This window comes from Oncorhynchus mykiss, chromosome 5 (genome assembly GCF_057628025.1).
Source record: "Oncorhynchus mykiss isolate SJ-2025 chromosome 5, ASM5762802v1, whole genome shotgun sequence".
Classification (NCBI taxonomy): domain Eukaryota; kingdom Metazoa; phylum Chordata; class Actinopteri; order Salmoniformes; family Salmonidae; genus Oncorhynchus; species Oncorhynchus mykiss.
Genome location: NC_143026.1, coordinates 12932098 through 13076276, shown reverse-complemented (window position 1 = coordinate 13076276; position 144179 = coordinate 12932098). Strand labels below are relative to the sequence as shown.

General features: G+C 43.0%; 2 protein-coding genes across 5 annotated transcripts; one reads left to right on the top strand and one right to left on the bottom strand.

Annotated features, from left to right (window-relative positions):
* The first annotated feature begins 25690 nt into the window (after window positions 1-25690).
* Window positions 25691-112205, top strand: nek6 (NIMA-related kinase 6). Of its 3 annotated transcripts, none has more exons than XM_036976811.2 (10): window positions 25691-26219; window positions 63965-64081; window positions 69446-69574; window positions 70078-70140; window positions 83823-83933; window positions 86790-86898; window positions 91289-91396; window positions 100920-101014; window positions 109069-109182; window positions 110533-112205. In XM_036976811.2, the coding sequence occupies exons 2-10, from the start codon at window positions 64001-64003 to the stop codon at window positions 110641-110643; spliced, it is 921 nt and encodes a 306-aa protein (XP_036832706.1). In that variant the 5' UTR covers window positions 25691-26219; window positions 63965-64000; the 3' UTR covers window positions 110644-112205. The 3 variants fall into 3 exon arrangements, with proteins under 3 accessions (XP_036832706.1, XP_036832708.1, XP_036832707.1); XM_036976813.2 differs by having other exon boundaries at window positions 69436-69574; XM_036976812.2 differs by lacking the exon at window positions 25691-26219 and adding an exon at window positions 46046-46309.
* Window positions 112206-112731: 526 nt separating this feature from the next.
* Window positions 112732-132992, bottom strand: psmb7 (proteasome 20S subunit beta 7). 2 transcript variants are annotated; one of them, XM_021601718.3, is made up of 9 exons: window positions 132922-132992; window positions 132024-132117; window positions 131615-131712; window positions 128121-128261; window positions 127745-127860; window positions 122104-122162; window positions 113967-114118; window positions 113461-113493; window positions 112732-112961 (listed from the first exon to the last, which is right to left on the bottom strand). In XM_021601718.3, the coding sequence occupies exons 1-9, from the start codon at window positions 132981-132983 to the stop codon at window positions 112850-112852; spliced, it is 867 nt and encodes a 288-aa protein (XP_021457393.1). In that variant the 5' UTR covers window positions 132984-132992; the 3' UTR covers window positions 112732-112849. The 2 variants fall into 2 exon arrangements, with proteins under 2 accessions (XP_021457393.1, XP_021457394.1); XM_021601719.3 differs by lacking the exon at window positions 113461-113493.
* Window positions 132993-144179: the final 11187 nt, after the last annotated feature.

Below are 144179 nucleotides of genomic sequence, written 5' to 3'. Positions count from 1 at the left end.
TAAACTCCCATATCTACTGGGTGAAATACCACAGTGTGCCATCACAGCTACAATATTTTTGACCTGTTGCCACAAGAAAAGGTCAATCAGTGAAGAACAAACACCATACAACCCATATTTATGTTTATTTGTTTTCCCTTTTGTACTTTAACCATTTGTACATCATTACAACACTGTACATAGCCATAATATGACATTTGTAATGTCTTTATTCTTTTGAAACTTCTGTGAGTAATGTTTACTATTAATTTTTATTGTTTATTTCACTTTTGTATATTTTCTACCTCACTTGCTTTGGCAATGTTAACATATGTTTCCCATGCCAATAAAGCCCCTTGAATTACATTGAATTGAATTGAGAGAGTGAGAGAGAGCATGGCCACAGCAATTAAAAATCCTCGACCAATTGACTGTGCTCATGGAGTACGGGAGGGAGGGGGTGGAGCTGGGGCCTTGAGTGTAATGCCTAATGAAAAAATGAGGGTGTATGCAGATTGAAGGGCCGCGGCTGAGGCCATTAACTGGCCATTTATGGGCGATTAGGACTCTGAGCCCCCGAGGTTTCCCCTAACCCCTGGGTTCCTTAATTAGAGACCCCAAGGACACAGACACACACACACACACACACACACACACACACACACACACACACACACACACACACACACACACACACACACACACACACACACACACACACACACACAGATGTGTTCCAGCTTCCAACTCAGAAACACAAACACGTACAGCCTAGACCAGGGGACGAAATGAGAATGATAAATCGTTTTTTGACACGCGGCCCTCCTGTCACATCGATGACAATGTCGAGGCGGGGACAAGTGATCTCAGCAGCCCTCCTCGAGTGGGACTGACCTCTAGGAGGAGACAGCAGTGTCTCGTTAATGGCAATTAGGCCTAATTAATAATTATGTGAGCTGGCCATTCCTGTAGGCGATTTAGGGAACACACCCTATTATGGAGTGAGCTTATACCTACGCAGCTAGTAGGGTACTGGTCTGGTCTGATACCTACACAGCTAGTAGTGTACTGGTCTGGTCTGATACCTACACAGCTAGTAGTGTACTGGTCTGGTCTGATACCTACACAGCTAGTAGTGTACTGGTCTGGTCTGATACCTACCCAGCTAGTAGTGTACTGGTCTGGTCTGATACCTACACAGCTAGTAGTGTACTGTTCTGGTCTGATACCTACACAGCTAGTAGTGTACTGGTCTGGTCTGATACCTACACAGCTAGTACTGTACTGGTCTGGTCTGATACCTACACAGCTAGTAGTGTACTGGTCTGGTCTGATACCTACACAGCCATGTAGGGCACTGGTCTGGTCTGATACCTACACAGCTAGTACTGTACTGGTCTGGTCTGATACCTACACAGCTAGTAGTGTACTGGTCTGGTCTGATACCTACCCAGCTAGTAGTGTACTGGTCTGGTCTGATACCCACACAGCTAGTAGTGTACTGGTCTGGTCTGATACCTACACAGTTAGTAGTGTACTGGTCTGGTCTGATACCTAAACAGCTAGTAGTGTACTGGTCTGGTCTGATACCTACACAGCTAGTAGTGTACTGGTCTGATCTGATACCTACACAGCCATGTAGGGCACTGGTCTGGTCTGATACCTACACAGCTAGTAGTGTGCTGGTCTGGTCTGATACCTACATAGCTAGTAGTGTACTGGTCTGGTCTGATACCTACACAGCTAGTAGTGTACTGGTCTGGTCTGATACCTACCCAGCTAGTAGTGTACTGGTCTGGTCTGATACCTACACAGCTAGTAATGTACTGGTCTGGTCTGATACCTACACAGCTAGTTGTGTACTGGTCTGGTCTGATACCTACACAGCCATGTAGGGCACTGGTCTGGTCTGATACCCACACAGCTAGTACTGTACTGGTCTGGTCTGATACCTACACAGCTAGTAGTGTACTGGTCTGGTCTGATACCTACCCAGCTAGTAGTGTACTGGTCTGGTCTGATACCCACACAGCTAGTAGTGTACTGGTCTGATCTGATACCTACACAGCTAGTAGTGTACTGGTCTGGTCTGATACCTACACGGCTAGTAGTGTACTGGTCTGGTCTGATACCCACACAGCTAGTAGTGTACTGGTCTGATCTGATACCTACACAGCCATGTAGGGCACTGGTCTGGTCTGATACCCACACAGCTAGTAGTGTACTGGTCTGGTCTGATACCTACACGGCTAGTAGTGTACTGGTCTGGTCTGATACCTACCCAGCTAGTAGTGTACTGGTCTGGTCTGATACCCACACAGCTAGTAGTGTACTGGTCTGATCTGATACCTACACAGCTAGTAGTGTACTGGTCTGGTCTGGTCTGATACCTACACGGCTAGTAGTGTACTGGTCTGGTCTGATACCCACACAGCTAGTAGTGTACTGGTCTGATCTGATACCTACACAGCCATGTAGGGCACTGGTCTGGTCTGATACCCACACAGCTAGTAGTGTACTGGTCTGGTCTGATACCTACACGGCTAGTAGTGTACTGGTCTGGTCTGATACCTACACAGCTAGTAGTGTACTGGTCTGGTCTGATACCTACACAGCCATGTAGGGCACTGGTCTGGTCTGATACCTACACAGCTAGTAGTGTACTGGTCTGGTCTGATACCTACACAGCTAGTTGTGTGCTGGTCTGGTCTGATACCTACACATCTAGTAGTGTACTGGTCTGGTATGATACCTACCCAGCTGGTAGTGTACTGGTCTGGTCTGATACCTACACAGCTAGTAGTGTACTGGTCTGGTCTGATACCTACCCAGCTAGTAGTGTACTGGTCTGGTCTGATACCTACACAGCTAGTAGTGTACTGGTCTGGTCTGATACCTACCCAGCTAGTAGTGTACTGGTCTGGTCTGATACCTACACAGCTAGTAGTGTACTGGTCTGGTCTGATACCTACACAGCCATGTAGGGCACTGGTCTGGTATGATACCTACCCAGCTGGTAGTGTACTGGTCTGGTCTGATACCCACACAGCTAGTAGTGTACTGGTCTGGTCTGATACCTACCCAGCTAGTAGTGTACTAGTCTGGTCTGATACCTACACATCTAGTGGTGTACTGGTCTGGTAACTTTTCGATTCTTGCACAGGTACATGCTAATAGAATGTCCGCTATAGTTCTTTCTTTCTCTGCCTCGATCTTGTTTGCTTATGATTTTTTTTGTCCATTAACAATACAGTTTATGGAATCCCATTGCTATTGATATAGTATTGTGTGTTTTGCTAACATATTAGAATCCTTTCTACATTCAAACCTTCCTGCAATACGCACTGTTTTGAGAAGTGCACTAACTGTACGGCTCTATCTAAGTATGTACAGAGGTTTTGTGCTTTCCCGTTCTCTTCTACCATTCCCTCCCTTCACTCATTAGTGACATTTGATGTATTAGTGTTGGGCTATAGCAAACATGTGCCATGGCGGAGTTGGGAAACACTTCTCTGGAAAGTCTTGTCTGGCATAATAGTATAGCATCCATGGCTGCAGGCAGTGGAGCAGGGTTTGGGCTGTGTTGAGATGACCTCTACTGGTCTACTGGGTGAATGACATCACCAAAGCCAGGGTCCATATCCATGAAGCCTTTCTGAGTAGATGTGCTGATCTAGAATCAGTTTCACCTTTTATATCATATTGAATAAGATCAAATGGACAGGTTGGGATCCTACATCAGATCTCCTACTCACATGCTTCGTGGAATAGGGGTTAGATGTTTAGCTAGCATTTCTCATGCACAGTTAAATAAAGGTCAAATAAATGTTTACAAATTAACTGTGAAATACACCATAAGACAACTGTTTCTGTAAATTTCCACAGAACAGGAGAAACAAAGCATTTATAGGAATCAAATCAGATGCAAACTACAAAAAATATAATTTTCATTCACATTTCTTGTAATGGCAGTTGAGTTGATACATAAAGTACAATTTGAATCTGGACTTTCTGCCCAACTTCCTGGTTAATGGGGACACTTCTTGCTGTACTTCCTGGCCACTGGTCACTTCTAGTAATTGTATTTCTATATATAACATCACGAAATACCATCACAAGAATCATATAAAGGACACTTAACTAGTCCTTGTTAAAATTAAATATGAGTTTGGCACATTCTTAATATCTGAAAATGGGAGCAATATCTGCCAAGCCAAGAACATAAATGGACATTAATCAACACTAATATCAGTTATGACATTATTCCATTATCCCTGTGTCAGTACCGAACCAGACACCATACCTTTATGACACATAAAGCCAAATCCTCAGCCTAACGTATTATCGATTGGTCCAACCCTCCAACCAACCGTACCTTTACCCTGTTACAACAAACACAGTGATAGGCTATTCATCTAGCTCACGTCTCCGGGGATGACCATGTATATTAGAAAGGTTGCAATCAAAGGAGAGGCCAATTATTTTGGTGTGTGGGATGAGGTGTGTGTGTGCGTGTGTCTGTGTGTGTTCGAGAGGGCTAACTGATTTCCACAGGGTTCCTTCAGAGGATAGTAGCAGTTTATCAGGAGCTTGTTGGCCCATTATAAGTCAATTGAACTGGTGACACATGAACTTCACAGTATGCAAGCTTTAAAGGCCATAGGTATACAGTTGAAGTCGAAGTTTACATACACTTAGGTTGGAGTCATTAAAACTCGTTTTTCAACCACTCCACAAATGTCTTGTTAACAATCTATAGTTTTGGCGAGTCGGTTAAGACATCTACTTTGTGCAAGACAAGTAATTTTTCCAACAATTGTTTACAGACAGATTATTTCCCTAATAATTCCCTGTATCGCAATTCCAGTGGGTCAGAAGTTTACATACACTAAGTTGAATGTGCCTTTAAACAGCTTGGAAAATTCCAGAAAATGATGTCATGGCTTTAGAAGCTTCTGATAGGCTAATTGACATCATTTGAGTGAATTGGAGGTGTACCTGTGGCTGTATTTCAAAGCATACATTCAAACTCAGTATCTCTTTGCTTGACATCATGGGAAAATCAAAAGAAATCCGCCAAGACTGCAGAAAAAAAGACCTCCACAAGTCTGGTTCATCCTTGGGAGCAATTTCCAATTGCCTGAAGGTACGACATTCATCTGTACAAACAATAGTGTGCAAGTATAAACACCATGGGACCACACAGCCGTCATACCGCTCAGGAAGGAGACGCTTTCTGTCTCCTAGAGATGAACGTACTTTGGTGCGAAAAGTGCAAATCAATCCCAGAGCAACAGCAAAGGACCTTGTGAAGATGCTTGAGGAAACAGGTACAAAAGTATCTATATCCACAGTAAAACGAGTCCTATATCGGTATAACCTGAAAGGCCGCTCAGTAAGGAAGAAACCAGTGCTCCAAAACCGCCATAAAAAAGCCAGACTACGGTTTGCAACTGCACATGGGGGACAAAGATCGTACTTTTGGAGAAATGTCCTCTGGTCTGATGAAACAAAAATAGAACTGTTTGGCCATAATGACCATTGTTTTGTTTGGAGGAAAAAGGGTGAGACTTGCAAGCCGAAGAACACCATCCCAACCGTGAAGCACGGGGGTGGCAGCATCATGTTGTGGGGGTGCTTTGCTGCAGGAGGGACTGGTGCACTTCACAAAATAGATGGCATCATGAGGTAGGACAATTATGTGGATATATTGAAGCAATATCTCAAGACATCTGTCAGGAAGTTGAAGCTTGGTCGCAAATGGGTCTTGCAAATGGACAATGACCCCAAGCATACTTCCAAAGTTGTGGCAAAATGGCTTACAGACAACAAAGTCAAGGTATTGGAGTGGCCATCACAAATCCCTGACCTCAGTCCTATAGAAAATGTGTAGTCAGAACTCAAAAAGTGTGTGCGAGCAAGGAGGCCTACAAACCTGACTCAGTTACACAAGCTCTGTCAGGAGGAATGGGCCAAAATTCACCCAATTTATTGTGGGACGCTTGTGGAAGGCTACCCGAAACGTTTGACCCAAGTTAAACAATTTAAACGCAATGCTACCAAATACTAATTGAGTGTATGTAAACTTCTGACCCACTGGGAATGTGATGAAAGAAATAAAAGCTGAAATAAATTATTCTCTCTACTATTATTCTGACATTTCACATTCTTAAAATAAAGTGTTGATCCTAACTGACCTAAGACAGGGATTTTTACTAGGATTAAACGTCAGGAATTGTGAAAAACTGAGTTGAAATGTATTTGGCTAAGGTGTATGTAAACTAAGGTGTACAGTTGAAGTCGGAAGTTTACATACACCTTAGCCAAATACACACAATAGGTCTCTCTCTCTCTCGCTCTCTCTCTCTCTCTCTCTCACAGTTTCAAAGGAATGTAAAGATTAAACACAGCGTGTTGTTCAAGGTTAAACACAACGTGTTGTAAAGGTTAAACACAGCGTGTTGTAAAGGTTTAACACAGCATGTTGATCAGGTTAAACACAGCGTGTTGTAAAGGTTAAACACAGCGTGTTGTAAAGGTTAAACACAGCGTGTTGTAAAGGTTAAACACAGCGTGTTGATCAGGTTAAACACAGTGTGTTGATCAGGTTAAACACAGCGCGTTGTAAAGGTTAAACACAGCGCGTTGTAAAGGTTAAACACAGCGTGTTGTAAAGGTTAAACACAGCGTGTTGATCAGGTTAAACACAGTGTGTTGATCAGGTTAAACACAGCGCGTTGTAAAGGTTAAACACAGCGCGTTGTAAAGGTTAAACACAGCGTGTTGTAAAGGTTAAACACAGTGTGTTGATCAGGTTAAACACAGCATGTTGTAAAGGTTAAACACAGCATGTTGTAAAGGTTAAACACAGCATGTTGTCCAGGTTAAACACAGCGTGTTGATCAGGTTAAACACAGCATGTTGTAAAGGTTAAACACAGCATGTTGATCAGATTAAACACAGCATGTTGATCAGATTAAACACAGCATGTTGTAAAGGTTAAACACAGCATGTTGTAAAGGTTAAACACAGCGTGTTGTAAAGGTTATTCACAGCGTGTTGTAAAGGTTAAACACAGCATGTTGTCCAGGTTATTCACAGCATGTTGATCAGGTTAAACACAGCATGTTGATCAGGTTAAACACAGCATGTTGATCAGATTAAACACAGCATGTTGATCAGGTTAAACACAGCATGTTGATCAGGTTAAACACAGCATGTTGTCCAGGTTATTCACAGCGTGTTGATCAGATTAAACACAGCATGTTGATCAGATTAAACACAGCGTGTTGATCAGATTAAACACAGCATGTTGATCAGGTTAAACACAGCATGTTGATCAGGTTAAACACAGCATGTTGATCAGGTTAAACACAGCATGTTGATCAGGTTAAACACAGCATGTTGATCAGGTTAAACACAGCATGTTGATCAGGTTAAACACAGCATGTTGATCAGGTTAAACACAGCATGTTGATCAGGTTAAACACAGCATGTTGATCAGGTTAAACACCGCATGTTGATCAGGTTAAACACAGCATGTTGATCAGGTTAAACACAGCATGTTGATCAGGTTAAACACAGCATGTTGATCAGGTTAAACACAGCATGTTGATCAGGTTAAACACAGCATGTTGATCAGGTTAAACACAGCATGTTGTAAAGGTTAAACACAGCGTGTTGTAAAGGTTATTCACAGCGTGTTGTAAAGGTTAAACACAGCATGTTGATCAGGTTAAACACAGCATGTTGATCAGATTAAACACAGCGTGTTGACCAGGTTAAACACAGCATGTTGATCAGGTTAAACACAGCATGTTGATCAGGTTAAACACAGCATGTTGTAAAGGTTAAACACAGCGTGTTGTAAAGGTTATTCACAGCGTGTTGATCAGGTTAAACACAGTGTGTTGATCAGGTTAAACACAGCATGTTGTAAAGGTTAAACACAGCATGTTGTAAAGGTTAAACACAGCATGTTGTCCAGGTTATTCACAGCATGTTGATCAGGTTAAACACAGCGTGTTGATCAGGTTAAACACAGCATGTTGATCAGGTTAAACACAGCATGTTGTAAAGGTTAAACACAGCATGTTGATCAGGTTCAACACAGCATGTTGATCAGGTTAAACACAGCATGTTGTAAAGGTTAAACACAGCGTGTTGTAAAGGTTATTCACAGCGTGTTGATCAGGTTAAACACAGCATGTTTATCAGGTTCAACACAGCATGTTGATCAGGTTCAACACTGCATGTTGATCAGATAAAACACAGCATGTTGTAAAGGTTAAACACAGCATGTTGTAAAGGTTAAACACAGCTTGTTGATCAGGTTAAACACAGCATGTTGATCAGGTTCAACACAGCATGTTGATCAGATTAAACACAGCATGTTGATCAGGTTAAACATAGCATGTTGATCAGGTTCAACACAGCATGTTGTAAAGGTTAAACACAGCGTGTTCTAAAGGTTATTCACAGCGTGTTGATCAGGTTAAACACAGCATGTTGATCAGGTTCAACACAGCATGTTGATCAGGTTCAACACAGCATGTTGATCAGGTTAAACACAGCATGTTGTAAAGGTTAAACACAGCATGTTGTAAAGGTTAAACACAGCATGTTGATCAGGTTCAACACAGCATGTTGATCAGATAAAACACAGCGTGTTGATCAGGTTAAACACAGCGTGTTGTAAAGGTTAAACAGAGTGTGTTGATCAGGTTAAACAGCGTGTTGATCAGGTTAAACACAGCGTATTGTAAAGTTTGAAATCCTGGCCAATGGTGTGCCTATGACATGTACACACACACGTGCTGTCTCGTGCTTTATAGGGTCTTTATAGGGACCTCCTTGGATCCCACATGGAGACCTCCCTGTACAACAACTGTGTAGCGGACACTCAATTACACCCCTCTCTCTCTGCCCCACCTTCTTTAGTCATCCACCTCCTTTTCCTTGTTGTTTTGTTTATCTGACGTCTTGCTCTTGACACTTCTCCCTCTGTCTCCCTCCCTCTCTATTTCTGTCTCGCTCCCTCTCTCCTCAGCCATTTCTCCCTCTGTCTCTCTCTCACTCTTTTTCCACTCTCTCTCCCTCTCCTTCTCTTTCCCCTCTCTCTCATTCCCTTGGCTGCCTCCTCTCTCTCTCTCTCTCTCTCTCTCACTTTCTCTCCCTCACTCTCTCCCAAACACAGCCATCCACACACCCTTTTAGGAATGTCTCTCTAACTTTCTGTCTTGCCTCTCGTTCCCCTGTACTCCCTTTATCTCTGTCTGCCCTTTTTCTGCTCTCTCTCTCTCTCTCTCTCTCCCTCTCCCTCTCTTACCCTCTCTCTCTCAAACCCTTGGTTGATTAATCTCTCTCTCTCTTTCTCTCTCTCCCTCTCTTTCCCTCTCTCTCAAACCCTTAGTTGACTCATCTCTCTCTCTGTCTTTCTCTCTTTCCCTCTCTCTCAAACCCTTGGTTGACTCACCTCCCTCCCTCCCTCCCTCCCTCCCTCCCTCCCTCCCTCCCTCCCTCCCTCCCTCCCTCCCTCCCTCCCTCCCTCCCTCCCTCTCTTTCCCTCTCTCTCAAACTCTTGGTTGACTCATCTTTCTCTCTCTCTTTCTCACATGGTCTCTTTCTCTTTCTCTCTCTCTGACTTTCTCTCTATCGCTCTCTCACTTTATCTCTCTCTCCTGGGCTGTCTCCCCTCTCACCACAAAGCTTGGGAGCTGACTCCCCCTTCAGTCCTGTCACTCACTCAGGTGAAGGGGGTGCTCTGAAAGGGGACCTATAGTAGCTCCATCGAGCCCTCCATGCTCCAGGCTCTTTAATGGGCCACACTGGGAGGAAAGGCTGTCCCATAGCATCTGCCTTTGTCCCTTCCAACAACCCCCTCCTGCCCTCCCCTGGCAGCCAAAGAATGAGCCCCTGGTGAATAGAGGAGGATGTTCGTCTCTATTAAGGGGCATCTCTTCAGTCTGCTGCCCAACAAGGCTTCACACAAAGCTTTTAATTCACAGGGGCAAGCTTTTCTCCTCCTCCTCTTCCTCCTCCATCCTCCTCCATCTCCTCCTCCTTGCTTTTCTCTGGCTGTCCTCTTCTATTGCTCTCTGTCACTTGTTCTCTTTTGAGAGGAATTAGAGCCATTTTTGACAGATAGGAGTTTTTTGTGTTGAATGTATCTTTGGGGTTTTGTAGTCGGCTAAAGGGGTTCATCCTGCTGTCAAGGTTTCTTAAGGTTGTGAATGGGTTTGAATGAGGTTTGCTCTCTGCAGGGTGTTTCAGGGTTTCTGGGCTTTGAGAGAGAGGTCGCAGACGGGGTTGAACCGAGGTCTGTCCATCCCGAGACATACAAACGCTCTTGTGTTTGTGTGTGTGAATGTGTATGCGTGTTTGTGTGTGTGTTTGTGTGTGTGTTTGTGTCATCTCTTACTTTGTTGATTGAGAAAACGGATGCATTATTTATTATCATAAGTTATACATTCCTATTACAATGTTTGCCCAGGACAAAGTGGAGAAAACAATCCAAGCCAAGCTCCAACATCAGCAGAGCTGAGGCACATTGGGGAAGATTTCCAGAGACCGGGAGAAGTGGAGAACCTTTGTTGCGGAGCAATGCACCAGCCGATGAGACAGAAGAGTGAGCCATTACAATACTCTCTCCCTTCAACGTTTTCTACAGACAGAGAGAAATAGAGAGAGAGAGAGAGAGAGAGAGAGAGAGAGAGAGAGAGAGAGAGAGAGAGAGAGAGAGAGAGAGAGAGAGAGAGAGGAGAGGAGAGGAGAGGAGAGGAGAGGAGAGGAGAGGAGAGGAGAGGAGAGGAGAGGAGAGAGAGAGAGAGAGAGAGAGAGAGAGAGAGAGCTCTGTTTTAGCACTGTGAGGGGTTGTGTACTGCAGTTGCATATTTGAGGTGTCAGTATAACTAGTGAGAGAACCAGAACCAGAGGGAGAATCAGAACCAGAGGGAGAACCAGAACCAGAGGGAGAATCAGAACCAGAGGGAGAACCATAACCAGAGGGAGAACAAGAACCAGAACCAGAGGGAGAAGAAGAACCAGAGGGGGAATCAGAACCAGAACCAGAGGGAGAACCAGAACCAGAGGGCGAATCAGAACCAGAAGGAGAACCAGAACCAGAGGGAGAATTAGAACCAGCGAAGGCCCTTAATTAAAGATATGAAATGCCGGTGTCAAACTGTACATCAACACACACAACAACAACAGTAAATAACTACCTCGTCATGTACGCATCACTTTTTCATTCCAGGAACTGCATTGCAAATGTCTTGACCAAATTAGCTAGCCAAATGTCACCTAAGTTTGTGTGTGTGTGTCTGTGTGTGTGCACATGCACTTAGATGTGTGTGTGTGTGTATGTGTGTGTGTGTCTGTCTCTGTTTCTCTGTGTGAGAGAATGTGTGTACGTCTCTAGGACAAAGAATAATGAAATACACGATATATGCACATATACACACATTCACAAACATACTCTCCCATCCTGGGCTTCAAAGGCTCTTTGATCACGATGCTGTCATCTCATATCTCCAATCCTTCTTCATCAGAAGAATATCATATCTGACGGCTTTGACTTTCATTTGGCGTTCGCTCCTCAAACCTAGAATAAGAAGTCAGTTATGTTCATGTGCATCTAGTCAAAGTTTTGTCACTTTAAGCCGCCCACGTCTACGGGAGAGTATGTACAGTAGGAAACAGAATAGTATAATATAGAGCAATATCAAAAAAATGCACACAACCCCCCCACAGACGCACACAGACAAACACACACATACAAGTACGCATGCAAAACAACAGGCATGCATGCACACACACGCATGTACGCACACACGTACATACACAGGCCGTGTAGGAAACGCCATAATTTTGAGTATCCGATAAAACAAAGTTTTATAGTAAGTGACATTTTTTAAATATAGTATGCTTTAAATGCCAGGATGTCATTTTTCATCAAGTAGAATTTACTGTTAGCCAGCAGATTCCGGCCCTACCGTTATTCTTGTTTACACAGAGTTGCACTGGGGTCAGAACGCAATCATGGTAACATTAAGACACTGTGGAGCCAGACTGCCTTTTTGGAATGACAGTGTCAGCTAATCAGCTCCTTTGATTTTCAACACAATGTGCCATTCCATAATGGCTGCTGTTACTACCGCTAGCTAGCATGACGATTAAAAGGGAAGTTTTCTTGGAAAACTAGCAGTATTTCAAGCTTCTCGATGGAGCAGTGTGAACAACGGTAACATTTGGAGTAGAGTGGCATATCCCATCCCTGCATTGAGGTACGTTTTCCGACCCATATCGCGCGCCGGCTCAACGGTGTCTTATTAACGCAACCATGATTGCATTCGGACACAGTGCAGATCAATGCAGAAAGTTGTCAAAAGTAAGAGAGAATATCTTTAAACAATACACATTTATTTATAAAGCCCATTTTTACATCAGCAGCTGTCACAAAATGCTTGTACAGAAACTCTAAAAGAGAGTCTAAAACCCCAAACAGCAAGCAATGCAGATGTAGAAGCACGGTGGTTAGGAAAAACTCCCTAGAAAGGCCAGAACCTAGGAAGAAACCTAGAGACGATCCAGGCTCTGAGGGGTGGCCAGTCCTCTTCTGGTTGTGCTGGGTAGAGACTAGAGTACATGGCCATTAAGGCCAGATTGTACAGTTACATTCTAGATGATTCTGTGCTTCCAACGTTGTGGCAACACTTTGGGGAAGGCCCTTTTCCTGTTTCAACATGACAATGTCCTCTTGCACAAAGTGTGATCTTTAAAGAACTGGCCCACAGAGCCTTGACCTCAACCTCATCCAACACCTTCGGGATGAATTGGAAGGCTGACTGCGAGCCAGGCCTAATTGCCCAACCTCACTAATGCTCTTGTGGCTGAATGGAAGCAAGTACCTGCAGCAATGTTTCAACATCTAGTGGAAAGCCTTCCCAGAATAGTGGAGGCTGTTGTGGCAGCAAAGGTGGTACCAACTCTTTATTAATGCCCATGATTTTGGAATGAGAAGTTCGACGAGCAGGTGTCCACATACTTTTGGTCATGCGGTGTAGATTATTGCGGCATAGATCTTTGAAAGGCCCCATTGTGTCATATCAATCAATCAATCAATCAAATATTCATAAAGTCCTTTTTACATCAGCAGATGTCACAATGTGCTATACAGAAACCCAGCATAAAACCCCAAACAGCAAGCAATGCAGATGTAGAAGCATGCAGTTACTGTAAGTGAGCATCTCAGTTGTTCTGTATGACCCTGAGAATAGTTTGTTTTCAAAATGTCTAACAACCATGATGATTGCTCATGTCCACAAAAGGGGAAAACTAAGTTAGAATAGGAAATATGACTACAGGAAACATGAGACTAATAAGACTACAGGAAATATGAGTTAGGCTGATCTGTCAGAATACATGTATGTATCATTCACCTCTAAAATAAACCCTTTCCTGGAGTCAGTTTGTTCCCAGGGACACTACCAAACATCTATGAAACTTACCATACTTTATGTGATCCAAGACCTGTATGGTGGGGAAAACTATGAAGGGGAAAAGAGATCACTGTTACAGCGTAATAAACACACAAATCACATTATATAAACACTGGACATATGTCAACAGTCAAGTTGTGTTGAAGAAATATATACATTTTGCGAATTTATCCACAGATTTTATCCAGAGTTGGATTAGATAGAAGAGGGATATACTGTAGCATGGAACGTAAAGTTGCATAGGCGAGGTTTGAATCTCTGCCTTCAGGATTAAGTGTAGACCAGGGGTGACATGATCTTCATCAGTTTTTAAAACTGCTGGGACTGGGTGTGTATATTTACTGCAGTCATGTCTTACCTTGTGTGTGCTATTACTTGCATTGTATTATTTTGTATGCAGTCCAACAAATGCAGTAATTATGTTTTGTATTTTTTACTGCAAAATCTGTCTAGACCGACAGCAGTTTCTAATACTCCAGGATGTACAGTGCATTTGGAAAGTACTCAGACACCTTGACTTTTTCCACATTTTATTACATTACAGCCTTATTCTAAAATTGATTAAATAAAAAATGGGCATCACCAATATACACACAATATCCCATAATGCCAAAGCAAAAACAGCTTTTTAGAAATGTACATAAGTATTCAGATTCTTTGTTATGAGACTCGAAATTCAGCTCAGGTGCATCCTGTTTCCATTGATCATCCTTGAGATGTTTCTACAACTTGATTGGAGTCCACCTGTGGTAATGTAACGGTTTTCTTCTGTTGAGGGAGAGGAGGACCAAAATGCAGCGTGGTTAGTGTTCAACATCTTTAATATAGACGATAAACGAGAACACTACAAAATACAAAACAACAAATGTGAAAACCAAAACAGTCCTATCTGGTGCAATGACACAAAGACAGAAGACAACCACCCACAAAACCCAACACAAAACAGGCTACCTAAATATGGTTCCCAATCAGAGACAATGACAAACACCTGCCTCTGATTGAGAACCATATCAGGCCAAACAACAAACCCAACATAGAAACACAAAACATAGAATGCCCACTGAGCTCACGTCCTGACCAACACTAAAACAAAGAAAACACAAAAGAACTATGGTCAGAACGTGACAGGTAATTTCAATTGATTGGACATGATTTGGAAAGGCACACACCTGTCTATATAAGGTCCAACAGTTGACAGTGCATGTTAGAGCAAAAACCAAGCCATGAGCTCGAAGAAATTGTCCGTAGGCAGGATTGTGTAGAGAGACAGATCTGGGGAAGGGTAAAAAAAAATGTCTGCAGCATTGAAGGTGCCCAACAACACAGTGGCCTCCATCATTCTTAAATGGAAGAAGTTTGGAACCACAAAGACTCTTCCTAGAGCTGGCCGCCCAGCCAAACTGAATAATCGGGGGAGAGGGGCCTTGTTCAGGGAGGTGACCAAGAACCCGATGGTCACTCTAGAGTTCTTCAGTGGAGATGGGAGAACCTTCCAGAAGGACAACCATGTCTGCAGCACTCCCCCAATCACATGACAGACCGCTTGGAGTTTGCCAAAGCCACCTGAAGGACTCTCAGACCATGAGAAACAAGATTATCTGGTCTGGTGAAACCAAGATTGCTATGTGGCATTAATGCAGGCATCACATCTGGAGGAAACCTGGCACCATCACTACGGCAGCGTTTTTCAGCAGCAGGGAATGGCAGACTAGTCAGGGTCGAGGGAAAGATGAACGGAGCAAAGTAGAAAAGAGAGATCCTTGATGATAAGCTGCTCCAGAGCGCTCAGGACCTCAGACTGGTGTCATGTATACTCCCTCTCCGGCACTCGATGTCGTCAGGTTGCTCATTATTACGCACACCTGTCACCATCGTTACGCGCATCAGTGCCTCATCAGACTCACCTGGACTCAATCACCTGCCTGATTACTTTCCCTGTATATGTCACTCCCTTTTGTTCTTTCCCGAGGCGTTATTGTTTCTGTTCCAGTGTTCATGTCTGTAAGCTACCTGTGTTTCTTGTTTTGTTTCTATGTTCATTTATTCATTAAATACACTCCCTGAACTTGCTTCCCAACTCCCAACGTACACGTTTACAACTAGGGTGAACATTCACCTTCCAACAGGACAACGACCCGAAGCACACAGCCAAGACAACGCTGATTTGGCTTCGGGACAAGTCTCTGAATGTCCTTGAGTGGCCCAGCCAGAGCACAGACTTGAACCCGATCGAATATCTCTGGAGAGACCTGAAAAAAGCTGTGAAGCAACGCTCCCCATCCAACCTGACAGAGCTTGAGAGGATCCGCAGAGAAGAATGGGAGAAACTCCCCAAATACAGAGTGCCAAGCTTGTAGCGTCATTCCCAAGAAGACTCGAGGCTGTAATCTCTGCCAAAGGTGCTTCAACAAAGTACTGACTAAAGGGTCAGAATGCCTATGAAAATGTGATATTTCAAAAACTTTTTTTATTTTTGAATTAGCAACATTTTCAGCAAACCTGTTTTTGCTTTGTCATTGTGGGGTATTGTGTGTAGATTGATGAAGAAAAACAACTATTTAATCCATTTTAGAATAAGGCTGTAACGTAATTATTTTGTGGAAAATGTCAAGGGGTGTCAGGCTGTGTATGAAGGCGAAGTCAGATGCAGGAGAGCAGAGTATGATTAAATAAAACGCACTTTATTATAGTTCCAAACCGGGAGCACAACAACAAAAAAACGCGCTCAAAAAAACAGAACAATAAAGTAAAGCGCTTAACAACCACAACATAACATGAAAATAATTACACACAAAACAGAGGGTTAAATACAAGTTGATTGATTGGGGAAATGCAAACCAGGTGTGTATGAAAACAAGACAAGACAAATGGATAAAAATGGAGCAGCGATGGCTAGAAAGCCGGTGACATAGATCACCGATCGCCGAACGCCGCCCGAACAAGGAGAGGAGCCGAAGTTGTGACAAGGTGTCTGAATACTTTTAAAATGTACTGTATTCTGATCAACTGGCTTGTTCTTGTGTCAGGAAAAGGACCTAATTAATCAGATAATATACCTGGCCATTACAACAGATCAAAGATTTCTGATCAAATTCGCAGTTACTGCGTTTTGCCTCTGTAGGTTAGTATGGTTCTTGCAGTATTTTGTATTTTCACAATTTTGGAGAACTAATTGCAAATCTGTCCAATATGTTTCTGTTTTGAACAGGCTTCAAGACAAATGAGCTGAAATCTCCTACTAATGAACCGGTCATGTACACCATAATTCAAGCTGGCTGTTGTTAAAACACATCTGATTTACACAACCTGAATAGTGTGTCTCAGCTAAAGGAGTCCCCGAAGTGAGTATTAAGGAAACAATGGTTCCCTCTTGATTCAGGCCCTATGTTTATTCTCCATTTACAAGCACCAAATGCACAGAGACACCTTAAATGCCATGTTGTTTTATTACACTCAGGCTTTGGGCTGCACGCACCCCGAAAATAGCTCCCCCTGGACCTCAACATGCAGGAACCTTTTAGATCTGACAGCAAGGCTCTTAACTAAACCATTGGGCCTTTCCTAGAGGGACAGAAGCTAAGGGACATTACATTCATCAAATAGCTTGTTGTTTTTCTCCCTCTCTCTGAACTGGAAAGAGATACCAACATCTCTGGATTAATGGAGAGATGGAAAGAGAGGGAGAAAAGAGAGAAAAGAGGGGGCTATTGCTGCTGGAGCCGCTGAACATGGCCTAACATAACTGAAGGAGCTTCTCTGAACATTTGCTTGTGTTTTCATACATGTTGTTTTTGTTCCAGACAGTGTATACATGTAATTAAACGATACAATGTGATCCGCTTTTCTCAATACAGTATTCATGCCATAAGGTTTTATTTCCCAGCGATTGATCTAGTTGAAACTGTGATTGCACTGATGTAAATAGTTCCAGTGTAACCCTGCAATTAAAGACTTGCTCCCAAATTTTGGCGATTAGCAAGTCTTTCTAAAACCTCCCAATTTGGGCTGGATGTGTCAAGGTGTAGTTCATACATGCATAATCTATAAGCAGATTTACTGTCTTACCTCAATTAGCCACGAAATCCCTAGATTGAATGCTGCTGTTTTCTGGAAGCTGTGCAGCACCATTTCCCCTACATTTTCTCACACATGGGCCTGCCCCCTAGCAATTTGAGTTCCAGCCAATGAGCTTCAGCCCCTCACCAATTGAGTGACAGCTAGCAAGATGCACAAACTGAAGAGTGAGAGAGCAAAGAAATGGTGAACATATATTTACATATGTGACGTAGTACGCAATGTTCGGGGACCACTTTTGACTCGTGAAAGCTACTTTCAGAACTACTGGCTAAAAGGTTGACAAAAGTACTTTCTTCAAGATGTTCAAATGTTCAGCAGGGTCAAATAATAATCACAGTGGTTATAGAGGGTCCAACAGGTCAGCACCTCAGGAGTAAATGTCAGTTAGCTTTACATAGCCGAGCATTCAGAGGTCGCGACAGCAGGTGCGGTGGGGGGAGGGGGGTGGAGCATACCTAAGCTCACACAGGACACCAGATAAGTGGAAAATGCCGCCGACGGACAGGGCTGCAGTGCTTCTAGCTCTTAGGAAACTTTGCAGTATTTTGTTTTTTTATGTGTTATTTTAAGCATTATTAGCGCATTCATTTTTTTGTGTTATTACATACTGCCGGGAAGAACTTTGGATATCAGAGCGATGGTAACTCACAAGCATTGCCAGCATTACGAAAAGGAATACGACTTTACCGAATCGGATCCTATATTCGAACCCTCCAGAGTAATTGTACTGATTTCAGAGGCTGTTCCAAAACACCGCAGGTGGAAAAGAGGTACACGGACTTCTAGTCTGACTCAGGAGGCGCACACCACCCACCGCTTCCGAGTATGCTACTCGCTAATGTTCAGTCTCTGGATAATAAAGTTGACAAGCTTATGGAGAGGATTTCCTTCCAGAGAGACATCAGGGATTGTAACATACTCTATTTCATGGAAATATGGCTCTCTCCATTCAGGGTTCTCAGTTCATTGCGACAGGAATACATATCTCACCAGGAAGAAGAAGGGCAGGGGTGTATGTTTCCTGATTAACTACTCATGGTGTGATTGTGATAACATATAGGAACTCAAGTCCTTTTGTTCACCCGACCTAGAATACCTCACAATCAAATGCCGACCGTATTACCTCCAAAGAGAATTCTCTTCTGTTATAGTCACAGCCGTGTATATTCTCCCTCAAACCGATACCACGAAGGCCCTCAAAGAACGTCACTGGACTTTATGCAAACTGGAAACCACATATCCTGAGGCCGCATTTGTTGTATCTTTGGATGCTAAGGACTATTCAACGCTGGTCTGACCAATTGGAATCCGCGCTTCAAGATTGTTTTGATCACACGGACTGGCATATGTTCCGGGTAGCCTCTGTGAACAACATAGACGAATACACTGGTGACTGAGTTTAGCAGGAGGTATACAGGAGATGTTGTACCCACTGTGACTATTAAAACCTACCCTAACCAGAAACTGTGGATAGATGGCAGCATTCGCGCAAAACTGCGCAAACCATCGCATTTAATCATGGCAAGGTGACTGGGAATATGGCCGAATACAAACAGTGTAGTTATTCCCTCCTTAAGGCAATCAAACAGGCAAAACGTCAGTATAGAGAAAAAGTGGAGCCGTAATTGAGGCTCAGACATGAGACGTATGTGGCAGAGTCTACAGACAATCACGGACTACAAAGGGAAAACCAGCCACATCGCAGACACCGACATCTTTCTTCTGGACAAGCTAAACACCTTCTTCGCCCGCTTTGAGGATAACAAAGTGGGCCGCTACCAAGGACTGGGGGCTCTCCTTCTCCATGGCCGACGTGAGTAAGACATTTAAGCGTGTTAACCCTCGCAAGGCTGCCGGCCCAGATAACATCCCTAGCCGTGCCCTCAGAGCATACGCAGACCAGCTGGCTGGAGTGTTTACGGACATATTAAATATCTCCCTATCCCAGTCTGTTGTCCCCACATGCTTCAAGCTGTCCACCATTGTTCTTGTCCCAAAAAAGCAAAGGTAACTGCATTAAGTGACTATCGCCCCGTAGCACTCACTTCTGTCATCATGAAGTGCTTTGAGAGACTAGTCAAGGAGAGACTAGTCCCCCCAATTTTTGGGGGGAGTGGCCTCCCGGTCTTTAGTGCCAGCCGTGACCCTGTGTAATCCCGGGCCCTCTTTCTCGCTGCCTCCGCCCTCCTCTCTGCTTCCACCTGCTCCCACGGCAGGCGATCCTTTCCGGCCAGGATTTCCTCCCACGTCCAGGATCCCTTGCCGTCCAGGATGTCATCCCATGTCCAGTCCTACTTTTTCCCACGCTGCTTAGTCTTTTGGTGGTGGGTAGTTCTGTCACGCCCGTTGCTGGAAGAAGACCAGCGTGTTGAGCGTACATTTATTTTTATTTAAGATAAATGTTGCCAACAAAACAACAAAACAAGAAAACGACCGTGAAGCTCAACAGGGCTAAGTGCCACAAACAAAGTTAACTACCCACAAAGACAGATGGGAAAAAATGGCTACCTAAGTATGGTTCCCAATCAGAGATAACGATAGACAGCTGTCCCTGATTGAGAACCATTCCCGGCCAAAACAAAGAAATACAAAAACATAGAAAATAGAACATAGAATGCCCACCCCACATCACACCCTGACCAAACCAATTAGAGAAATAAAACAGCTCTCTAAGGTCAGGGCGTGACAATGTCACAATTTGCTATACAGAAACCCTGCCTAAAAACCCAAACAGCAAGCACTGCAGATGTAGAAGCATGCAGTTACTGTAAGTGAGCATCTCAGCTGTGCTGTATGACCCTGAGAATAGTTTGTTTTCAAAATTCCTAACAACCATTCTGATTGCTCATGTCCACAAAAGGGGAAAACTAAGTTAGAATAGGAAATGTTTTATGAACAATGTTGCATTATAATACCTCTATACTGAGAGAAAAAGGAGAACCAGTTATCTAGCAATATATTACAATATTTATTGGTGAGGCAAAGATGGCGATAGTGAGCCACCTGAGACAAGCCTTGACGAAGACAATGTGAGCAAAACACTTGTAAGACTACAGGAAATATGAGTTAGGCTGATCTGTCAGAATACATGTATGTATCATTCACCTCTAAAATAAACCCTTTCCTGGAGTCAGTTTGTTCCCAGGGACACTACCAAACATCTATGAAACTTACCATACTTTATGTGATCCAAGACCTGTATGGTGGGGAAAACTATGAAGGGGAAAAGAGATCACTGTTACAGCGTAATAAACACACAAATCACATTATATAAACACTGGACATAAAGGTGACATATGTCAACAGTCAAGTTGTGTTGAAGAAGTATATACATTTTGCGAATTTATCCACAGATTTTATCCAGAGTTGGATTAGATAGAAGAGGGATATACTGTAGCATGGAACGTAAAGTTGCATAGGCGAGGATTGAATCTCTGCCTTCAGGGTTAAGTGTAGACCAGGGGTGGCATGATCTTCATCAGTTTTTAAAACTGCTGGGACTGGGTGTGTATATTTACTGCAGTCACGTCTTACCTCGTTTTGATGAATCACCCTGCTGTCTTCCCATTTATGCTTTTTGTCCTGGTTGGAACCCAAGGCAGCGTCAAGGCATTGCGGTCCTGTGACAATGATATGAAGAGGGAGAGGGGGGTGTATGTGGGCCTTTTAATGGTAAAGATATCACTAACATTATTCTAAGACCTTTCTTGTGGAGATGTTAGGAGTTGTTATTAGGCTTTTCGTGGCTGCTGTTTTGGTACATCATTATGTTCAAAATCGCCACTTGACCTGGATATCATGCACATAAGAAAAGATACGCAATTTATGGAGGCTTCATCATACCACTGACCCAGAAAAACCAAGGCATTTCTAGGTTCGGTGCTGCAATACTTCAATCCTCAGGGAGGTAGTAGCAACGCTAACTAAGCCATCCGCTTCATTTGGCAACAGTCTATCAGAGAGTGATGTGTGTGTGTGTGTGTGTGTGTGTGTGTGTGTGTGTGTGTGTGTGTGTGTGTGTGTGTGTGTGTTTGTGTGTGTGTGTGAGCATGCGCTTAGTCATGTGTTGCCTTAAGCAGCAGCAGCAGATTAGAAGCAGAGTGTGCTTCATTAGTTATTCATTAGTTATTTTGAGAAAGGACAGAGCAAGAGGGGCAAAAGAGAGAGAGGAGGAGGAATAGAGGAGGAAGAGAGAAGAGGAGGGAGAAGTGAGAGGTGGAGGAAGAGAGAGAAGAGGAGGTAGAAGAGAGAAGAGGAGGAAGAGAGAGGATGAGGAAGAGAGAGGAGGAGGAAGAGAGAGGAGGAGGAAGAGAGAAGAGGAGGAGGAGAGGAGAGGAGAGGAGGAGGGGAAAGAGAGAGCGAATTCAGCCAGAAGAGGTCTAGTTGTTGACAAGACACTCAACACGAGGACAGCAACTGTAGGCCCTACTAGGCTGATAGCACGCCAAACAACTACATTACGGTAACATATTGGACTTTGATCCAACCAGGGCATCTGTCATGATTGACGTGAAAGCTTTGAATCTGTGACACCTGTGTAAATCTGCAAAATTTGCCAAGTGACATAAACCCTAGTGCCATTTTTACATTTTAAGAACCAACGTCACTCTTATTGCTGCCATTAGTACAATAGTGTTATGTCATTTGTCATAAACTAACATCAAATCAAATTTTAGTGGTCGTGTATACAGATTTGCAGATGTTATTGCAGGTGGAGCGAAATTCTTGTGTTTCTAGCTCAAACAGAGCAGTGATACCCAGCAATTAAATGTAATCAACTATGCACACATAATAATTAAGAAATATAATAATTAATAATAAAAAAATATACACTGTATATATATATATATATATATATATATATATATATATATATATATTCGGGTCTCTTACATTGCTCGTTCTGATATTTCTTAATTATTATGTGTGCATAGTTGATTAAATTTAATTGCTAGGTATCACTGCTCTGTTGAAGCTAGAAACACAAGAATTTCGCTTTACCTGTGATAAAATCAGAAAATCTGTATACGCGACCAATAAAATGTGATTTGATTTGATGTTAGTTTATGACAAATGACATAACACTATTGCACTAAAGGCAGCAATAAGGGTGACTTTGGTTCTTAAAATGTAAAAATAGAACTATGGTTTATGTCACTTGGCAAATTTAGCCGATACACAGGTGTCACAGATTCAAAGCATTCACATCAATCATGACAGATGCCCTGGATGGATCAAAGTCCAATATGTTAACGTAATGTAGTTGTTTGGCGTGCTATCAGCCTAGTAGGGCCTACAGTTGCTGTCCTCGTGTCCTGTCAACAACTAGAGCTCTTCTGGATCAATTCACTCTCTCTTTCCCCTCCTCTCCTCTCCTCCTCCTCCTCCTTCTCTTTCTTCCTCTTCTTCCTCCTCTCTTCCACCTCCTCTTTAAAAATAAAAAACGGAAATATTCAGACCCTTTACCCAGTACTTTATTGAAGTACCTTTGGCAGCGATTCTTGGGAAGAGACGCTACAAGCTTGGCATACCTGTATTTGGGGAGTTTCTCCCATTCTTTTCTGCAGATCATCTCAAGCTCTGTCAGATTGGATGGGGAGCGTCACTGCACAGCTATTTTCAGGTCTTTCCAGAGCTCCGGCGGGGCCCCTTCAGAGTCTTGTCCCAAAGCCATTCTTGGGTTGTCTTGGGTGTGTGCTTAGGATCGTTGTCCTGTTGGAAGGTTAACCTTTGCCCCAGTCTGAGGTTCTGAGTGTTCTGGAGCAGGTTGTCATCAAGGATCTCTCTGTACTTTGCTCCGTTCATCTTTCCCTCTATCCCGACTAGTCTCCCAGTTCCTGCCGCTAAAAAACATCCCACAGCATGATGCTGCCACCACCATGCTTCACCGTAGGGATGATATCAGGTTTCCTCCAGACGTGACGCTTGGCATTCAGGTCAAAGAGTTCAATCTTGGTTTCATCAGACCAGAGAATCTTCTTTCTCATGGTCTGAGAGTCTTTAGGTGCCTTTTGGCAAACTCCAAGCGGGCTGTTATGTGCCTTTTACTGAGGAGTGGCTTCCGTCTGGCCACTCTACCATAAAGGCCTGATTGGAGAGGAGTGGAATGGTGGAGTGCTGCAGAGATGGTTGTCATTCTGTAAAGTTCTCCCATCTCCTCAGAGGAACTATGGAGCTCTGTCAGAGTGACCATCGGGTTCTTGGTCACCCGCCCTTCTTCCCTGATTGCTCAGTTTGGCTGGGCGGACAGCTCTAGGAAGAGTCTTGGTGGTTCCAAACTTCTTCCATTTAAGAATGATGGAGGCCACTGTGTTGTTGGGGACCTTCAATGCTGCAGAAATTAGTTGGTTCCTCGACACAATCCTGTCTCGGAACTCTATGGACAATTCGTTCGACCTCATGGCTTGGTTTTTGCTCTGACATGCACTGTCAACTGTGGGACCTTATATAGACAGGTGTGTGCCTTTCCAAATCATGTCCAATCAATTGACTTTACCACAGGTGGACTCCAATCAAGTTGTAGAAACATCTCAAGGATGATCAGTGGAAATAAGATGCACCTGAGCTCAATTTCAAGTCTCATAGCAAAGGGTCTGAATACTTATGTAAATAAGGTATTACTGTTTTTTAGTTTTGATACATTTGCAAACATTTCTAAAAAGCTGTTTTCGCTTTGGCATTATGGGATATTGTGTGTATATTTTTATATACATTTTAGAATAAGGCTGTAATGTAACAAAATGTGGAAAAAGTCAAGGGGAGTGTAAAGATAGTATACGAATATAAAAGGTGTACAGCAGTAGTTATATGGGATAAGACATGAATAGAACACAGTATATACCGTACGTTTTAAAGTGGGTGAAATTGCATGTAAACATTATTAGTGACCATCTATTTCAAATAATCATCTCATCATCAAGCTTTGTGCACCCCTGGGAGGCCCCAGGACCGAGTTGAGGAAACCCTGTCCTACAGGATATGCAGGCCATGTTACTCATTCTTGTGTCAGAGACGTTATGAGCAAGTGTCTGCTTGTCCTACCACTCGCCTTCGAAAGCTGTGGGCCTCCGAATCAGTGCGATGCAACTAATTTTTCTGGGGAAAATATGTTTCACAACATGCACAGCCCCAGGGCATACAAGGCATTACACAAATCACCAGAGCACAACTATTGGGAATATCTCTGAACAAGAGTTCCTTTATGAGAATGTATCTATCCTTTAACTGTTGCTTGGCTAAAAGTCAGAGAGAGGTTAACATGTCAGTCTATCAATGCATAGCCTACTACAGAATGTACTGTGCTACACAGCTTTTTACAGTATGGACTGTATATATGTTGGTAGGTTTGAAGGACACTGGGGTTATTGTATGGTAATTTTGACCTAATCGTTTTTTTATGTTAGGTTTTATAAGGAAGGTCAACACACAAGATTACAGTTCAAAGAGATTTCTTGTAGATATTCTTGATGTAGAATGTCAAATTGATGTGTATAAATACATTTTTTATTGCCTTGATTTCACTTTTAAAATAAACAAATGAAATCAGTCAGGTGAGCTCTGACAAAACATGTTTGCCAAGTTATCCTCAGTCTGAACTGTTGACACAAGATACTTTATGATAACCATCCTTCCTTGCATAGTTCTCAACCAATGATCTGCTCCCAAGTGGCGCAGCGGTCTAAGGCACTGCATCTCAGTGCAAGAGGCGACACTACAGTCCCTGGTTTGAATTCAGGCTGAATCACATCCGGCTGTGTTTGGGAGTCCCATAGGGAGATTGGCCCAGCGTCATCCGGGATTGCCTGGGGTAGGCCGTCGTTCTAAATAAGAATTTGTTCTTAACTGACTTGCCTAGTTAAATAAAGGTTAAACATATATTTTATTAAAGATGTCTGAACATAGTCTATACAGTAATCGTTATATGCATAATTCAAAACAGTCACATAGAATAATCTAAACAACCTATGCGATCATACAATAATACAACAATACAAGTTGATAAATAAAATATGTTTGGTGTATATCATCAAGATAAAAAAGTGTGATATGGAAGTTACATAAATTAACTTTGTAGGTCCTAAATTATATCTGTATCGAAAGTGCATGACCATGCTTCACGTGACTGTAAAACTATTAGGTCTACTCTGAAGGAAAAAAAGCAGAATGGGTTTTATGATAGTGGTTCAAAAATATATACTTTTTGACCTAATTTTATGAAACTGAGTAGGCTATAGATACGCTACATTGGAAAATATTATCGCAGCCTATACCTCTATTCATCAGTAATATGCAGTGGGTTGAGTTTCTGTGCTATTTGACGTTTGACCCAATTTTCGAAAAACATGCAGTCCATGTGACGTTGATTCGCGCCCTCGACTATTGAATTGACTGCACGAGCGACCTTCCTCCTACAGTTTCTCCTCTCGGTAAAAGAATAAGTGTGGTCAGATTCGTTTGAGTGGCCTTCGTGGCATGCGACAGTAAAAGAGGCGCGGGACAGAGAGAGCGACGGAGAGAAAGAGAGAGCGACAGAGAGAGAGAAAGAGAGAGAGAGAACTTTAGAGCTGTAGAAGGGGGAGTTGCACAACACGGATTAATGTAACTCTGTTTACACCTTCCTTATTCCAAAACGTCAGCGTGAAGAGAAAAACTCAGCAAAATCAGGTAAAATACTCAAACGTGTTGAATTCATTACTTTTTTAGAACCATTGTCATTGTAGCCAACATAGTTGCAAACTTGAAGACAGCCCAGCACTTGACTTAGTGACAAAAGTTACAAAGTAGCGCGGGACTCGGCTGTCATTTCTGTTGCATATTTTGTTTCGTTCACGGAGTGTTTACCAGTGTCTCCCTGTGTCTCATGCGTTCTGGGGAATTGTCAAAAAAAGTTCTAAATCTAGATTTTGCGCGGAATCATTCGTCAAAGAATACTGTAGCTACAGGGTATGGCAGTTTGGCTGCGGTACGGACTGGCAGCATTAGCCAAAAACAAGGTTGGTCAAATTCGACAACCATACTGTAGTTGCATATGTTGCGACAGTTTACCACACCAACGCTACTTGAGTAAGTACGGGAAACGTTGTTTTTTTTATTATCAACTCACGCTCAAATTGTCTTTTTATAGCTGCTATAAATTTAGAATATTCTGACAATGTAAATTATATTTAGTCTAATTTAAAACATTTAATTGATATGGAAGGCTTTCACAAGAATACAGTGCCTTCAGATAGTATCCATACCCCTTGACTTATTACACATTTTGTTGTGTTACATTAGGAATACAAAATGTATTAAATATATTTTTCCTCTCACCCATATACATACAATGCCCAAAATTGACAAAGTGAAAACAAGGTTTTAGACACTTTTGCAAATTTATTGAGAATGACATACAGAAATATCAAATTTACATAAGTATTCACATCCCCGAGTCAATACTTTGTAGAAGCACATTGCCAGCGATTGCAGCTGTGAGTCTTTCTTGGTAAGTTTTCAAGAGCTTTCAACACCTGAATTGTGCAACATTTATCCATAATTATTTTGAAAATTATTCAAGCTCTGTCAAATTAGTTGTTGATCATTGCTAGACATTTTCAGGTCTTGTCATAGATTTTCAAGTAGATTTAAGTCAAAACTGTAACTCGGCCATTCAGGAATATTCACTGTCTTCTTGGTAAGGAACTGCAGTGTAGATTTGGCTTTGTGTTTTATGTTATTGTCCTGCTAAAAGGTGAATTGGTGGCAAGTAGACTGAACCAGGTTTTCCTCTGGGATTGTGCCTGTGCATTGCTCCCTTCTGTTTATTTCTTATCCTGAAAAACATTCCAGTCCTTAACAATTACATGCATACCCATAACATGATGCAGCCACCACAATGCTTGAAAATATGGAGAGTGGTACTCAGTAATGTGTTGCATTGGATTTGCCCCAAACATAACACATATTCAGGAAAAATAGTTAATTGATTTGCCACATTTTATGCAGTATTGCTTTAGTGTTTTGTTTTCGTTCTGTCACTTAGGTTTGCAATGTTTTGATCCATCCTCAGTTTTCTCCTATCACAGCCTCTGTAACTGTTTTAAAGTAATCATTGGCCTCTTGGTGAACTCCCTGAGTGGTTTCCTTCCTCTCCAGCAACTGAGTTAGAAAGGACGCCTGTAACTTTGTAGTGATTGGGTGTATTGATACACCATCCAAAGTGTAATTAATAACTTCATCATGCTCAAAGGGATATTCAATGTCTGCATTTGTTTTATTCCTCCCCATCTACCAGTAGTTACCCTTCTTTGTGAAGCATTGGTAAATCTCCCTGGTCTTTGTGGTTTGAATAAAATAAAAAAAAAGTGAAACAACAGCGTTACTAATGTGTAAAATAACAGGTTGTATTACACGTTCTCCTTTTCGACAACCAGAAAATGATAACCAGATGTTAGCCCAGGTTTCGATGTGAGAGATCCATTTGTTTACAGTGAAATCGGAGTATGATGCACGTCATGGCGATCCTGTTTATTTGTCATTGATGCGGTGGTATAAACGAATATGACGCGAATATGACGCGCGAAGGGTGGGTATGAGGGGAACTGTGTGGTGGTTGGAGGTTGTTAGGATGCCTGGGCATACCAGGCCCAATACCTCGCTAAAATTAGTCACGTGTCAGCTGCGTTGTGGGCAGGTGCTAGTGGTGAGTGCTACAACAAGGGTCTAACACCACCAGCATGTGGAAAGCGAACAGCCCCTCTCACCCTTTGGTTTGGAATAGTAATGGCATGATGTGCCAAGATGCAATGCACATTTCAGAGACCTTCATGCAATTCCCATGGGCTGCTACAATACATAGGCATCATGCTTATGAAAAGGCTAGGAGGTAATCAAAATTAACTGGGAAGTGACCTCTCCTTGTTTTGAACTGGTCTGGTGTTGATCCAGAGAACCAAAATGTCTGCTCCAAAAAGTGTTGACATTTGTTGCTATTTGCAGATGCTCATAGGTGGAACTAAAGGCCAAATATGTGTCTTTCTTTCAACTGCCTGAAACCACTCTGAGCCTGTGTGAGTACAGAATCCTCTTGTAGGGTCTCTTTCATAGAAAGCAGACCGTGGACTGATGGCTTTTACAATCTGACGCAACGCAGCTGTCACACAGAACACTACATAAATGCAAAAGGAGTGACCAAGAGGCCCGATATAGACGCTTGTATTTTTAGACCATCTCACCCATACTTTAACTCATTGCTCTTTGGTAATTGGATATCGCCCACTTCCACCCGCCCCACTCACCCGTACGCGTGGTTCGGCCCACTTGGGCCCTGGATGCAGTGAGGGCGTATGTCGGACAGCGCTCTTAAAATGGAACAGGCCATTTCTGGAAGCCGCTGTCATTCAAAACGGCACGAAAATACCCCATCGTCACTTGCAGTTATTTGAATAAACTGTAGACTGGGCACTGACAGTGTGCGTGATTGACAAAACTGTGGCCTGGAGTCAGAGGTGAAATACCAACGCAACAATTTTGGCAACTGCAAGAGGATGGGCAAAACAAATGTGGCCTCCGTCAAGCAGATCAACAGGGACCCGCGTGTCTGAAGAATCAGGCCAGTTCAGTCGTGACGACATACCCAAGACGATTAAAGTCATTATCTGCTTCATCAGTGTTATGAGAGCAACATGTATTAGATAACATCTGTGGTTTGTGGGATATAACTCACACACACAACCACCAAAAGGGAACCTAAGACTGTTCCTGGACTGAACTACACTTAGTGATCAAAAGATGTATGTCCTTATTACCAAGTATTGAGGAGGTTGACATTTATTGTCATGAGTCATGTCCCGGAGGCAGAAGTGAGCAATTTCTCCTTAGATAGGCCAGCTGCAAAGTCAAAATTGTCTATACTGTAAAAATTCATGAAAACAAAAATGAGCTTTAAGGTTAGGGTTAGGCATTAGAGTTAGCAGTATGGTTAAGGTTATGAGTTAAGGTTAGGGTTAGGTTTCAAATCTGATTTGATGACTGTGGCTGTGTCAGCTAGTGACAACTCTGTCGAGCTGCCCTTAGAACAAGATTCATGGCGAAAAACTCTAACATGCACGTAATTATGTATATTTGACTTTGGTGTTGTTTGTCTATGAACAACCGTTTAGTCTAGTATTAGCCAGGTTTAAGTATCAAGCTCCTCACCATAAGAATGACCGAAGACCCATTTTTCACTATGTATCACTATGTTGATTGGTGAACCAAGCTCACTTGATGAGTAAACTTGCCTTAAACCTGAAGATTTGTATAAGCCCCCCAGAACTAATGCATAAGCTTTTGCTCATAGGGCCAACACAGTCATGCATATGAGCTAGGTTCAAACCCCCGTCAGTCAAAACAACACATCATGCTATGCCATGATAGGAAATATTTCCTATGATTTTCAGTACGTTTATTCAGAAATATCCAATGGCTAGTAGAGAAAGGGCAGTTTAATTTTCCTCTCTTCCAGTGCAGTTGACAATAATACCATTAATGTTATCAAATGCACAAGGTGATAATAGTAAGAGAAGGTGAATATATGCGGTTCACAGAGTGACAAGGTCGGGAGGTGGGCTTTAAACTGGATGATGTTGACGGCACATCATCCAGTATAATGGACGAGTGTGGGGATGATGGACCAGTGAAGAATTGGTGGAGGGAGAAAGACTAATGTATGGGTATCTTTATGGAGGTATGGACCATAGCTACCTACCTCAGATGGTATTGCTGATTTGATACACATTATCATTATTTGATAAAAGACCTCGTGCTCAATCAACCTTATCTTGCCGGTTCCTTCCAATCTGAAACCTACTTCCTACCATACAAATGATCACTTCTTCATTGTCACTTCCCCTCTTATACCTGAGTCTGACTGCTCGGAAAATGAGTCTAAATCAACCAAGCATGCTAATTAAAATGTAAGACAAGACAGAAGTTTTGCAAGAAAAACATGCAAAATAAGCTGTTTTTCTCCTCCTCTGTGGTAGAGGGCTGTGCCTCAGCCATTGATATCCGGAGAGTCCCCCGTCTGTTCTCCCCCCTCAGAACTTTCCCAGGCATTCTTGGGAGGCTTGGAGTGTGTGGAGCTACAAGCTGACGGGAGAAGGGGAAACAGCTGCACGGGGCTGGAGCTGACACAATGTCACATATTAGTGTCGTCGCTAGCGCTCTGCGTCTTGCTTAGCTGCTCGCTCCCTTTTGAGATTTATTTTCACTGGTGGAGAGATGAAAGGAGAGTATAAGACGAGCACCATTTCTGGAAGGCACCTCCTGGAGTCCCCCCTGCTGTCATTGCCAAGATTATTTATTTGTTGATGTGTTTCTTTATTTGATTGGTTTAGAAGATTTAAAAGAGAAATTTCAGGGACGATCTACTGCTGCAGTTGCCTTCTTGGAATATTATTTCTAAGATGTACAGGAAGATGTACTTTGATACATGATTACTGTGTAATAATTGTAATTTCGAAACATGTCCCAGTCAGAGGGTATCAAAGTAGAACCCAAGACAAGCCCAAGTCTGAAGCCCAAGTAGCTAATTCCTCAATTGAACACCAAGTAGGGGACCTACTGCCACCACAATGGCCAAGTTAAATGCTTAGTAGCACCCCACTACACATGCATCTCTCTCAACATGTGCCCAACATCATGGCACCAGGCCCGGTTGTCATTTGTAACTAATCAACAGTTATTAATGCAGCTGTATTGGTAGTGCAGAGGAGGTTAAGGTCGCTTGCCAGTTGGCACCGGTCTCAGACTCCAGTAAGCAATTACGACTGACTCATCATCAGAGATCGAGAAAGAGAAAGAGAAAGATATAGAGGAAGAGAGAGAATGTAAGTCAAATGCAAAATAATGCTTTTAATGCTCGGAAGGACAGGAAAGACAAGTCTCGGCACGCCCATACTGTTATTGTTTAAGGAGCCATGTGTGATCCCTTTTTTTCTTAAGAACTGGATTTGTGACTCACATTTTCTTCCAACAAACGAGGTTGTTTGTAATTTGAATGTCATAAATAGTAATCTAGTCACATTTGCAGTCCTTATTTCACGACTGAGTGGAAAAAAAAGCAACTCCCCTCTGCGGAGGATTGCGAGGAACGAGAAAAGTGAGAAATATCTGCCAAACTGTCAAAAGGTCATGGACTGCTTCCCCCAGCTGAGTATGGCAGGTCGCCCCGTCACCCTGGTGACCACCTCCCATTCGGTGTCAATGACCCAGTCCCAGGGCAAAGCCAAGCCAACTGGAAATCATTAATGTCGCTCAGGTACCACTAGGGATCCATTGTCCTCTCCGTGCAGGATGGAAGCAGGGAATCCAGGGATCTAGGTCAGGCCCAGAACCATTGGCAGCCAGTAGTGGCCCAGTGCTTTTAATTGCCGTAATCCTTACATCTAAGCTAACATATGGAATTGTTTTAAGATGGTCATACCAAGGATCATTTAGCTATTTTATTTTGAATCACAGGCAGGGTTCCCCAACTGGCCGCTCCCCAACAGGTTTTATTTGGCCCCCCAAGTTTTCATTGTTGGACATAAAAGACTGTAAAAACACCAGGAAATCAGATCCAATGAATCTAGCTATCAAACTAAGCCAATTTGCAAATGCTAAAATCAATATCTATATATTTTTTAAATTAATTCATTTAAGAAATCTATTCCCATGTATTCCCATGCATAATAGAGACACATGATTGTATATATAAATGTAAACAAGGTTTGAAATGATTGTTTTAGTCAAACATTATATCTGTTTGGGCTTCTTATTCGTAATTATGTTCCGGCCCTAAGACCATCCTGTCAAGAGAATTGGTCCACGGCTGAATCTAGTTGATGATCCCTGCATTAAGGTATCAAAAAATATATATAAACAAAGAATTTGATGAAACTTTGAATTTGGCCTTACTGCTATTAGCCAATAGAATCGCAATGATTAACAGTGTCATACATGAATAAATAGATAGTAAAACAAATATATCCATAGGAAATTTGTTCTGAAGTGTCTGTCTTATATCTGAGAGATACAAGAACGATCAGGAACCAATGATAAAAACATTTTTTACATGTATTTATTTTACATAGAGTGCATTTGGAAAGTATTTAGACCCCTTGACTTTTTCCACATTTAGTTAAGTTACAGCCTTATTCTAAAATGTATCAAATAGTTTTTTCCCCTCATCAATCTACACATAATACCTCATAATGACTAAGCAAAAACAGTTTTTTAGAAATCTTTCAACAACAAAAAATATACAGTATATGGTCAGAAGTTTACATGCACAAAGGTTGGAGTCATTGAAACTCGTTTTTAAACCACTCCACAAATTTATTGTTAACAAACTATAAGTTTGGCAAGTTGGTTAGGACATCTAATTTGTGCATGACACAAGTCATTTTTCTAACAATTGTTTACAAACAGATTAATTCACTTATAATTCACTTAATCACAATTCCAGTGGGTCAGAAGTTTACATACACTAAGTTGACTGTGCCTTTAAACAGCATGGAAAATTCCAGAAAATTATGTCATGGCTTTAGAAGCTTCTGATAGGCTAATTTACATCATTTGAGTCAATTGGAGCTGTACCTGTTGATGTATTTAAAGGCCTACCAGTGCCTCTTTGCTTGACATCATGGGAAAATCAAAAGAAATCAGCCAAGACCGCTGAAAAAAAATTGTAGACCTTCACAAGTCTGTTTCATCCTTGGGAGCAATTTCCAAACGCCTGAAGGTGCCATGTTCATCTGTACAAACAATAGTATGCAAGTATAAACACCATGGGACCACGCAGCCGTCATACCACTCAGGAAGGAGACGCATTCTGTCTCCTAGAGATGAACGTACTTTGGTGCCAAAAGTGCAAATCAATCCCAGAACAACAGCAAAGGACCTTGTGAAGATACTGGAGGAAACAGGCACAAAAATATCTATATCCACAGTAAAACGAGTCCTATATCGACATAAACTGAAAGGCCGCTCAGCAAGGAAAAAGCCAGTGCTCCAAAACCGCCATAAAAAGCCCAGACTACGGTTTTCAACTGCACATGGGGACAAAGATCAATCTTTTTGGAGAAATGTCCTTTGGTCTGATGAAACAAAAATAGAACTGTTTGGCCATAATGACCATCGTTTTGTTTGGAGGAAAAAGGGGGATGCTTGCAAGCCGAAGAACACCATCAAAAAGTGAAGCACGTGGGTGGCAGCATCATGTTGTGGGGGTGCTTTGCTGCAGGAGGATCTGGTGCACTTCACAAAATAGATTGCATCATGAGGTAGGACAATTGTGTGGCAATATTGAAGCAACATCTCAAGACATCAGTCAGGAAGTTAAAGTTTGGTCGCAAATGGGTCTTCCAAATGGACAATGACCCCAAGCATACTTCCAAAGTTGTGGCAAAATGGCTTAAGGACAACAAAGTCAAGGTATTCGAGTGGCCATCACAAACCCCGGGCCTCAATCCTATGGAAAATATGTGGGCAGAACTAAAAAAGCGTGTGAGAGCAAGGAGGCCTCCAAACCTGACTCAGTTACACCAGCTCTGTCAGGAGGAATGGGCCAAAATTCACCCAACTTATTGTGGGAAGCTTGTTGAAGGCTACCTGAAACATTTGACCCAAGTTAAACAATTTTAAGGCAATGCTACCAAATACTAATTGAGTGTATGTAAACTTCTGACCCACTAGGAATGTGATGAAAGAAATGAAAGCTGAAATAAATCATTCTCTCTACTATTATTCTGACATTTCACATTCTTAAAATAAAGTGGTAATCCTAACTGACCTAAAACAGGGAATTTTTACGGGGATTAAATGTCAGGAATTGTAAAAAAAGTTTAAATGTATTTGGCTAAGGTGTATGTAAACTTCTGACTTCAACTGTATATATAAACTCAGCAAATAAAGAAACATCCCTTTTTCAGGGCCCTGTCTTTCAAAGATATTTCGTAAAAATACAAATATCTTCACAGATCTTCATTGTAAAGGGTTTAAACACTTTTTCCCATGCTTGTTAAATGAACCATAAACAATTAATGATCATGCACCTTTGGAACGGTTGTTAAGACACTAACAGCTTTCACTAACAGCTTAAAGAGGCCTTTCTACTGACTCTGAAAATACCAAAGAGAGATGCCCAGTGTCCCTGCTCATCTGCGTGAATGTACCTTAGGCATGCTGCAAGGTGGCACAAGGACTGCACTTGTGGTCAGGGCAATAAATTGTAATGTCCGTACTGTGAGACACCTAAGACAGCGCTAGAGGGAAATAGGACGGACAGCTGATCGTGCTCGCAGTGGCAGACCACATGTAACAACACCTGCACAGGATTGGACTGGACTCAGGGCTTGTAGGCCTGCTGTAAGGCAGGTCCTCACCAGACATCACCGGCAACAACGTCCCCTATGGGCACAAACCCACTGTCGCTGGACCAGACAGGACTGGCAGAAGGTGCTCTTCACTGACGAGTTGTGGTTTTGTCTCACCAGGGGTGATGGTCGGATTCGCGTTTATCGTCGAAGTTATGAGCGTTACACCGGGAGCGGGAGCGGGATCGATTTGCAGGTGGAGGGTCCGTCATGGTCTGGGGCGGTGTGTCACATCATCATCAGACTGAGCTTGTTGTCATTGCAGGCAATCTCAACGCTGTGCTTTAGAGGGAAGACATCCTCCTCCCTCATGTGGTACCCTTCCTGCAGGCTCATCCTGACATGACCCTCCAGCATGACAATGCCACTAGCCATACTGCTCGTTCTGTGCGTGATTTCCTGCAAGACAGGAATGTCAGTGTTCTGCCATGGCCAGTGAAGAGCCCGGATCTCAATCCCATTGAGCACGCCTGGGACCTGTTGGATCGGAGGGTGAGGGCTAGGATCATTCCCCCCAGAAATGCTGGCAGGGTGCCTTGGTGGAATAGTGGGGTAACATCTCACAGCAAGAACTGGCAAATCTGGTGCAGTCCCTGAGGAGGAGATGCACTGCAGTACTTCATGTAGCTGATGGCCACACCAAATACTGACTGTTACTTTTGATTTTGACCCCCCTTTTGTTCAGGGACACATTATTCAATTTCTGTTAGTCACATGTCTGTGGAACTTGGTCAGTTTATGTCTCAGTTGTTGAAACTTTTTATGTTCATACAAATATTTACAGATAACTTTGCTGAAAGTAAACGCAGTTGACAGTGAGTGGACATTTCTTTTTTTGCTGAGTTTTTATATTGTCTGAGGTACTGAGAGCTTTGGAGCAGGTTTTCATCAAAGATCTCTCTGTACTTTGCTCCGTTCATCTTTCCCTCGATCCTGACTAGTTTCCCAGTCCCTGCCGCTGAAAAACATCCCCACAGCATGATGCTGCCACCATCATGCTTCACCGTAGGGTTGGTGCCAGGTTTCCTCCATACCTGACGCTTGGCATTCACGCCAAATAGTTCAAACTTGGTTTCATCAGACCAGAGAATCTTGTTTCACATGGTCTGAGAGTCCTTTAGGTGCCTTTTTGGCAAATGACAAGCGAGCTGTCATGTGCCTTTTACTGAGGAGTGGCTTCTGCCTGACCACTCTACCATAAAGGCCTGATTGCTGTAGTGCTGCAGAGATGGTTGTCCTTCTGGAAGGTTCTCCCATCTCCACAGACGAACTCTGTAGCTCCTTCAAGAGTGACCATTGGGATCTTGGTCACGTCCCTGACCAATGCCCTTCTCTCTGATTGCTCAGTTTGGCCTTGCGGACAGCTCTTGGAAGAGTCTTGGTGGTTCTAAACTTCTTCCGTTTAAGAATGATGGAGGCCACTGTGTTCTTGGGGACTTTAAATGCTGCAGATCTGTGCCTTGACACAATCCTGTCTCGGAGCTCTATGGGCAATTAGTTCGACCTCATGGCTTGGTTTTTGCTCTGACATGCACTGTCAACTGTGGGACCTTATATAGACAGGTGTGTGCCTTTCCAAATCATGTCCAATCAATTGAATTTACCACAGGTGGACTCCATTCAAGTTGTAGTAACATCTCAAGGATGATCAATGGAAACAGGATGCACCTGAGCTGAATTTTGAGTCTCACAGCAAAGGGTATATATATAGACATTTGCGAAAATGTATAAAAAGCTGTTTTATCTTTGTCATTATGGGGCATTGTGTGTAGATTGATGAGGGAAAAAATGATTTGAAAACATTTTAGAATATGACTGTAACATATCAAAATGTGGAAAAAGGGAAGTGGTCTGAATGCTTCCCGAATCCATTATATTTCCATTCATTTTTTAAACTGGCACCTGGCTACCTTCAGCCTGGTATTGTGAGGCTTTTGTGTGTCCTAGAGCAAACCAGCCAACGTGTACGTGTTCGTGAGTGGCCCACCTTTCCTGTTCGGACGCTACGGACAAAAGTTGGCAGATCAGGCTGTACCGACTTTAGACAAGTCCCGTGATGCTTGTGGGTGTCGTAGAGCAAAACTGAAAACACCATTGTGTTCGTGAGAGTCTCACCTTTCCATGTAGTTTGTTTTTCTAGGCCAAACCGTTCGGACGCTACAGACGTTTTTGTGAGTATACCGATTTTCAGGATGTTTCATGGTCTGACAAACACCTCTCTAGCTCTGCCACCTTTTTCCTCAGATGCGGAAGGCTGACATCGGAAGATACGATTGATTGAGATGCAGCCAATGCAAAAAAACATATCTCTAGTTTAAACTGACTGATTCTTTATTATTATGCTAATTAGATTTCCATGGGGGCGTGTACATCGACTCTAGGGGGTTAATCAGAGGTGGGTGGGGGACAGGGGCGAGGGCGGAACGTGGTTTACAGAGACCGTCCCCATTAATGTGTAACCCCTATCTATTAGATGTAGGAGTTGTCATTTATTTTGCTCCTCCCTCACCCAGCCGTCACTGTGGTGAAATGGAGAGGTGGGGGGGGGGGGGGTGGGGGCGGAGGGTGTACTGTATCTACTATGATGGAGTGTCTAATTAGGCTTGGTGGTTTAAGTGTGTTTGTCTATCACTGCATGTGGGTGTTGCAGTTTTGTATGACTAGGTGTGTATGACTTGAGTGTATGTCAGAAGTAGCCTTGAATGCAGTACTGTTGTACAGGGGAGTGACTTGTCTGTCTGCCTGTCTTGTCTGCCTGTCTGCCACTGGTCTTGGAAGCTTTTACATTGTCAGCCTTTACTGTGGTGCTGTCGTGGATGTTAGGGTGTGTGTCTGTGGGGGGGCTCCATTTGTGGTTGAGGCCCTGTCACGAAAAGGAGAGGAGTGGAGTGAAAGCAGGCCGCATCCTCATTGACGTTCAGAGGAAGAAGCAGCTGTGGCCCTTTGATCTGCCTAAAGAGGTTCTGGTCTTTACCATGACACTGTAAAAAAGTCTTAAAGAGCAGAAACAGATCAGCTTTTAACCAGCCCACTGTTTGGGAACGGAGCAGCTTTTAGCCAGCCCACTGTTTGGGAACGGAGCAGCTTTTAGCCAGCTCACTGTTTGGGAACGTAGCAGCTTTTAGCCAGCTCACTGTTTGGGAATGGAGCAGCTTTTAGCCAGCAAACTGTTTGGGAACGGAGCAGCTTTTAGCCAGCAAACTGTTTAGAAACAGAGCAGCTTTTAGCCAGCCCACTGTTTAGGAACATAGCAGCTGTTAGCCAGTCCACTGTTTGTGAACAGAGCAGCTTTTAGCCAGCAAACTGTTTAGAAACAGAGCAGCTTTTAGCCACCCCACTGTTTAGGAACATAGCAGCTGTTAGCCAGTCCACTGTTTGAGAATGGAGCAGCTTTTAACCAGCCAACTGTTTGGGAACAGAGCAGCTTTTAGCCAGCCCACTGTTTGGGAACAGAGCAGCTTTTAGCCAGCCCACTGTTTGAGAATGGAGCAGCTTTTAACCAGCCAACTGTTTGGGAACGGAGCAGCTTTTATCCAGCCCACTGTTTGAGAATGGAGCAGCTTTTAGCCAGCTCACTGTTTAGGAACGTAGCAGCTTTTAACCAGCTCACTGTTTAGGAACGTAGCAGCTTTTAGCCAGCTCACTGTTTAGGAACGTAGCAGCTTTTAACCAGCCCACTGTTTGGGAACGGAGCAGCTTTTAGCCAGCTCACTGTTTGGGAACGGAGCAGCTTTTAGCCAGCTCACTGTTTGGGAATGGAGCAGCTTTTAGCCAGCAAACTGTTTGGGAACGGAGCAGCTTTTAGCCAGCAAACTGTTTAGAAACAGAGCAGCTTTTAGCCAGCCCACTGTTTAGGAACATAGCAGCTGTTAGCCAGTCCACTGTTTGTGAACAGAGCAGCTTTTAGCCAGCAAACTGTTTAGAAACAGAGCAGCTTTTAGCCAGCCTACTGTTAAGGAACATAGCAGCTTTTAGCCACCCCACTGTTTAGGAACATAGCAGCTGTTAGCCAGTCCACTGTTTGAGAATGGAGCAGCTTTTCACCAGCCAACTGTTTGGGAACAGAGCAGCTTTTAGCCAGCCCACTGTTTGGGAACGGAGCAGCTTTTAGCCAGCCCACTGTTTGAGAATGGAGCAGCTTTTAACCAGCCAACCGTTTGGGAACGGAGCAGCTTTTAGCCAGCTCACTGTTTAGGAACGTAGCAGCTTTTAGCCAGCCCACTGTTTGAGAATGGAGCATCTTTTAGCCAGCTCACTGTTTAGGAACATAGCAGCTTTTAGCCAGCCCATTGTTTAGGAACATAGCAGCTGTTAGCCAGTCCACTGTTTGAGAATGGAGCAGCTTTTAACCAGCCAACTGTTTGGGAACAGAGCAGCTAATAATAAAAACTCAAAAAAAGAGCAATTAAGTTTTGGAAACATCTAAAATACAGTGACCCCCTCTCATATCATTACCAAGCCCTGCAATGCCAAGAGCTGAGCAAAGAAAAGAGTCCCCTCATCCAGCTGGTCCGGGGGCTGAGTTCACAAACCTGTTCTACTAACGCACTGAAGCCTCAGGACCAGAACATCCAATCAATCAGGATAAACCAAATTACAACACAGTCAAAACAAAACTATATTGCTTATTGGGAAACACAAACACAAGCTCAAAGGAAAATGCAGTACTATCTGGCCCTAAATCTACAGTACACTGTGGCTAAATATTTGACCATGGTTACTGATCAAAACCTGAGAAAAACCTTGACAAAGTACAGGCTCAGTGAGCACAGCCTTGCCATTTAGACGGGTAGACACAGGAAAACCTGGCTCCCTGTAGAGGAAAGGCTGTGCAACCACTGCACAACAACAGTAGAACCTGAGACGGAGCTGCATTTCCTGACAAAATGTAAAAAATATAAAACAATTACAGAGTGTCATTTTCCCAAATTTGAAACCCTTATTCAAGGTTTCAAAGACCTCTCTGATGAGGATAGGCTACCCGTCCTGTTGGGGAAGGACGCAGAGAGCTGTGGGTTGGCAGCGCGCTACATTGCTGCCTGCCATAAGATGAGGGACAGTGTCTGACAGACCAATCAACCTGCACATGTCCTCTACTGTATGCTTATTGTTATTGTTGAATGTATGGTTATTTTGACACTTGGTTATTGTTGTAACTGTTGTCCCGTTTGATTCTCATTTTTATTTATTTTTATGTTGTAAATATCCAAAATAAGCTTTGGCAATGTGTACATTGTTACGTCATGCCAATAAAGCGAATTGAATTGAATAGAATTGAATTGAGAGAGAAGAGAGAGAGAAAGAATTGTGTGGTTGTGGTGTGCATATTTTTTTAGTGAGTGGTGTGTGTCTAATAGGTTTGCAAAGGGTTGGAAACTTTCCGGTAAATTTCCGGAATTTTCCATGGGAAGTTAAACCCGGGAATTTTAGGAATTTTGCTTAAATTCATCAAAAAAGTTAGCTTATAACAGTGAACCTTTTTTGTGGGATACACATAAGGCAATTCTAGGTCTTGTGTCATATTTTGGTTAATCTAGCCCCAATTCAATGGAATTGCAACCCTCTGCATGCACAGCGCATTCTTCCATCACATGTGCAGTGCACTCACATGTACAGCTGATTCTCAAGACCTTGCACACTAATGAGATGCTATTGAGCCCACACTACTGCACTGTCTGAGCCAAGGACTACATGCTTTCTGGTAAGTTTTGATTACAATACTGGGTGAATATATTTCATATGACATACATTATTTATTTTTTAACTAGTAAATAGTATCCTACAGCAAAGGGTGTTTAAATCCTTTCTAACTTGTTAACAGTTTCTGCTAGTTTTTGCTACCATGTGGATTTTAGCTTGCTTGAGCCTGCTAACAGAGGAGTGTTAATTCACCTGTTTTCATACATGCTTCATTTTAAAACATGTATCATACAAAGGAGTTGTTTAATCTAACTGCATAACTATTTATCAGCACATGGAATTGTATTATTTATTTTTTAACAATTTTTTTTCTAACCTTTACAGGAAAATACCACGGGCACTATCTGATGTGTGGAGACATTTCAATGCAGCTAATGTAAAAGGAAAAGCTGTGTACATTTGCAAATACTGTGCGAAATCATATGTGAAGAATGCAACAAAGATGCAGCATCATCTGGCCAAGTGCATAAAGTTCCCTCAGTGCTCACAACAAGCAACCTCTGACAAAAGTCCCTCTACTTCTACTTCTATTTGACACTTCTATTCGAATGTGATGAAAGAAATAAAAGCTGAAATAAATAATTCTCTACTATTATTCTGACATTTCACATTCTTAAAATAAAGTGGTGTTCCTAACTGACCTAAGACAGGGAATTTTTACGGGGATTAAATGTCAGGAATTGTGAAAATCTGAGTTTAAATGTATTTGGCTAAGGTGTATGTAAACTTCCGACTTCAACTGTATGTTGAAAACGTTTTTGGAAGGTGCGATTGATCATTGTGGATCATTCAATATTCCCTTTCTTTTGTTTTTCAGTGAAATCATCCCATGTGAAGAGTCAACTCATTTAATTAAAGTTCAGTTCGTAACTAAATAGTTTTTTTAATTTCTATTGTAAGGATTTAATCATTTGCAATTATGTCTACTTATTATAAGGTAAAAGTTGTATGTTTCTGTCTCCATGTGATATGGTAAATATATCCAATGCAAAAAAACATCTACATTTAAATGCAATTAACATTATTTATTTGCGTATATTTCCTTTAATTCCCATGTATTCCCATTAATTCCTGTTAATTCCCATATATTCCCGTTAATTCCCACGGAAAGTTTACACCTCTGAATATTCCCCAAAATGTTCAACCCTCTTGTCTAATACTCATGTTTGTCTGTGTTTGTGTGTTGATGTGTGTATAGCTCGCATATGGTGTGTGTGTGTTCACTCACTGTAACTTGTGGTTGCTTCACGTAAGGTATTGTTGTCTCTACCTTTTTAACCTTTGTGCTGTTGTCTGTGCCTAACAATGTTTGTAACATGTTTGGGCTGCTACCGTGTTGTTGTCATGTTGTATTGCTACCATGCTGTGTTGTGTTGCTACCATGCTGTGTTGTCATGTGTTGCTACCATGCTGTGTTGTCATGTGTTGCTGCCATGATGTGTTGTCTTAGCTCTCTCTTTATTTAGTGTTGTGTTGTCTCTCATCTCGTGATGTGTGTTTTGTCCTACATAAAACATTTTTTTTTTTATTGCATAGCCTACAGTCGGAAGGGCCTGCAATTTGGGCAGAGTGCGTGGAAAATACCAAATACATGATTATTGAGTTGCGACTGTCAGTGAAAAGCAAAGGAGACCCAGCCAGGCATATCGTAATATTTAAAAATGCAATTGCGGAAAAACAGTTTGTAAAACAAATGTCTATTGCTGTAAAGAGAAGACACTGAAAATAGTCTAATCTGTCTTTTAGTTATCAAAATTCTCAACTTCATTGAGCGGAGAACATCAGCCATATGCCTGGTGAGTGTGCCTATTCACTGTCTTTATCATTGGGTCAATCCCACTTTTGTTTGTTTTAGGACAATCATTTCCTCCAGGTTAGATGGACATCATATTGTATTTGTGTGTCCCCTTTTCATAGGCCTTATAAATGGATCAGACGTAGTTTTTATTGATCTGTTTGTCAGTGTCAGCAGAGTAGGCTACCCTGACATTTCTGTTGTATTAAAACAGATTCTGCTAATGTCTCCAGTCATATAAAGTGTAGTAGAATTGCATGAAATGTGCTTTTTAAAAGCTAACATTTTCCTGTGAAAAGAAACGTCTTCTCTAAGTGGTGTGTGACACGCTGAATGAAGCCTGCCTATTTGCCCATGGCAAATGGGAAGCACACTTCAATTACCAGTTGAGAAATACAAATAGTAGCTCTTTATAATCGTGGCCATTGTTTGTTTGCTTTTCACTCGATTGCCTTTAGAATTGTTGCACAATGATTGGACTTATTAAAGCAATAATGGTCTGGGGCTGTTTTTCATGGTTTGGGCTAGGCCTAATGCTACAGCATACAATGACATTTTAGACGGTTCTGTGCTTCCAAAATTGTGGCAACAGTTTGGGGAAGGCTCTTTCCTGTTTCAGCATGACAATGACCCTATGCACAAGGTCCATACAGAAATGGTTTTTCGAGATATGTGTGGAAGAACTTGACTGGATGACGCCAATTGAGAACCTGCACAGAGCCCGGACCTCAATCCCATCCAACACCTTTGGGATGAATTGGAACTCTGACTGCGAGCCAGGCCTAATCACCCAACATCCGTGCCCGACCTCGCTAATGCTCTTGTTGCTGTATTGAATCAAGTCCCCAAAGCAATGTTCCAGTCTAGTGGAAAGCCTTCCCAGAAGAATGGAGACTGTTATAGCAGGAAAGGGGGGACCAACTCCATGCCCATGATTTTGGTATGAGATGATTGACGAGCAGGTGTCCACATACTTTTGATCATGTAATGTACGTTCCTCTGATTCCTTCAGAGTCAGTAATCACTAGAGGGAGAGAGAGAGAGAGTTCCAGAAATGTGGGGAAAATCCTGAGCTTTAGGGTCCACAGTCAACACTGCAAGCTTCTCTTTACTCTCTGCATTAGTATGGCAAGCTCTTAGAGCCTGGCAGAGTATTTTGATCAACAGCTGTTGATTGAAACTGTTGTTGATCAGACCTAAAGTGGTCGAGAGCATTTTGCTTTGAAAAACTATTGTTTTGTTGCAGGGCAATTCCATGGTAACAGAATTATACTGAGTGAAAAATCAATCTCAGCATAATTCCGTTACCTTGGAATTGCCCTGCAGTATACGGTTTGAGTTTAATTAATTCTGTAGGTATTTTAATTATAGACTGATTTCAAATATTTTCTATCTGCATGAGGAATTTCCATCTGGACCCACTCAGAAGACATAAATGCAACTACACTCTTAGACTTGGATTATACTGAGATGTAAATGCGAACATAGATTCAAATTCCATACTGCAGGATAGCATTCTTTAATCCTGGTCTCAGAATACCCAAGACCGAATTGCAATTGAACACAAAAGAAAATACAATGTTGATGATGCTAAGCAACTCCATGCCCACTGCTGCTGTAGTTTATAACAGTATGCTGCTGACTAAGTTCCAAGCGGCTACAGTGCAGGGAAGGGAAGGATCCAAACCTGGCTCTCTGTCTCATTGTCAAATGTCCGGGGTGCACGGCACCACTCTCTCATCTGAGGATCATGTGCTAGTCAGCCCAAAACTTGACTCGAGTTCAATTGGAGGTAGAGAGGGAGAGAGAGACAGGGAGAGGGAGACCAGGAAGAGAGAGAGAAAGAAAAAGAGATCCTGTCTTCCTTCTCCTCTCTTACCCTCAGCTTGTCTGTCTCTGAGTTTAGATCTGCTATCTGCCAGAGGGATTTCAGGCGACCGAGGCAGACTTGAACAATAACCATTTTGAAATGTTTCCTGGTAAATGGTGGCTGTGTGAGTCATTGGAGAGCACAATATTATGTGTATGTGTGCGTGCGTGCGTGCGTGCGTGTGTGTGCGCGTGGGTGTTTGTATGTTGGTGCAGGTGTGTGTGTGTGTGTGTAGTATTTACACTGTGTGTTTGTGCGCACGTGTTCATACAGTACCGCTTCGGTTTGTGCGCTTTTGGGTGTATCAGTGTTAAGGAACGACGGATTAGGCTTGCTCCACTTGGCAAAGAAACTGTTAAAGGAATTGCAGCAACAAAAAATAGAAGAACACCATGGTAGAACTAAAAGTAGTAACCGCATGAACCCATAAATAGAATAAGGCCTCCGATTCACTGCATCACCTTTCCTTGTTTGTCTCGAGATCAAACCGAACACTAGCATGTTCGTACAAGTTGAACAGTACTTAGAGCCCCACAAAAAAAGTCTCAAGAATAAGGTAGCAGAGTTGCCTTTACCTAGGATGGATAGGTTTTTACATCCGTGCGTGACAAACTACAGTGTTTCTGGCAGACAGGCAGGTTGTAAGCACATACTCATTTCAACATCTAGCTACTATCTGTCTCTCTACCTACAAATCCAGCAGCTTTTTTCATGTCGACGAGCAAGGAGACTTGTGGCAAATGGGGTTGTACTGTCAAAAGGTCAAAACCCCCAAAATATCTATCTACCCACAAATCTCTTTAATCCAATGAGTACCACAGCCTTTTCCATGTAGGAGGAACAGGAAGACTTGACCCAGATGCTATGTGGGAAGGGTTAGCTCACATTCTGGGAGTAGCGAAGGTAGATTGAACCTAGCGGTAAACTGATACAAACAGCTGCATTCCTTAATAAACTACTCCACGCCTCTTTTTCACCCAATCCAAGAGGGCCCCCTGCATTCAAACTCAGCTTGGATCTATTATCAGACGACCGGGTTTGCTCTTTTCTCTCTTATTAGCGGCCATTTTATTTGAGGGACCTATCTACATCTGCTGGGAGATGACGCAGCACTAATGGACAGTCGGAAGGGTGTGTGGTGATGGAGATGGTGGTGGGGTGTGGTTGTAAAAAAACACAGAAAACTATTCCTTAGAAGGGTTGAGCCATAACCCTTGATCCCCAACAGCACTGTACTATAGGTGTTAGATAGAGATATTGTACAGACCCTGTCAATTCCCATTAATTAATAACCCAGCATAGCTTCTGTCCATTAACTCACCACCCTGATAAGATTATAGTCATAGCCTGCCAATCCAGGTTAGCAAGCTCTAACAAACTAGCCTAGCATTGTTGTCAAAAAGTGAATGACTTTCACATAGGGAAATGGTTAAGATTGTTTTTTCACATTGAGGTGTGTGTGTACTTGTTTTCCTAACTTATCAGGAAACCAATGTCCTGACAGGGTTGTAAAACAATAACTTGGTTTGTGTCCAGAATATCTTCAAAAGCTATTTTAAGTTTAAGGTTTAGGGTTAAGGTTAGGGTTAGGTTAATGGGTAGGGATCGGGAAAATAGGATTTTTAATTGTAAAAAAAGATGTACTCCCCCAAAAGTCCTGAAATGTCATAAGAATAAAGCTGTGTGTGTGAATGTTCTCCCAGCAGTCCTGTACACAGTACTCTGATGTCGTAAACTGTGCTAAGTTAGTAAGTGCAGGTTGTGTGGTGTTAGAGTATTGGGTTGACACTTGAGAAGTGAGGAACTTTTGAACTGATATTGACGTCAGTCACTGGTGTGCGTGAGTGAAGAGGGAGAGTTTGGTTAGAGCCACAAGTAAGAGCTTAATCATTTCTCTAATCTGAGGTCACCTCGTGAGGTTTGGATTTCCACGTACATCAAGTTGACGAATTCCACAAATTTTGAAAGGAAACGCTGAAGAAAAGGTGTGAGCTGAGGCTAAAGAAAAAAGGTCAGGTGAACACGCTATTGGACTCTTTGTGAAGACTTTATCACGTATATTTTTACAAGTCTACTAAAAAAAAGCAGTAGTGAAGAGAAGCATTGATGATATGTTGATGAGAATTCCTTGTGATTGATATGCCCTGGTCTAAACGATACCTTACTTTTGAAGAGTTTTACTTGTGAAACTAATTTGTATGCCGTTCTATTCCCCTTGTATGTCGCAATAGAAGACACACTGGATAAGAATGTGGGTTGTAAAATGACTCAAATATGAATGTTTGTTTTTTAGGCCTAGCTGAGACTTAAGTGAGAAACAAATCTCATCGCCACACCCACAACATTGTTATAAGGATGGCATAGTGCTTGTCGGGAAATGCCACAACACATGACAATGGATGGATGTGTTTGATCATTAAAGGAGAAAAAAAAAATTAGGCATAGCGGTCAAAATTAATGAAGGTTAGGGGTTAAGGTTAGGTTTAAGAACAAGGGTTAGGTTAAAGCTGCAATGTGTAACTTTTTGGGTGAACTGACCAAATTCACATAGAAATATGTATTATAGATTTGTTTTCTCATTGAATGCAAGTCTAAGAAGTGGTAGATCAGTTCTATGTGCACTATTTCTATGCTTCCCGTTCTTATGTTTTTAAGCAGTACAATCCTCCATTGCAATTTCAATGACCAAGATTAAGGCTGGAAGACCTGAAAGTTTCAGACGTTGAGCTACTTTTACTTGGTTCCCCTTTTATCGCTCTGTCTCTCTCCCTCTCATTTCCTCGATCGTTACCATAGAAGTTCTGATATTAACCACCGGCGTGTGTGTGTGTGTGTGTGTGTGAAACTTCCGTGCATCATCGCAATGACTGTGTGGTTAGAAATGACGTGTGTGTAAAAGGCCATGCACCCTTTCAGTCCAGCGGTGAAACCCCACAATGAAACTTCTGTGAGCGGTGGCTTGCAGCGTTGCACCATGCAACTCTCGATTGGCGTCATCCACCTCCCTCCAATCACACCACCGCACGCACACAGTACTATTGTCCTTATGTAGGCACAGTTGGTGCCTGGGCCAAGGGAATTCACCAGATGGTCCGCTCACCAATCCCTTGGGCCAAGAGAATTCACCAGATGGTCACAGATCTGTCTCCCTATTCCTATTATCATTACCATGCAAAACAGTCTGGCCTCATAGCAATCTCAATGATGATTATGATTATGATGATGATGGTTGATGGTTGATAGCGATGATGTTAATGGTGATGAGGAAGATCATGGTTGATGGCTATGATTATGGTGTTGATGATGACGGGTAATGGTTGATGGCTATGATGATTATTATGATGATGGTTGATGGCTATGATGATGATGGTTAATGGTTGATGGTTGATGGCTATGATGGTTGATTTCCATGATGATGGTTAATGGTTGATGGTGATGAGGAAGATGATTGTTGATGGCTATGATGTTGATGGTGATGATGAAGATGATGGTTGATGGCTATGATGTTGATGGTGATAATGATGACGGTTGATGATTATGGTTGATGGCGTTGATGATGATGAGGAAGATGATGGTTGATGGCAAGGGACTGAAGATGATGAAGGCTGTAAACTCTATACACCACTGGATTTAACAGCTTCCCAAGCATTATTCTACTGTATTATGAAAACGGTCCTATCACTGACTTCCCAGACTGGATTATGTTATGGCTTTCCAGACCCACTGAGAAGTACAAGTCTGCCAAAGTCAGCACAACATTGTCGTAGGGATAAGAGTTCAGTGCATTCCTGTCTCAATAATGTTCCTAGGCCCACAGAGAGAGCGAAGAATACAATGGTAGGCAGGGTAAATTCAGGAGACTGTGTGTGTACTTGTAATCATAAAATCCTTGTATATCCAATTATGTATTATTGAGTTGAGAAGTCATGTAATGCATTCAGTATGTATGTCATGTGTCCTATGTGTGTGTGTGTGTGCGTCAGGTTGTGTGTGTCTGTGTCAGGGTTTACGTTAGCTGGCTTTTGACCGATTAAAAAATAAATAATAGAAAAGCTGATAATAAAATTGCCGCTAGCTAATTGTCCAGGAGAAGAAGAAACAATTATATTTCAAAATGCTGCTTCTTCAATGATGGAAATACCAGTTGATGGAAATACCAGTTGATGGAAATACCAGTTGATGGAAATACCAGTTGATGGAAATACATTTAACTTGTCATGCTTATTGGTCTGTAGTTTAATTTGCATCATTTTGTGGAATTAAATTTGTTATGTATCTTATTTATCACACATCTGTCAGGCAGCACAAGAGCTGCTGCTCCATCATCTCAAACAGAAAATCTAGGCAGGCTTCGTCAGTGTGTCACATACCACTTTGCAATGAGCTGGAGGCAGTATGCATTTTGAAAACATATACTTAATTGTTTGAAACCTGAATATTTTACCACATCTTACCTTGCTTCAAAGTAGCCTTTCCAAAATCAGACCATATACTTTCTTTCATTGTCCAGTAGCCAAAGCCACAATCCTAGTCATATTAGGAAAGGAAAGGGGGATACCTAGTCAGTTGTACAACTGAATTCCTTCAACTGAAATGTGTCTTCCGCATTTAACCAAACCCCTATTAGCAACCCATGCTAGTTGTTGCATATTAGATCTCCCCTCTTTCTCCCAAAATGTTTGTTAGTTTTACCTGTTTTTCATGATATCCAATTGGTAGTTACAGTCTTGTCCCATCGGTGCCACTCCCGTACAGACTCAGGAGAGGCAAAAGTCGAGAGCCACGCGTCCTCCAAAGCACAACGCTGCCAACCTGCACTGCTCCTTGACACACTGCTCGCTTAACCCGGAAGCCAGCCGCACCAATGTGTCAGAGGACACACTACAACTGCCTACCGTGTCAGCGTGCATGCTCCCAGCCCACCACAAGGAGTCACTAGAGCACGATGGGACAAGGACATACCAGCCAGCCAAACCCTCCCCTAACGATGCTCATGGGTCTCATATTCACAGCCAGCTGCAACACAGCCTGGGATCAAACCCGGGTCTGTAGTGACACCTCAAACACTGTGGTGCAGTGCCTTAGACCACTGCGCCACTCGGGAGGCTCTCTTTCTAAATTTCTAATAGGGTATTTTCATCTCTGTCACATGAAACTGCTTGCATGTGCCGTGCGCTGCTGACAACAGTGTTTTCCCATGAATTGCATTATGGAACAAACATTTGCTCGTAGCCTACTCTCTGCGCATTGCTGCACTTATAATATTAAGAATTAATAGTTGATCAACATTTTAAGCTAAAAATGTGGATCTGTTCCATCAGACTAATTGCTTTTTAACATTTTAATGTAGCCTAGGTCTACTGGTTTGAATGGTATGAATTTGGGATCGTCCAACAACTGTCCCAGAGTCTGTTTGGAATAGGCTATTTATTTATTTATTTATTGACAAGCTGACCAATAGACTAGGTAAACTTTTTTACTATGGGGGATAGTAGATTGGCAGGCTAGTGATTTTGCTGTTTGTTACTCATCTTGTTGGCTGAGGATAAGTAAATGTGGACAGTTAGTCTAACATCTTCAAAGTGCACATCAGAATTCGGTAAGAAGGGACCACACATCGTTGCTCCCTCGACCTGCATGTTCTGTTAATATGAATTACCATAATCTAAATGTGATTTCTGTTATTCTGAGCACTATGGGTGGACGCCCTAATCAGGTTACTCATCCAGTGCATATGGGTCCGGTAAATTTTCAAATGTCCAGTAAATGAAAATCCTGCCGGTCAAATGTCCGGCGCCAGATTTTCCGAACGGAAACCCTGGTTTGTTTGTGTGTGTGTGTGTGTGTGTTTCATGGCCTGCTTAAGAGGATGTGAGGGTGTTCTAGCAGTGCAGCTTTAAAGGAAGCAGGAAGGGGAAATGATGGCTATGGTGATTAGAGTGGAGCAGAGAGGTGAACTCCAGCAGAGAAGGATGTCATACTGTATACAATTGAATAGTCTTAGAGGGCTGACTCCTAACAGCCCTGGTGGTTAGAGCGTTGGACTAGTAACCGAAAAGTTGCAAGTTCAAATCCCGAGCTGACAAGGTACAAATCTGTTGTTCTGCCCCTGAACAGGCAGTTAACCCACTGTTTCTAGGCCATCATTCATAATAAGAATTTGTTCTTTTCTTCACTGACTTGCCTAGTTACAGTGCCTTGCGAAAGTATTCGGCCCCCTTGAACTTTGCGACCTTTTGCCACATTTCAGGCTTCAAACATAAAGATATAAAACTGTATTTTTTTGTGAAGAATCAACAACAAGTGGGACACAATCATGAAGTGGAACGACATTTATTGGATATTTCAAACTTTTTTTACAAATCAAAAACTGAAAAATTGGGCGTGCAAAATTATTCAGCCCCCTTAAGTTAATACTTTGTAGCGCCACCTTTTGCTGCGATTACAGCTGTAAGTCGCTTGGGGTATGTCTCTATCAGTTTTGCACATCGAGAGACTGACATTTTTTCCCATTCCTCCTTGCAAAACAGCTCGAGCGCAGTGAGGTTGGATGGAGAGCATTTGTGAATAAACTTAATACTAGACTTAGAAGGCTGAATACTAGGTTTAAAACGCTTACTACTAGTCTTAGGGGGCTGAATCCTAACTTAATAATGGTCTTAGAGGGCTGAATCCTAACTTAATACTGGTCTTAGAGGACTGAATCCCAACTTAATACTAGTCTTAGAGGACTGAATCCTAACTTAATACTAGTCTTAGAGGGCTCAATCCTAACTTAATACTGGTCTTAGAGGGCTGAATCCTAACTTAATACTAGTCTTAGAGGACTGAATCCTAACTTAATACTAGTCTTAGAGGGCTGAATCCTAACCTAATACTGGTCTTAGAGGGCTCAATCCTAACTTAATACTAGTCTAACACGGAACCCAAACCAGCTGCGCACGTGCTCCATCGTGCATAAATGTGTTTTGTCCCCCCACACCAAAAACAATCACGACATGCAGGTTAAAATATCAATTAATTACATTAGGTCGAAAGCATTAAACATGTATGGCAATTTAGCTAGCTAGCTTGCACTTGCTAGCTAACTTGTCCTATTTAGCTAGCTTGCTGTTGCTAGCTAATTTGTCCTGGGATATAAACATTGAGTTATTATTTTACCTGAAATGCCCAAGGTCCTCTACTCCGACAATTAATCCACACATAAAACGGTCAACCGAATAGTTTCTAGTCATCTCTCTTCCTTCCAGGCCTTTTCTTCTCTTGACTTTATATTGCGATTGGCAACTTTCATAAATTAGGTGCATTACCGCCACTGACCTCGTTCGTCACCCACGTGGGTATAACCAATGAGGAGATGGCACGTGGGTACCTGCTTCTACAAACCAATGAGGAGATGGGAGAGGAAGGACTTGCAGCGCGATCTGTGTCAGAAATAGAACTTCTATTTTAGCCCTTGGCAACTCAGACGCTCGTTGGCGCGCGCTAGCAGTGTGGGTGCAATAATTGAATAACATGGATTTCAAAATGTATTTTGCAACGCTCGTGCATGCTGCGTGCGGTGTGGTCAGCCTATTAGAAGGATGAATCCTTACTGAATACTAGTCTTAGAGGACTGAATCCTAACTTAATACTAGTCTTAGAGGGCTGAATCCTAACTTAATACTAGTCTTAGAGGGCTGAATCCTAACTTAATACTAGTCTTAGAGGGCTGAATCCTAACTTAATACTAGTCTTAGAGGGCTGAATCCTAACTTAATACTAGTCTTAGAGGGCTGAATCCTAACTTAATACTAGTCTTAGAGGGCTGAATCCTAACTTAATACTGGTCTTAGAGGGCTGAATCCTAACTTAATACTGGTCTTAGAGGGCTGAATCCTAACCTAATACTAGTCTTAGAGGACTGAATCCTAACTTAATACTAGTCTTAGAGGGCTGAATCCTAACTTAATACTAGTCTTAGAGGGCTGAATCCTAACTTAATACTGGTCTTAGAGGGCTGAATCCTAACTTAATACTGGTCTTAGAGGGCTGAATCCTAACTTAATACTAGTCTTAGAGGACTGAATCCTAACTTAATACTGGTCTTAGAGGGCTGAATCCTAACTTAATACTGGTCTTAGAGGGCTGAATCCTAACTTAATACTGGTCTTAGAGGGCTGAATCCTAACTTAATACTAGTCTTAGAGGGCTGAATCCTAACTTAATAGTGGTCTTAGAGGGCTGAATCCTAACTTAATACTGGTCTTAGAGGGCTGAATCCTAACTTAATACTAGTTTTAGAGGGCTGAATCGTAATTTGCTATCGTCATTTTGGTGTTAAAAATAAAGTATTCAAATTCCCTTTAGGAGCCCCTTGGCAAGGTCATTACAATAGGGCATCATTACCTGTCTCACACCAGCAGCGCAGGCAGACCTCAATGTATATCATCTGGATGGATTTGCTACATACGCTTCGGGCCTTTTCAAATACTACTGTCAGTTGAAACGGTCACACTTTAAATAAAGTATATTCTATGTAGGCTTTATAAAGGGTTTATGAAGGCTTCACTCGGCCTTCATAAGATACACTTTGTTCAAAGTTTCCCAGTTGAACCTTACGACCCCTAAGAAGACAGGGAACTCTTTTTTTATACTATGTGCTTTCAAAAGACTCGGGACACAATAATATCTTTGAAAATGCCATAAATTCCAATAACTCCCAAAATATGTTGATACAACGCAAAGTCCAAGGACACATTATTTTATCTGCCCTGGAAGAATGGATCATATTTTCTTGCTGCCACAACCTACGGCTACAATGTTAGTACAGATGCAAATCCTGTAACACACACACACACAAGACCTGCGTTCAGATACTGTTTATTGTATTTCAATTACTTTCACATATATTTTAAAGTGAGTACATGTATTTGGGAAAAAATGTATTTGAAAATGGAAATAGCTGAATATTGGAATGTATTTGAAAACACATTTGGAAAGGATTGGCAAATATTTGAACTCATGCCTGTTTGGGTATTTTAAATGTATTTGGAAATAAGTATTTAAAAATAGTATTTTTATAGGAAATTATTTGAAAATACTTCAAATAGACAGAAAATAAGTGTTTAAAATACAAGTATGAAGGTATTTTAACCCACAAATAAAAGCCTGAAAATACAGGAAGCTATTATCAATATTCAAAACCTGTGAATAACTGCATAGACTGAAATAGACACACACACATACACACACTATCAAACTGCTCAGTGGTGTAAAGTACTTAAGTAAAAATACTTTAAAAAAACGACTTTACTATTGATATTTTTGACAACTTTTACTTTTACTCTGCTATATTCCTTCCATACATTTTCCCTGACACTGAAAAGTGCTCGTTCCATTTTGAATGCTCAGACAGGACAGCTATATGGTCCAATTCACACACCTATCAATATTAATGCTCTGTCATCCCTACTGCCTAAACACATACTAAACACATAAACGCGTACCGGCATTACAAAAATGACCTTTTTTGGAAAGCAATTATTATTTTGGGAGAAAAAAAATTGTTCTTCATCCTATAATGTCTCAAACATCGTTACCCCTTAGCAACAGATGTGGGATAAATACACACACCCTTCCCACAAACAATCACAAGCTCAGATGTTCAACAGTTATTCCACCCCCGAGCCCAACTCAACAGAAGACTTGATGTCTGAATGTATATACAGTTGTAGCTGTTTGAGAAGACATGCAACATTGAGCAAGAATGGAAGATTTGCTTAACCAATGATGGATGTCAGATACGTCAAGTCCTACCTGATGGAGGTCAGATATGTCAAGTCCTACCTGATGGAGGTCAGATACGTCAAGTCCTACCTAATGGAGGTCAGATACGTCAAGTCCTACCTGATGGAGGTCAGATACGTCAAGTCCTACCTGATGGAGGTCAGATACGTCAAGTCCTACCTGATGGAGGTCAGATATGTCAAGTCCTACCTGATGGAGGTCAGATACGTCAAGTCCTACCTGATGGAGGTCAGATACGTCAAGTCCTACCTGATGGAGGTCAGATACGTCAAGTCCTACCTGATGGAGGTCAGATACGTCAAGTCCTACCTGATGGAGGTCAGATACGTCAAGTCCTACCTGATGGATGTCAGATACGTCAAGTCCTACCTGATGGATGTCAGATACGTCAAGTCCTACCTGATGGAGGTCAGATAAGACAAGTCCTACATGATGGAGGTCAGATATGTCAAGTCCTACCTGATGGAGGTCAGATATGTCAAGGCCTACCTGATGGAGGTCAGATATGTAAAGTCCTACCTTATGGAGGTCAGATATGTCAAGTCCTACCTGATGGAGGTCAGATATGTCAAGTCCTACCTGATGGATGTCAGATACGTCAAGTCCTACCTGATGGAGGTCAGATAAGACAAGTCCTACATGATGGAGGTCAGATACGTCAAGTCCTACCTGATGGAGGTCAGATACGTCAAGTCTTACCTGATGGATGTCAGATACGTAAAGTCCGACCTGATGGATGTCAGATACGTCTCTTTCCCCTGAAACACACACATGCTGGTCCCTCGTTGTGACCATTTTCCCAAGCATCTCTGAGCAGTCAAACCTTTTGATTATTTCGTACCGCCAGGGCCACAATAATTTGCTCCCTCTCTGATTGTCCGAGTGTGACCCCCTCCCATGTGTTACTGCAGCTAGTGTCACCAGCACTGCCACTACCTCATTCCACATGGCTACCCCTACCCCGGTCAACTGCCCGGCACCCTCCACAGCAACCAGCAGAAGCCCCCACCATTTCTCCTTTACCCAAATCCAGATAGCTGATGTTCTGAAAGAGCAGCAAAATCTGGACCCCTACAAATCAGCCGGGCTAGACAATCTGGACCCTCTCTTTCTAAAATTATCTGCCGAAATTGTTGCAACCCCTATTACTAGCCTGTTCAACCTCTCTTTCGTATCGTCTGAGATTCCCAAAGATTGGAAAGCTGCCGCGGTCATCCCCCTCTTCAAAGGGATGACACTCTAGACCCAAACTGCTACAGACCTATATCTATCCTACCCTGTCTTTCTAAGGTCTTCGAAAGCCAAGTTAACACCTAAGCCACGCTCAAGGTTCTAAACGTCATCATAACCGCCATCGATAAGAGACATTACTGTGCAGCCGTATTCATCAACCTGGCCAAGGCTTTCGACTCTGTCAATCACAACATTCTTATTGGCAGACTCGACAGCCTTGGTTTCTCAAATGATTGCCTCGCCTGGTTTACCAACTACTTCTCTGATAGAGTTCAGTGTGTCAAATCGGAGGGCCTGTTGTCCACACCTCTGACAGTCTCTAAGGGTGTGCCACAGGGTTCAATTCTCGGGCCGACTCTCTTTTCTGTATACATCAATGATGTTGCTCTTGCTGCTGGTGATTCTCTGATCCACCTCTACGCAGACGACACCATTCTGTATACTTCTGGCCCCTCCTTGGACACTGTGTTAACTAACCTCCAGACGAGCTTCAATGCCATACAACTCTCCTTCCGTGGCCTCCAACTGCTCTTAAACGCAAGCAAAACTAAATGCATGCTATTCAATCGATCACTGCACGCACCTGCTCGCCCGTCCAGCATCACTACTCTGGACGGCTCTGACTTAGAATACGTGGACAACTACAAATACCTGGGTGTCTGGTTAGACTGTAAACTCTCCTTCCAGACTCACATTAAGCATCTCCAATCCAAAATTAAATCTAGAATCGGCTTCCTATATCGCAACAAAGCATCCTTCACTCATGCTGACAAACATACCCTCGTAAAACTGACCATCCTACCGATCCTCGACTTCGGTGATGTCATCTATAAAATAGCCTCTAACACTCTACTCAACTAACTGGATGCAGTCTATCACAGTGTCATCCGTTTTGTCACCAAAGCCCCATACACTACCCACCATTGCGAACTGTACGCTCTCGTTGGTTGGCCCTCGCTTCATACTCGTCGCCAAACCCACTGGCTACAGGTTATCTACAAGTCTCTGCTAGGTAAAGCCCCGCCTTATCTCAGCTCACTGGTCACCATAGCAGCACCCACTCGTAGCACGCGCTCCAGCAGGTATATCTCACTGGTCACCCCCAAAGCCAATTCCTCCTTTGGTCGTCTTTCCTTCCAGTTCTCTGCTGCCCATGCCTGGAACGAATTGCAAAAATCTCTGAAGCTGGAGACTCATATCTCCCTCACTAGCTTTTAGCACCAGCTGTCAGAGCAGCTTACAGATCACTGCACCTGTACATAGCCCATCTGTAAACAGCCCATCTATCTACCTACCTCATCCCCATACTGGTATTTATTTATTTATTTTGCTCCTTTGCACCCCAGTATCTCTACCTGCACATTCATCTTCTGCCGACCTACCATTCCAGTGTTTAATTGCTATATTGTAATTACTTCGCCACCATGGCTTATTTATTTCCTTAACTTACCTCATTTGCACTCACTGTATATAGACTTTTTGTTTTCTTTTGTTCTACTGTATTATTGACTGTATGTTTTGTTTATTCCATGTGTAACTCTGTGTTGTTGTATGTGTCGAATTGCGACGCTTTATCTTGGTCAGGTCGCAGTTGCAAATGAGAACTTGTTCTCAGCTAGCCTACCTGGTTAAATAAAGGTGTAATAAAGAAAATAAAAAATACCCACCGCCTAGGGACAAGGTACATTTAAAACCAGATACCTTTAGACTTTTACTCAAATAGTATTTCACTAGGTCAAATCAAATCAAAATGTAATTTGATTTGATTAGGTGCATTTTACTTTTACTTGAGTCATTTTCTATTACCGTATCTTTACTTTTTCTGAAGTATGACAATTTAGTACTTTTTCCACCACTGAAAGCACTAGCCTGGAACTTTTTCCTCAGAAATCCTTTTCTAAGAACTGAATGTGATGCAGTGTTCAGTTTCTCTAAACTAAGATGAAATTGTTTCCATTCTGTGAAGTCAGAGGTGCAGAATAAAATGTGAGTTTTGTTGTTGTATCCCACAGGCCAGATTTCAATTATAAGATGAGCGACGAACCCTGTGTGAGCCACACGTTACAGTTCTCTGTGAAAGCGCACATACACACATCTGCACATACACTTACACACATCCGCTTAAACACACACCCACTCAAATATACACACAGCCACTCAAACACACACATACCCACTCAAACACGCGCAGTGATTTTGAGTTGCAAACACTACCCATCCTCTGCTATAGTGTATAGTCACACTCTCTCTCCTCTCTCAGACTCACTCACTCTCTTTTTCTCTATTTTTCTCTCTTTTATCAATCTTTCATTTGTACCTCACACAGAACAAATCTGTTTCTCTGTACTGTATATCTCCAATCTCTTCCGATAGGTCAGACAAAGATGAGCTCAGAAAAACTGATACAACATCGACCCCTCCCCCCTCTGTACCTCCATTGATTACGAATTGAAAACGTATCCTTCTAGAAAGCTCAATGAGTCAAAAAAAGACCTTGGGCTTAAGCCCTTAACCCTCAGACACACATACAGTATATATTAAACATACAGTATATATTAAACAAATAAGCTGAATCACCCCTACAAATATCCGTTCCAGGCTGGTCGTATGGCTTCTCACAGCCGTGCATGTTCAAGTCTATAACAGTTTATCTAGAGCCCTCACAGATATGGCAGATATGGATATTGTGTGTGTGTGTGTTCATAAGTGTCCATATACACTACCATTCAAAAGTTTGAGGTCACTTAGAAATGTCCTTGTTTTTGAAAGAAAAGCACATGCTGATGCTCCAGATACTCAACTAGTCTAAAGAAGGCCAGATGTATTGCTTTTTAATCAGACAAGTTTTCAGCTGTGCAAACATAATTACAAAAGGGTTTTCTAATGATCAATTAGCCTTTTAAAATGATAAACTTGGATTAGCTAACACAATGTGCCATTGGAACACAGGAGTGATGGTTGCTGATAATGGGCCTCTGTACGCCTATGAAGATTATCTATAAAAAGTCTGCCGTTTCCAGCTACAAGTCATTTACAACATTAACAATGTCTACACTGTTTTTCTGATCAATTTGATGTTATTTTAATGGACCAAAAATGTGCTTTTCTTTCAAAAACAAGGACATTTCTAAGTGACCCCAAACTTTTGAACGTGTTACGGTTTTCTTTATCTGAAGTAGAGTCGGACCAAAACGCAGCGTGGTAATTTTGATACATGTTTAATGAAGACGAAACACAATCAATACAAAAACAATAAACGTACCGTAAAAACCTATACAGCCTATCTGGTGACAACAAACACAGAGACAGGAACAATCACCCACGAAACACACAACGAATATGGCTGCCTAAATATGGTTCCCAATCAGAGACAACGATAAACACCTGCCTCTGATTGAGAACCACTGCAGACAGCCATAGACTTACCTAGAAAACCCTACTAAGCCACAAACCCAATACGTACGAAAACCCCAAGACAAAACACACCACATAAATAAACCCATGTCACACCCTGGCCTGACCAAAATAATAAAGAAAACACAAAATATAAAGACCAGGGCGTGACAGAACGGTGGTGTATATCCATGACCTGTGAAATGTTTGAATCCATCTCGACTGTGACATGATTTGTGGATTCAAATAAAGAATGTGTGTTAAAAGCCATGTACATGTAGCTCTTTCTGCCAGTTGAGTTCAGATAAAACCATCTGATTTGTATTGCTCCACATTACATCACAGGGTCAGGGTTAGACTGTTAGGGTACAGTTTACTCAGTTCAGCCCTTTGGAATAACTATGGCATGATGATTATAATGTAAGTCGTAAGATTGTTCAGTGTCTTGCCAGCTGATGGCAGAAGTAGGGCTGGGCTGTATACCGTATTTTACGATATACCCCTATTGATGCACAGATCAGTTAGTTTTTCTAACATTACCTTCTATAACGGTATTTGCATGGTTGGTTTGTCAAATGTGATACGCCATGTTTCACGTCCATTTTTAGTAGTTTAGTAGTTTTTTTATAGTTTACTTCGTTACTTGAGTCATCTCTCTCCGCTCACTTTCTCTCCATCAACGTGTGGGTGGGTGTGTGTGGGGGGGCGGAGGGGGGTGAGTGTGTGCATGGCCTTGGTTTTGTATAATCTGCATTTTCTGCTTACGCCTTCACAATGTGGCCCACTTCCTCACCTCTGTAAATAGGGTGTAAAAGTGTGTACTCGGCAGAAAAATAGATGTGTGTGTGTACACAGATACATAGGGATCTCATCATTCATTGGACTATTATCTTATATTATCTTATATCTCGTATGTTTTACATTCACTTTGGGTTACTTAGGTAGATAATACATATCTGTGTGTTTTGGTATGTGTGTAGCAGTTTGGCTTATTGACCGGTCTATCCTCATGTGGGTATAGGATGCTGTGTGTCTCTGGCAGTCTAATCTGTCTGAGGCAGTGGTATAGGATGCTGTGTGTCTCTGGCAGTCTAATCTGTCTGAGGCGGTGGTATAGGATGCTGTGTGTCTCTGGCAGTCTAATCTGTCTGAGGCAGTGGTATAGGATGCTGTGTGTCTCTGGCAGTCTAATCTGTCTGAGGCGGTGGTATAGGATGCTGTCTCTGGCAGTCTAATCTGTCTGAGGCGGTGGTATAGGATGCTGTGTTTCTCAGGCAGTCTAATCTGTCTGAGGCAGTGGTATAGGATGCTGTCTCTGGCAGTTTAATCTGTCTGAGGCGGTGGTATAGGATGCTGTGTTTCTCTGGCAGTTTAATCTGTCTGAGGCGGTGGTATAGGATGCTGTGTTTCTCTGGCAGTTTAATCTGTCTGAGGCGGTGGTATAGGATGCTGTGTGTCTCTGGCAGTCCAATCTGTCTGAGGCGGTGGTATAGGATGCTGTGTGTCTCTGGCAGTCCAATCTGTCTGAGGCGGTGGTATAGGATGCTGTGTTTCTCTGGCAGTCTAATCTGTCTGAGGCGGTGGTATAGGATGCTGTGTTTCTCTGGCAGTCTAATCTGTCTGAGGCGGTGGTATAGGATGCTGTGTGTCTCTGGCAGTCTAATCTGTCTGAGGCGGTGGTATAGGATGCTGTCTCTGGCAGTCTAATCTGTCTGAGGCGGTGGTATAGGATGCTGTGTGTCTCTGGCAGTCTAATCTGTCTGAGGCAGTGGTATAGGATGCTGTGTATCTCTGGCAGTCTAATCTGTCTGAGGCGGTGGTATTGGATGCTGTGTGTCTCTGGCAGTCCAATCTGTCTGAGGCGGTGGTATAGGATGCTGTGTTTCTCTGGCAGTCTAATCTGTCTGAGGCGGTGGTATAGGATGCTGTCTCTGGCAGTCTAATCTGTCTGAGGCGGTGGTATAGGATGCTGTGTTTCTCAGGCAGTCTAATCTGTCTGAGGCAGTGGTATAGGATGCTGTCTCTGGCAGTTTAATCTGTCTGAGGCGGTGGTATAGGATGCTGTGTTTCTCTGGCAGTTTAATCTGTCTGAGGCGGTGGTATAGGATGCTGTGTTTCTCTGGCAGTTTAATCTGTCTGAGGCGGTGGTATAGGATGCTGTGTGTCTCTGGCAGTCCAATCTGTCTGAGGCGGTGGTATAGGATGCTGTGTGTCTCTGGCAGTCCAATCTGTCTGAGGCGGTGGTATAGGATGCTGTGTTTCTCTGGCAGTCTAATCTGTCTGAGGCGGTGGTATAGGATGCTGTGTTTCTCTGGCAGTCTAATCTGTCTGAGGCGGTGGTATAGGATGCTGTGTGTCTCTGGCAGTCTAATCTGTCTGAGGCGGTGGTATAGGATGCTGTCTCTGGCAGTCTAATCTGTCTGAGGCGGTGGTATAGGATGCTGTGTGTCTCTGGCAGTCTAATCTGTCTGAGGCGGTGGTATAGGATGCTGTGTGTCTCTGGCAGTCTAATCTGTCTGAGGTGGTGGTATAGGATGATGTGTGTCTCTGGCAATCCAATCTGTCTGAGGCGGTGGTATAGGATGCTGTGTGTCTCTGGCAGTCTAATCTGTCTGAGGCGGTGGTATAGGATGCTGTGTGTCTCTGGCAGTCTAATCTGTCTGAGGCGGTGGTATAGGATGTTGTGTGTCTCTGGCAGTCCAATCTGTCTGAGGCGGTGGTATAGGATGCTGTGTGTCTCTGGCAGTCTAATCTGTCTGAGGTGGTGGTATAGGATGCTGTGTGTCTCTGGCAGTCCAATATGTCTGAGGTGATGGTATAGGATGCTGTGTGTCTCTGGCAGTCTAATCTGTCTGAGGCAGTGGTATAGGATGCTGTGTATCTCTGGCAGTCTAATCTGTCTGAGGCGGTGGTATTGGATGCTGTGTGTCTCTGGCAGTCCAATCTGTCTGAGGCGGTGGTATAGGATGCTGTGTTTCTCTGGCAGTCTAATCTGTCTGAGGCGGTGGTATAGGATGCTGTGTTTCTCTGGCAGTCTAATCTGTCTGAGGCGGTGGTATAGGATGCTGTGTGTCTCTGGCAGTCTAATCTGTCTGAGGCGGTGGTATAGGATGCTGTCTCTGGCAGTCTAATCTGTCTGAGGCGGTGGTATAGGATGCTGTGTGTCTCTGGCAGTCTAATCTGTCTGAGGCGGTGGTATAGGATGCTGTGTGTCTCTGGCAGTCTAATCTGTCTGAGGCGGTGGTATAGGATGCTGTGTGTCTCTGGCAGTCTAATCTGTCTGAGGCGGTGGTATAGGATGCTGTGTGTCTCTGGCAGTCTAATCTGTCTGAGGCGGTGGTATAGGATGCTGTGTGTCTCTGGCAGTCTAATCTGTCTGAGGCGGTGGTATAGGATGTTGTGTGTCTCTGGCAGTCCAATCTGTCTGAGGCGGTGGTATAGGATGCTGTGTGTCTCTGGCAGTCTAATCTGTCTGAGGCGGTGGTATAGGATGCTGTGTGTCTCTGGCAGTCCAATATGTCTGAGGTGATGGTATAGGATGCTGTGTGTCTCTGGCAGTCTAATCTGTCTGAGGCAGTGGTATAGGATGCTGTGTATCTCTGGCAGTCTAATCTGTCTGAGGCGGTGGTATTGGATGCTGTGTGTCTCTGGCAGTCTAATCTGTCTGAGGCGGTGGTATAGGATGCTGTGTTTCTCTGGCAGTCCAATCTGTCTGAGGCGGTGGTATAGGATGCTGTGTGTCTCTGGCAGTCTAATCTGTCTGAGGCGGTGGTATAGGATGCTGTGTGTCTCTGGCAGTCCAATCTGTCTGAGGCGGTGGTATAGGATGCTGTCTCTGGCAGTCTAATCTGTCTGAGGCGGTGGTATAGGATGCTGTGTGTCTCTGGCAGTCTAATCTGTCTGAGGCGGTGGTATAGGATGCTGTCTCTGGCAGTCTAATCTGTCAGAGGCGGTGGTATAGGATGCTGTCTCTGGCAGTCTAATCTGTCTGAGGCAGTGGTATAGGATGCTGTCTCTGGCATTCCAATCTGGCTGAGGCGGTGGTATAGGATGCTGTCTCTGGCAGTCTAATCTGTCTGAGGCGGTGGTATAGGATGCTGTGTTTCTCTGGCAGTCCAATCTGTCTGAGGCGGTGGTATAGGATGCTGTGTTTCTCAGGCAGTCTAATCTGTCTGAGGCGGTGGTATAGGATGCTGTTTTTCTCAGGCAGTCTAATCTGTCTGAGGCGGTGGTATAGGATGCTGTCTCTGGCAGTCTAATCTGTCTGAGGCAGTGGTATAGGATGCTGTCTCTGGCAGTCTAATCTGTCTGAGGCGGTGGTATAGGATGCTGTCTCTGGCAGTCTAATCTGTCTGAGGCGGTGGTATAGGATGCTGTCTCTGGCAGTCTAATCTGTCTGAGGCAGTGGTATAGGATGCTGTCTCTGGCAGTCTAATCTGTCTGAGGCAGTGGTATAGGATGCTGTCTCTGGCAGTCTAATCTGTCTGAGGCGGTGGTATAGGATGCTGTCTCTGGCAGTCTAATCTGTCTGAGGCGGTGGTATAGGATGCTGTCTCTGGCAGTCTAATCTGTCTGAGGCGGTGGTATAGGATGCTGTGTGTCTCTGGCAGTCTAATCTGTCTGAGGCGGTGGTATAGGATGCTGTCTCTGGCAGTCTAATCTGTCTGAGGCGGTGGTATAGGATGCTGTCTCTGGCAGTCTAATCTGTCTGAGGCAGTGGTATAGGATGCTGTCTCTGGCAGTCTAATCTGTCTGAGGCGGTGGTATAGGATGCTGTCTCTGGCAGTCTAATCTGTCTGAGGCAGTGGTATAGGATGCTGTCTCTGGCAGTCTAATCTGTGTGAGGCGGTGGTATAGGATGCTGTGTGTCTCTGGCAGTCTAATCTGTCTGAGGCGGTGGTATAGGATGCTGTCTCTGGCAGTCTAATCTGTCTGAGGCGGTGGTATAGGGGTAAAGCCCTGTACTGGCTTTTCTTTGTTTTACGGACACTTTTCCGGTCTGCAAATTGATTTTGAAGAAATAAAAAAAAACTGTGTGCCTCCGTTGAATTTCAAAAATCTCGATGTGACCCTAGAGACAAAATGATTGCCCATTCCTGGACTGACTCTATGCAAGGAGTCCCCATGGCTCAGAATAAGACTAGCTACACGTCTCACGTCTCACACACACACACACACAGACACACACACACACACACACACACACACTCTCAACCACGGCTAAGTTAGTTCTGTCTCTTGTCTCTACCAGGGGTGAAGGGGCCTGGTACTGTATGCCAAGTCCACCATGGAGGCACAGAACAGCCATCACCAGCACAACCTAGACAACCAGAACAAGAACCTCTACAAGATGCCTGGAGAAGATCAGGTGAGACGTCATATTCTAGTCTACACTGGGGTGTGTGTGTGTGTGTGTGAGAGCTTGTGTGCATGTGCGTGTGTGTGTGTGTGCATTCATGTCTGCTTTTGAATAAACAAATTCCAGTTAATTTTTACATTTTACAACATCAAATAATTTGTCTGTTGTTGTTTGTCGCTGTTGTTTCAAGACCTAAGTGTAATGCTAATAGATAAACGCAAAATGCATTTTCACAATGCTTCAAAGAGCATAGAAGGACTGAAGATAATTGACTGGGATGGAAAAAACAGCTCAGGTTTGCACGGAAGCCCTTGACAACACTGAGAGCTATGACTGTAGGCAAGCAGGTGTCACTCCCTAACTACATATTAGTAGAGACTATCTTAGCAACCCCGTCATTTAACAGTAGTCAAAGCCTGCTCTTGACTCTGCTCATAATGAGTGGTAATTGTTGAAGAAATTAGCCTTAATCGCCTCTTCATTGGCTTTCAACTGCGTGAGGGCGATTACGTGACAAATTGTTGTGCCGGCTTGATAGTGAGGTAATGGATGTTGTTGTGTTACTTGGTGGCGCGGTGCAGAGTCTGTCATTACGTAGTGTTTAAGTGCAATTAGCCAATGATATTGAACATCTGCTACGGTGATAGGAAGAAATGAAAACCTGTTCTGTTTAGCGTAATGCCATCATCATTTTCCATGATGGTACCTCTCTGACCACCTCTACCCCTTCTTCCTTCCTCCCTATAGTTGGGGCTTTTCAATGTGATGAGAGGGTCAAACTACAGCGTTTTGCCACAGATTATAGCCACTGAAGTTAAGAATTTGGTGACTGAAAATGTTCAACCTCAATTTCTTCAGTATTGATGGTATCGATGGTCTTTTAATTTGTTTGTTGAGGGTTTTACACATTTGATAAAATAAGTTCCCTAACGTCATTAATCTGTGTCAAGTCATATACCAGTCACCCTCCACCTAAATACAGGAATCGACCGCTTACAACAATTGCGCATATCTGCGGCCACCCCTTGAAACATCATCAGGGAGTCTCCCACAATCACTGCAGCACGGCGGCTGCCAGATCTGACACAGCACGTCACCGCCACTGCAGCAGCTAGCGAAGAGTACTTGAGTTAACACCACAGCCCAACGAGCCAAAGACCAATCAGCCAACGTCACTCTGGATTAGCTAATAGCGTCTCAAGACTCGGGGAGATCCGTTATGGCAAAGCCATTTGTTTCTCTTGATGCTGATTTTATGACGCTCCAAAGGCCAGAGAACGTAAAAAGAAAAGAAAGAGGGAAAGAAAAATGATGTTGATAGAGTTAGGAGCTATTGAGATTCTGGAAGAGCTTTTCCAGTTCACCCCGGGCTCTCGCCGTCAGTCGCAGTACAAAGTGATGAAGCACATGTGGATTGGAGCGGAGAGCTGAAAGCTGGGAGCTGGAGGGAAGTTAAGGGCTTTGACTCTATAATTCTCTCTCTCTCTCTCTCTCTCTCTCTCTCTCTCTCTCTCTCTCTCTCGATCTCTCTCTCTCTCTCTCTCTCTCTCTCTCTCTCTCTCTCGAGCAGTGTAGTAAGTCTCCACAGGGCATGCTCTACTGTTTCAATAGCCCAGTGAATGGCTAAACCCTCTTGAATGTCAGGAGTAATATGCATCCCCTGAGATTTTTCTTGGCCAGTGAGAGGAATTGAGAAAAAGAAAGAAAAATACAATTTTGCGTTATGGTATGTAATGATTTAATGTTAACTTCAGGCCTTTTTTGTGATGCACATTCAAGGAACAAAGACCCCATTGAGTCAAGGATACGTTTTGTTGACGTATCGATGCTGACAAGTGAATGCCAGATCGAGTATGGTAGATAAAACCTACATTTTTATTCGCTGTTGTTGTTTCATAGTAGATGATAGGTTCAAATGAAAGCCATTGTTTAAGTCAGCACTGGACCACAATGTAATTGAACAGGACATGCAGGCTAATTGTGAACCTAAGTCTCCTGGTCATGGCACAGCCTGGGATCAAACCCCAGGCTGTAGTGATGCCACAACACTGTGATGCAGTGCCTTAGACCACTGCGCCACTCAGGAGTCAAGGGTTTGTAAATCTTGGGATAAAGAACAGTTGAACATTGTTCCTGTTGAAATCCACTGTGTATCACATTCGATTCAGCACAGGGAATATTGGAATTAATCAAAAGCTCTGAACTCTCTCCTGTCAGCTCAGGTGTGTTGAATGGACCCCAGGTTTGAGGAGATGTAATCAATGCATTTGGGGGATGTAAGTCTGCATATCCTAGTACTTTTTAAAGCATCCCACTAATAGTGAGGTTTACTTCACAAACAACAAATCAACGACACAGATTTCTCCTCTATTGTTTTGTAATTAATTGATAGAAAAAAAGAACAATAACAGTTGTAGGTAGTGTTATACCAAATATGACAGAGCCACAGTTTTGGAGTATGGGGTTATATAATGACTAATCTAGGTAAAGATAGCAGCCTGGCTAGCATATTAGCATATCAGGCTAGCTCTAATTAGCAGTGGCACTCTAATAGAGCATGCTAATCTGGGTCAGCGCATATGTAAATGAGCAGCTGGGAATATTCCACGGCGCCAAGCATCAGAGTGTTTGTCACCCAGGGTTTGTGTCGCTCAGTATTAGCATCGACACACACAGACACACCCAAGCCCTCCCCTCGAAACAATTACGGCAATTACAAATAGCATCAATAACGGCTGGCTGGCTGTCAAAAAGGGGAGCCGTTGGGAGGCTTGTGCCACCGAGACAGACCGGTGGTACAGAAAGGACCACAGATGCTTTGATTTACCAACTGAACCACCCAGCTATGCTGGTCCCATGTTGCTCAGTTGGTAAGAGTGTGACACTAGCAATACCAAGGTTTTGGGTTCAATTCCCGTTTGGATCACATACTCAAAATGTATGCACTCACTTTCCTGGATAAAAATGTCTTCTAAGTGGCATAAAGGGAGATACTTTCCTCTCAGCATTGTATCTTGCCCTAGAAACCCTTCTTGCCATAGAAACCTTCTTGCCCAAGAAACCATCTTTCCCTAGAAACCTCCTTGCCCTAGAATCCATCTTGCCCTAAAAACCATCTTGCCCTAGAATCCATCTTGCCCTAGAAACCATCTTGCCCTAGAAACCTTCTTGCCATAAAATACATCTTGCCCAAGAAACCTTCTTGCCCTAGAATCCATCTTGCCCTAGAATTAATCTTGCCCTAGATACCATCTTGCCCTAGAAACCTGGGTGTGACATTGGCCACTATGGAACTGTATACAGAAGGCACATTGTTGTGTGAACTGATTTGAATTGGAACCTGAAATGTGACATGGTCAGGAACATTTGGTTGGCTGGGTACATGTACTGTGTGAACGACTGATGCTCTGTGTAAATGGAAGACAAACTGAACTATATTTTCAGCCTTGTCTATTGTCAGCATGTTAGCAAGTGTCAACACTGTGATACAGTATGAGTGAGAATCTTTTACAGAGTGACTGAGTGACTTGCGGACCCTTAGCTGTGCCATATAAACTCAGTAAAAAAATAAATGTCCCTTTTTCAGGACCCTGTCTTTCAAAGATAATTCGTAAAAATCCAAATATCTTCACAGATCTTCATTGTAAAGGGTTTAAACGCTGTTTCACATGCTCGTTCTATGAACCATAAACAAGTAATGAACATGCACCTGTGGAACGGTCGTTAAGACACTTACAGATGGTAGGCAATTAAGGTCACAGTTATGAAAACTTAGGACACTAAAGAGGCCTTTCTACTGACTCTGAAAAACACCAAAAGAAAGATGCCCAGAGTCCCTGCTCATCTGCATGGAGGCATGCTGCAAGGAGGCATGAGGACTGCAGATGTGGCCAGGGCAATAAATTGCAATGTCCGTACCGTGAGACGCCTAAGACAGCGCTACAGGGGGACAGGACGGACAGCTGATTGTCCTCTCAGTGGCAGACCACATGTAACAACACCTACAGTATCGATAAATTCGAACATCACACCTGCGGGACAGGTACAGGATGGGAACAACAACTGCCCGAGTTACACCCAAACGCACAATGCTCAGACTGTCTGTAATAGGCTGAGAGAGGCTGGACTGAGGGCTTGTAGGCCTGTTGTAAGGCAGGTCCTCACCAGACATCACTGGTAACAATGTCACGTATGTGCACAAACCCACTGTTGCTGGACCAGACAGGACTGGCAAAAATTGCTCTTCCCTGACAAGTCGCGGTTTTGTCTCACCAGGGGTGGTGGTCAGATTTGTGTTTATCGTTGAAGGAATGAGCGTTACACCGAGGTCTTTACTCTGGAGCGGGATCGATTTGGAGGTGGAGGGTCCGTCATGGTCTGGGGTGGTGTGTCACAGCATCACTGATTGCAGGCAATCTCAACGCTGTGCTTTACAGGGAAGACATCCTCCTCCCTCATGTGGTACCCTTCCTGCAGGCTCATCCTGACATGACCCTCCAGCATGACAATGCCACTAGCCATACTGCTAGTTCTGTGTGTGATTTCCTGCAAGACAGGAATGTCAGTGTTCTGCCATGGTCAGCGAAGAGCCCGGATCTCAATCCCATTGAGCACTTCTGGGACCTGTTGGATTGGAGGGTGAGGGCTGGGGCCATTCCCCCCAGAAATGTCTGGGAACTTGCAAGTGCCTTGGTGGAAGAGTGGGGTAACATCTCACAGCAAGAACTGGCAAATCTGGTGCAGTCCCTGAGGAGATGCACTGCAGTAGTTAATGTAGCTGGTGGCCACACCAGATACTGACTGTTACTTTTGATTTTGACCCCCCTTTTGTTCAGGGACACATTATTCAATTTCTGTTAGTCACATGTCTGTGGAACTTGTTCAGTTCATGTCACAGTTGTTAAATCTTGTTATGTTCATACAAATATTTACAGATGTTAAGTTTGCTGAAAATAAACGTAGTTGACAGTGAGTGGACACCTCTTTTTTTGCTGAGTTTGGTTCCTCGAACTGACAGACATGTTTAGTACACAGAATCGTTAGCTACTCTTCTACATTTTTCAGATGGGTTTTAGTTACTGTTGTGTCGCTAAAGGATGCTACAGACATACCAGTGCATGTATGTCCAACCTTGGATAAAACTGTAGCCATTGTCAAATGTTAATGCCACTGTTTATATGAATAACTCACCTGAGTGATATTAAGGCACATTCATTCAAATCCCAGAGAACTGTCACTCACGCACATCAATAGATGTGCCAATCCTATCCAAGCCAACATGGGCATATGAACCTTCTCTCTCAACAGGTTACTACAGTATTTCTCCCTAACTAAAACTGTCCATTCTTCTTCCCCTCACTGAGAAACATGCAGAGCCACCAGTACTGCTGCACGCTGGCCAACTTCCGCATTGAGAAGAAGATTGGCCGGGGCCAGTTCAGCGAGGTCTACAAAGCCACCTACCTTCTGGAGGGCCAGCATGTGGCTCTGAAGAAAGTCCAGGTACTATATTGAGTCCTATCCTTTTAGGCATTTACTCTATAGGTACATCTCAGTAGTCTAAAGTGGCTTCCTCTCCTCGTCTCTCCTCCTTCATGTGCACTGCTCTGTGAAACATAGAAAAGGGGAAGACGATATGGTGAATACCTGGCTCTACCAAACCAGCTATTTGTTTCACTGACATCGTCCTTTCACATCAGTGCTAATCAAGGACTATTGAGATACAGCCAAGGGTTGGCAAAGGCAGTTTGGTTCATGTCTGGGCCAGGAAGGCCACAGTGTGTGCAGTGTTTTTCCCCAGCCTAATGCTTGAAACTACTGAACCATGTTGGTTAGTGTTTGGGTCAGAGGCCTAGACACACTTCTGCTCTACAGGTCTAGACGTGAAGATCACTGGCGTTACGCTGAGCACTGGGGTTATGTGTTAGAGCTGGCTGAGGATTCTATGGAATACCTCTGACAATGCAGTCGGATAACGGTACAAACTTCGTTGTTCTTTTCTTTAGATATTTGAAATGATGGACGCCAAGGCTCGCCAGGACTGCATCAAGGAGATTGACCTGCTGAAGGTAAGGCTGGTGGAATTATTTCTCAGGGGGTGAATCTCAATTGTACTTCCTTGATTCCTTTAATCCTCTTTCCTTGCCTCTTTCCTCGCCTCCTTCTCAAAACCCATTGGATGAGAAGGTCAGAGGCAAGGAGAGAGAACGTGAGGAATCAAATAAATGAAATTGAGATTCTCTCTGGCTTGGTCTCTTCAGGGGTTTCTTATAATCTGGTTTAACTGTAGGATGCACTTAAATCCAGCAGGTGTAGGTAAGGAAGCATTTTAGAGATGAGGGTGATATTGTCAGGGAGCTTGGGTCTTATGCCAGTGAAATGGTAAGGTTTTAGAATGCTATGGCCCTTTGTCACAGGATCTGGGCCGAACGTGTGTGTTGGGGCAGCCTTTGTGTGGTTGTGACTGTGAGTGGGGCTGTGTCAATGTATGTGTTTTTAGTTAATAATACACACAGTCATATAAACACATTCATTGACACACACATACAGGTTTGTGCAGTGGCAGATGTATATACAGTACCAGTCAAAAGTTTGGACACACCTACTCATTCAAGGGTTTTTCTTCATTTTTACTATTTTCGACATTGTAGAATAATAGTGAAGATGTCAAAACTATGAAATAACACATATGGTATCATGTAGTAACCAAAAAAGTTTTAAACAGATCAAAATATATTTTATATTTGAGATTCTTCAAAGTAGCCACCCTTTGCCTTGATTACAGCTTTGCACCACTCTTGGCATTCTCTCAACCAGCTTCATGAGGTAGTCGCCTGAAATGCATTTCAATTAACAGGTGTGCCTTGTTAAAAGTACATTTCCTTCTTAATGCGTTTGAGCCAATCAGTTGTGTTGTGACAATGTAGGGTTGGTATACAGAAGATAGCCCTATTTGGTAAAAGACCATGTCCATATTATAGCAAGAACAGCTCAAATAAGCAAAGAGAAACAACAGTCCATCATGACTTTAAGACATGAAGGTCAGTCTTAAATTGAAATTTAAAGAACTTCGAAAGTTTCTTCAAGTGCAGTCGCTAAAACCATCAAGCGCTATGAGGAAACTAACTCTCATGAGGACCACAACAGAAAACGTACCTCTGCTGCAGAGCATAAATTCATTTGAATTGCCAGCCTCAGAAATTGCAGACCAAATAAATGCGTCACAGAGTTCAAGTAACAGACGCATCTCAACATCATCTGTTCAGAGGAGACTGTGTGAATCAGGCCTTCATGGTCTAATTGCTGCAAAGAAACCACTAATAGAGGACACCAATAAGAAGGAGAGGCTTGCTTGGACCAAGAAACACGAGCAATGGACATTAGACCGGTAGAAATCTGTCCTTTGGTCTGATGAGTCCAAATGTAAGATTTTTGGTTCCAAACGATGTGTCTTTGTGAGAAGCAAAGGATGATCTCTGCATGTGTGGTTCCCACCATGAAGCATGGAGGAGGAGGTGTGATGGTGTGGGGGTGCTTTGCTGGTGTCACTGTCTGTGATTTATTTAGAATTCAAGGCACACTTAACCATAATGGCTACCGCAGCATTCTGCAGCGAAACTCAATCCCATCTGGTTTGGGCTTAGTGGGACTAATTTGTTTTTCAACAGGACGATGACCCAAAACACACCTCCAGGCTGTGTAAGGGCTATTTGACCAAGAAGGAGAGTGATGGAGTCCTGCATCAGATGTCCTGGCCTCCACAATCACCCGACCTCAACCCAATTGAGATGGTTTGGGATGATTTGGACCGCAGGATGAAGGAAAAGCAGCCAACAAGTGCTCAAGCATATGTGGGAACTCATTCAAGACTGTTGGAAAAGCATTCCAGGTGAAGCTGGGAGAGAATGCCAAGCTGTCATCAAGGCAAAGGGTGGCTACTTTGAAGAATCTCAAATATAAAATATATTTAACAGTTATTTGGAAACTACATCATGATTTCACATGTGTTGTTTCAAAGTTTTGATGTCTTTATTATTATGCTACAATGTCTAAAATAGTAAAACATTTAGAAAAACCCTTGAATGAGTAAGTGAGTCCAAATTTGACTGGTACTGTATATATATATATATATATATTATATATATCACACACACACACACACACACACACACACACACACACACACACACACACACACACACACACACTTATGCACACCTGTGTTTGGAGTATCATTAAGTGCGTATAGTCCTCCGTCTGTTCACGTGTGTGTGTTACTCTTTGTCATTGTACGGGATCAAAGAGAGCCTCTGTTCTGACACTCCAAGTGTGTTTGCTGTCATCTCACGCTGGCTGTGATGCTCTGTTTAGAGTCGGCAGTGTGTGTGTGTGTTTATGTCATCGCAAGGTGTGGGGGGAGGGACAGCCACAGAAAAAGCCATGAGAGGACGAGAAAGGAAGAGAGGGAGAAGAAAAAGGAGGGAAGGAGGGAGGTGGCCCTGTCAGGTCCTTGATCCCGCCCGCCTGTCAATGCCGCCTGTCACTTTAACGACCTGTCAAATCACACGCCCCATCTGCTGCTTGTTACGCCTCCCGGAGTGATTGGCGGCTGCGCTGGCAGTTGGGGTTTTATGGTGGCATAAATTAAAGTGGTTTGTTGTCATCATCATCAGGGGTGACATTTGTTTTGGTGCGGCGTGCGAGGCGGCCGGGCGGTAAAGTGGAGTTTATGACAGGGACTTGAAGTGTGCATCTGTGGGCAGAGACCCCTGTCAGGAAGAGTGGGTCAGATTAACATACACGAAGACTGACAGTGTGTGTGTGTGTGTGTGTGTGTGTGTGCGTGTGGGGCTGCCGTGATAAAGGAGTACATCACAACCAGTGCTTAATTTGAGCCGGATCCTACCGAAACCAGATCCGGCACCTCTCATTTTTGGAGTGTATCGTTCCGGAACCCATTTGACTCCTCTGTAATTCTCCTTCCCCTAAAGAACATAATGTGAAAACGTACCTGATATTCTAAGAATTGCGCAACATTGTAGCTAGCCTATATAGACCAACTCGTGGCCATTGTTGGGTTGATTGTTATGATTTCTTGAACTGCATTGTTGGCTAAGGGCTTGTGAGTAAGCATTTCACGATATTCGGCGCATGTGACAAATAACATTTGAATTGAGATAGGCTATTGGCACAAGCTTATCGGCCATCGACTGTGAGTGAGCTGCGCATCATTGGGTGAGTCAGTGAAACTGGAAAGCTTTTTTTAGGACTAGAACTTCCTCCTCATACAGTACAATATGTGTCTCCACACTTCTAGGTCTAGCCTATCGATTGTTTCAAGACCAGCTCGTTTTATTGATCCCAGATTCACTCAGTTTGTTAGTGTCAAAGTAGCCTGTCATTTCCATAATTTCTGCTGTATTAAAAAAGATACTGCTAAAGTCTCCAGTCATCTAAAATGATGGAGCATTACATGAAATGCATTTATAATTTACAAATAAATTCATTAAAAATCCTACATTGTGATTTTCTGGATTTTTTCCCCCTTTTTTCCCCCACCACTAACATTGAGTGGCTGCTGCCAACATACTAACTCAACCCCAGCCACTTTAATAATGGAAATTGATGAAAATTGATGTAAAAATGTATCACTAGCCACTTTAAACAATGCCACTTAATATAATGTTTACATGCCCTACATTACTCATCTCATATGTATATACTGTACTCTATATCATCTACTGTGTCTTTATGTAATACATGTATCACTAGCCACTTTAAACTATGCCACTTTGTTTACATACCCTACATTACTCATCTCATATGTATATACTGTACTCGATACCATCTACTGCATCTTGCCTATGCCGTTCTGTACCATCACTCATTCATATATCTTTATGTACATATTCTTTATCCCTTTACACTTGTGTGTATACGGTAGTAGTTGTGGAATTGTTAGGTTAGATTACTCGTTGGTTATTACTGCATTGTCGGAACTAGAAGCACAAGCATTTCGCTACACTCGCATTAACATCTGCTAACCATGTGTATGTGACAAATAAAATTTGATTTGATTTGAAATTTAGAACCAGGAACAGATATAGCCCTTGGTTCTCTGCAGACCGGACTGCCCTTAACCAACACAAAAACATCCTATGGCGTTCTGCATTAGCATCGAACAGCCCCCGTGATATGCAACTTTTCAGGGAAGCTAGAAACCAATATACACAGGCAGTTATACGAGTATGAAGTTAGCACCCACTGACTCCAGGTCATCTACAAGACCCTGCTAGGTAAAGTCCCACCTTATCTCAGCTCGCTGCTCACCATAGCAGCACCCACCTGTAGCACGGGCTCCAGCAGGTATATCTCTCTGGTCACCCCAAAAACCAATTCTTCCTTTGGCCGCCTCTCCTTCCAGTTCTCTGCTGCCAATGACTGGAACGAACTACAACAATCTCTGAAACTGGAAACACTTATCTCCCTCACTAGCTTTACGCACCAGCTGTCAGAGCAGCTCACAGTTTACTGCACCTGTACATAGCCCATCTATAATTTAGCCCAAACAACTACCTATCCCCCTACTGTTATTTGATTTATTAATTTTGCACCCCATTATTTCTACTTTGCACTTTCTTCCACTACCATTCCAGTGTTTTACTTGCTATATTGTATTTACTTTGCCACAATGGCCTTTTTTTTGTTGCCTTTACCTCCCTTTTCTGACCTCATTTGCTCACCTTGTATATAGACTTATTTTTCTACTGTATTATTGACTGTATGTTTGTTTTACTCTATGTGTAACTCTGTGTTGTTGTACGTGTCGAACTGCTTTGCTTTATCTTGGCCAGGTCGCGATTGTAAATGAGAACTTGTTTTCAACTTGCCTACCTGGTTAAATAAAGGTGAAATAAATCAATAAAATAAATTAGGAGAGAATAATAATTATTATAATGAGAATAAAATAACCAACAGAGTAGCAGCAGCAAATGTAAAAGTGTGTGAGTGTTTGTATTGTATGTGATTATGTGGGAGTGTCGATGTAGTGTGTGTGTGTGAGTTTGTCTAACCATGTAATTAACTTATTTAGCAGTCTGGCTATTCTTATTGCTTGGGGGTAGAAGCTGTCTCAGAGTCTGTTGGTCATTTGACTCTATACGAACGAAGAGAGGGCACACACACACACACACACGTAAATCATGTGCACAGGCTCACGGACCAACACTATATCTTCACACGATTACACTTACCCGGACGCTCACACACACACACACCCGTAGGTGAGATAGTATGATCCTATTTTCCTATCCCACCCATACGCTTCAGGGATTTCTGAGTGATGTACAGGCTGATTCTGACAGCCCAAACAGGGTGATAATACGGTCTACACCTCCTACAGCACCTTTGATGCCACACAGGCTACTGAATGCATTAATCGCTTCACTGCATTAGGGAGTAAGTAAGCCTTGTCTGAGTCAGAACGGCCTATAGGGCAGGATCCCATCTCCCGTTTTCCCTAGCGTGAGGCAAGTTGATGTACAAGTACTATCCCTGGATAGGACGCTAGTCTGTCGTAAAGCCTTACTCCCAATACTTCTACTTCTACTGCCAAGCAGAGGCATCAGGGCCAGTATTCATAAAGCATCTCAGAGTAGGAGTTCTGATCTAGGATCGGGTTCTCCCCGCCCATACAATCATATTCATTATAATCTAAAAGGCTAAACTGATTCTAGATCATCACTTCTACTTTCAAATCAAATCAAGCTTTATTTATACAGCACATTTCAGACATGGAATGCAACACAATGTCCGTCACAGGAAAAAAAAACAATTAAAATAGAAACTTGAAAATTTACTACACAACAAACATAAGAGGCCAAACAAAATAATAACAATCAAAAATAAACGACTACCAAGCACAGTAAGGAAAAGCAAAGCTAAAAAGGTGTGTTTTAAGATCTCTTTTAAATATGTCTACAGTTTCAGCCCCCCTCAGGTTCTCTGGCAGGCTATTCCAGAGGCTGGGGGCATAATAACTAAAGGCTGCCTCTCCATGCCTCTTGGTCCTAGGCTTTGGGATAGTTAAAAGGCCAGAGGACCTGAGGGACCTACTGGGTACATAACTTAAAATCATGTCTGACATGTATTGGGGTGCACAATCGTGGATTGATTTAAAAACCAATAGAATAATCTTGAAATTCATTCTAAAACTTAGAGATGCTTGATACATATGGGCCCTGGTCTCATTTTAAGAGTCTTTGGTATGACTCAACCAGTGATCCAACCCTCAGCCTGAGCTTCACTGTATTGGCTTACTGTTTATTTTGTTAGCTGTGTATTACTCCACCTAGCCTATAGCGTTCTATTCCTATCAGTCACTGTATTGGCTGACTGTTTATTTTGTTAGCTGTGTATTACTCCACCTAGCCTATAGCGTTCTATTCCTATCAGTCACTGTATTGGCTTACTGTTTATTTTGTTAGCTGTGTATTACTCCACCTAGCCTATAGCGTTCTATTCCTATCAGTCACTGTATTGGCTTACTGTTTATTTTGTTAGCTGTGTATTACTCCACCTAGCCTATAGCGTTCTATTCTAATCAGTCACTGTATTGGCTGACTGTTTATTTTGTTAGCTGTGTATTACTCCACCTAGCCTATAGCGTTCTATTCTAATCAGTCACTGTATTGGCTGACTGTTTATTTTGTTAGCTGTGTATTACTCCACCTAGCCTATAGCGTTCTATTCCTATCAGTCACTGTATTGGCTTACTGTTTATTTTGTTAGCTGTGTATTACTCCACCTAGCCTATAGCGTTCTATTCTAATCAGTCACTGTATTGGCTTACTGTTTATTTTGTTAGCTGTGTATTACTCCACCTAGCCTATAGCGTTCTATTCCTATCAGTCACTGTATTGGCTTACTGTTTATTTTGTTAGCTGTGTATTACTCCACCTAGCCTATAGCGTTCTATTCTAATCAGTCACTGTATTGGCTGACTGTTTATTTTGTTAGCTGTGTATTACTCCACCAAGCCTATAGCGTTCTATTCTAATCAGTCACTGTATTGGCTGACTGTTTATTTTGTTAGCTGTGTATTACTCCACCTAGCCTATAGCGTTCTATTCCTATCAGTCACTGTATTGGCTGACTGTTTATTTTGTTAGCTGTGTATTACTCCACCTAGCCTATAGCGTTTTATTCTAATCAGTCACTGTATTGGCTGACTGTTTATTTTGTTAGCTGTGTATTACTCCACCTAGCCTATAGCGTTCTATTCTAATCAGTCACTGTATTGGCTGACTGTTTATTTTGTTAGCTGTGTATTACTCCACCTAGCCTATAGCGTTCTATTCTAATCAGTCACTGTATTGGCTGACTGTTTATTTTGTTAGCTGTGTATTACTCCACCTAGCCTATAGCGTTCTATTCTAATCAGTCACTGTATTGGCTGACTGTTTATTTTGTTAGCTGTGTATTACTCCACCTAGCCTATAGCGTTCTATTCTAATCAGTCACTGTATTGGCTGACTGTTTATTTTGTTAGCTGTGTATTACTCCACCTAGCCTATAGCGTTCTATTCCTATCAGTCACTGTATTGGCTGACTGTTTATTTTGTTAGCTGTGTATTACTCCACCTAGCCTATAGCGTTCTATTCTAATCAGTCACTGTATTGGCTGACTGTTTATTTTGTTAGCTGTGTATTACTCCACCTAGCCTATAGCGTTCTATTCTAATCAGTCACTGTATTGGCTGACTGTTTATTTTGTTAGCTGTGTATTACTCCACCTAGCCTATAGCGTTCTATTCTAATCAGTCACTGTATTGGCTGACTGTTTATTTTGTTAGCTGTATATTACTCCACCTAGCCTATAGCGTTCTATTCTAATCAGTCACTGTATTGGCTGACTGTTTATTTTGTTAGCTGTGTATTACTCCACCTAGCCTATAGCGTTCTATTCCTATAAGTCACTGTATTGGCTGACTGTTTATTTTGTTAGCTGTGTATTACTCCACCTAGCCTATAGCGTTCTATTCTAATCAGTCACTGTATTGGCTGACTGTTTATTTTGTTAGCTGTGTATTACTCCACCTAGCCTATAGCGTTCTATTCTAATCAGTCACTGTATTGGCTGACTGTTTATTTTGTTAGCTGTGTATTACTCCACCTAGCCTATAGCGTTCTATTCTAATCAGTCACTGTATTGGCTGACTGTTTATTTTGTTAGCTGTGTATTACTCCACCTAGCCTATAGCGTTCTATTCTAATCAGTCACTGTATTGGCTGACTGTTTATTTTGTTAGCTGTGTATTACTCCACCTAGCCTATAGCGTTCTATTCTAATCAGTCACTGTATTGGCTGACTGTTTATTTTGTTAGCTGTGTATTACTCCACCTAGCCTATAGCGTTCTATTCTAATCAGTCACTGTATTGGCTGACTGTTTATTTTGTTAGCTGTGTATTACTCCACCTAGCCTATAGCATTCTATTCCTATCAGTCACTGTATTGGCTGACTGTTTATTTTGTTAGCTGTGTATTACTCCACCTAGCCTATAGCGTTCTATTCTAATCAGTCACTGTATTGGCTGACTGTTTATTTTGTTAGCTGTGTATTACTCCACCTAGCCTATAGCGTTCTATTCTAATCAGTCACTGTATTGGCTGACTGTTTATTTTGTTAGCTGTGTATTACTCCACCTAGCCTATAGCGTTCTATTCTAATCAGTCACTGTATTGGCTGACTGTTTATTTTGTTAGCTGTGTATTACTCCACCTAGCCTATAGCGTTCTATTCTAATCAGTCACTGTATTGGCTGACTGTTTATTTTGTTAGCTGTGTATTACTCCACCTAGCCTATAGCGTTCTATTCTAATCAGTCACTGTATTGGCTGACTGTTTATTTTGTTAGCTGTGTATTACTCCACCTAGCCTATAGCGTTCTATTCTAATCAGTCACTGTATTGGCTGACTGTTTATTTTGTTAGCTGTGTATTACTCCACCTAGCCTATAGCGTTCTATTCTAATCAGTCACTGTATTGGCTGACTGTTTATTTTGTTAGCTGTGTATTACTCCACCTAGCCTATAGCATTCTATTCCTATCAGTCACTGTATTGGCTGACTGTTTATTTTGTTAGCTGTGTATTACTCCACCTAGCCTATAGCGTTCTATTCTAATCAGTCACTGTATTGGCTGACTGTTTATTTTGTTAGCTGTGTATTACTCCACCTAGCCTATAGCGTTCTATTCTAATCAGTCACTGGCTTACTGTTTATTTTGTTAGCTGTGTATTACTCCACCTAGCCTATAGCATTCTATTCCTATCAGTCACTGTATTGGCTGACTGTTTATTTTGTTAGCTGTGTATTACTCCACCTAGCCTATAGCGTTCTATTCTAATCAGTCACTGTATTGGCTGACTGTTTATTTTGTTAGCTGTGTATTACTCCACCTAGCCTATAGCGTTCTATTCCTATCAGTCACTGTATTGGCTTACTGTTTATTTTGTTAGCTGTGTATTACTCCACCTAGCCTATAGCGTTCTATTCTAATCAGTCACTGTATTGGCTGACTGTTTATTTTGTTAGCTGTGTATTACTCCACCTAGCCTATAGCGTTCTATTCTAATCAGTCACTGTATTGGCTGACTGTTTATTTTGTTAGCTGTGTATTACTCCACCTAGCCTATAGCGTTCTATTCTAATCAGTCACTGTATTGGCTGACTGTTTATTTTGTTAGCTGTGTATTACTCCACCTAGCCTATAGCGTTCTATTCTAATCAGTCACTGTATTGGCTGACTGTTTACTTTGTTAGCTGTGTATTACTCCACCTAGCCTATAGCGTTCTATTCTAATCAGTCACTGTATTGGCTTACTGTTTATTTTGTTAGCTGTGTATTACTCCACCTAGCCTATAGCGTTCTATTCTAATCAGTCACTGTATTGGCTGACTGTTTATTTTGTTAGCTGTGTATTACTCCACCTAGCCTATAGCGTTCTATTCTAATCAGTCACTGTATTGGCTGACTGTTTATTTTGTTAGCTGTGTATTACTCCACCTAGCCTATAGCGTTCTATTCTAATCAGTCACTGTATTGGCTGACTGTTTATTTTGTTAGCTGTGTATTACTCCACCTAGCCTATAGCGTTCTATTCTAATCAGTCACTGTATTGGCTGACTGTTTATTTTGTTAGCTGTGTATTACTCCACCTAGCCTATAGCGTTCTATTCTAATCAGTCACTGTATTGGCTGACTGTTTATTTTGTTAGCTGTGTATTACTCCACCTAGCCTATAGCGTTCTATTCTAATCAGTCACTGTATTGGCTGACTGTTTATTTTGTTAGCTGTGTATTACTCCACCTAGCCTATAGCGTTCTATTCTAATCAGTCACTGTATTGGCTGACTGTTTATTTTGTTAGCTGTGTATTACTCCACCTAGCCTATAGCGTTCTATTCTAATCAGTCACTGTATTGGCTGACTGTTTATTTTGTTAGCTGTGTATTACTCCACCTAGCCTATAGCGTTCTATTCTAATCAGTCACTGTATTGGCTGACTGTTTATTTTGTTAGCTGTGTATTACTCCACCTAGCCTATAGCATTCTATTCCTATCAGTCACTGTATTGGCTGACTGTTTATTTTGTTAGCTGTGTATTACTCCACCTAGCCTATAGCGTTCTATTCTAATCAGTCACTGTATTGGCTGACTGTTTATTTTGTTAGCTGTGTATTACTCCACCTAGCCTATAGCGTTCTATTCTAATCAGTCACTGGCTTACTGTTTATTTTGTTAGCTGTGTATTACTCCACCTAGCCTATAGCATTCTATTCCTATCAGTCACTGTATTGGCTGACTGTTTATTTTGTTAGCTGTGTATTACTCCACCTAGCCTATAGCGTTCTATTCTAATCAGTCACTGTATTGGCTGACTGTTTATTTTGTTAGCTGTGTATTACTCCACCTAGCCTATAGCGTTCTATTCCTATCAGTCACTGTATTGGCTTACTGTTTATTTTGTTAGCTGTGTATTACTCCACCTAGCCTATAGCGTTCTATTCTAATCAGTCACTGTATTGGCTGACTGTTTATTTTGTTAGCTGTGTATTACTCCACCTAGCCTATAGCGTTCTATTCTAATCAGTCACTGTATTGGCTGACTGTTTATTTTGTTAGCTGTGTATTACTCCACCTAGCCTATAGCGTTCTATTCTAATCAGTCACTGTATTGGCTGACTGTTTATTTTGTTAGCTGTGTATTACTCCACCTAGCCTATAGCGTTCTATTCTAATCAGTCACTGTATTGGCTGACTGTTTATTTTGTTAGCTGTGTATTACTCCACCTAGCCTATAGCGTTCTATTCTAATCAGTCACTGTATTGGCTGACTGTTTATTTTGTTAGCTGTGTATTACTCCACCTAGCCTATAGCGTTCTATTCTAATCAGTCACTGTATTGGCTGACTGTTTATTTTGTTAGCTGTGTATTACTCCACCTAGCCTATAGCGTTCTATTCTAATCAGTCACTGTATTGGCTGACTGTTTATTTTGTTAGCTGTGTATTACTCCACCTAGCCTATAGCGTTCTATTCCTATCAGTCACTGTATTGGCTGACTGTTTATTTTGTTAGCTGTGTATTACTCCACCTAGCCTATAGCGTTCTATTCTAATCAGTCACTGTATTGGCTGACTGTTTATTTTGTTAGCTGTGTATTACTCCACCTAGCCTATAGCGTTCTATTCTAATCAGTCACTGTATTGGCTGACTGTTTATTTTGTTAGCTGTGTATTACTCCACCTAGCCTATAGCGTTCTATTCCTATCAGTCACTGTATTGGCTGACTGTTTATTTTGTTAGCTGTGTATTACTCCACCTAGCCTATAGCGTTCTATTCTAATCAGTCACTGTATTGGCTGACTGTTTATTTTGTTAGCTGTGTATTACTCCACCTAGCCTATAGCGTTCTATTCTAATCAGTCACTGTATTGGCTGACTGTTTATTTTGTTAGCTGTGTATTACTCCACCTAGCCTATAGCGTTCTATTCTAATCAGTCACTGTATTGGCTGACTGTTTATTTTGTTAGCTGTGTATTACTCCACCTAGCCTATAGCGTTCTATTCTAATCAGTCACTGTATTGGCTGACTGTTTATTTTGTTAGCTGTGTATTACTCCACCTAGCCTATAGCATTCTATTCCTATCAGTCACTGTATTGGCTGACTGTTTATTTTGTTAGCTGTGTATTACTCCACCTAGCCTATAGCGTTCTATTCTAATCAGTCACTGTATTGGCTGACTGTTTATTTTGTTAGCTGTGTATTACTCCACCTAGCCTATAGCGTTCTATTCTAATCAGTCACTGTATTGGCTGACTGTTTATTTTGTTAGCTGTGTATTACTCCACCTAGCCTATAGCGTTCTATTCTAATCAGTCACTGTATTGGCTGACTGTTTATTTTGTTAGCTGTGTATTACTCCACCTAGCCTATAGCGTTCTATTCTAATCAGTCACTGTATTGGCTGACTGTTTATTTTGTTAGCTGTGTATTACTCCACCTAGCCTATAGCGTTCTATTCTAATCAGTCACTGTATTGGCTGACTGTTTATTTTGTTAGCTGTGTATTACTCCACCTAGCCTATAGCGTTCTATTCTAATCAGTCACTGTATTGGCTGACTGTTTATTTTGTTAGCTGTGTATTACTCCACCTAGCCTATAGCGTTCTATTCTAATCAGTCACTGTATTGGCTGACTGTTTATTTTGTTAGCTGTGTATTACTCCACCTAGCCTATAGCGTTCTATTCTAATCAGTCACTGTATTGGCTGACTGTTTATTTTGTTAGCTGTGTATTACTCCACCTAGCCTATAGCGTTCTATTCTAATCAGTCACTGTATTGGCTGACTGTTTATTTTGTTAGCTGTGTATTACTCCACCTAGCCTATAGCGTTCTATTCTAATCAGTCACTGTATTGGCTGACTGTTTATTTTGTTAGCTGTGTATTACTCCACCTAGCCTATAGCGTTCTATTCTAATCAGTCACTGTATTGGCTGACTGTTTATTTTGTTAGCTGTGTATTACTCCACCTAGCCTATAGCGTTCTATTCTAATCAGTCACTGTATTGGCTGACTGTTTATTTTGTTAGCTGTGTATTACTCCACCTAGCCTATAGCGTTCTATTCTAATCAGTCACTGTATTGGCTGACTGTTTATTTTGTTAGCTGTGTATTACTCCACCTAGCCTATAGCGTTCTATTCTAATCAGTCACTGTATTGGCTGACTGTTTATTTTGTTAGCTGTGTATTACTCCACCTAGCCTATAGCATTCTATTCCTATCAGTCACTGTTTGGCGTCACTAGGCTCTCTCATTGAGGAGGACCTCATTGAAACCTCCATGATTTTTTTTATGGGAAGTCAACCATCACTCAGACGTTAAACAAAGCTCAGGACAGTCATGTTATTATGAGCCATAATACTCTCTTCAATGGAGATTAGTTATTGAACGTGTACAACGACTGGCTATCATGCTGCACTTGTTGTGGTGTACTGTGTCTATATTTGTCCAGAGGGGACATGTTAATACATTTGAGTGAGGACAACACAACAAGACATGTTAACCTTGTCTAACTGGAACAGTTTGGTTCATCTGATTTGAGATAGAAAACCCCACCTTCTCAAACAGACATGACTGTAGAACCTGAACTGGCATGCTCTTTTATTCTCCTCACAGCATTTGAACCACCCCAACGTGATCAAGTACCTGGACTCCTTCATCGAGGACAACGAGCTCAACATCTTGCTGGAGCTGGCGGATGCCGGCGACCTCTCTCAGATGATCAAGGTGAGAGGTCAGACTCCGACTGGTAACTGGTGGCTGGTCTCAGGTGGTGCATGGCAGGGTGAGGCTAAACCTTCAGGGGTTTGAATAACATCCCCCTGGCTCGTCTGCTGGGATGGACAGGACCAGGAGAGAGTGGGAGTGGGGAGAGGGGAGATGTGTGTGTGTGAGAGAGACAGATCAGGGGAGAGGAGAAAGAGAGAGAGATGAAGAGAGAGCGATAGACCAGGGGAGAGAGATGAGAAGAGTCCCCCAGGCTCTGACAGCCTGCTCTGACAGACATAACCTCTCCTTAGCCTCTCTGTACCTCCACCTGCCTGACGCTGTCACGCCCCATCACACAAACACACACACACACACACACACACACACATACACAAAAACATATATCCTCCACACAACCGCTTTCCTCATCTCTCCAGCTTTCCCTAACCGCATCTGTTTGTCTCTATCTCATCTCTCTTTTTCCTCTCCTCGTCTCTCTTTTTCCTCTCCTCGTCTCTCTTTTTCCTCTCCTCGTCTCTCTTTTTCCTCTCCTCATCTCTCTTTCCTCTCCTCGTCTCTCTTTTTCCTCTCCTCGTCTCTCTTTTTCCTCTCCTCATCTCTCTTTCCTCTCCTCGTCTCTTTTTCCTCTCCTCGTCTCTCTTTTTCCTCTCCTCATCTCTCTTTCCTCTCCTCGTCTCTCTTTCCCCTCGTCTCTTTCCTCTCCTCGTCTCTTTTTCCTCTCCTCGTCTTTTTCCTCTCCTCGTCTCTTTTTCCTCTCCTCGTCTCTCTTTTTCCTCTCCTCATCTCTCTTTCCCCTCGTCTCTTTCCTCTCCTCGTCTCTTTTTCCACTCCTCGTCTTTTTCCTCTCCTCGTCTCTTTTTCCTCTCCTCGTCTCTCTTTTTCCTCTCCTCATCTCTCTTTCCTCTCCTTGTCTCTCTTTCCCCTCGTCTCTTTCCTCTCCTCGTCTCTTTTTCCTCTCCTCGTCTCTCTTTCCTCTCCTCGTCTCTCTTTCCTCTCCTCATCTCTCTTTCCTCTCCTCGTCTCTCTTTCCCCTCGTCTCTTTTTCCTCTCCTCGTCTCTTTCCTCTCCTCGTCGCTCTTTCCTCTCCTCGTCTCTCTTTCCCCTCGTCTCTTTTTCCTCTCCTCGTCTCTCTCTTTTTCCTCTCCTCGTCTCTCTTTCCTCTCCTCATCTCTCTTTCCTCTCCTCGTCTCTCTTTCCCCTCGTCTCTTTTTCCTCTCCTCGTCTCTCTTTCCTCTCCTCGTCTCTCTTTCCTCTTTCCTTTCCTTGTCTATTTTTCCTCTCATTGTCCCTCTTTCCTCTCCTCGTCTCTTTTTCCTCTCCTCGTCTCTTTCCTCTCCTCGTCTCTTTCCTCTCCTCGTCTCTTTCCTCTCCTCGTCTCTCTTTTTCCTCTCCTCGTCTCTCTTTCCTCTCCTCGTCTCTCTTTCCCCACCTCATCTCTCTTTCCTCTCCTCGTCTCTCTTTCCCCTCGTCTCTTTTTCCTCTCCTCGTCTCTTTCCTCTCCTCGTCTCTCTTTCCTCTCCTCATCTCTCTTTCCTCTCCTCGTCTCTCTTTCCCCTCGTCTCTTTTTCCTCTCCTCGTCTCTCTTTCCTCTCCTCATCTCTCTTTCCTCTCCTCGTCTCTTTTTCCTCTCATTGTCCCTCTTTCCTCTCCTCGTCTCTTTTTCCTCTCCTCGTCTCTTTCCGCTTCTCGTCTCTTTCCTCTCCTCGTCATTCTTTCCTCTTCTCTTTTTCTTCTTATTGTCCGTCTTTCCTCTCATTGTCCCTCTTTCTTTTCCTCGTCTCTTTTTCCTCTCCTTGTCTCTCTTTCCTTTCTTTCTTCTCCTCGTCTCTCTTTCCTCTTTCTTCTCCTCGTCTCTCTTTCCTCTGCCTTTTCTTCTTAACCTTGCTTGTTCCTCATCTTTTCCTCTCCTTGTACGTCTGTCTGTCTTCTTCTATCCTCTCGTTCACAAAAAGTTAAAATCCCAAACTGATCCCTTTCCCATCTTCAGTTTGACTTTATTGTCGTCTTATCTTTTTAAGTCATCATTATAATGATGTAGAAAGAGATTCCTAATTCCAAGCTCTCAATTCAACCGATATGCAGATCACAGTCAAAAACATCTTGCTGGCGGCAAATGTCCTTGTAATTAAAAAGGTGTTTTATTCCAAAAAACCTGAAGAAGTTTGGGGATGGAAAAAAAGTTGAAAGAAAATACTAACATTTGTTGTTTTGGGGCATTAAACAAAGTTTTGGCAGTTTAATTAGCCAGATTATTGTTAATTAGGTGCTTGGCTCTGTGCGCTGGCAGTGTCAACTCTCGTTAGGCTACCTCTCCCAAATGGCTTCTCATTACCCACTCAAATACAGGGTAAATGGTAATGCACAGATTAATTCTTTAGATGTTCCGCACTGTTTTGGGGGCTGTCTGACATTGACTCAGGGGGTTTTGAGGCGAGTGTGTGTGTATGTGCACTTGTTGGGGAGAGAGGGATGGCAGTGTGTGTGTGCACTTGTTGGGGAGAGAGGGAAGGCAGTATGTGTGTGCACTTGTTGGGGAGAGAGGGTAGGCAGTGTGTGTGTGCACTTGTTGGGGAGAGAGGGAAGGCAGTGTGTGTGTGCACTTGTTGGGGAGAGAGGGAAGGCAGTGTGTGTGTGTGTGTGTGTGTGTGTGTGTGTGTGTGTGTGTGTGTGTGTGTGTCCGTGTGTGTGTGTGTGTGTGTCCGTGTGTGTGTGTGTGTGTGTGTCCGTGTGTGTGTGTGTGTGTCCGTGTGTGTGTGCGTGTGTGTGTGTATGTTGGAGAGAGAGAGAGAATCCAGGCTTTACTCACAGCTCTGTTTCTGTCTATTTTCCTAATTTCTCCTCTCTCTCTCGCAGCACTTTAAGAAGAAGAGGCGGCTCATCCCGGAGAGGACAATATGGAAATATTTTGTCCAGCTGTGCAGTGCCCTGGAGCACATGCACTCTCGTAGAGTCATGCACCGCGGTAAACAACCACTTTCATTAACTCCTCTTCCTCTCTCCCCTCTTACCATCATTCAACTCTATTAACCTTTCTTCTCTAATCCCCCTTTCCATTTCCCCCTTTTTTAATCAGTCCCACCTTTCCTCTCCCCCTCTCTCATTCTACACCTACACTGGCAGCTTCATTAAATAGTACCCGCAAAACACCAGTCTCAACGTCAACAGTGAAGAGGCGACTGCGGGATGCTGGCCTTCTAGGCAGAAAAATCTGTATCTCAGACTGGCCAATGAAAATAAAAGATTAAGATGGGCAAAAGAACACAGACACTGGACAGAGGAACTCTGCCTAGAAGGCCAGCATCCCGGAGTAATTTCTTCACTATTGACGTTGAGACTGGTGTTTTGCATGTACTATTTAATGAAACTGCCAGTTGAGGATTTGTGAAGTATAGGTTTCTCAAACTAGACACTCTAATGTACTTGTCCTCTTGCTCAGTTGTGCACCGAGGCCTCCCACTCCTCTTTCTATTCTGGTTAGAGCCAGTTTGCACTGTTCTGTGAAGGGAGTAGTACACAGCGTTGTACGAGATCTCCAGTTTCTTGGCCATTTCTCACATGGAATAGCCTTCATTTCTCAGAACAAGAATAGACTGAAGAGTTTCAGAAGAAAGTTATTTTCAAGCAAGATTTCTGGCTCTCACAGACCTGTAACTTCTTCTTTAAGAGTAGCAGTTTGGGTCTAGAGTGTCTCCCCCTTTGAAGACGGAGATGACCACGGCAGCTTTCCAATCTTTGGGGATCCCAGACGATACGAAAGAGAGGTTGAACAGGCTAGTAATAGGGGTTGCAACAATTTCGGCGGATAATTTTAGAAAGAGAGGGTCCAGATTGTCTAGCCCGGCTGATTTGTAGGGGTCCAGATTTTTTTCCACAACTGCATGGGTTGTTTGACCCTGACCTAAAAGACATAGCTTAGGTATTTGACAAGGGAAATTGGTTGCAGGTGTGCTCATAGCGTAGAGATGCAAAAAGGACTCTAGTGCCCAAAAGCCTGTATAAGTATGGGCAGCGCCATTGAGGACTGATACGTTGGGATATTTATACATCTCTATGGCTTAGAGGTGCCTGCAGTTGAAGGGACAGTTAACCAAAAAGTGAAATTAAAGGAAAGTTAACTAAAAAGCATACATACACCAGTATCCTACACACCACAGAGCCCCACACACACCACAGAGCCCCACACACCACAGAGCCCCACACACCACAGTGCCCTACACACACCACAGTGCCCTACACACCACAGAGCCCCACACACACCACAGAGTCCTACACACACCACAGTGCCCTACACACACCACAGAGCCCCACACACACCACAGAGCCCCACACACCACAGTGCCCTACACACACCACAGTGCCCTACACACCACAGAGCCCCACACACACCACAGAGCCCTACACACACCACAGTGCCCTACACACACCACTGTGCCCCACACACCACAGAGCCCCACACACCACAGAGCCCCACACACCACAGAGCCCCACACACCACAGTGCCCTACACACACCACAGAGCCCCACACACCACAGAGCCCCACACACCACAGTGCCCTACACACACCACAGAGCCCCACACACCACAGTGCCCTACACACACCACTGTGCCCTACACACACCACAGTGCCCTACACACACCACTGTGCCCCACAGTGCCCCACACACCACAGTGCTCCACACACCACAGTACCCTACACATTACAGTGCCCCACACACCACAGTACCCCACACACCACAGTGCCACAACACCACAGAGCCCCACACACACCACAGAGCCCTACACACACCACAGTGCCCTACACACACCACAGAGCCCCACACACACCACAGTGCCCTACACACACCACAGTACCCTACACACACCACAGAGCCCCACACACCACAGTGCCCTACACACACCACTGTGCCCTACACACACCACAGTGCCCTACACACACCACTGTGCCCCACAGTGCCCCACACACCACAGTGCTCCACACACCACAGTACCCTACACATTACAGTGCCCCACACACCACAGTACCCCACACACCACAGTGCCACAACACCACAGAGCCCCACACACACCACAGAGCCCTACACACACCACAGTGCCCTACACACACCACAGAGCCCCACACACACCACAGTGCCCTACACACACCACAGTACCCTACACATTACAGTGCCCCACACACCACAGTACCCCACACACCACAGTGCCACAACACCACAGAGCCCCACACACACCACAGAGCCCTACACACACCACAGTGCCCTACACACACCACAGAGCCCCACACACACCACAGAGCCCCACACACCACAGAGCCCCACACACCACAGTGCCCTACACACACCACAGTGCCCTACACACCACAGAGCCCCACACACACCACAGAGTCCTACACACACCACAGTGCCCTACACACACCACAGAGCCCCACACACACCACAGAGCCCCACACACCACAGTGCCCTACACACACCACAGTGCCCTACACACCACAGAGCCCCACACACACCACAGAGCCCTACACACACCACAGTGCCCTACACACACCACTGTGCCCCACACACCACAGAGCCCCACACACCACAGAGCCCCACACACCACAGAGCCCCACACACCACAGTGCCCTACACACACCACAGAGCCCCACACACCACAGAGCCCCACACACCACAGTGCCCTACACACACCACAGAGCCCCACACACCACAGTGCCCTACACACACCACTGTGCCCTACACACACCACAGTGCCCTACACACACCACTGTGCCCCACAGTGCCCCACACACCACAGTGCTCCACACACCACAGTACCCTACACATTACAGTGCCCCACACACCACAGTACCCCACACACCACAGTGCCACAACACCACAGAGCCCCACACACACCACAGAGCCCTACACACACCACAGTGCCCTACACACACCACAGAGCCCCACACACACCACAGTGCCCTACACACACCACAGTGCCCTACACACACCACAGTGCCACAACACCACAGTGCCCTACACACACCACAGAGCCCCACACACCACAGTGCCCTACACACACCACTGTGCCCTACACACACCACAGTGCCCTACACACACCACTGTGCCCCACAGTGCCCCACACACCACAGTGCTCCACACACCACAATACCCTACACATTACAGTGCCCCACACACCACAGTACCCCACACACCACAGTGCCACAACACCACAGAGCCCCCCACACACCACAGTGCCCTACACACACCACTGTGCCCTACACACACCACAGTGCCCTACACACACCACTGTGCCCCACAGTGCCCCACACACCACAGTGCTCCACACACCACAGTGCCCTACACACTACACACACCACTGTGCCCCACACACCACAGTGGCCTACACACCATCAAAGGAAAAGTGTTGCCACAGTGCCCACACACCACTACACACACCACAGAGCCCCACACACCACAGTGCCCTACACACACCACTGTGCCCTACACACACCACAGTGCCCTACACACACCACTGTGCCCCACAGTGCCCCACACACCACAGTGCTCCACACACCACAGTACCCTACACATTACAGTGCCCCACACACCACAGTACCCCACACACCACAGTGCCACAACACCACAGAGCCCCACACACACCACAGAGCCCTACACACACCACAGTGCCCTACACACACCACAGAGCCCCACACACACCACAGTGCCCTACACACACCACAGTGCCCTACACACACCACAGTGCCACAACACCACAGTGCCCTACACACACCACAGAGCCCCACACACCACAGTGCCCTACACACACCACTGTGCCCTACACACACCACAGTGCCCTACACACACCACTGTGCCCCACAGTGCCCCACACACCACAGTGCTCCACACACCACAGTACCCTACACATTACAGTGCCCCACACACCACAGTACCCCACACACCACAGTGCCACAACACCACAGAGCCCCCCACACACCACAGTGCCCTACACACACCACTGTGCCCTACACACACCACAGTGCCCTACACACACCACTGTGCCCCACAGTGCTCCACACACCACAGTGCCCTACACACTACACACACCACTGTGCCCCACACACCACAGTGGCCTACACACCATCAAAGGAAAAGTGTTGCCATAGCCGACTATACCAAAGTCAACTGCCAGTGCACAGACCTGAGGTGGAGAAACACTGACCTAGGACATTGATTTAATTTATTTGATAATTTAAAATGCTCCTAAAACTATCATGCCAATGCAGAGAACTTAGATGACCTACATATATAAACCCAGTATTGTTAACAGCCACAGCTACCATGATAAATAACATGAACCGTTTGCTCTTTCTTTGAGATAGACATCAAGCCAGCCAACGTGTTCATCACTGCTACAGGAGAGGTGAAGCTGGGAGACCTGGGACTGGGACGCTTCTTCAGCTCCAAGACTACCGCCGCACACTCCCTAGGTAACACAGACACACACACAGAAACGGAAACAATCATACACAGCAACATACACAGGAAAGTACACACAAACGCAAAAAAAAAACACACACACGAAACCTCATTGAAAAACACAAAAAAAATGCCTGTGACAGGCATTTGAATTCAGTAAACATCTACACATCTACACACTGTACGCAAAGCACACGGTCGTAGGCCTATGGCAAGTGACTGCGCTATAGTCAACTGATTTGGCACACATAAACACACACACACACATAAACACACACGCACACATAAACACACACACACACACACATATTTACTCTACGTTGTTCATGTGTTTCACATAACCTCATGACCATAAACAGTCTTCAGTGGTGTTATGTGGACTGTGTCAATCACTGGAGGCTGCTGAGGGGAGAACGGCTCATAATAATGGTCAGAACAGAGAAAATGGAATGGCATCAAACACCTGGAAACCATGTGTTTCATGTATTTGATACCACTTCACTGACTCCTATCCAGTCATTACCACGAGCCTGTTCTCCCCAATTAAGATGTCCTGTGGTCTATGTGTGCATCCCATAGGAAGTGCACCCCTATATATAAAACTAACACAAATGTATGGTTGTATTGGACATGTGAGGCTTGCACTTCTATGTTTCTGTACCATTCTCTGGATGATTCCGACTGTGTATCTCTCTTAGTTGGTCAGGATATCAATCCTGATAACACATCAACCCTGATAACATATCAACCCTGATAACATACCGACCCTGATAACATATCAACCCTGATAACATACCAACCCTGATAACATACCGACCCTGATAACATATCAACCCTGATAACATACCCATATAACATATAAACTCTGATAACATATCAACCCTGATAACATACCCATATAACATATCAACTCTGATAACATATCAACCCTGATAACATATCAACCCTGATAACATACCAACCCTGATAACATACCCTGATAACATATCGACCCTGATAACATATCGACCCTGATAACATATCAACCCTGATAACATATAAACTCTGATAACATATCAACCCTGATAACATACCCATATAACATATCAACCCTGATAACATACCAACCCTGATAACATACCCTGATAACATATCGACCCTGATAACATATCGACCCTGATAACATATCAACCCTGATAACATATAAACTCTGATAACATATCAACCCTGATAACATACCCATATAACATATCAACGCTGATAACATACCAACCCTGATAACATACCGACCCTGATAACATATCGACCCTGATAACATATCAACCCTGATAACATACCCATATAACATATCAACCCTGATAACATATCAACCCTGATAACATATCAACCCTGATAACATACCCATATAACATATCAACCCTGATAACATATCAACCCTGATAACATACCCTGATAACATACCGACCCTGATAACATACCAACCCTGACAACATAACATACCCTGATAACATATCAACCCTGATAACATGGTCTTTAACCCATTATATATTAATAAAGAGTAAATATAAACAATAAATATAATCATTGTGTTGATCCAGACACACATTTCCTGAGATTTACCAGAGATGAGTCTATCACTTGTGATTACTATAATGTTAAGCAATTTAACAACCTGTATAGCAATTGATCTAAGACAAGCTTATTTTCTACCTTTCATTTGAACATTCGCAGTCTTCCTAAAAATCATGACCACCTTGTTCATTATCCGTCTTCTCTCAATCATTCCATTGTTTCCCTTTCAGAAATATGGTTGACTGAAGAGACAACCTTGCTTTATGACTTGTCTCCTAATAATGCTGTTCACCACTGTACAACCTCAAGAGTGGGAGGAGAGAACATTTAGTTCATAAACGTTTTAAATTCTTTGTAAGAGAGGACCTCGCACTTACATCTGATAACATTGATGTTGAATCTCTTTTCATAGAAATTCCCTCCTGTTCATTTTTTGGGAGTAAAAAAGTGGTAATTACATGCATCTATCGGCCACCCGATTCTAACATTGGTAGATTCATGGATATCCTTGCATCAACCTTGGATTTCATTAATAATTCAAATAAAATGTGTTTTCTATTGGGTGATTACAACAAACTTACTTAAAAGTGAGAACCACTCACTGACATCTGACTTTTTGACTATGTTATCTGTATCTCCTCATCTACAGTTGAAGTTGGAAGTTTACATACACTTAGGTTTCAACCCAAAACATCTCTTGCCTTAGGTTCCAATATACAATACATGACAATCTATTACATTACATGAAGATCATATTGTAATTTTTCCTATAGAGTGCTGTAATGCATTTTAATTGTCAGCCATAGGGTACAGTTGAAATTCGGAAGTTTACATACACTTAGGTTGGAGTCATTAAAACTCGTTTTTCAACCACTCCACAAAATTCTTGTTAACAAACTATAGTTTTGGCAAGTCTGTTAGGACATCTACTTTGTGCATGACAAGTAATTTTTCCAGCGTTTGGTTACAGACAGATTATTTCACTTATAATTCACTGAATCACAATTCCATGGGTCAGAAGTTTACATACACTAAGTTGACTGTGCCTTTAAACAGCTTGGAAAATTCCAGAAAATTATGTCATGGCTTTAGAAGCTTCTGATAGGCTAATTAACATCATGTGAGTCAATTGGAGGTGTAACTGTGGATGTATTTCAAGTCTGGTTCATCCTTGGGAGCAATTTCCAAACACCTGAAGGTTCCACGTTCATCTGCACAAACAATAGTAAGCAAGTATAAACACCATGGGACCACACAGCCGTCATACCGCTCAGGATGGAGACGCGTTCTGTCTCCTAGAGATGAATGTACTTTGGTGCGAAAAGTGCAAATCAATCCCAGAACAACAGCAAAGGACCTTGTGAAGATGCCGGAGGAAACAGGTACAAAATTATCTATATCCACAGTAAAACGAGTCCTATATCGACATAACCTGAAAGGCCACTCAGCAAGGAAGAAGTCACTGCTCCAAAACCGCCATAAAAAAGCCAGACTACGGTTTGCAACTGCACATGGGGACAAAGATCGTACATTTTGGAGAAATGTCCTCTGGTCTGATGAAACAAAAATAGAACTGTTTGGCCATAATGACCATTGTTTTGTTTGGAGGAAAAAATGGGGAGACTTGCAAGCCGAAGGACACCATCCCATCATGTTGTGGTAGTGCTTTGCTGCAGGAGGGACTGGTGCACTTAACAAAATAGATGGCATCATGAGGTAGGACAATTATGTGGATATATTGAAACAACATCTCAAGACATCAGTCAGGAAGTTAAAGATTGGTCGCAAATGGGTCTTCCAAATGGACAATGTCCCCATACATACTTCCAAAGTTGTGGCAAAATGGCTTAAGGACAACAAGGTCAAGGTATTGGAGTGGCCATCACAAAGCCCTGACCTCAATCCTATAGAACATTTATGGGCAGAACTGAAAAAGTGTGTGCGAGCAAGGAGGCCTATAAACCTGACTCAGTTACACCAGCTCTGTCAGGAGGAATGGTCCAAAATTCACCCAACTTATTGTGGGAAGCTTGTGGAAGGCTACCCGAAACGTTTGACCCAAGTTAAACAATTTAAATGCAATGCTACCAAATACTAATTGAGTGCATGTAAACTTCTGACCCACTGGGAATGTGATGAAAGAAATAAAAGCTGAAATAATTCTCTCTACTATTATTCTGACATTTCACATTCTTAAAATAAAGTGGTGATCCTAACTGACCTAAGACGGGGAATTTTTACTAGGATTAAATGTCAGGAATTGTGAAAAACTGAGTTTAAATGTATTTGGCTAAGGTGCATGTAAACTTCCGACTTCAAATATATATATAGCCCCTTTTGAGGACTCAAACCTTTTCTAGAACACAAATTGTCTCTGTAGGGCCTGGCTACCCATAAAAACTTATGTTCACTTCAAAAAGTTTGTTGAAGGTTTACATTAACTATACGTGTAAAAATTGCTACTCAACTAACAACTCACTTCTATGCAACAAGAAGGTTTCACCCCCAAACAATTGCCTCTCAACTAGCAACCTACTTCTATACAACAAGAAGATTTCACAAAATCAGAGGCCTCCAACCTTTTAATAGTGTAAGGACTCCAGCCTTTTAATTGAGTGCCAAAGGACTAAACTCTGTAATAAAACAAAGTACTTGAACACTTATACATCACAGATACATATCACTCATTGCATGCACTATTTTAACCTGATTTGGTTATTTTAAAATGATATTGGTCTCGACTCACCCAGCAATTCTGCCATCAATCAGGAGAATAAGAGTTGACTCCCCAAAGCGGGTTGTGCACAGCCTTCTCTCTTTCCTCTGGATCAACACACAGTTGATACGTTTTCTTATTGTTGTTGTTCAGACCAATTCATTGGGGTCACGGCACCAAGTGTTAGCAATTTATGTTATTCTTAAATAACACAAACTCCAAAGCAAATCACTGGGAGAAAAATTGGTTTATTTGAGAAGGTCAAATCAAGATGTTATGCTGTGAGGTAGATGTTCAGATGTTTAGTCTCCCCTCTCCTCAGCTTTTCTCCACTGGACAAAGGAACAGGATACCATTTATAACCCCCCACCGTAGCCTGGGGTTGACCAATTAGAAGTCCTTGCAGTACAACTTTTCCAATGGCCAAATAAAAAGTATCCTGCTCTCGACTCAATGTACAGACCAATGAAATTGTGGCACACGTAGCTCTGAGTTCAGGACGGACATTCCACAGATTCTAAACAGATGTTGAACAGAAACCCAACTCCTATTTACATTGACAATTCCCTATTGACCATTAATTCTAGTACTCTCGTCCTCTCATCCTCTGCGTTGTGTATTTATCTTCAAAATATTTTGTGTTTTGGAAAGGCACACACACCTGTCTATATAAGGTCCCACAATTGACAGTGCATGTCAGAGCAAAAACCAAATCATGAGGTCGAAGGAACTGTCCGTAGAGCTCAGTGACAGGATTGTGTCGAGGCACAGATATGGGGAAGGGTACCAAATGGAAGAAGTTTGGAACCACCAAGTCTTCCTAGAGCTGGTCGTCCGGCCAAACTGAGCAATCGGGGGAGAAGGGCCTTGGTTAGGAAGTTGACCAAAAACCCGATGGTCACTCTGACAGAGTTCCAGTGTTCCTTTGTGGAGATGGGAGAATCTTCCAGAAGGACAACCATCTCTGCAGCACTCAACCAATCAGACCTTTATGGTAGAGTGGCCAGACCGAAGCCACTCTTCAGTAAAAGGCACATGACAGCCCGCATAGATTTTTGATAAAAGGCACCTAAAGGACTCTCAGACTATAATAAACCAGGTTCTCTGGTCTGATGAAACCAAGAACTCTTTGGCCTGAATGCCAAGCGTCTGGAGGGAACCTGGCACCATCCCCACAGCATCATGCTGAAAGGAGCAAATAATGAAAAGAGCAAAGTACAGAGAGATCCTTGGTGAAAACCTGCTCACCTTCCAACGGGACAACGACACTAAGAACACGTAGGAGTGGCTTCGGGACAAGTCTCTGAATGTCCTTGAGTGGCCCAGCCAGAGCCCGGACTTGAACCTGATCGAACATCTCTGGAGAAACGCGAACATAGCTGTGCAGCGACGCTCCCCATCCAACCTGACTGAGCTTGAGAGGATCTGCAAAAAATAATGGGAGAAACTCACCAAATACAAGTGTGCCAAGCTTGTGGCATCATACTCACGAAGACTCAAGTCTGTAATTGCTGCCAAAGGTGCTTCAACAAAGTACTGCGTAAAGGGTCTGAATACTTATGGAAATGTAATATTTCAGGTTTTTTTTATATAGATTTGCAAAGAATTTGCTTTGTCATTATGGAGTATTGTGTGTAGATTGATGGGGGAAAATGACAATTTAATCTATTTTAGAATAAGGCTGTAAGGTAACAAAATGTGGAACAAGTCAAGTGGTCTGAATACTCTCCTAATGCACTGTAATTGGTTATATAGTTATGTTTATGTTAGAGAATGATGTGTTGATGCAAATGGCTGTGCATCTACCAGAGCCAAGATATCTTGTGTTGTGCCTTTGTTATTCCTAATCTATATCAATGACCTTGCTGCTGGGTCTTCTACCGTACTTCCTATTCACTTTGCTGATGATACCAATTTTATTTTATCACAAAATAATTTTGAATCACTAATTAATGAAGCCAACTCAGGCATGGCCACATTTTCTGAATGGTTCCAGATAAACAAATTATCTTTAAATGTAAAAAGAAATCTAACTTTTTTGTATTCACTAGTAAGAATAAAAAATATAGTAAAAATAAAAGACCCAGAATCTCTATTGATGGGAATGAAATGGAACAATTCACAATTACTAGAGCTGGGCCTGAGTTTTAATTTATGAAAAGTTATACGGGAAAGATCATATACAATTTGTCTGCAGCAAAGTGATGAAATCTGTTAGGATTTTACCTTTACTTAACTAGGCAAGTCAGTTAAGAACAAATTCTTATTTTCAATGACAGCACCTTAATTGCCTTGTTCGGGGGTAGAAAGACAAATTTTTACCTTGTCAGCTCAGGGATTTGATCTAGCAACCTTTTGGTTACTGGCCCAATGCTCTAACCACTAGGCTACCTGCCACCCCCACTAGGATACCTACCTAGTATCATCAGAAAGATTAGTGTTTTAGTTCATCAGTCTTGCTTCTTAACTCTTTTCTATAGCTTAATTGACCCATATCTCAATTACTGGAATATTTTCTGGGCCAGTACATATATATGCATATGCAAAATACATTTGCAAGACTAGCCACCTCCTCTAATTACCTGGCTCCATCTGCACTGGGAGTCAGTCAGCCTGATGAACCAAACTGCTCAGTAATCTTCTCCATATAGCCGAACTCTCACACACTCACACATTTAAACAATCAATTCATTCATACATTTATAATTAGTATGTTTTGTTATCTGTTTTAACAAACTTGTTTTATTCTTGTACATAGGTATTGTATACATTTTTTTGTGGTGTGGTTTTCATATCAGCCCTTGGGCTTCCAACCACACCTGCACATTCTTTTTTATTTATCTGTATTGTTATCTATCACTCGTTTTCTTTGGTGCAAATAAATAAAACTCAAAACTAAAACTAGCCTCAGAGAGCAAGACCTTTTTAACAAACCCTCTCCGGTCTCCTTGGCAACTGCTCACAGTATCATGCTTTACTAAGGTTACTGACCTACGCATGCGTTTGCATATGTAAATATATTCTGTGTCTGCTTTCCCCCCTTTAGGTAGAGATGGAAAGATGGGCATGGTTTTAGGGGGTTTGGGCTGGAGATGGAATGATTGTTAAACCAATAGGTGGGCTGGGTTTTAGGGGGTTTGGGCTGGAGATGGAATGATTGTTAAACCAATAGATGGGCATGGTTTTAGGGGGTTTGGGCTGGAGATGGAATGATTGTTAAACCAATAGATGGGCTGGGTTTTAGGGGGTTTGGGCTGGAGATGGAATGATTGTTAAACCAATAGATGGGCATGGTTTTAGGGGGTTTGGGCTGGAGATGGAATGATTGTTAAACCAATAGATGGGCTGGGTTTTAGGGGGTTTGGGCTGGAGATGGAATGATTGTTAAACCAATAGATGGGCTGGGTTTTAGGGGGTTTGGGCTGGAGATGGAATGATTGTTAAACCAATAGATGGGCTGGGTTTTAGGGGGTTTGGGCTGGAGATGGAATAATTGTTAAACCAATAGATGGGCATGGTTTTAGGGGGTTTGGGCTGGAGATGGAATAATTGTTAAACCAATAGATGGGCATGGTTTTAGGGGGTTTGGGCTGGAGATGGAATGATTGTCAAACCAATAGATGGGCATGGTTTTAGGGGGTTTGGGCTGGAGATGGAATGATTGTTAAACCAATAGATGGGCATGGTTTTAGGGGGTTTGGGCTGGAGATGGAATGATTGTTAAACCAATAGATGGGCATGGTTTTAGGGGGTTTGGGCTGGAGATGGAATGATTGTTAAACCAATAGATGGGCTGGGTTTTAGGGGGTTTGGGCTGGAGATGGAATGATTGTTAAACCAATAGATGGGCATGGTTTTAGGGGGTTTGGGCTGGAGATGGAATGATTGTTAAACCAATAGATGGGCATGGTTTTAGGGGGTTTGGGCTGGAGATGGAATGATTGTCAAACCAATAGATGGGCTGGGTTTTAGGGGGTTTGGGCTGGAGATGGAATAATTGTTAAACCAATAGATGGGCTGGGTTTTAGGGGGTTTGGGCTGGAGATGGAATGATTGTTAAACCAATAGATGGGCATGGTTTTAGGGGGTTTGGGCTGGAGATGGAATGATTGTTAAACCAATAGATGGGCATGGTTTTAGGGGGTTTGGGCTGGAGATGGAATGATTGTTAAACCAATAGATGGGCTGGGTTTTAGGGGGTTTGGGCTGGAGATGGAATGATTGTTAAACCAATAGATGGGCATGGTTTTAGGGGGTTTGGGCTGGAGATGGAATGATTGTTAAACCAATAGATGGGCTGGGTTTTAGGGGGTTTGGGCTGGAGATGGAATGATTGTTAAACCAATAGATGGGCATGGTTTTAGGGGGTTTGGGCTGGAGATGGAATAATTGTCGAACAAATGAACATATGATGCATGTTGGTTTTGTGGATCGACTTGTTACCCAAAAAAAAGAATCAGTGTATTGTTGTTGTTGAGGTGTTTTATATATTGGTATTTGATTCTCTTTCCATTATTAGCTGCTGGTCTTGGGGCCCTATTCAATCAAATGTTGTCTAAATGATTTTGGGTATAAAAATATGCAGTAAGTCATGTCAGAAGCTAGCAGATTACTTACCAACAACAGCTGCGAATTCCATGTTTTGAAGTTCACTTTCCTTGTTTTGGCTAACAACACTCATGAATACTGCACTGTGGGTCAGAGTGCAGTATTTATTTGGTTTCATAGCACAAAGGTTTGTTAGCACATTTCTCACACTGGCTTTTAGCCACAGAGGGAACAGGCCTGCCCTGGCAAGTTCAGGGGGGTGCCTAGGAACACGTTCCTTGAAGGAAGTCAACATATGCATTGAGCGACAAAGTCCCATGATTTGTGAATCTGCTTGGACCGAACAGATTCACAAATCATGGAACCTCACTAGCACGACAGCTAAAATGGCTTTGAAAAAAAAAGATTTTAGCTAATAGAGAAACATATCTAACTAACTAACTACATTATGGCATTCACTAATCATAAAAGATTGACATATACAATAAATGTAGGTACATTTGTGGACAGAATTCATGTTTACTCAACCTTTTAAGTGTATTTTGTATTGTCACCATCCACTCCCCATTGGCAAATCAATTGGAATTGCAAAGTGTTGCGGTAGTCATCAGTAAAGCTATGTATTAATGATTGCTCAAGCCCCATGTATTTGTCTCAATTTCAAATGTACGATTTATTGTTAAAAAGCAGTTGTCTAAAACCAGACCTTTTTGTCTCAGTGGGGACACCGTACTACATGTCTCCAGAGAGGATTCACGAGGGTGGCTACAACTTCAAGTCAGACATCTGGTCCCTGGGATGCCTTCTCTATGAGGTAGGTATACTGCTTTTTCACTTGATTCATTTAGGAAACAGTCTTATCCAGAGCGACTTACAGGCGCAATTAGCGTTAGGTGCCTTGCTCAAGGGCACGTCAACAGATGTTTCACCTATTCTGCTCGGGGGTCTGAACCAGCGATCTTTCGATTAATAGTCCAACGCCCATAACCGCTAGGCTACCTGCTGCTTAACAGGTGAGAGTTAGTGCTCGGCTAGATCACACTCCTGCATACCCACTAGCTCTCCAGGAAACATTTACACATCTGAAACACAGTAGGGCTGCGGACACTCAAACTATCAATTAAACCAAATCCTGCTTGGCTGGCAGAAACACATCTAGATGGAGAGGCCTATGTAATTGTAGTTGAAACAATGATTCCCAATACAATTACAAATACAAATACTATTCCCAATACAATTCAATGGAAATTATACCCCCGGTTTGGCTGGGGTAGGCCATCATTGCAAATAAGAATTTGTTCTTAACTGACTTGCCTAGTTAAATAAAGGTTACATTTAAAAATAGAAAACATCCTTAATATTAGCGATTGCGCACCAGCTGTTAACAGAGACAGACCCCTGACCTGACATCGCCGTTCTGTCCAGCTAGATTTGTATTTTCCATATCCTTGTTCATCCACGACTCATGAAGCATAGGATATTATAGTTCTTCGGATCACGTTGATAGGATAGTCTCGAATGGAGCTCGTCCGGGTTAGCCGCACACAAGTATAAGATTACCATGCGTAATGCCAAGCGTCTGCTGGAGTGGTGTAAAGCTTGCCGCCATTGGACTCTGGAGCAGTGGAAACGCGTTCTCTGGAGTGATAAATCACGCTTCACCATCTGGCAGTCTGACGGACGAATCTGGGATTGGCAAATGCATAGCGCCAACTGTAAAGTTTGGTGGAGGAGGAATATTGGTCTGTGGCTGTTCCTAGGCATTTATGGGGCACCTGACAAGACACATTGTATCTCACCTCAGTGTTGTATAGCGACTGAGTTATAGTACAAATACAAATATAGTATGGAGAAAAGTGAGAATGTTTTTTACTTCTCTCCACTTCAGTTGTTGAAGTTTTTATAGTTTCCCTCCCCACTAATTATTTGCTGTACGGATGTGTGTGTGTAACTGTGTGTGTGTGTGTGTGTGTGTGTGTGTGTGTGTGTGTGTGTGTGTGTGTGTGTGTGCGCACACAAAATTAACAGAAACAGCTCATAATTCCATTATTCTGGATGCTGACACTGTCAGCGTAATTTTTCAGTTTTTGATTTGTTAAAAAAGTTTGAAATATCCAATAAATGTCATTCCACTTCATGATTGTGTCCCACTTGTTGTTGATTCTTCACAAAAAAATACAGTTTTATATCTTTATGTTTGAAGCCTGAAATGTGGCAAAAGGTCGCAAAGTTCAAGGGGGCCGAATACTTTCGCAAGGCACTGTAGTGCATTGCTTTTGACCAGAGCCCTATGGGCCCTGGTCATAAATAATGCACTACGTAGGGAATAGGGTTCCATTTGGGATGAAGGCTAGAGCTCGCTGGGCCTAAGGAGCTGTGTGCTGTGTTGTGAGGGAAGCTGAATGGTCAGCAGTATGTGTTGTGAGGGAGGCTGAATGGCCAGCAGTATGTGTTGTGAGGGAGGCTGAATGGTCAGCAGTTTGTGTTGTGAGGGAGGCTGAATTGCCAGCAGTTTGTGTTGTGAGGGAGGCTGAATGGCCAGCAGTTTGTGTTGTGAGGGAGGCTGAATTGCCAGCAGTTTGTGTTGTGAGGGAGGCTGAATGGCCAGCAGTATGTGTTGTGAGGGAGACTGAATGGCCAGCAGTATGTGTTGTGAGGGAGGCTGAATGGCCAGCAGTTTGTGTTGTGAGGGAGGCTGAATGGCCAGCAGTTTGTGTTGTGAGGGAGGCTGAATGGCCAGCAGTATGTGTTGTGAGGGAGGCTGAATGGCCAGCAGTTTGTGTTGTGAGGGAGGCTGAATTGCCAGCAGTTTGTGTTGTGAGGGAGGCTGAATGGCCAGCAGTATGTGTTGTGAGGGAGGCTGAATGGCCAGCAGTTTGTGTTGTGAGGGAGGCTGAATGGCCAGCAGTTTGTGTTGTGAGGGAGGCTGAATGGCCAGCAGTTTGTGTTGTGAGGGAGGCTGAATTGCCAGCAGTTTGTGTTGTGAGGGAGGCTGAATTGCCAGCAGTTTGTGTTGTGAGGAAGGCTGAATGGCCAGCAGTATGTGTTGTGAGGAAGGCTGAATGGCCAGCAGTTTGTGTTGTGAGGGAGGCTGAATGGCCAGCAGTATGTGTTGTGAGGAAGGCTGAATGGTCAGCAGTATGTGTTGTGAGGAAGGCTGAATGGCCAGCAGTTTGTGTTGTGAGGGAGGCTGAATGGTCAGCAGTATGTGTTGTGAGGGAAGCTGAATGGTCAGCGGTATGTGTTGTGAGGGAGGCTGAATGGCCAGCAGTATGTGTTGTGAGGGAGGCTGAATGGTCAGCAGTATGTGTTGTGAGGGAGGCTGAATGGCCAGCAGTATGTGTTGTGAGGGAGGCTGAATGGCCAGCAGTATGTGTTGAGGGAGGCTGAATTGCCAGCAGTATGCCTCTCTCACATCTTACATGCAGCATCACCAGGTCACTACATGGAATGTAATTCTCAACTATTCTCTCTCTCTGTCGGTCTCTGCTTATACTTACATATAAAATCTCCCTCTGTCTCCCCCTTCCTTGTCTCTCTCTTTTTCTTGCTCTTCTCTGCCATGGGACAAACAATATCGAAATCAAGAAAATTGATAGGGAGTTTCACAGTTTTAAATGGGAATCAGAGAGAGAACGTCAATGTTAAAGTGATTTGATTTTCATTCCAAGAGTCTCACTTGACAGACTGTTAACATACATTTTCTAATTGAGTAGCTGTCTAGCGCACGCAAGATTTTGGTTCTGGATTCTGAAATTACAATTCCACTGGACTAGAGCTATTTAGACTCAGATGTTTTTCCAAAGAAAGTACTGAAGAGAGAGAGATATATAATCATATTTCATGCAGACACCATGATAATCTTCAAAGAACCTGGCTGATTGATATTCAGATACACGGAAGGTGGGAGCCAATATAACCACATATAACCACAAATATAAATTTCTTTCACCATTTTCTTCCACTCATTAAAACAAAAATCCAGAAAATCACATTGTATGATTTTTAAGTAATTTTTTTTTTTTTTTTTTTTTTTTCACCTTTATTTAACCAGGTAGGCTAGTTGAGAACAAGTTCTCATTTGCAACTGCGACCTGGCCAAGATAAGGCATAGCAGTGTGAACAGACAACACAGAGTTACACATTGATTTGCATTTTATTGCATGACATACAGTAAGTATTTGATACATCAGAAAAGCAGAACTTAATATTTGGTACAGAAACCTATGTTTGCAATTTCAGAGATCATACGTTTCCTGTAGTTCTTGACCAGGTTTGCACACACTGCAGCAGGGATTTTGGCCCACTCCTCCATACAGATTTTCTCTTGATCCTTCAGGTTTCGGGGCTGTCGCTGGGAAATACGGACTTTCAGCTCCCTCCAAAGATGTTCTATTGGGTTCAGGTCTGGAGACTGGCTAGGCCACTCCAGGACCTTGAGATGCTTTTTACGGAGCCACTCCTTAGTTGCCCTGGCTGTGTGTTTCGGGTCGTTGTCATGCTGGAAGACCCAGCCACGACCCATCTTCAATGCTCTTACTAAGGGAAGGAGGTTGTTGGCCAAGATCTCGCGATACATGGCCCCATCCATCCTCCCCTCAATACGGTGCAGTCGTCCTGTCCCCTTTGCAGAAAAGCATCCCCAAAGAATGATGTTTCCACCTCCATGCTTCACGGTTGGGATGGTGTTCTTGGGGTTGTACTCATCCTTCTTCTTCCTCCAAACACGGCGAGTGAAGTTTAAACCAAAAATATCTATTTTTGTCTCATCAGACCACATGACCTTCTCCCATTCCTCCTCTGGATCATCCAGATGGTCATTGGCAAACTTCAGACGGGCCTGGACATGCACTGGCTTGAGCAGGGGGACCTTGCGTGTGCTGCAGGATTTTATTCCATGACGGCGTAGTGTGTTACTAATGGTTTTCTTTGAGACTGTGGTCCCAGCTCTCTTCAGGTCATTGACCAGGTCCTACCGTGTAGTTCTGGGCTGATCCCTTACCTTCCTCATGATCATTGTTGCCCCACGGGGTGAGATCTTGCATGGAGCCCCAGACCGAGGGTGATTGACCGTCATCTTGAACTTCTTCCATTTTCTAATAATTGTGCCAACAGTTGTTGCCTTCTCACCAAGCTGATTGCCTATTGTCCTGTAGCCCATCCCAGCCTTGTGCAGGTCTACAATTGTATCCCTGATGTCCTTACACAGCTCTCTGGTCTTGGAAATTGTGGAGAGGTTGGAGTCTGTTTGATTGAGTGTGTGGACAGGTGTCTTTTATACAGGTAACGAGTTCAAACAGGCGCAGATAATACAGGTAATGGTAGTGGAGAACAGGAGGGCTTCTTATAGAAAAACTAACAGGTCTGTGAGAGGCGGAATTCTTACTGGCTGGTAGGTGATCAAATACTTATGCCATGTAATAAAATGCAAAGGAATTACTTAAAAATCATACAATGTGATTTTCTGGATTTTTGTTTTAACGTCTCTCACAGTTGAAGTGTACCTATGATCAAAATGACATGCTTTGTAAGTAGGAAAACCTGCAAAATCGGCAGTGTATCAAATACTTGTTCTCCCCACTGTATATGAATAAATATGTGAATGCTTTCTGAAAGACAAGGAGGGTAGCAATATCCTTTCTGAAAGCATTGTATCTTAACAGTGCTGTATAGTTCCCCCTCCTTCCCTGTGTGTGTGTGTGTGTGTGTGTGTGTGTGTGTGTCCCTATCCTCTCCCTTTGCCTACCCTCTGTCTGGCCCAATCCCTAAGGCCTATGCACTTGTGGAGATTTGAGAGCATTTCCCCTTGCCCTCTGATAGGCTAGCTAGGTGGAAGTTTCACCATGTTGCTTATACCAATCATATCGTGCATAGGGTTTAGAGGTCTATTTGGGATTGGGCCACTGATCATGCTAATGAGCATGGGTCACAGCTCAGGGTCAAAGGTTACAATCGGATTCCTCCCTATTAAAAAATATAACCATCTCTATCAGGCAAGTCCACTCAGCCCATCTCACCATGACCAGGCATGAGAATGAAAGAAATGAGAGATTGAGAGATAATAAGTAATGATGAAATTAATGATGATGAAATACATTTCTTATTATACACTGGGTGGTTTGAGCCCTGAATGCTAATTGGCTGACAGTGCCAATATATCCTCCAAACACCGGCTTCAACGGATTATCACTTTATTATTATCACGAGTTACCAACATATTCAAATAGTGGTTGACATATTTTCATAAACTTTTAAAAAATTAATTTATTCATACTATTTCATCCTTCCACAAGACATAGTCCCGACACAAATCTAGGGTTGCTAGAGACGCGAACCAGTCATTCAGTCTCTTTGTTTTGTATCTATGGACGCGACCCAGTTGTTCAGTCTTTTTGTTCTGTATCTATGGGATGTGACCAAGTCATTCAGTCTTTTTGTTCTGTATCTATGGGATGTGACCCAGTCATTCAGTCTCTTTGTTCTGTATCTATGGACGCGACCCAGTTGTTCAGTCTTTTTGTTCTGTATCTATGGGATGTGACCCAGTTGTTCAGTCTTTTTGTTCTGTATCTATGGACGCGACCAAGTCACTCAGTCTTTTTGTTCTGTATCTATGGGATGTGACCCAATCATTCAGTCTTTTTGTTCTGTATCTATGGGATGTGACCCAGTTGTTCAGTCTTTTTGTTCTGTATCTATGGGATGTGGCCCAGTCACTCAGTCTTTTTGTTCTGTATCTATGGGATGTGACCAAGTCATTCAGTCTTTTTGTTCTGTATCTATGGGATGTGACCCAGTCATTCAGTCTCTTTGTTCTGTATCTATGGACGCGACCCAGTTGTTCAGTCTTTTTGTTCTGTATCTATGGGATGTGACCCAGTTGTTCAGTCTTTTTGTTCTGTATCTATGGACGCGACCAAGTCACTCAGTCTTTTTGTTCTGTATCTATGGGATGTGACCCAATCATTCAGTCTTTTTGTTCTGTATCTATGGGATGTGACCCAGTTGTTCAGTCTTTTTGTTCTGTATCTATGGGATGTGGCCCAGTCACTCAGTCTTTTTGTTCTGTATCTATGGGATGTGACCCAATCATTCAGTCTTTTTGTTCTGTATCTATGGGATGTGACCCAGTTGTTCAGTCTTTTTGTTCTGTATCTATGGGATGTGACCCAATCATTCAGTCTTTTTGTTCTGTATCTATGGGATGTGACCCAGTCATTCAGTCTTTTTGTTCTGTATCTATGGGATGTGACCCAGTTGTTCAGTCTTTTTGTTCTGTATCTATGGGATGTGGCCCAGTCACTCAGTCTTTTTGTTCTGTATCTATGGGATGTGACCCAGTCATTCAGTCTTTTTGTTCTGTATCTATGGACGCGACCCAGTCACTCAGTCTTTTTGTTCTGTATCTATGGGATGTGACCCAATCATTCAGTCTTTTTGTTCTGTATCTATGGGATGTGACCCAGTCATTCAGTCTTTTTGTTCTGTATCTATGGGATGTGACCCAGTTGTTCAGTCTTTTTGTTCTGTATCTATGGGATGTGGCCCAGTCACTCAGTCTTTTTGTTCTGTATCTATGGGATGTGACCCAGTCATTCAGTCTTTTTGTTCTGTATCTATGGACGCGACCCAGTCACTCAGTCTTTTTGTTCTGTATCTATGGGATGTGACCCAATCATTCAGTCTTTTTGTTCTGTATCTATGGGATGTGACCCAATCACTCAGTCTTTTTGTTCTGTATCTATGTACACGATCCAGTTGTTCGTTCTAAAATGTTCCATTGCCATACTGGCTGCCAACGTTCTTATCCCTTGCCTGCTAGCTATCCAACTACGGCTAACTTAGTCACGTCAAACAGTGCAGCCAGAATAACAACAAAGTAGTTACATTTGCACTTGTTTAAGCTGTTTTCTAGTGACACTTATTTCAATACATTATAACAATGAGCTAATGAGGCACGATTTCACCTGGCATAGCAAATGTGCTCACTCGTCAGGACACTGTTGTTCAGAGGAGCTAGCCAACAACACAGCTACAGTAACACACTCATTTTAAAATTAAGCTTGAAAGCCTGCAAATTAGCTGCGTTTCATTTGACCTTTTTTCAATAGAATTCTTGTTGTATATATCCATAAAAATGATGCCAGCCGATTCATGATTTCGACTGGCTAAGAAACGCTGTCTGTCTGTCTTGTCCCAACACGTTATTTACTATGGGACAGCTGGAGATCGAATTTGAATATTAAAACAATGTTGCAAATGTCAGAGAAACAGACAGCAAGTTTTATACAAATCTCTGCTGTTGAAAACCTCATTTTAGTCTAAAAGAAATGTGAGATAATGTCGAGATGCTTTTTATAGTGGACGCTCATATGGTCAGATGTCTGAGTTGGCTTCTTTAAATCTGCCTAATTTGTGATAATGATGGCTTGAGTTTAGCTTGAGTAAACACCTAGCTACTGCAAAAGCTGTGCACCAGTCCAGTGTCCTGTCATTTTTCTATGGAATTAATATCCTAACTAATGAGTCATCACAAGAGTATGAACTCTAAAGCACACAGCATGAATGGAATATTATCACCCAGGTTACATAATCCATACAACCACTCCTTCCAAACACATAGTAGTATGTCCTGTATATATTAGCCGTGTTTCTGAGCAATGACAAACCCAACATTCATACAATATAAATACTTTCAGGAAGGTGCACTTCCTTGCAGGCAGGAAGTGCAGTACAGGATATTGCTTCATCCTATTTTTATATATTTTTTTTGTACTTGTCCATTATGTCACTCATCCACCCAATAACCACTGGTGTGATTTTGTTATAATGCCGTTGTTATAATCCAGAATATTTTTTCTGTAACAGATGGCTGCATTGCAGAGTCCATTCTATGGGGACAAGATGAACCTCCTCTCTCTGTGCCAAAAGATTGAGCAGTGTGACTACCCTCCACTCCCACCTGACCACTACTCTGAGAAGGTAAGAACAGGTCAGAGTAGAACCTCCAATAACTCATTTGGAAGTTGCATTAAGTTGATTTTCACAATGTCATTCTCATTAAAAGCAAGTCTAAGAAGTGGTAGATCTGGTCTATGTGCGCTAATTCTTTGCTTCCCGGTATTAAGTTAAGTTTTTGCATCTTTTACTTTGGGTTTTGTACACCAGCTTCAAACAGCTGAAAATACAATGAAAAAGGGCCTCAGTCTGAGCCACTCTTTTCAGTCATTGGCAGTTTAAGAGAGCACAGTGTCAGAGACTGATTAGCTACAGCACTACTCCACTGGCACAGTATGACAGAAGAGGAGCAAGACTGACAGCACTTTAAATGAGGCCAGACAAAGCCTTGTACACCATCACTCTACCAGATTAGCCTTCCACACATAGCACTTTCTGCCCTTCACCACCATGCCTCTCCATCTCGCCCTTTCTCATTCTCTCTCTCATTCTCTGGTGTAGCCCCAATCTGTCTGCCTGCATGTCTGTCTCTCTGCTGCTCCATCTCTCGCTCTTTTGTCCCATTCTCTCTCTCTCCTCATCTTGTTCGCTGAGTGCAGCCCTTGTCTATTTTCCTCCCTTTTCCCCCCTCTCTCTTCTAGTGCTGCACCTGTCTCCCCTTTTCCATGTCTCTCCATCTCTCTCTCGTCTTGCTCCCTCTCCCCGGTCTTGTTTTTTGCTGAGCGAAGTGACAGCTCGGTGTTAGCTGCTTTGGCGATTTAAAGGTCAGGACTCCAACAGCTCATGTCGCCACTCAAATCAGAGCTCTGGAAATGGGGTTTAAGACAGGCGCAGGACACGCTGTGTCACTAAGGTGTTTCTCCCCCCCCCCATCGCCTTTGATTGGCATTAGAGGCCCTCTTTCTGTCGAAACTGACGAAACAACAAGGCACAGACCAACTACAACTTTCTGTAGGCATTACTCATACTTTAGGCACTTCCTGCAGCTGACAAAAGAAGTCATTGTTCGCCAATTCGCCGAAGCTTCTGCACATGGTTTTAAAATGCCAAAATGTCTTGTGATGAAATGTTAGCAGTCAAATAGATCTGATCCATCCCTATGTGGTTCAGTTACAGTTTAACTTTCTCTGTGCTCTGGAGTCCCTTGGTTAGGAAGTTCTGATCTTTTAAATGACAGCAGGGGCAGACTCTCCCAATGGATTGTATGTTCATGGACGCATTGAACTTAGCTTTAAGAATTACACTTCTTATGTAGGAGTTTTGAAAGTCCTCTTTAGTCTGTGACGTTTCTCATATGTTCGTGTTAGAATATTCTTAATGGTCTGTTATGTTTCGTACAATAAATAAACTGAATGCTTCTTGTGTCATCCACAGTTGCGAGACCTGGTCAGCATGTGCATCAAGCCCGACCCGGGCCAGCGCCCTGACATCGTGTTTGTTCTGCAGATCGCCAAACAGATGCAGCTGTGGACCTCCAGCACCTAAGCCCCCCCCTCCACTTACCTCCTCCGTGTGGACCCCCATCCTGACTGAACCACAGACCACCAGACCCACTGCCAACGTGCCTGGCTAGGACCAGGTTGTTTAGCTCGCGTCTCAGAATTCAAGGAACTGATGAAACGATTGAGAGACTGGCATGACTGGACTGACTTTTTCTTTATCTTCAAATGAGGACTTAGACTTAATGCTGCGTTCACGTTGCGTCGGAAACTCGGGACCTCCGAGTTAAGTGTAGAACTTCCTCCCAAGTGGGGAAATTCGGGATCCGACTCTTCCGCCTAGGTTAGCGAGTCGCAAATTTCCGACATTATGTGAACGTGGTTTAAGTCCAGTTGTTTTTGTCCTCAATGACCTGGGGAGTCACTTCGTTCGGTGGTCATGGAGATTTCTGTTTTTAGACTGTTGCGGTGATTCCAGCGGACAGCATCTTGTCTGGCCTCTTCGCTAACAGGAGAGAGCTCTGTCTCACAATGATGTCAGAGGGTTCTCTCATCAGCTAGGCAGGCCTTTTTTTGACTAGGCAGGGGTTGCATTCCAAATAGATCCTGACTTTTTCAGGTAAACCGTATGAATTGAAGGCCTAAATATAAATCTCTTTCAGTGCTGTTTATTTTTCTGCCTTACACACATTGTTTAGAAATAATTATTTTTTTAATGTTGCTTTAAATACCTCTGATCTGTATTTTGCATTCTTGTGTAGTGTCGTTTGTAATCCTAAGGCATTCAATTAAGTGGACTTTGTTTCATAATTAACCATAAGATACATGCAAAACATTTGAGTCAGCGTTAGGTCCTCCCAGGTCACACATCGTGAGTTCTCTGCAACATGAGACGCTTGCTACAACCACCAAGCAACACTGGTTTGAAATGGACTTCAGGACTTGATAACGTCTCCCTTTTCAAGGACCTCAAATGGCATAATATAGAACATTGTCAAGGCTTATGGCCCGAGCTTTGTACAACTTTAGACTAGGTTTTTTCAACAACAACAAAGTTATTTGCAGGAAACTGCCTGGGTGATGGGTGTTACGCTGTTGCTTGACACCCATGCTATATTGTAATTGCGTGTATAGATCATAAATGCAGTTGACTGTCCACTGATGACTTCGTTCAGAGAAGGATTTTAATTTGAGATGTACTGTGAAGTGATTTACATTATGTAGAAACAGCGAGAAGAACAGTTACAATTGTGCTGTAGAAACATTTAGAAAATGTTTTTGCCTTGACAGCACTAAGCGGCAGATAGACGCTAGATAAAGAGGGTAAGTGATTGAGTCAAAGTTTACTAGTTTAGAAGACTGCAAAAACCTCAGTACTTATATTTTAGCAATTCTATTATATGTGCTTGTAAAATATCTAGAGCTTTCAACGACTATTCTTTGTAATGATTTTTCACTCAAAAGTAGTGTGTAGGCTATGGTTTTATTTTGTAATTGTACTTTCCTGTGGGGATTTGACATGATTTTGTGGAATCACGTTCAAGTGTTTCCCTTTTTGCATTTTGTAGTAGATAAAAGGTTTATAAAATATTAATTCTTATACTCTTACATTTGATCCAATTTCAATTCCTTTCTTACCCGAAGTGTGTTATAAGACAATAAGTTGTATTTAACAACCATCAATGAATAACAGCCTACAATCTAAGTTATTAAAATAATGAATTTGATAGACAACTTAATTTACAAGGATTAAGGAATGTTGTGCTATATAGTGACTGGACAGCTGGCAAACAGAGATATCTGTCAATCCTGGAACAGCACTGACATTGGTTGACCTGTGATCTTGAGATACTCACCAAAGAGACATCCACCAGACCCACATCGTCGTTTGTAACGAGATGGTAGTTCACGCAGTGAGATCAATGAATTCACCAGCATACTAGTAAACATTCTGAATTTATATTTCCCGTTATTTTTTTTTATAGATTCCCTAAAACAGACCAACTTGTTCTCCATTGGTCCCTCTTCAAACTTCAATAATTATAACAATTCACGTGTTTGTCAAACTGCCAGCTAGCTAAGCAATTACATACCATTTGAGATGGCATCGTCACAAAACACTTAGGAGACATTGAAGACTCAACGCAAACTTTATTTTAAACCATGGAAAAACATGCCATCTCCACTGAAGGAAGTAAAGGCGAATTTGGGAAGTAACAACGGGGAAAACATCAGAATGTTCCGGTGAGGCTTCAAGAGGTATCCATAGTCTGAACCGTCTCCTCAACCACCTCCAGATCCAATTTGATCACGGACTTCGTCAGGACTCCGGTTGTTCCTTGCTTGTACTTGTAATTACCGGTTCTAATTGGAAAAATAAAGGAATTAGATTCTAATTTAAAATAAATATATATATATATATATATATATATATATATATATATATATATATATATATATATATATATATATATATATATATATATATATATATATATATATATATATATATATATATACACACATAATTCAATACAGCATAAACTGGTCTGATGAGCCTCTGGGAGCTAGTTCTTGGCTGTAAAATACAATGTAAAACACAAAAATGGCTTCCATGAGTCACGTGACTTTGGAGAATGCATTTTTCTCCAGCACTGCGCCACTGTGCTTTTTGGAGTTTACGACAAAAAACAAACGTGCAACTTAGTTCTATGAAATTGAACAAGCAGCAGAGGTCACGAGAAGCACAAACTTGCTGGGTTAAGTGGGTTAGTAGTCAAACAAGAGTCTTCAGGTGGGTGAGACAAAATGCTATGGTTAAAGTCTAGAGCACTCCACACAGAACTAGGTATTTATTACTCACTGGTGGGGCAAGGCTTCATGCTCATACACACATCTTCAAACACAACAGGCCAAAGGGATGGGTCATTCACCGTGCCATTACAGATGATTCATTACCAACAATGCATTCTTAACAAATTAAAAAAGGACACAAATAACTAGAACTCATTCAGAAATTGAATGATTAACAACAATGCACTGCTGTGGGGGAAAACATCCTCTGTCATGGGTGAATAAGGGTTTGGGAAGGAATAATACTCGAACCATGCAAATGTTCTTGCACTCAAAATATGAACAAATTTGTGCCATTTGTTATTGTGCTTGTATTGACGAGGCAATCCAGTCAGCAAGCAACTGTTCTCCAGACTGAATGAGACTGCTGTGACCAAGTGGGGACCAATAACACTGATGGGACATGGGAACCACATTAAGGTGACAAGTGAAGGGACATGAGGACAAATAATTGATCAAAATATGGGGACTATTGAGGGGAGATTGTGGGGACTGTTGGTGGGTAGGTGGCCTTACCGGACACCCTTCTTGTTGGCCATGTCGTGAGGCCTCAGGTAGTCCACCCTGCCCTTGGTGATGACACACAGGTCAATGTTGCTGCCGGAGCCAAGGTCGTTGAAGATGCCAGCCGCAATGGCGTCCCGAACCAGCCGCTTGGCATCTTCCTCCTGAGGAGAGGAAAAACAACAATCATTATTGTAAACATGATCAATATCATCTCTTCATGTACTGAGTGAATTAATCCAATGCTTATTCCACTACTGCTCAGGGTGGAGGGGTAGAGCAGCCCTACATATAAACCTTCTGCACAGGTCACATGGTTGTGTCTGGATCAGGCTATAGCTGGGGCTTCTTATGAAAGATGACAACTCAAGCTGAGCAAGAAGTAGTGTGGGGATTCCCACCCATCTACAAACACCATGGGAAAAGCAAGGGCTCCCTCTATTGACCATCATCGCTAAGAGCAGTAGCGCCTTCCTGAAGTACTGTAGAGCTAAATGCTAATTTTCAAGCGTCCCCCCCATCCTCTCCAGGCCATGTGATAAATGCATCTGTCACATCACGCAAGATAAATGGTCCTCCTCAGCCAGAGCGTTTTAACACGATGGCTAACGGAGGAGACGTGCTCCCCGGTGAGCTCTACCAGACTCCACAGTGGAGGCCATCGCCACCTCAGAGCTCTTCATCTAGTATCTGGGAGGAAGAGCACTTCATAATTCACCTTGGCGTTTAATGGGGGGTGGTGAGGAGTTGACACATTCTGACAAAGAATTGAAAAATAAATCAAATAAAAAAGACAAAATGCCGTGTGTCAGACTCATGGCCTTTCCTCTGTAGTCTGAGTGTTAAAGTTCAGCCCTGCTACAGGGGCCTTTAAGACCAGCAGTCCCTCTGTTTTGACAAGTTAAAGGTTTGACTATGTTAAGGTAGCTGATGTTGCAGGACGGAGTACCCCGTCACGTACTAAGGTTAAAGACATCTGCTAAATAAGCATATTTAGCCGTTACTTGGTGACCGCGTATCAAACTCCACTAGTGTATTGTGCCGTCTGTCCACAAGAACACCATGGTTACGATCCCACTCACAGAATTACAATTTACACAGCTGTTCAATATATCTTAATTTCATTGTTGTTTTTACCCCCACTGGGATTTAATAAGGCTAACTTGGTTTTAAGTCTAACCCTGCAGAGAGAGAGATGACTACGGTAATTAAACAACATGCCAAAATGTCTTCCTACCATTCCGACATCCTAAACAGGAAAATCGTTCCCGGTAGGGATGCATCTAATATCCACTAGCTTCAACTGCCGCCGGCAACACTTTGCCCACAGCTTGTGTCTCATCTAGCATGGAAGAGATTGGTTTAGGTTTGCAGACAGCCGAGGGCCTAAAGTAGTTTGTTCTATCATGGAACAGACCGTTTTATTCAGGTAATATCAACAGAGACAACGCAGAACACATCTGACTGGATGAGAAGAGATGAGTGGTGCACACACCCCTAGCTGTGTGGAAACCTGAGCAGTCTAATTCTCTTACACAAACACACACAAGATTTTAAGAAATATCCTCAGAGTGTGTTTGTCCTAATCCCCAGTGTGTGACACCACCAGCACAGTGCTAAGGTTAGCAGGGGCTGGGTCATGGTTCTCTAACCAGCAGTGGGCTGGGTGGCCTACTGGGACTTCATTACACAGACACCAGAAGACACCTGGTGTGTTTTTAAACAGCACCACTCAGAGTAAAACAAAACCCTCACAGTCCATGGTTGCTGGAGGAACCACACTAGTCAGGGTGTGTGGTACTGGTGTGGGTGAGAAAGAGACTGCTATGTTTCTACAAAGCGTCCGTGTGTCCACGGTTTCATCAATTATTCAGCATAGTCTGGCAGCTGCTGTGGGGCTGAGAGACACCCTAGTTCCTAAAATATGATTTATGATACAGGAGAGACAAAGACCAGGGGACGCGGCAGCTTTCAGAAATTTGCATTTTCAAAATGCAGCTTTTTTTGACGGACTGCGTCTTAAATCATTTCACCTGCGTTTTATATTGAAAGGTAGTTTGTTGTTGTTGCTTCAAGTGGAGTGATCAGGGCCATGCAACTCTAGTCATCACAAAATAAATTCATGCAAAAACATTTAGCAGAAAAAAATAGCATTGTTTTCATTAGACGACAACAGAAGTGCAACACTATTTGGCTAGCAGCCACACATTAAATCAGCTTACTATGAAAGTGCAAGTTATTTTTTGCAAAGACGATGCACAGCCGTCAGATATATTATGTTTACCATAGAAAGAATGTAGCCAGCTACATTTCCTAATGTTTTGCATTAAGTTAATATTGATTTACCTTGCTAAAACTAAGTGAGAAAATTAATCATCGCGTCCTTCCTCTCTGCCATTGGTCAAAGCACTGCCTGCTTTTGATTGGTCTGAAGACGAGAAAAGATTCATCAGTGTGAAAAACACAGCAGCGTTGCAGTTCTTGACACAAACCGGTGCGCCTGGCACCTACTACTATACCCCGTTCAAAAGGCAAAGGCACTTAAGTGAAACAAGCAAGACAAAATATTTATCTCAAGAGTTAAAAATCCTTCTTTAACTGGTCTCCTCCCCTTCATCTACAATGATTGAAATGGATTTAACAGGTGACCAATAAGGGATAATAGCTCATGGAAAGAGCAGGCGTTCCTAATGTTTTGTAGACTCCCTGTATATTATCATTTCAGATTGTGAATGTGTGATATGGGGTTAGATACATACTTATTTTGACATTCTAAAATAACCTTTTATAAACAATGCAACACTGCCATGCTGATCTGAGCCTTAGTGTTCGACTTTTGGCTGTCACAGATGCACCTCCAATTTCACGACTTCGTCTAGTCCGTTGCTTTCGATTCGCCACTCAAACTCGTAGAATATCTGTAGAGTTTCAGTTTTTCAAACTGGTTTGTTATTTTATTTCAGTTCACTAAATAGTTTTTTCATTATTAGTTTTAGTTCACTATAATAACATTGATATCTATATTGCCATATACCCATGACATCATTCAACATGGCTGCCAGCTCTGGGATGGACTTAAAATATCATGGACCCTGATAAGAATATAAAATAGTCCATCTAGCTAAGTCAAATCAAGCATGTTAATTATGTACCGTATAGGAGACAATCCAAAAGATCCTACCTGTAAACTGAAAAGCCCAGTTTGAGAGACCCATCTCAAGTAAGACTCGAGTGAAATAAAAATGCACACTTTAGTGTGTAAACGCACACTTGAGACACATGTATTCCCCTGCAATCAGTGTGTGAACAACATAACTGCTGCCTCCTGCCCCACATTATAATACAGCCTCCCCACGGCACCAACACACACCATTTCAATATTTCATAACCATATTAAATATGCCACAGAAGACAGTGTTCAACATCTGTCGTCTTCAGGGTATTGGCGACTCCCGGGAACGGGGGGCAGGCTTGATCTCTAATTGGGCCGCGTGCCAAATAAAAGCAGCAGTTTACTACACCGCTTTCCCATGGAGACCCCTTTACCAGACACCCCTTTACATATTGGTACGCAGCCGGTACCCCCCGACTTCTTGTCATATTCCATTTGTAATAACTAGAAGTCGTGTTGTGTGTGGAGATGCAGGAAGTGGAGGTTGAGTGACAAGGGGAGGAAAATGACAAGGCGTGTTCCAGATGTCTGTTCTGGTTTAGAGCCATTTCAACTTGCTGCTAATGAGGATAGAAAAGGAGGTCTGGGGTGGGGTCAAGAAAACAGCAGAATAAAAAAATATCTGCAAGTCAGTCAGATGCTAAACCAGATTTTGATGATCAGAATAGAGCGACAAGTCAATAATACACTAGGTGACACTGGCAGTGTTTCTCCAAACACACAACGGAGCCCCTTCTGGCACAGTTAGAATAGTTAACGGAGAAACATGTTGTTGGAGCAGGTCCCCAGATTAGCCCGTAACATCACACACCACTCACTTTTAAGATCACTAGGCTCAGAAAGAGATTTACAACAAAACACAGTTCATGACATCTCATGTCGAGAATAGATAAGCAGGGTTACTGTTTATTCTCCAGGAGAGAAAGAGTAGAGAAATATATATAAAAACACTGGGGAAGTATATAGGCCTAGAAGAGACTGACACTTTCACGCCGTCTCATAAAACCTCCTCAGTCCCACCAGAGGAGCAGAGGGGCACTTCATAAATCAGACAGACTCGTGGAGTGTCACTCTGGCTATGGGTCATCCATCTTACTGGGCCCAGGGCCTGTACTCTACTGCTCTCTGGGGGGCCAGAGGAGGCGGCTTGAACAGAACTGAACCAGGCCGTGACAGGAAGGAACAGCACCTCAACCTCAGCCTGCTACGCAGGGTGGAGTAGGACAAGGGGGAAGAAATGTGAAGACAAGGGTTGAAGATGCAGAGCGCGATTGCTACAAGGGTTGAAGATGCGAAGGAGTACACTGGGCCCACATCAGAGCACTTTTCTTGATGTATGTACATGCACTCATCAACTACAGTGCCTTGCAAAAGTATTCACCCCCCCATGGTGTTTTTCCTATTTTTTGTTGCATTACATCCTGTAATTTAAATGGATTTTTACAAAATAATCCAAATTGGTGAAGCGGAAAAAAAAGGAAAAAAAATGTGAATGTGTCTGCTCAAACGGTCAGAAACAGACTCCATGAGGGTGGTATGAGGGCCCGACGTCCACAGGTGGGGGTTGTGCTTACAGCCCAACACCGTGCAGGACGTTTGGCATTTGCCAGAGAACACCAAGATTGGCAAATTCGCCACTGGCGCCCAGTGCTCTTCACAGATGAAAGCAGGTTCACACTGAGCACGTGACAGACGTGACAGAGTCTGGAGACGCCATGGAGAACATTCTGCTGCCTGCAACATCCTCCAGCATGACCGGTTTGGCGGTGGGTCAGTGGGGTGGCATCCTCCAGCATGACCGGTTTGGTGGTGGGTCAGTGGGGTGGCATTTCTTTGGGGGGCCGCACAGCCCTCCATGTGCTCGCCAGAGGTAGCTTGACTGCCATTAGGTACCGAGATGAGATCCTCAGACCCCTTGTGAGACCATATGCTGGTGCGGTTAGCCCAGCGTTCCTCCTAATGCAAGACAATGCTAGACCTCATGTGGCTGGAGTGTGTCAGCAGTTCCTGCACAAGAGGAAGGCATTGATGCTATGGACTGGCCCGCCCATTCCCCAGACCTGAATCCAATTGAGCACATCATGTCTCGCTCCATCCACCAACGCCACGTTGCACCACAGACTGTCCAGGAGTTGGCGGATGCTTTAGTCCAGGTCTGGGAGGAGATCCCTCAGGAGACCATCCGCCACCTCATCAGGAGCATGCCCAGGCGTTGTAGGGAGGTCATACAGGCACGTGGAGGCCACACACACACACACACACACACTACTGAGCCTCATTTTGACTTGTTTTAAGGACATTACATCAAAGTTGGATCAGCCTGTAGTGTGGTTTTCCACTTTAAATTTTGAGTGTCACTCCAAATCCAGACCTCCATGGGTTGATAAATTTGATTTCCATTTATAATTTTTGCGTGATTTTTGTCGTCAGCACATTCAACTATGTAAAGAAAAAAGTATTTAATACGAATATTTCATTCATTCAGATCTAGGATGTGTTATTTTAGTGTTCCCTTTATTTTTTTGAGCAGTGTAAATCGCTGGAATTAATCGAACACATATTGGAGTGCCAACAAAAGAAGCTCGTCAAAGGTAAGGCATGAATTATATTTAGATTTCTGCATTGTGTCGCGCCTGCAGGGTTGAAATATGCCTTCTCTCTTTGTTTACGGAGGTGCTATCCTCAGATAATAGCATTGTTTGCTTTCGCCGAAAAGCCTTTTTTGAAATCTGACATATTGGCTGGATTCACAACAGGTGTAGCTTTAGTTTGCTATCTTGCATGTGTGATTTAATGAAAGTTTGATTTATTTGAATTTGGCGCCCGTACACACCACAGAGGTGGGCTTTATGGAAGAGTGGCCCAAAAAAGCCATTGCTTAAAGAAAAAAATAAGCTAACACGTTTGGTGTTCGCCAATAGACATGTGAGAGACTCCCCAAACATATGGAAGGTGGTACTCCGGTCAGATGAGACTAAAATTGAGCTTTTTGGCCATCAAGGAAAATGTCTGGCGCAAACCCAACACCTCTCATCACCCAGAGGACACCATCCCCACAGTGAAGCATGGTGGTGGCAGCATCATGCTGTTTTTCCCCATTGGCAGGGACTGGGAAACTGGTCAGATTTGAAGGAATGATGGATGTTGCTAAATACCAGGAAATTCTTGATGGAAACCTGTTTGTCTTCCAGAGAAAATCTGTGGTATGACTTAGATTGCTGTACACCAGCAGGAACCCATCCAACTTGAAGGCGCTGGAGCAGTTTTGCCTTGAAGAATGGGCAAAAATCCCAGTGGCTAGATGTGCCAAGTTTAGAGACATATCCCAAGAGACTTGCAGCTGTAATTGCTGCAGAAGGTGGCTCTACAAAGTATTGACTTGGAGGGGGAATAGTTATGCACACTCAAGTTCTGTTTTGTCATATTTTATGCGTTTCACCCTAAAAAATAATTAGCATCTTCAAAGTTGTGTAAATCAAATGATAAACCCCCCAAAAATATATTTTAATTCCAGGTTGTAAGCCAACAAAACAGGAAAATGCCAAGGGAGGTGAATACTTTCCCAAGGCACTGTAGATGGCCACTGCCCCAATGATAGGCAGTCCATGACCCCAATCTCCGCCCTCAATGAGAAACACCTGAACCCTTCAATAAGAACACTGCAACAAAAGCCTCCATATAAACACTAGCACAAAACCCCGTTAATGCCTTTAATTCAGTAGAAGTTGCTCTGTGACAGGCGTCTCCGGGGAATTCGCTACAGTATGTGCCAAGAGCAACAACCACAGCAGCCTTCCGCCGTCTTCAAATGGATGTTGATTACCAGCATGTTCACTCCATTGAAACGTTGCAGGTTGATGCACCTGAAAGCCCTACTTCAATGGAACGACAGAGACAAAAGGTTACGAAAAACAAAAACGGGGGGAGGCTACTCCACTCCTCCCTATCCTCTCACCCCCAATTACTGTTTTTCTATTATTGGTTCCCTCCATTATCCTGGCTCCAATTGTGCCCTGGGACAGGTAGCTAGCTAACACCCGTTGAGGGAGTAGAGACCCCCGGGATGTCTGCTGCTCTGCTCTCTCCGGCCACACACACACACACGTGAAGCCAGGTTCTGAGTGTATGACAGTCTCCATTACTCAGGTTGCCATAAAATACAATAGCATTCTGATAACTTGTATAACTGCGCACACACGCACGCCTCCCTCCCCCTACAACCCAACTGAAGATGTGCGAATAGCAAAAACGACTGTGGCATATTTCTGCTTCCTTGTTCAGCAAAGCCTTTGATGGCACTTAAAAAGAGGATAAAAAGTTCCTCTTTGGGTGAATCGGCAATGGAGAGGCAGAAATAGAGCCAGGATTTATATAGACACCAGTGTGGGAGGTAGGATAAAATATATTGTGTGTAGGGATGTGTTGGCGTGACACTATGTAGGGCTGGCACGGTAATTGTATAGTCATGAAAATAACCCTCATAACTAGGGTGAACGCATCACATAAACTGTCACCCAAAATTCCATGACCATCATAGCACTGTGTATGTAGCATGATTATTTGTGTGTGTTTTGATCAGTTTAACGGGAGTCCACTGAGAGGAGAACTGTGGCCCCATCTCCAACCACTAACACCCAGGGCCTTGCCGTGACCGAGCCATACAGCCAAGCTGTACCATCTTGGAGGGAGAGTTAAATGCTGGAGTCCAACAGGACAAAGTGGCTTAGATGTATATGCTCATAACATGACTATCCATACCGTTGACCCAGGGCTTCGCCAAATCCAGAGGAGCTTCACAATGAGGTAAAGCAGGTGTATATTCTCTGTTGTCGTAAGCATAGTCGACTTGTTTCAAATTGCGGGTTTGTTTAGACTATTGTGGTTTAAAATGTGTGCATGGCCATGTATTCCTCCATTTTGATACATGAAGATGATGCGTGGATGTACAAAATGGCGGATGGGCCAGGTCCAACTCACCTCCATGTCTTGCTTATAGCGGTCCTCAAACACAGCCATGGCAGCCAGAGAGCCAGAACCTATGAGAGAACAGAGAAACACAAAAACAGCATGGTTAATGACTTTTGGAGTGACCAGAATTAAACCATCGAAGATTTTTTTTTTTAAATTTTACCAGTGACCAAGACTACGGGTCAACTTACTAAGACATGGGCCAAACCGTTTACGACAGTCGCAGCGGAAAGTAAAATGTTGAGGACCATACAAAGTTTGAAAAGCACCACTTTCAAAAATGCTTACAAAGGTCCCTCCTGGTAACCATGACTGAATGTCTGGTTCAGGTTTCAGCTGACTGTTCATTTCCAACGCCCACTTCTTAAAGAAACACTATGTAACGACGCGCCTGGAGTCCATTTTCTAAAGCGCCTCAGATGTGGCGGGCAATTAGCTCGCTGAAGAAAGTGCTTAGCTGTGACAAAAGCAAGAAGCAGGAAGTTGAAGAATCCCTTTGTTTTGGTGGAGACTGGCCATTAGGACTTCTCTACAGCTGTGTCTCTTTTACAACAGAAGAGTCATTTTCTACCATACCTTCTCCCCTCTCTCCTTAACCCCACAGCATCCATCATGCCATCTTCCTCTCCGTGTGCGGCCGCTGTCTGGTGTTTTATAGCCAGGTTGCCAGGGGAATCATTAAGGAGTTGCACTGGCTGAGTTTCATTGTGATTTGCCAGTACAGTAGAAGGTGAAGAGGAGGGTAAAAGGCCTGGAGACCATCTAAATGGTTCGATGGAGGTAATAGGTTGACTTAAAAACGGAACAAAATGTGTGAAAGCATGGCCGTTGAGCCAAAGGCTCAACCAATGTTTATCTAAAGTCTACACTCAACATTCAAGTTTTTTTAATGTGAGCCATAGTAAGCTCACATAGGCATTCTGGTCTCTAGCTATTCTGTCGAGTTTGCTATGGCACACCGGTTTGCAACAGGAAACACTAATTACAGTTTCTTATTGGACAAGTACCGATGGCACCTCCCTGTAACACTCCGGTTCAGAGTTTCCTTCCACTTCGTGCCTACTGAACATGGCTCTGGTTACCCGGGCTCAGTCAGTCAGTCACCGGGCTCTCTGCTGGTTACCCGGGCTCATCAGTCAGTCACCGGGCTCTGTGCTGGTTACCCGGGCTCAGTCAGTCAGTCACCGGGCTCATCAGTCATTCACCAGGCTCTCTGCTGGTTACCCGGGCTCAGTCAGTCAGTCCACGGGCTCATCAGTCAGTCACCGGGCTCATCAGTCAGTGACCGGGCTTTCTGCTGGTTATCCGGGCTCATCAGTCAGTCACCGGGTTCTCTGCTGGTTACCCGGGCTCATCAGTCAGTCACCGGGCTCTCTGCTGGTTACCCGGGCTCATCAGTCAGTCAGTCACCGGGCTCTTTGCTGGTTACCCGGGCTCATCAGTCAGTCACTGGGCTCTTTGCTGGTTACCCGGGCTCATCAGTCACCGGGCTCTACTGGTTACACGGGCTCAGTCAGTCAGTCACCGGGCTCTCTGCTGGTTACCCGGGCTCATCAGTCAGTCCCCGGGCTCATCAGTCAGTCACCGGGCTCATCAGTCAGTCACCGGGCTCTTTGCTGGTTACCCGGGCTCATCAGTCACCGGGCTCTACTGGTTACACGGGCTCATCAGTCAGTCACCGGGCTCTCTGCTGGTTACCCGGGCTCATCAGTCAGTCACCGGGCTCTACTGGTTACACGGGCTCATCAGTCAGTCACCGGGCTCTCTGCTGGTTACCCGGGCTCATCAGTCAGTCACCGGGCTCTCTGCTGGTTACCCGGGCTCAGTCAGTCACCGGGCTCTCTGCTGGTTACCCGGGCTCATCAGTCAGTCACCGGGCTCATCAGTCAGTCACCGGGCTCTCTGCTGGTTACCCGGGCTCAACTGGTTACCCTGGCTCATCAGTCACTGGGCTCTAAAATGGTATGGTGAGACTTCCACTACATGCACGATATTCAATTGACATTGGTGCCGGGGGGGAATGTGAGGAGGCCATTGATCATTTCTCATGCATGTTTTACTCTCTAGAAGGGGCAGACATGAGCTCCTGGTGGGACTCCCTAATATGAGGCCTCGGCTCGCTGACATGCAACATACTGATACATGAATATGAATGAGCCGGGACGGAGAGGGGGAACGAGACAAAAATATAGTAGAGGGAGAGAAGGTGGAGAAGGGGAGTGGGTTGGTATAAATGAGGGAGAAAAACAGAGGGGTTAAGCGGTTGATATTTATTGTATATAGAGTAGGAAGGGACAAAAGAACCAAAACATTTTTTTTATTAAATGAAAAAACGAATAGTAAAATAACAATATAAGGAGTGGGAGAAAAAAGGAGACTTTCATATGTAGCTAGTCCCCCCAGTTTCTTACATTTTCATGGAAAGTCTGAGAAAGCAGACAATCTTGCAGCGTTGGCTGAAAAGGTGTAGTGAAAGAACCCCCATAAAGGTTCTTTGTCAGCACAACAGCCTTTCAAGTGACGGCCTCACGCCTCCTGAGTAAACGCCGGGGAAAGCGACTCTCGGAGAGAGGCAGGAAGTGTGTGTGTGTAACCTCTTCCTTTCTCCCAATCCTCACATGCCCCCTTTTATTAGTGACTGGATTTAAAACAAGCTTCTATTATTCATGTGGCTGAATATTCAGCCAAATTCCCTCCGCTTCCACGTAGCTCAGTAGAGAAATACCAGAGTCCAATATGAAGGAGATACACTTGTTTAAAAATCACCACAAACGAAAGAAAGCCAGTTCGTACAATGAAGCAACATTCGCCAAAACGAGTAAAGAAAAAACTATTTGTAGTAAGCTTGGGTGGTATATACTGTGTATAAATAGACATGATGGTTTTTCAATAAAGTCAAACCTATTTCTTTGACGTTTTTCTATACATTTCAATATTTGTAGCTACTTTTAAGTAAATATCTGCAGTCAACTTGTGCAATATATTAGGAGTTAAAGCAGATTGCGTTCTTCATTTCACCTGCCACATTATTTTACATTATGAAGCTGACCGTAGTTCCCCAGAACAGTTGAGCCAGTCAAGTGTTTGGAAATAGCACAACCGGAGAAAGTGGGAGCAGGTGAGTCCAGCTGTGTATTGACAGGGGTCGCGTTTTATATTGAAAGTCTGTTTTTTTTGTTTCAGGTGATCAGGGATGTGCAACTAGGAAGATAACCTACATACCGACAACCTAAAGTATGTGGACACCTGCTCATCGAACATCTCATTCCAAAATCATGGGCATTCATATGGAATTGGTCCTCCCTTTGCTGCTGCAACAGCCTCCACTCTTCTGGGAAGGCTTTCCACTAGATGTGGGAACATTGCTGCAGGGACTTGCTTCCACAAGAGCATTAGTGAGGTCGGGCAATTAGGCCTAGCTTGCAGTCGCCGTTCCAATTCATCCCAAAGGTGTCTGATGGGGTTGAGGTCAGGGCTCTGTGAAGGCCAGGTAAGTTCTTCCACACCGATCTCGACAAACCCTGTCTGTATGGACCTCGCTTTGTGCACGGGGGCATTATCATGCTGAAACAGGAAAGGGCCTTCCCCAAATTGTTGCCACAAAGTTGGAATCACAGAATCGTCTAGAATGTCATTGTATGCTGTAGTGTTAAGATTTCCTTCACTGGAACTAAGGGGCCTAGCCCCAAATATGAAAACAGCCTCACTGTTATTCCTCCCACACAAAACTTTGGTACTATGCATTCGGGTAGGTAGTGTTCTCCTGGCATCTGCCAAACCCAGAGTCGTCCGTCGGACTCCAAGACGGTGAAGCGTGATTCATCACTCCAGAGAACGTGTTTCCACTCCTCCATAGTCCAATGGTGACGAGCTTTACACCACTTCAGCCGATGCTTGGTATCGAGCATGGTGATCTCAGGCTTGGGTGCGGCTGCTCAGCCATAGTAACACATTTCATGAAGCTCCAGAACTAAGAGTTCTTGTGCTGACGTTGCTTCCAGAGGCAGTTTGGAACTCAGTAGTGAGTGTTGCAACAGAGGACAGAGGATTTGTACGTGCTGCACACTTCAGTACTCGGCAGTCCGCTCCTATGAGCTTGGGTGGCCTACCACTTCAAGGCTGAGCAGTTGTTGCACATAGACTTTCCCACTTCACAATACCAGCACTTAAAAAGTTGACCGGCACAGCTTTAGCAGGGCAACGTTTTTACAAACTGACTTGTAGTGTTTCTCATATGCGTTTTATATATTTTTCCCTGCATGTAAATTTAAGAATTCTGCGCTAACTACCAAGTTAAACTCAGGGGTCACGTTAACTAAGTAAATGGCTGAATTAATAAGGTGACGGGGCATCATATTGTGTTGGCTTTCTGCCGTGTTTGTGAAGTCAAAGCCTTTTGGATGAGTTCTGTACAGCTGCCACCTTTTGATTTCCTTGCGTTTTTTTCTCCTCTCCATTCTCAGCCTGTCTGCTCCTCCCCCATCTTCTCTGAACAGAGCAGACAGGCCCATTGCCCCGGTGAGTCCAGACTCCACACAAACAGTGTGAACACATGCTGCTCCAGAGCCAGTACTCTCTTCATTTGCACAAAGTCTCTTGTTCACATTCGCTTGTAAAATGGCCAAACTCACCAAAAATGACATTTGGTAGCACCTACCTATATATATGTATAACGTTATGAGCTGGACTGCCTGTCTATGCAATAATTCTCTCTCATTTGCGCTCGTTAGCTAGGAGCCGCCATGGAAATTCGCTATTATTAGCTCAATTTGTTTTTGCATTTTGGTAATAGATGCCCAATGAGCTTTTTCAGTTTTTTTTAAATAAAGTAAATCCCAGGATGAGTGATATGAAAATACAGATACTTCCCATCCCTAATTTGTAGACTAAGATAGACTTCTTTCGCTTATAGGCCACATTTCATAACATATTCAGGGAGGAAACCTCTGAGAGCAACAATTAACACTTGAAGCGGCCTAAACAATTAAAATTCTTGGGGCAATTGTCTTACCCAGCAAACATAATGAATACGAGGTTTAGCTGAGCTTTGGAGAAAAGATGCAGCCCACAGCAGAATTAAATAAGCATCAACCGGACGTGGGGATAGAGTTGGGGCACCAGGTGTTTGGTGAAAGGGGGGACTGTCCTCATATACCTGCAATGGAATGAGGGGTACCCGTGGGAACTGACCAGGGTCCTTCATTTCAACCCACACAGCTGTTCTTAAAAATGAGCTCTGTATGTATTTTGCAGAATGGCTCCTCTTGTCGACTTTTCCCATTTTCATTCAACTGAAAGAGGTAAAGCTGAATGGAGCCAGAAAAGCTGGACCAGGGTAGACTGAGTAGGAAGTGTGTAGATGTGCGTGGATGGGATCCCTGCTTAGTCTTGCGATAGAAATGAGGTCTGTGCTCGTGGCGGTTTTGACAAATCTTCCTGGCCTACCAAACTCACATTTTCTCTCTGAAGTGACTTGACAATACACTCATCTGACAGGATTGAGCACATCTGTAGATTGTAATGTGGTTTAACTGTGAATAACAGCTTCAGAAAAAGTTGAGTGCAAACAGCAGCAGCCTCTAGTGGAGCATGGCAGTATTAAAGACAAACAAAGAACAAAAAAAGGGAAGTAGTTAGCTGGTAAACTCACCCATAGTGACATAAGGAAGCTTGTCAGTGGAGCCGTGGGGGTAGATGCTGTAGAGATGGGGCCCGTTGCAGTCCACTCCACCCAGCACCAGGGCAGCGCCAATGTGACCCTGGTATCTGAGAACGCAACAAACTATTCCGTCTCTTCTATTGATTACTTTTCACAACAGACACCCAGCATTACTCTACATCAGGGCTGTCAAACTAATTCCATGGAGGGCCAAATGTCTGCTGTTTTTTTCCCCCCTTTCAATTAAGATCTAGACAAACAGGTGAGGGGAGTCCCTTACTAATCAGTGACCTTAATTCATCAATCAAGTACTAGGGAGGAGCAAAAATACACAGACATTCAGGGGGGGGCTGGATATGTGACATACCTAAAGAGCATCTGCTTGAGCATGCGGTTGGCAGTGGCCACGCGGGGCAGCCGGCTTGTAGAGAGGGAGTGCAGCTCCAGGTTAGAGGAGATGATCTGGGTGGTCATCTCAGTGTCTGCTGCCGTACCCGCTCCACAGCAACTGGATGAAATGGAGGTCAGGATTATGGAGTTGACGTGCATTTATGAAACAACACTTGAAATAAATGTTGACTTTAAATCACGTGATGCCTCTGATGTATACTAAAGTCTAAAATGTCAGGACATGTTCCAACCAGTGTTCACTGAAGCACTGAGATAAACAATAGACATGTCATTCCCGTTAACTCCTGTTACACAGAAAGTACACCACAACACTGTTAGGTCATTCATCCAAGGGCTGGCGATATACCTTATTTAAGCAATAAGGCACGAGGGGGTATGGTATATGGCCAATATACCACAGCTACAGTCTGTTCTTATGCACGACGCACTGAGGAGTGCCTAGACACAGCCCTTAGCCATGGTATATTGGTCATATATCACAAACCCCCGAGGTGCCTTATTTCTATTATAAACTGTGTACCAACAATTAGAGCAGCTTATAATTGACTATATACACACCGGTATTGATGCACGGACTGGTTTGGGTTTTTACTTTACCTTCTATAACAGTATTTTATTGTTTGGCTTGTTAAATGTGATACGCATCTCCAGCGCGTGTAATGTCCATTTTTACAGTTTACGCCCGTTTGTTACTGGAGTCATCTTTCTCCATCTCCTCTTGCTGCATGCCGCTTACCACGCCAAGCCCGGCCCGCCACTCAGAGAGAGAGCAGTTGCTCGAACAGAGTCAAGAGCACTTTCTTGCCGTTCACTCTGCATGATCAGATGGACGCAACAAGATGTTGGTGACATGCTGCTTTCCACTGTCTGCTAGTTTGTCTTTCCATAGCAAGTTGCTGCCAAAATAAATTGTGTTAGCAACTAATGCTTATCGCTAGTTAGCTGGCTAGCTAGCTTGCTAAAAGTACTAAAGAGTCAGAGCAAACCTTGCTAGCTAATACAGCCTGGTACCAGTGCTGGGGTAGGGCTAGATAAGATACTGTTGCACAAATATGCTTATCAGAGGAATAGGCGAAGTATGAGTATGTTAGCTAGCTAGCTACATGAGGTAAGAAAACATGTAATAGGGCCACCTGGAAACACTGACCAACACTTTGGTTCCTACTGTCAATAATTCCTCCCTGGCTTACTGGATCCATTTGTTGTCAAACAATGTAAGGTGCTGCCCACAATATTCCAACTATAGAATTAGAATAATTATTTTATTTCCATGATTCCAACAATTAACTAGACCTAGATGTTTGTACATAAAATGCAGCCATGTGTAGCAGTGGAAATTATAATAAAAATGCAGAAAGTGATGAAAATGCAGACAATATTGTTTGGAGGTGGATTGAAACAGTATAAAACTACCAGAATGGAGAAAACTTCATTGAAATAACTTGTAATTGATCTGTTGCCACCCTGGGGTCTAAATGTGCTTTATGAACTACTCAAATCAAATTTTATTTGTCACATACACATGGTTAGCAGATAACGCAGGTGTAGCGAAATGCTTGTGGTTCTAGTTCCGACAATGCAGTAATAACCAACGAGTAATCTAACAATTCCAAAATGACTACCTTATACACACACACAAGTGTAAAGGGATAAAGAACATGTACATAAAGATATGAATGAGTGATGGTACAGAACGGCATAGGCAAGATGCAGTAGATGGTATCGAGTACAGTATATACATATGAGATGAGTAATGTAGGGTATGTAAACAAAGTGGCATAGTTTAAAGTGGCTAGTGATACATTTTACATCGATTTTCATCAATTTCCATTATTAAAGTGGCTGGAGTGGAGTCAGTATGGTGGCAGCAGCCACTCCACAATCATCTCCTTTGTTTTGTTGACGTTGAGTGTGAGGTTATTTTCCTGACACCACACTCCGAGGGCCCTCGCCTCCTCCCTGTAGGCTGTCTTGTAATTGTTGGTAATCAAGCATACCACTGTAGTGTCGTCTGCAAACTTGATGATTGAGTTGGAGGCGTGCATGGCCACGCAGTCGTGAGTGAACAGGGAGTACAGGAGAGGGCTCAGAACGCACCCTTGTGGGGCCCCAGTGTTGAGGATCAGCGGGGTGGAGATGTTGTTACCTACCCTCACCACCTGGGGGCGTGGGTCTTTTGGAGTGGGTCTAGGGTGTCAGGTAGGGTGGAGGTGAAATAGTCCTTGACTAGTCTCTCAAAGCACTTCATGATGACGGAAGTGAGTGCTACGGGGCGGTAGTCATTTAGCTCAGTTAACTTAGCTTTCTTGGGAACAGGGACAATGGTGACCCTCTTGAAGCATGTGGGAAGAGCAGACTGGGATAAGGATTGATTGAATATGTCCATAAACACACCAGCCAGCTGGTCTGCGCATGCGCCGAGGACGCGGCTGGGGATGCCGTCTGGGCCTGCAGCCTTGCGAGGGTTAACACGTTTAAATGTTTTACTCACGGCGGCTGCAATGAAGGAGAGTCCGCAGGTTTTGGTTGCGGGCCGTGTCAGTGGCACTGTATTGTGCTCAAAGCGGGCAAAAAAGTTATTTAGTCTGTCTGGGAGCAAGACATCCTGGTCCGCGATGGGGCTGGTTTTCTTTTTGTAATCCGTGGTTGACTGTAGACCCTACCACATACCTCTTGTGTCTGAGCCGTTGAATTGCGACTCTACTTTGTCTCTATACTGACACTTAGCTTGTTTGATTGCCTTGCGGAGGTTAAAGCTACACTGTTTGTATTCAGTCATGTTTCCGGTCACCTTGCCTTGGTTAAAAGCAGTGGTTTGCACTTTGAGTTTCACGCGAATGCTGCCATCAATCCACGGTTTCTGGTTTGGGAATGTTTTAATCGTTGCTATGGATACGACGTCGTCAATGCACCTCCTAATGAACTCGCTCACCGAATCAGCGTATTCGTCAATGTTGTTGTTGGACGCAATGCGGAACATATCCCAATCCACGTGATCGAAGCAGTCTTGAAGAGTGGAATGAGATTGGCCAACCCGGGGTTGAACAGACCTGAGCACGGGAGCTTCTTGTTTTAGTTTCTGTCTGTAGGCTGGGAGCATCAAAATGGAGTCGTGGTCAGCTTTTCCGAAAGGAGGGCCTTATATGCGTCGCGGAAGTTAGAATAACAATGATCCAGGGTTTTACCAGCCCTGGTTGCGCAATCGATATGCTGATACAATTTAGGGAGTCTTGTTTTCAGATTAGCCTTGTTAAAATCCCCAGCTACAATGAATGCAGCCTCAGGATACTCAAACCACATTTAGAACTAGTATTATTCAAAAACACAACTGTAAAATACCATAAATTATGCGAAAAATACCATATGTTATATTTTAGCCAAATCACCCAGCCCTAAATCACACAACTAATATTAAAACAGAAAACTAACATTGGACAAGGGGTCACTTACTAGATGTTTGGGGAGATGTAGTGGATCTTGGAGCAATTCTTATCTGCCACAATCATGCCCTCTGTGGCCCTGGTGTCAGCACCAAGAACTATCCCATCCTACAGGGAAAAATAAATAAAAAACAAGAAGTATACATACCTCATTTTTAAAGAGTGATTGTAGGCATATTGCATGCATTTCTTGCTCAATGTTTGATGGCTCTTGAGTAAAAATGTGGAGTTTTATACATTAAATCAAACTTAACCACATACAGGATAAAGGAAGGAATGGTGGAATTATAGAGCGCTCAGTCTGAATTTAGGCTACTTCAGGAAAACACAGCAGCATGTATTTTCATCAGTACATTTGTAGTGTTATCTTCATCACTATGGTAGAGGTGAAATAAATATGTAAACAAAGTTATCCTTACCTTAAAAACAACCCCACAGATTGTGGTGCCTGTTTTCCGGGCAGATGGTATGTTGCATCCTAATTTGGTAACTTCAGCTTCCAAGACTGCATTCCTAAAACAACAGAAACATGGTCAGAAATTGTGCATGCTAGACAGTCATCGACACGTGACTTCAGAACTACATGGGCCCTTGATGACTATGCATCTTGTAAAATTGAATACGAATGTGTTGGTATGCCAATTCAATATCAAATTTAGCTAATCAAATATATGCTACACCCATTGCACACAACAATATTTGATAACGATCCGGCCAGGTAAATTGATAGGTCTCAAACTAAAAATCTGCTGTATCATCCGAGGGCAGCGAGGCGGGTTGAGCGCATGCCAAGCCAATGGGAAATGAGATGGATGTCAAACATGACACTAAAAATAAAATGTGACAAGTCAATATGTATTTGAATTTAGAAATTCAACACGGTTGTGACTAAACAACTTGTAGCTAGCCAGCAAGTCGGCTACCTTAGCCAACTAACTACGGTATGCATCGTTTTCCGTTAGCCGGCTATTACGGACAGGCTACTATTGGCCCTATAGCTAGGCTAGCTAATACACAAAATGTAGCTAACTTTTACTTCTGAGAGTTTGAAAACTGAGTATTCATCACCACGTGTAAATTGTCGCAGCCTACGAAATAATTTTGTAAAATCCCCCCCATTCTTTCATTCATCACATAACTAAAGAAAAACTGCGTTGAGAAATGTCTGAGTCATTCGAGGAGGCCGTGAAGAGAATGGAGCGGCCCGAAATCAAATAACTCAACACAGAGAATACATTTCTAAATAATTTCTAAATATAAAAGTCACTAAACACGTGGACATGCGCCGCTCTTTTTGAAATGTCACTGAATCCTTACCTCTTGCAATTTTCGAAACTGAAACCTCCAAGCTGCGGCTGGCACACTGACAGAGTCGCCATTTTCCTGTACTGAATTCCAGCTTCCGGGAAGCGAGGTTCACTAAAAGCGGTAACTTCTCCCAGGGTTACACTGATTGTCCTCCGGAATAACTGAATTAAATTAAGTTACGACAAATTATAGGTCCTTGTGACAAGTGGTTCAAATTTCTTCCTTACATATCTCCTCTTATTTTTAATATGGGTGCTGTAAAATATAAATTTCTTTAAAAACATATGAAGAGTGAGGCTAAGGGACAACGAAAAGCTATCAGAATCAGGTAGGCCTATCAAATTGGCTGAATAATGTCAAGTAGTCTGCCCATTCAACAGTACATAGCCCTAAATGAGATTCCATACCCATAAATAAGGAGCAGTGTGCGTTTACATTTTACCACTGGAGGTCAGTAGGTCCAAAGAATTGAACATAGCCCCGTTTCAACAGGAAACAACAGCCTAGTAGTGGATTGCTTGAGTAACCGCCACCCACACAGCCCACTGTCTCCCACCAGAGGGTCTATGCTGCCCCTTTTTCTCATCAAATCTAGGGTCAGTGTTGTGTGTCACGAAAGCACACCGCTCTTTGAACCAATCACTGCTGTCTTTATTGGTTATTAACAGGACCAGTTACAAGAGTTCCGAGCTATGGCATAAAATGCACCAATCATGTGTCAAGAGAACACAGCGCCTTGGTTATAAACCAAGATCATTTTAAAGACTAGATCCACAAAAGTTAAACACACTCACATTGAGACACACACATTGAGGTGTGCATGCATGCACACATACAAACACACACACAGCTATTCAAACACTAGGACTCAGAATGCTTTAAGACATAAGGGCAAGATCTATGACTGCGCTATATATTCAGCAAAAAAACTATTTGAACTCAGCCACTTCACAATGACCCTCCACAGAGCTCCTTTGCTGTCCTTTGCTCCAAAAGCTGTGGCCTTTATACCTGACCCCAAATATGGATAGAGAACATTAAAGAGCGAAGAGATTGTTGAGAACATTGAGAATGTTGATGAGGAGGTGAGAAACAGAAATATATAGCAGCTTTGAGGATGAAAAAAGCAATTTTATGAACACATTTATTATAAGAAGCTGTGACAAACACCTCTCATCCCTGGTACAGAGGCCTCTATCACAATGTGCCTAGAATAGATTTGTATTAAATCTGCCATTACCACAGACAATGTATGGAGCCCTGAATGGATGCGCTCAAGGCCACTGGGGTTTCAAAGCATGTAATGTTTTGAAGCAAACAATGGTTCACACTGCCCAAACCTTTCATCTATTGATTCTAGTCTGAAACACTATCTTGAAGTGAGGAAGTGCTCTTTCCTCATCATTAAGACAGCTCATTTTGCCCACTCAGTACTGTAATAGCGAGATTTGGAGACTACAGGTGTTTTGGCTAGGATTGGAATTATGATAAAACTTTAGCCTGCAGGTATAATGCATTAGCTCATGATTATTCAGACTAAATAACATACAGTTTCTGTTCAAATGTCCTACATAGAGACAGATAACATATTATAAACCTTATAATAGTGCTAATTATCTTGTAAATCCAGGAGGGGGCAATATGCGATAGCAGTCCAAAGTAGGTAGCATAATATTTTAATGTGTGAAGATACATGGCTTGCCCTAGCCTGATTTTTTTACGTGTCATAATCAACGACCCTTTGATTTAAAAAAATATGGGTATGGGAACCCTGTGTGAGAGAAAGATACCTATTTTGAATATCAATCAATCAGTTGTATTTTATAAAGCCCTTTTTACATCAGCAGTTGTCACAAAGGGCTTTACAGATACTCAGCCTAAAGCCCCAAAGAGCAAGCAATGCAGACGTAGAAGCACAAATCATCTAAGCTCATATTCAGAATCACTGTGCAAAAGTGATTGGCAACTCAAACTAAATTTTATATACTTGACTTACTTAAACACTTTTGCTGTTTGGGGAGCATAGGTCATCCACAATTAAACATACCCTAAATAAATTAAATGGGACAGGGACAGGGACAGTTACTAGGCAAACAATGGGCTGTCTGTCATGGTCTTGAGAATGTCTTCTCTGTGAATGTGAGCACAGATTCCAGCCCATAGAAATATAATCTATAGAAAGGGCTTGGAACCTCTAAGATTCTATTTCTATGTTTCAGCCTACCAGAGGTTATGGTTACAGTACATGTAGTGTTGTACTATAAAATACTATACAGTACAGTGTTGTACTGTTAGATACTACACAGCACAATGTTGTACTGTTAGATAATACACAGTACAATGTTGTACTTTAAGATAGTAAACAGTACAATGTTGTACTATAACGTACAATACAGTACAATTTTGTACTATAAAATACTATACGGCACAATGTTGTACTACTGTAAAATACAAACTTGACCAAGAAACTGAATTTGAAATTAGGATTATATTTTAGGAACAATTCTTGCTTTTCAATGTTAGTCAGAAAGTATCTTGTTCAAATAACTTTTTTTTTTATCAGTGCTGGATTATGGTGATATTGTCTATATGCAGACCTCAGCAAGGACCTTAAAAACTCTGGACACAGTGTATCATGGTGCTTTATTATTTATTACAAAGCTAAACCACTCACCCATCACTGTGATCTGTATACTATTGTGCAATGGACCTCTCTCTACACCAGGAGGCTAAAGCGCTGGTACATTTTTGTGTACGAAGCATTTATAAGGACAACTCCCTTTGTTTCCTCTGTTCTTTACTGACCAGATCAGTCACTCAATACAGTCTTCGTTCACAGTCGCTGCTGCCCTTGCCTGTTCCTAAGGCTAGACCTGAGATGGGGAAACAATATTTTTCCCATAATGCCCCTTCATCCTGGAACATGCTTCAAAAGATAATAAAGTTAGGGTAGTTAGTGTCCTTGTCTGTTATTAAGACTCTGATCACAACACTAATTGTGATAGCTGCAGTTGTTTCTAATCTTCAATTGTATCTGTAACTTGTGACACTTGGTCTTTTGTGTGTATTTAGTATTTTTCTGTAATATAATATTTTATGTACACACTACTATTTCCCTGTTTTGCCTTCTTGCCAGGTCGCTCTCACAAAAGAGGTTTTTAACCTCAATGGGTCTTACCTGGTTAAATAAAGGTTAAATCAAATAAATAAATAAGATACTATACAGTACAATGTTGTACTATAAAATACTATAGAGTACAATGTTGTACTATAAACAGGGTTGAGGAGTAACGGATTACATGTAAGGGATTACAAAAAACGGTAACTGTAATCCGTTACGTTACCAGCAAAAATATTGTACTCAGATTACAGATACTTTTGAAAAACTAAATTATTACTTAGAGGATGACTTTTAAATTCAGAAAGGAGGTTTGGAAAAAATCATCTTTGAGTATTTGACACTTTCCTCAACAACATTCAAATCAGCATTGTAAAAAGGTGCTAATTTAAATTTGTTCCACCTGAGCGAGTCTGACCACAAGTCAAAGACCACTACGATGACACACCAAATGGGTTTGATGGATTGCGGGAAAAGAGCAGAAATAGGCTTTTGTAGACTACAGTCCAAGCCATGTCTTCCAATAGTGTGACTGCTGTCGGTATCCAAAGAACATCCAACTTGAATAAACGCTTGGAGGTAAGGATGACAGCAGTGGTGTAGTCTACGGCGAGACGGATATCACTTATTATTGTTATCTACGTAGCGCATTGATGTGAAACACACTGTTGCTCTCATTTAGCTATTTGCGCCTTACGGATTGTGGTTGTTGTGGATGGCTGTTCACAAATCTACAGTGCCTTGCAAAAGTATTCACCCTCCTTGCCATTTTTCCTATTTTGTTGCATTACAACCTGGAATTTAAATAGATTTTTATTTGGATTTCATGTAATGGACATACACAAAATAGTCCAAATTGGTGAAGTGAAATTTAAAAAATAAGAATAAATTCAAAACATAAAAGTGGTGCGTGCATATGTATTCACCCCTTTGCTATGAAGCCCCTAAATAAGATCTGGTGTAACCAATTACCTTCAGAAGTCACATAATTAGTAAAATAAAGTCCATCTATGTGTCACATGATCTGTCACACGATCTTAGTATATATACACCTGTTCTAAAAGGCCCCAGAGTCTGCAACACCACTAAGCAAGGGGCACCACCAAGCAAGCAGCACTATGAAGACCAAGGAGCTCTCCAAACAGGTCAGGGACAAAGTTGTGGAGAAGGGATGGGTTACCAAAAAAATATCCTGGGTTCGAGCCCAGGCTCTGTCGCAGCCGGCCGCGACCGGGAGGCCCATGGGGCGGCGCACGATTGGCCCAGCATCGTCCGGGTTAGGGAGGGTTTGGCCGGAGGGGATATCCTTGTCTCATTGCGCACTAGCGTCTCCTGTGGCGGGCCGGGCGCAGTGCACGCTGACCAGGACGCTAGGTGTATGGTGTCTCCTCCGACACATTGGTGCGGCTGGCTTCTGGGTTGGATGTGCATTGTGTCAAGAAGCAGTGCGGCTTGGTTAAGGGCGCTGTACTGCAGCGCCAGCTGTGCCATCAGAGTCCCTGGGTTCGCGCCCAGGCTCTGTCGTAACCGGCCGCACCTGGGAGGTCCGTGGGGCGACGCACAATTGGCCTAGCGTCGCCCGGGTTAGGGAGGGCTTGGTCGGTAGGGGTGTCCTTGTCTCATCGCGCACTAGCGACTCCTGTGGCGGGCTGGGCGCAGTGTACGCTAACCAAGGTGGCCAGGTGCACAGTGTTTCCTCCGGCGTATTGGTGCGGCTGGCTTCCGGGTTGGATGTGTGCTGTGTTAAGAAGCAGTGCGGCTTGGTTGGGTTGTGTATCGGAGGACGCATGACTTTCAACCTTCGTCTCTCCCGAGCCCGTACGGGAGTTGTAGCGATGAGACAAGATAGTAGCTACTACAACACTTGGATACCACGAAATTGGGGAGAAAAAGGGGTAAAATAAAAAATACTTTTTTTTTATTTTTTAAAAGAAGCAGTGCGGCTTGGTTGGGTTGTGTTTCGGGGGACACATGGCTCTCGACCTTCGCCTCTCCCGAGTCCGTACGGAAGTTGCAGCAATGAGACAAGACAGGAACTACTACCAATTGGATACCACAAAATTGGGAAGAAAAAAGGGGGTAAAAAAATATAAAAAAATATCCGAAACTTTGAACATCCCAAGGAGCACCATTAAATCCATTATAAAAAAATGGAAAGAATATGGCACCATAATAAACCTGCGAAGAGAGGGCCGCCCACACAAACTCACGGACCAGGCAAGGAGGGCATTAATCAGCGAGGCAACAAAGAGACCAAAGATAACCCTGAAGGAGCTGCAAAGCACCACAGCGGAGATTTGAGTATCTGTCCATAGGACCACTTTAAGCCGTACACTCCACAGAGCTGGGCTTTACGGAAGAGTGTCCAGAAAAAAATAAGCAAACATGTTTGGTGTTCGCCAAAAGGCCTGTGGAGCCTCCCCAAAATTATGGAAGAATGTACTCTGGTCAGATGAGATTAAAATTGAGCTTTTTGGCCATCAAGGAAAACACTATGTCTGGCGCAAACCCAACACCTCTCATCACCCCGTGAACACCATCCCCACAGTGAAGCATGGTGGTGGCAGCATCATGCTGTGGGGATGTTTTTCATCGGCAGGGACTGGGAAACTGGTCAGAATTGAAGGAATGATGGATGATGCTAAATACAGGGAAATTCTTGATGGAAACTTGTTTCAGTCTTCCAGAGATTTGAGACTGGGATGGAGGTTCACCTTCCAGCAGGACATTGACCCTAAGCATACTGCTAAAGCAACACTTTAGCAGTATTTAAAAAATATTTAAATGTCTTGGAATGGCCTAGTCAAAGCCCAGACCTCAATCCAATTGAGAATATCTGGTATGATTAAAAGATTGCTGTACACTAGCGGAACCCATCCAACTTGAAGGAGCTGGAACAGTTTTGCCTTGAAGAATGAGCAAAAATCCCAGTGACTAGATGTGCCAACCTTATAGAGACATACCCCAAGAGACTTGGAGCTGTAATTGCTGCAAAAGGTAGCTCTACAAAGTATTGACTTTGGGGGGGTGAATAGTTATGCACACAAGTTTTCTGTTTTTTTTTGTCTGATTTCTTGTTTGTTTCACAATAAAACATATTTTTCATCTTCAAAGTGGTAGGCATGTTGTGTAAATCAAATGATACAAACCCCCCAAAAATCCATTTTAATTCCAGGTTGTAAGGCAACAAAACAGGAAAAATGCCTAGGGGGTAAATAGTTTCACAAGCCACTGTAAATGTGTATTTGAACCCAATACTTATTGAATTCAAGAAGTTTAAGCTGCCTATCAATCATTGTCTTTGAAATCAGTGGACAGCCAGCGAAAAATGCTCTCTTGCAACAGCTGCACAGTGCAGATCCCAGCCAATGGAATAAATGTGGAGCTTTTATTGCCCAGTCTAATTCATGCTGATGTTTTTTATCCCATAGGCCTAATGGACACATTTGATAGACTTAAAGGGAACATCTGTAGTTGCTACATCCATTTTTGGACTTGTAAATGTATATATATATATATATATATATAACGCCAAGAATGTGCAAAGCTGTTATCAAGGCAAAGGGTGGCTACTTTGAAGAATCTCAAGTATAAAACATATTTTGAAATGTGTTATTTAATAGTTTTTATGTGTTCACTATTATTCTACAATGTAGAAAATAGTAAAAATAAAGAAAAACCCTTGAATGAGTAGGTGTGTCCAAACTTTTGACTGTTACTGTATATCAATTGATTCTTGAAGAATATAACTTATAAATGCCTTAGTTCAACTGTCACACTCCATGAGAACCCAAAATATTAGCTTGTTTTTCTCCAATATTTTTAAACATTGTAAATGCAAACAAACACTGTATAGCCTCATAACATGGCTAAAACAATACATTTGATATCATGGATGGTCAGCCCATTTTGTTATTGTTTCATCTGTGGATTGTCCAGATATCAAAGTGTCATCAAAAAAAGGTAAACAATAGACCTATAGCTAATGCAGCATATGGCATTAATATTTCACATGTAAACAGCACTTTTCAGTTGTGCTCAAAGCCTGCTATTCCATGAGCGCAGCATTTATATTTCTACTGGAATCAATGAGCCCAATCAGTCCTCCATGACAACGAAATCATTAACAACAGAGTAGGGCCGGCTAATAAGTCCTTAGTTTTGGGGTTATGCTCGGGTAAAACAATTGGTCTAATCTATACATCCATATTTCCAAGTCTTATTCTTGAAGATCAAGGGTTATAACATGTATTAGAATGACTGGAATTCTGATAGACTTTGGTTTTTAATGTAAAGATATAATTTAATCTTATATGTAGTAGAAAGCGATGGGTTAGAAGAAGCCTACATAACCAACCCATAAACATTGATTTATCCTGCAATAGATGTGGTTCAATTGGTAACCTACATTGCTGTCTTCTTCTAATGCCTCAAGGGGAAAGTAATCAGATTACGTTACTGAGTTTGGGTAATTCAAAAGTTACAATTTTGGACTGGTAACTGTAACGGATAACATTTAGAATGTAAGCTACCCAACCCTGACTATAAGATACTATACAGTACAATGTTGTACCATAAGAAACTATACAGTACAATGTTGTACCATAAGAAACTATACAGTACAATGTTTTACTGTTAGATAATAAGAACACCTCCTCTCAGCTGCCCACTGCACTGAGGCTAGGAAACACTGTCACCACCGATAAATCCCCGATAATTGAGAATTTCAATAAGCATTTTTCTATGGCTGGCCATGCTTTCCACCTGGCTACCCCTACCCTGGTCAACAGCCATGCACCCCCCACAGCAACTTGCCCAAGCCTCCCCATTTCTCCAGATAGCTCCAGATTTCTCCAAATCCAGATAGCTGATGTTCTGAAAGAGTGTCACGAACGTCATCTTGAAAATGATCGGACCAAGGTGCAGCATGGTGAGCGTACATTTCTTTATTTGATAAATGTCGCCAACAAAACAAAGAAATGACCGTGAAGCTTACTTAGGCTATAATGCCCCTAACAAAGACAACTACCCACAAATACAAAAATGAATGAAAAGGCTGCCTAAGTATGATTCTCAATCAGAGACAACGATAGATAGTTGTTCCTGACTGAGCACCATACCCGGCCAAAACATAGAAAAAAGAACTTAGAGTTTCCCAGTCACACCCTGACCAAACAAACATAGAGAATACAAGGATCTCTACGGTCAGGGCGTGACAAAGAGTTGCAAAATCTGGACCCCTACAAATCATCTCGGCTAGACAATCTGGACCCTCTCTTTATAAAATGATCCGCCGCAATGGTTGCAACCCCTATTACTAGCCTGTTCAACCTCTCTTTCGTATCGTCTGAGATCCCTAAAGATTGTAACGCTGCCGCGGTCATCCCCCTCTTCAAAGGGGGTGACACTCTAGACCCAAACTGTTACAGACCTATATCTATCCTACCCTGCCTTTCTAAGGTCTTCGAAAGCCAAGTTAACAAACAGATCACCAACCATTTCGAATCCCACCGTACCTTCTCCGCTATGCAATCTGGTTCCCACGCTGGTCGTGGGTGCACCTCAGCCACGCTCAAAGTCCTAAATGGTATCATAACCGGCATCGATAAAAGACAATACTGTGCAGCCATATTCATTGACCTGGCCAAGGCTTTCGAATCTGTCAATCACCACATTCTTATCAGCAGAATCAACAGCCTTGGTTTCTCAAATGACTGCCTGACCTGGTTCACCAACTATTTCTCAGACAGAGTTCAGTGTGTCAAATCGGAGGGCCTGCTGTCCGGATCTCTGGCAGTCTCTATGGGGGTGCCACAGGGTTCTGTGGCCGACTCTTCTCTGGCCGACTCTTTTCTCTGTATACATCAATTATGTCACTCTTGCTGCTGGTGAGTCTCTGATCCAACTCTACACAAACGACACCATTCTGTATACTTCTGGCCCTTCTTTGAATACTGTGTTAACTAACCTCCAGACAAGCTTCAATGCCATACAACTCTCCTTCCGTGGCCTCCAACTACTCTTAAATGCAAGTAAAACTAAATGCATGCTCTTCAACCGATCGCTGCCCTCACCTGCCCACCCCTCCAGCATCACTACTCTGGACAGTTCTTACTTACAATATGTGGACAATTACAAATACCTGGGTGTCTGGCTAGACTGTAAACTCTCCAGACTCACATTACGCATCTCCAATCCAAAATGAAATCCTTCAACAAAGCATCCTTCATTCATGCTGCCAAACATACCCTCGTAAAACTGACTATCCTACCGGTCCTTGACTTCGGCGATGTCATTTATAAAACAGCCTCCAACACTCTACTCAGCAAATTGGATGCAGTCTGTCACAGTGCCATCCGTTTTGTCACCAAAGCCCCTTATACCACCCACCACTGCGACCTGTATGCTCTCGTTGGCGACCTGTATGCTCTCTCCAGGTCAACTATAAGTCTTTGCTAGGTAAAGCCCTGCCTTATCTCAGCTCACTGGTCACCATAGCAGCACCCACCCGTAGCACGCGCTCCAGCAGCACTGGTCACCCTCAAAGCCAATTCCTCATTTGGCCCCCTTTCCTTCCAGTTCTCTGTTGAAATGACTGGAACGATTTGCAAAAATCACTGAAGCTGGAGACGCATATCTCCCTCACTAACTTTAAGCATCAGCTGTCAGAGCAGCTCACATATCACTGCACCTGTACATAGCCCATCTGTAAATAGCCCATCCAACTACCTCATCCCCATATTGTTATTTATTAATTTATTTTGCACCCCAGTATCTCTAGTTGCACATTCATCTTCTGCACATCCATCACTCCAGTGTTTAATTGCTAAATTGTATTTACTTCACCACCACGGCCAATGTATTGCCTTACCTCCCTAATCTTACCTCATTTGCACACACTGTATATATATATTTTTTTCTATTGTGTTATTGACTGTACGTTTGTTTATTCCATGTGTAACTCTGTGTTGTTGTTTGTGTCGCACTGCTTTGCTTTATCTTGGCCAGGTCGCAGTTGTAAATGAGAACTTGTTCTCAACTGGCCTACCTGGTTAAATAAAGGTGAAATAAATAAAAAATATATATATATACCATACAATGTTGTACTGTTAGACACTATACTGTTAGATACTATACAATGTTGTACTGTTAGATACTATACAGTAGAGTGTTGTACTGTTAGATACTATACAGTAGAGTGTTGTACTGTTAGATACTATACAATGTTGTACTGTTAGATACTATACAGTAGAGTGTTGTACTGTTAGATACTATACAGTAGAGTGTTGTACTGTTAGATACTATACAGTACAGTGTTGTACTGTTAGATACTATACAGTACAGTGTTGTACTGTTAGATACTATACAGTACAGTGTTGTACTGTTAGATACTATACAGTACAGTGTTGTACTGTTAGATACTATACAGTACAGTGTTGTACTGTTAGATACTATACAGTACAGTGTTGTACTGTTAGATACTATACAGTAGAGTGTTGTACTGTTAGATACTATACAGTACAGTGTTGTACTGTTAGATACTATACAGTACAGTGTTGTACTGTTAGATACTATACAGTACAGTGTTGTACTGTTAGATACTATACAGTAGAGTGTTGTACTGTTAGATACTATACAGTACAGTGTTGTACTGTTAGATACTATACAGTACAGTGTTGTACTGTTAGATACTATACAGTACAGTGTTGTACTGTTAGATACTATACAGTACAGTGTTGTACTGTTAGATACTATACAGTACAGTGTTGTACTGTTAGATACTATACAGTACAGTGTTGTACTGTTAGATACTATACAGTAGAGTGTTGTACTGTTAGATACTATACAGTACAGTGTTGTACTGTTAGATACTATACAGTACAGTGTTGTACTGTTAGATACTATACAGTACAGTGTTGTACTGTTAGATACTATACAGTACAGTGTTGTACTATAAGATAATACGTTAAACCTCTCAGCCCCCAATATCACTATGAATCACAATCAGGGGGCAAGAGAAGACACAGATGAAGCTCGACATTCCCGTGAGTGGGTGCGTGTGTGTTTGTGTGCTTGTGCGTGTGTGTGTGTGTGTGTGTGTGTGAGTGAGTGAGTGAGTGGGTGCGTGTGTGTTTGTGTGCGTGTGCGC

Coding starts and splice junctions, on each gene's coding strand:
- nek6 (XM_036976811.2), top strand. CDS start 64,001: ATGGAGGCACAGAACAGCCATCACCAGCACAACCTAGACAACCAGAAC. Junction 69,575..70,077: donor TGGCTCTGAAGAAAGTCCAG/GTACTATATTGA, acceptor TCTTTTCTTTAG/ATATTTGAAATGATGGACGC. Junction 70,141..83,822: donor AGGAGATTGACCTGCTGAAG/GTAAGGCTGGTG, acceptor TTCTCCTCACAG/CATTTGAACCACCCCAACGT.
- psmb7 (XM_021601718.3), bottom strand. CDS start 132,983: ATGGCGACTCTGTCAGTGTGCCAGCCGCAGCTTGGAGGTTTCAGTTTC. Junction 132,118..132,921: donor AGTTTCGAAAATTGCAAGAG/GTAAGGATTCAG, acceptor CTGTTGTTTTAG/GAATGCAGTCTTGGAAGCTG. Junction 114,119..122,103: donor GCTATAAGCAAGACATGGAG/GTGAGTTGGACC, acceptor TCCTCTCCTCAG/GAGGAAGATGCCAAGCGGCT.